Source organism: Spermophilus citellus, assembly GCF_964194105.1.
Source record: "Spermophilus citellus genome assembly, chromosome: 16".
NCBI lineage: Eukaryota > Metazoa > Chordata > Mammalia > Rodentia > Sciuridae > Spermophilus > Spermophilus citellus.
In genome coordinates, this window is record NC_138196.1 from 77956615 (window position 1) to 78100793 (window position 144179).

A 144179-nucleotide genomic window follows, 5' to 3' on the forward strand; every position below is an offset into this window, starting at 1 on the left:
ACAGTGGACTCAATAGCTCAAATAGCCCGGCAGTTAGCAGGCTTTTAAGATTGGAGGCGGCTTAGCATTTATCACCCTTGTCTCTATTCCTTTTAATTCTGTTCCTTAAGCTTCGTTGACAGATGGTATTCCCAAGACATACATGTAGGTGGGTACACTATGGTGGTAAGGAAAGCAAAAAATAAAAAAACAGATGTTTGTGTTTCTAATGAGTCGGTGAAATCTACCCAGGACTTGAACACAAGAGCAGCACTGTCTTCTGGGGCGACCAACACAAACGTCGATCCCGGGGCAAGGGCTGGGTGGTCCCTGGGACGACAGCAGCACCTAAACTTGAGGGAGCTTGGGATTGCTTTCTACTCAGAGATGTGGCTCAATGCTTCTGACGTGTCCAAGCCCTTTCCATATGTCACCTCACTGAATCCCTCCAATGTCCCTGCAAACTCAATGCTGTTATCACATCTTCATTTTCCAGATGGGGAAACTGAGGCCAAACCTGGATCCTTTACTGCTGGGAGGTGTCAGAGCTGGGACTCGAACAGAGCCAGCCTGATCCGAAGGTCACGAGGTCAACCTGTGCCTCTCTGAGGAAGAACGGGGCACTGGGCACGGGGCACCTTTTCTGGAGAGCGTACCCTAAAGACCGAAGATAGGGACTGTGTCACCAGACAGCACCTGTACTGAGGGTGGCTTGGAGGTACCATGGACATAGGGGTCAAGTGGAAGGCAGAGGTCGGAGGTGGAATTTTAAAGCCTTTCCCATATTTGGAAGAGACAGATAAGACATTCTCAGAAATGACCTTTGAGCTAGAAGGGCCACAGTTAACATGACTAAACATTGTAAGTAATTGCCACTGTTTCAAATAACCCCTCTACAAGAAAGAAGTTAGTTTCTCTAGATGATAGACACCCTCCCCCGATTCTCAAAAACAGCAACAACCACAACAGACAATCTGGGTACAAATTAACCCTTTCCTGTGCAACATCCCAGGGGAGTTTTAGTTCAGAGCCGCAGCTTGTTTAGGTCTGCTGATAGCCTGGAAAAAGGCACATTCTTTTCCTCCTTCTCCTTTCTCCTTTTCCTCTTTCTCCTTGGGTCTATTTCTTTCTCAGAGAAGCACTTGGCCAATCTGATCAATGGCGGCCCTGGAAACTGTAGTCCAGAACCCCCTTTAGTGTGGGATCTCAGCCAAATACGGGAGCCAGGGCTTGTTTTGGAAGCTGCTGCAGGGGTCACATCTGGTTCTGAAATTGTCTCTGTTTTTAAAAAATCTGAGACCGGAAGGGAAGATGGAACTTTGGAAAAGTGTGACTCATGGGTGGCAAAGGCTGGGCAACCTCAATTTTATAGGCAACGTTCTGGGCATGACAGCCTGGTGCTGGCTGCCCAGGAGCAGCCTCCGGACCCAGGCACCTGGACGGCAGCTTCCGCAGGGTGGAGCAGCTGCAGATCGTGGTGGCACTGGGAGCTCCACAGACGCATGCTTTGTGACTTGTGTTTGACGGACGTGGGGAGCCTCGTTCTGTGGAGCCCTGATTTCTCTATGGAAACAGGGCATTGCGTTGACGCAGGAGTGAGTTGAAAAGGTAGAATTTTATATGGTGATGAGTATTTTATATCTGGAGCACATTAAATTAGTTTATCTGTTGAGTTGAGATGGACGAGACAATGGAATATAATTAGAAATGGAAAGAAATGAAGTGGTTCTTGACTTGGTATTTATTGTGATATTGAGATAAATTTAATTCCAAGATTTCCTGGAGTAGTGGAAAAGACCTCTATAGAAGTGCTGAAGGCTGAATACCTACTTTGTTCCATGTGGATTTATAGAAACAGTAGCAAGCACTGGAAGTCAGCCACTGGAATTTGCTGGAATAATTAGATATTTATGAAAAAAAGAAATTAAGGGCTTTAACCTTATATAATACATCAAACTAAATCCCATGTTGTACTAAAGCATTGAAATAACTCAGTGGCTGTGTAGGGCTGTGGGCAGAGCCTCCCAGTGGCTCAGGAGGCTGAGGCAGGAGGATCACAAGTTCAAATCCAGCCTCAGCAAAAGCAAGGTGCTAAGCACCTCAGTAAGACCCTGTCTCTAAATGAAATACAAAATAAGGCTGGGGATGTGGCTCAGTGGCTGAATACCCCTGAATTCAATCCCCAGTTACCAACCCCCACAAAAGCAACAACTCAGAAACACTTTAAAGAATGAGGAGGGAAAATATAGGTGGAAGGACGGGGTGTTGCTGATGGAGAAATTCCCTGGAGGTCCAGGCTCCCAGCTGGAGTTGCATAAGGTGACACTCTGCCTTCTGTAAACTCATGGCCTTTATAGGGAGCATCGAAAGCCAGGAGTTTTGTCGGCGACTTTGCTGTTTATAATGGCTTCACACGGGTGCTGAGGTGCAGGAAAGCCAAGATGTTCCTTACTGAGAAAAGATGTGTGCTAGATCAGAGTCACTCGGGAATGAGGGGTGGTGCTGTTGGTGGTGGGTTCGTGTGGATGAATCAGCAGTCTGTATCAAATAAGCTGTCTTAAGACAGAAACGCAGGAAACAAAGCTACTTCTGTGGTTTGAGGGTGTCCCCAGTGTGCAGCAGTGTTGAGAGGTGGAACCCTTGGAGACGATTAGATTCCTTGAATGCAGGAGTGGGTTCAGTGTCTTGGGATTCAGGATGGATTCTATGCCCGTGTCCTCTCTTTCCTGCTCCTCCTTCCCTCCCCACCACCTCTCTCCTCCTCTTGCCTTCTGGCATGGGATGATGCAGTAAGAATGTCCTACCAGGTACTCGTTCCTCGATATTGATGTCGGGCTTCCTAGCTTCCAGAACTGTGAGAAAATAAATTTCTTTTCTTTATAAGTTATCCAACCTGGGTATTCTGTGATAGCTAAACAAAACAAAACAAAACAAAAACAAACAAACAAACAAACAAAAACAGAACACATTCATCTGTTGATGTAAATATTGTGACCAGAGGTTGACAGAAACCTAATCCTGTGTATCCCTTGGAGCCACGCCTCAGTATTTGTGTATGACTTTATAGAATACAAGTACCAGCAGTAATGAGAATCAACTGTGTGTCCTTCCTCCTACTCGGGCAAATACACCTTCAGAATGACCTGGCGGGCAGGGTGAACTCCCTGATCTGGGCAGGAGAGCTGTCCCTGGCCTGCAGCTCACTGGATCCCTTCCTGCACACTGTGGGCCACAGGCCCAGGCTCTGCCCACAGCCCCACACAGCTCCTCTTGGCCACTGGCTGGGCTTAAGTGGAGTGATGAGGAAAGGGGCCTGTGCAGGCCCCAGAAGCAATCTCAGGGCCCTCTGGGCAGCGTGTTGTGGGTCTCTGGAACCTGGGACACGGTCTGAAGGTTGGGGTATGTCCTTCTGATTTCATGCATAACCAGAATGAGTTGTCTGAAGGTTGAAGCCCTGGGCAGGCTCCCCTGCCCCCAGCTGAGGATTCTATTGTCCAGACAAAGTTTCACTCTAGGCCTTCAAGACAGCAAGGCTTGTCCATCAGGGGAATATTCTTTCATTTTCTACTGGTATTTCTCAGATATTTGCTCTCCAAAGAGGTGCACAGGGACCCTGTCCCCAGGACCTGGGGCTCTTGTCTTTCCTGCTTTGCTCTGGTTTCTGGTTTACAGCTGCAGGCTGCTGGGAGGTCAGGAGGTTGTCTCTTTTAAATATGGACATGAATTCTCCTCACACCTCCATGTTTCTGACAGTCCAGAGGGTGCTGAGCCTGGCGAGCAGAGTCCCTTTCTTCTCTTAGTAGATGTTATCATAACGTGGGAGGATCCCGCCCACCCTTCATGTGGGTAAAAAAACAGGAATGAAATCAGCAACCCTCCAAGCTCCAGCTAACTAGGAGCAAGGGTAATAACCCTGGGGCTTATTTTTAAGTAATTAAAAAGAGTGTCACTGAGCTGAATTCTGGGAAGTCTTTTTTTTTTTTTTTCCTGGAAGCAATACTTACTATATGAAGAATTTCAACTCCTTCAAGTCCTAAAAGAGGCACCTGGCAGCAAGCATGGAAGTGGCTGCAAAATCAAGTAGCACCTTCCAAATTTGGATGCTGGGCTCCGCCTCTCATTGGCTTCTGCATAAAAAAGTTGGGAAGTCAGTTGGTACCAGCTCCCTCCTGGGGCCATGGGAGTTAGTTTAAAGGCTACTTAATATAGCCAAGCACAGGATAGTGTGAAGCCAGTGATGCTTACTTTGGGAACAGGGGACCAGTAGTGACGGCTACCATATGTCCAGGGATGCTCTGAATTTAAATATCCTGCCATGTTTTAAAAACCATGTGCCCCAACTTTAGGATGTGAGAGCATCGCCCACTGTGGGTAATTAGGAGTGTTATTATATGCAGCAGATATTTTAAAAAATCACGATGTCATTTAGGGCTGCTTGAATATTTTGCATTGCGGCCATTCTCCTTCTTTGCCGAGGAGTGAGGGTATTGGAGGGGGAGAGGAAGCCTGGCATTCAACAGCTGGTAAGTGGAACACTGCGTGGTCCTGTGCCCCAGTTTCCTCATCTGTAAAAAGAGCACACGGTGGACTTTAAACACTGGCTGCAAAGGGCAGGTTGGACAGTGAAATGTCTCCCAGAGGCCCATGTGTTAGATGAAGGCTTGGTCCCTAGCTGAGTGGGCTGTGGGAGGAAGGGGAACTTGCAAGAGGCAGAGTTTTGCTGGAGGAAGAGATGTCCTGTTGGCATGGCCTTGAAGTGGGTATTGGAACTCTGGCCTATTCCTGTTTTTCTGTCTGATTCCTGGCTGCCGTGGTTGAACAGGCCTCCTTGCAAACATGCTCCCTTCATGATGTGCTGTCCTGCTATCTGCCCAAAGCTACGTGGTCAAGAGCCCATGGACTGAAACCTCTGAAACCATAAGCTGAAATAAACCTTTTCACCTTTTAAGTAGATTATCTAAGGTGTTTTGTTACAGTCATGGAAAGCTGACTAACGGAGAGTATATGTAAAGTACCTATCACAGAAAGGTGTTTGTGGCCACTTCATGAATGCCCTGGTGGCTGTCTCTGCCGAGCCTGTGGCTCCACCTTGGGGAGCTTCTTTACCTTAGGATACCTCCTGCCTTAGTCCATTGGAGGGTAAATCTACCCTACTTTGTTTTATCACTAGCTCTTTGAACTGTTCTGAATCCTATCAGGCAAGATGACTTTGGATCCCACTGCTACTCTGCCCTGCCCTGGCTTCCTGTATATGTCCTGTGTTAGAGAGTGGGTCCTCCTCACTCCTCATCTTCCCTTCCATCCATCCCATGAATAAATAGCTTAATCTGATTGATGAATTTGGAGCAAAATAAACAGTCAGGCTGAGCCCAAGGACTCCTTTCATCCTTGGAGAGTGAGCTGCTCCCAGGCTGTGTCATTCTTGAGTGGACGTGCCCCCCCCCAGTCCCCCGCCCACCCTGGTCCTTCGCCTTCCACTTGTGCTCTGATATTGCACTGTGTATAGGGCAACCCCTCACAAAGCCCATTTGCCCACGGACATGAGCCATGTTCTTCACACTGAGCCTTGATTAGGAGTAAAGCTGAGGGTCTAATTTCCAGAAGTTTCGTGGTTAAGAAATTGCTCCTTTGAACTGAAACGTCTGGGTTCATGTCCCAGCTCTGCCACTTGCTGGTGTGTAAAGTCTGAAAGCTGCTAAGCTGGTGAGCCTCAGTTTCTTTTCTCTAAAAGGGGGGATGTAATAGAACCTCTTCAGAGTTCGGTTGGAGCACTAGACGAGTTAGCAAAACTCAACCATTTAGAACAACGCCTGTCCCTGGCCAGCTCAGCTGACATAACTGTATTTACCAATTTCTTCAGAATTCTCCGAGGGAAGGTGAATGGTGCATCCTGGGCCCCTCGGAGACCCATTTCTGGTTCTGCTTCCCTTCTGTTCCTCCATGGCCCTCTCTTGACACCCCACCTGCCTGGCTGTACTTCTCATGACTACTTGCTTAATTCACGTGTGTTTTTTTCCTATTTTTAAAGTAGAACACTCTCTGCTGGAGAAGAAGGGAGGGAAATGGGAATTGAGTATCTGTCACCTCCTCTATTGTCATGATGTCCCCATCCCCCAGGCCGTGGGCAGCTGTTTCTTTCAGTGGTCTTCATGAACATCAGGTGGCTCTGGATTTTGGATTTTGACCTTCAGGAAATTGTTCTTGTGGGGGAACTTATTCCAGGTGCTAATTGTCTTTGGTCCTGGGCCCTCCTTTTACCCTTAGTAGGCTGAGCTCTTTGTTGGAGGGGCCACCCTCCAACCCCAAGGGGCACGCACTCTCTGCCTCACTTCCTTACTGAGGAAAGCCTTGTTGACTGGTCGCCATGGGCTCGGAGCCCTTGGGAAGGTTCAGATAGCCAGTGCCCCAGCGTGTGTGGTCTGGCGGTGCTTAATCCCTGCTCTATCGGGTCCTGTGGGGTCACCAGGAGAGGGTATGTGTGTGTGGGTGTCTGAGCAGTTGGGGTTTCACGCAGGTCTCTACCTCTTTCGAAAAATGCTCTATTTTTCTGTTTTTTGTGTTGAACTTTTGAGTAAGATTTCATCTACTGAAAGAATTGCACTGCTTAAAACAGTTTGAAAAATCATTGACCTAATTTTTTTTCCCAGTGGATTTATTGAGAATGGCTTTTTATAGTGGTTTGACCTTCCTGACTTGCACTGGGCCAACAGGATGACAGAGCTAGCTGGCCAATGCATTGGCAATGGTCACCATGGAGTCCATCAGCAGGGACCTCTGAAGTTGCCCCTCAGCCAATGAGGCTCACCTTCTGTGTTTGAGAAAGGCCTTTTGTGGTCAAGGTTAGCACCGTTTGCAGTAATCAGTAAATAAGGGACTTTTGGTGGAAAGTACCCATACACAAATTGACTCAAGAGGCAATCTCAAAAGAGTTCCAAAAATATTTAGGCAGTGACAACACTGTTGAAATAAGTTTATAACACTTAAAAATGCTAGAAACTCTAAAATAAGATCTCAAAGTTATTTCATAGGACTTATAATATCAAACTATAGCTTTTCAAAGGGCAGAGACTGGACTTGGCTTTGACTTTGGTGTGTTTGTCAAGGCAAAACCTCTGGGATTCAGGATAATGAGAGACTGACCAAATTGCTTAATCACTGACCTACAAAAAGTCACCTGGCCTGACCCTTCAGAATATCTGGCTCATTTTGTTTTTAAAAACATATTTAAAAGAATCCCATATTTGCACTTGCATAGAATACTTCTAGAAAAAGTCTAGAATGCAGACTCTATGGCCGTCTATCTCCCCCTACTTTGTTCGTTGACATGTCTCGAGATGATGCCTGTTGTGGAGCAGGTATCTGATAGGTCTGCACAGAATGAAGGAACCGACTAGGCACGTGGTTCCTTAGGTTTTGGTTTATGAATTCTGGAGGGACACAAGGGGGGGGTCTAATGCATTCCTCAAACCTTGACACTTTCGATTCAAGCAAATCAGGTAGAGAAATCCCGGGTGGGCTAGGACTGCTGAGCAGAGAAACCAGGGACTTGGGCACACAGCTCTCCTGGGGATTAATAAAAATCGTACTGTGTTTCCAATTTGGTGCTTGTCCTTCTGTGTCTAGTTCTTACATAAGGGAGCTGCAGGGTGGTGTGCGGTAGCGTTGACGAACAGAGAATACCCCCAAAGTAGTGCTTTGACTTAGTTTACCATGTACATATATTACGTTTGAAATAAGTGTATAGACTAGTCCATGGTAACAAGTGAGGAGAAGAGAGAGTAGGTTTTTCCTCCACCTACACAACAGAATGATGAGTTTTCATAGATTCTGTTGGAGGCAATTTATATTTGTACTTATAAACGGGAGTGATCATCATAATTGGCTGACAGAATCATTTGTTATTAAGAGGCTCTTTGAGAAAACTGGTTTGTAGAGTCATTGAACACGTTGGTTAAAATTGAAATGTAAAGGTGCAGAATGATCACCCAGAAGCCTTTGAGTCTGAAATAGAGTCTAACAAATTCAGAGCAGGTGGACTAAACAGTCAGGGCTGGGTACAGTCCCAAGCAGGAGGGTAATATTGCCTCATGTATCTCAGAAAAGTGGCTCCCCAGGGAATGAACGTAGGTGAAAACTTTGCTATTCTAGAGGGTTTGTGCTTTGTTGCTCACATAAGTCAATATTCTATTAACAATAGCTAACACTGATGCAATGCTTATTGTGAACCAAACAGGAATTCTTCACATGCATTGGCCTAATGGGGAAGCTACTGCCATCATTCCATCTTACATATGAGGAAATGAACACAGGTAGATCACATGCTGCTGAGGCGCAGGGGGTGGGTAGGATCCGTGGTGCGCTGGGTTGGCTCACAGAGGCTCCGGGGGGCTAACTGTGCACATCTCTTTCCAATACCATATTGAATGAATCATGTTGACAGCTTAAAATTGCCCATTGTGGGAGGATTTATATACCTCAGGGACTGACAGATGTGGCACCAGGTAGTTATTTATCACTGAATAGAATTCGAACCCAGACAGTTTGACTCAAAAGCATTTTGGCAAAGATGCGTGTTTTCAGACCCAAGTATTGGTAGTTGTATTAAGATTGTTTTATTCTGTGTGAGGCACTTTTATTCAACTATTTTGGTTACTTGCAGCCAAATGCACCCTGATGATTTCTAGCATTTCCTTAAGGGACTGTTGGGAAAATTGAATGAGATAATGCATCTGACCGGTCAGTGCAGGGTCTACATACTAAAGGTGACATCGTCAGGAAAGAAGACATAGCAGTGATGTGGCCCTAATGTCACTGTAACTATCTATATCTCAAGTTATTTCTCTACCTTTGTGAGAACTAATGAGTGGCAATACCACATCATTCCTCTCTTCCATAGTCTATATCCCAGGGCAAAAGACAGCAGATGGGTCCAAAGGGGAGCCATTAGGACAATGCAGCGATGTTTGTCTATAGACCAGTTACGACAATTCCAAGCTCCTTGAAAACAAGTCCTGAAAATCTGAAAACTTTTATGTATTGTCAGATGCCCTCCCACTGGCGTCTGCCCTCCACTCCCCGTTCTGTCTGGATCATTGAGAAGTGAGGCCGGGCTCAGGCTATATGACCTGCATTGTGACCAGCAGGTCATATGTAGGATGTGACACCATTTGGCAAAAACTAAATCAAAAAGAGAGGAAGCGCTCTCATTTGGCCCAGATGCTAAGGATGTAATGATCCTCCTCACCAGGAAGAATTGATGCTGGTTTTCCTGGGTACCTGAACTGAGCCAGAACAAAACCTGCAAAATCAACAAGAAAAAGAACAACCTACAATTGCTGAGCGCTAAGTCGATATCAGGTATTTCCCTAAACCTTTTACGGGCATTGTTTGATTTCATTGTCCCGGTGAATGGTTGAGGGAATCTGGCGCCGGTCATGGCTCCCAGACAATCTGACTCCAGAATTCACGTCCCCAGCAAGACACCTCAATGCCGAGGAGTCTCCTTGAGGAAGTGGGGCTGGGTTCTGAGACCACAGTCAGTCGAGAAGTGCTGTCCGAGAGCGCTCTTTGGCTGGGTTGCCCAGGGCTTCTCTGACCATTGACAACTCCCACCGCTGTCTTGGCGGATGGTTTAGTACAATTCCACCTTGAAAATAGTCAACAGGTCCACGTGTCTGACTTCCCTCCCACCTTCTCCTGCTACCAGCATCTACCCCTGATGACCCTGTTGGGCTCTGGTTCTTGGCTGTGTCTCGAATGCAACCAACCTATTTAACTGGCCGAAGACAGCAACTCTCTTTGTCTCAAAGGCTGGGTCTCAGCAGACACAGTGACAGCACATCATGACTGAGGCACGTGGACATTGTGTGTCTAAAGGAAGAGGCTTTAGGGGCTGGGGTTGTGGCTTAATGGTAGAGCACTTGCCTAGCACGTGTGAGGCCCTGGGTCCGATCCTCAGCGCCACATAAAAATAAATAAAATAAAGATATTGACAACTACAACTAAAAAAGAAACATTAAAAAAGAAAGAGGCTTAAATACTTTATTAGAGAACATATATCAATTTCGAACAACACTTAAATACATGGCATCCATATGAATAAGGACAATATAAATTCTTGTTATTTGAACACTTTATTAAACAAATAAAATAAATTCACTTTTAACAATGGGCATGATCCTTATAGCTTCTCAATAATTTATTCATTTGCTTTGAAATATGTACATTCATTTTCTTCAAAGAAAAATAGAACAGAAAACCAACATGATCACCATGTCACATTATAAACAAATGAACCTGTAAAAATAGCATGTAGAAAATTCAGGAACACTTAGTAGCACATTCCAAGCAAATTTCAGTCCATTTAAAAGAAATAAAATGTTTTGAAGCCATTGTAGACAGCCTGGGTGTCAGATATATGCCTTAATACAATTGGTGCAGATAATTCAAGTATAACAATTCACACACATGAACATATTAATCAGATGCAGGAGAGAATTCTCTCTCGTATAGCACAGAGCACATACCAAACTCTCAGTATGATTCAGACTAACTTTTTTTTTTTTAATATAGAAGGGAAGGTAATGAGATTGTCAGCTGGACTGACTGAACAGCAAGCTTGGAGCAGGTGGGCATGGCTCACAAACATGGTGCAGCTAGACATCATACCTCACAGGGAACTCACTGATCACAACAGTTGTAAAGGTTATAGGAAAACCATAGCAGCTAAAATCAGCCAGCCAGCCCACGTCTACTTCTCGGGCGATGAGGACAAGCTGGGTTTGTATTTTGAGCAGACTTAAGGAGGATACAAGCAGAAAAGCTGGAGAGGGCCAGGAAGTGTTGCGGAGTCCAAGTTTAAATGCATCTGCCTTGTTTACTCAACTACGGTTTTGATTTCACGGGGAAAATGAGCCTCGCCTTTTGTTTTCCTTCGCCCCAGTAAGTCACATCCTTCCTAACTGCTACTGATGGCGGAGTGCAGCTCCACGTCTTCTGTTCTGCCACCACCTCTGCTGCATTTGCCTTGCAGTGAGTTGCCAGCCACTTCTGCTAGGCAGGAGCCCCCACTTAGCAAGAGCTGCTGACCTGCGAGGACAGAGAAGCCCACCAGGGGGTCCTCTGTGAAGCAATCTTCTCCTTCATTGTTTTGTAGGACAGAACTCTTTCTTTTTAAAACACATTGCACAATGTTTTCTTGCTGCAAATAATTCCTCCACTTTTAATAACGCAGAATTGCCTTGTGTTCGATTTTCAGGTTAAGATGTCCAAATGGTGTGGTGTTCTATGGATTAGCACGTTTGAGGCAATGTTTATTTGCACAAAGAGAAAGAAATAGCTTTTCTTCTTTTCTTATTCAGCCACCCACTGCAATGCTGTGCTCAACCTTAAAAACAGAGAATCAGGCCCCTGGAAGACCAAGGCCTTTCCATCTTCAGTCAAGCCAAACATGGTGGCTCTGTTAGGGAAGTCCTGTGCTTGCTATGTATAGACTCACCCAGTGAGCTCTTCCTCAGCCTCAAAAGAGCAAGAAGAAAAGCAGGTGAATTTGCCTACAGGTATCGGGGACTGGCCACCATGCTCAGCAAGGCTGATTTTTCCCCTCCTGGTAGAGTGAGAGGGGGCAACCCCAGCACATGCTTGAGACTCACCAAACTCAGGGCCTTGGCATGGATGTGTTCCTTCCTTGCCAGGAACAACACCTTCTGCTCCCCACTCAGTTTTGTCCTATAGGATGCCACTAAAAGTTACCATTCATGAGAAGCCCCAGTGAGGCTGGGAGGGTACCACCCTCCAGGTCTCTATAGCACTGCACGGATACTGAGCCACACGCTTGCCATGTGCTCCTGTACTTGTTGGCTTGCCTGTGCTCTCCATGGGCTGCAGGGGCTTTGAGGCAAGGACTGTGTCTCTACCACTGTTAATCTCCAGGCCCTGGTGCCCAGTCAGTCTGCACTGGGTATTACAGGCTGGGTAAATGCCTGAGAGAGCAGCCTTGTGCAATGGCAGCTGCTTTGGGAGAAGGAGATTTTGTTTTGTGGTGTGGCTTCTTCTACTTCTGTGGATGTGCTAGAATCTGGGGGACACTCAGGAAACACGAGCATCTACCTTCTAAGAAGGAAGCAGGGGGAGTTCTGCTAAGCTGACATCTCCAAACTTGGGCCAGTGTTCCAGCGGGGACCTCAGTCCTATGTGAGATTCGAGCTACAGTCAGATGAAACTTGACAGAGCATTGATAGAGCAAGACCTGGCAGCTCCCGAGGAGGATTCTAAAGCTCAGAGGGGAACAGGAACGACGGCAGGGTTGCAGGCCCTTCGTGAGGCAGGAAGGATGGAATTCATGGACAGGGAGCTGACTCCTCGTAATGGGGGTAATGCCCCCTGACGAAACAACGTGGACTGACCTTCAAACAATCATATTCTACTTTTAATATACTCAGCTTCATGCATCAATGTGAGCAAAATTTTATCAGTTTTTAGAGTGGGAATTCTTACTCCAAAGCTGAAGTATCCGTTTCCGCAGGCCAGACCTGGGAAGGGGCGGGTTGTCCCAGCAGAAGCCGTGCTCAATTCCCCCTTACCAGGCCAGCCATGTGCTGTTCCCTGTGACATGGCTCTAGCTCCCCCCCCCCCCCCCAACTCTGAAAGAATTGGAAACTCTTCACTTTAATTTGGACCAACACTGATCCCTTTGCTCTTGCCATAACTTAGCAGCTGCTTCTTAAAACCCAGAGGACCAAAATAGTCATAGACTCTGTTTATCCAAAGGAGGCCTGGGCCAAGAACCCCATCTCTGAAAGTGACTTTCTCTTCTGTTTAAAGCAAGTTTGAGGTTCTGAGTCACAAGAGTCCATTTGGCAGGAAGATGGTGGCTGCTAACGATAGCCTCTGGGTAGAGCTGAATGCCCCATCAGACCGAGTCCTGCTGAGCTGAGCTCGGTGTGGACTTTGCTGCTAAACCCCCTGCCCAGAAGCTTCCTGCAGATCCACTCAAGGCTCCACAACAGTCCTGGACCTGAGGGGCAGGTCTGAAATCAGAAGTGAGATTGCTCTGGAGTTCCCAGGACAGGGGCTCAATTCCACAAAATCAAACCTCTCTCTGTTCACAACTGCGGGGGCGGGGGGACTGTTTTTTCTTGTAAACTTTCACTTCTGACAGTTACCAGGAAGTGCTCAGCCCTGTCTCCTTAAATGATTCTAAACCCCAGCTTTGTGTCAAATCCTGTCCCTTCTTCCAGCGGTCAAAACAACTTCTCTTTTCCATAACGTCAGTTATGTAAACTCACACCCACACCTTCTATAGAATGACTGCATTTTATGTAGTATCCTTCACAGGACAACCGCGAGAACATAAAAACGCTTCCTAATGCCAGTAAGTGGCTGGTGGGAGAAAGATAACACATACCAGCCCTGGTCCCATGTTTCCCATGTTCTGGGTGTCTATAATCCTGGTTTTGGTGGAAAGCTTCCAAGTAGTGCCAGGAGTCTGATTTAAAAAAAAAAAAAATCCAAGGAGAAATATTTCCAAGTCAAAGAAAAGAGCATGGGAGGTGGAGGTGGATAATCGAGAATCTGATGCTTAGTACCCTGAGTTAGACATGTCAGCGCCCCAGGTTGGCACATGCTTGCTTAGAGACTTCCTGCCTAGTTGAAGAGAAGTGAATGTTCAGTGAGTGCAAATCAACCTCTGGCAACAGGTAAAGTTGCAGTAGGTGAAGAGCAAAGGAAGGGGGAGATCCAGCCTCTCTCTCCCTGCATGTGGTTTCTTTCAGGGCTTGCAGATACAGGTAAGCTTTGTTGTAATCATCTTAGGTGGACAGCAACTGGGAGGGGAAATGGGGACCTGGAGAGAGTGTGTCTGGCGTGTGTTGGGGGCCTGCTGAATTCCATAGGTTTTATCAGCACATGAGGATTCTTCCTGCATACCTTCACCGGCTCCCCAGTTCACAGGTGAGACACGGGGGCAGAGGGGTCAAAAGACTTGCCTGGTCACTGAGAGATGCAGACAGTACCAAAGGCAGGTCTGAGACCCCGTCCGCAGCTCTTCCCACCACACTGCTCTCAAGATCCTTCCAGTTGCCCTCCTGTGATGGGCTCTGGGAGGGCAGGGAGATCAGGTTCCGCAGTAGAGAGCTCACACAAGGAGAGCCCCAGGGGAGGGCAGGCAAGCCCCCCTTTTCCCATCTTCCCTCTTTCTCTGACTCCCTACAGATTTCCCTGCCCTCCTTGTCTCATGCCCCCGTCATTGCACTGTTCTCTGTGAGAATGTTTCCCTGGGAATGTGACTGTGAGATCTGGCTCCTCACCTTCCCACAGTGTGCATGGGGCTTGGCATGTAGCAGGTACTCCAAAAAGAGAGCTTGTATAGTTCAAGCCTTATCTCCGCAGGATCCATCATCGGTGCGTGTTAGGGATGAGTTTTCATTGTCAGCAAGGTTGAGTTGAGTTTGAGTGGACATGTTAGAAAGCCGACGGCTGGGACTTCTTACACCCAGAGACAAAGATAGTTGTTTTCCTTCCCATCCGATGAAGGAGGCAAGTACTTTCCAAGTCGGAAGTGAAACTCCGGCTGCCCATGTCAGCTCTCCACTGAAGTTTAGGAATTGGGGTTGTGTGACATGTTTGGTTGCCAACTTCTGAAATGGAGGGGACAGCCAGCAAGGGACTCCACTTTTTAATTCAATTATTTCCTAATCAATGTTTATCTCTTTTAAAAAAATGTCTGTAGAAAACTGGCAATAAATTGTTACTTAAATCCTTGCAATGCTGGTGTGTTTTGCTCATAAAAATGCTTTCTAGAATATTTTTAATAGCTTCCCTACTTGTTGGTTGGAATTTGGGCATCCTTATTTGTAAATTGAAACTGCTCCTTCCCCTACCGTTTGTCAATGTCGCCTCCGTCTCTGCTCTTTACCACCACTGTCCTCTCCTGTATGACACAGGGCCCTGGGAAGGGAAGACACTGGGGGGCAAACAGTCCTCACCCGATGCTTGGTGTTTGATGAACGGGCCTCCCAACACTGGCGATGGCAATGGTGAGAGGTGAGGCCAGGTTGAGCTAAAGGATGCAGACTCAGGTCTGGGGAGAAAGACAATTTTTCTTTAAGTGGATAAATCAGTAAGCTGTCACTATAGGCATGCCACCCTGTATTTGGATGGTGTCTGGCTTGAATACACTGAATTCTTCTGTCGGCCCTGGCTTTTCATGTGACTTTTCTTTCCCTATTTCTAGATTTGCCAAAGCTAATGAATGGTGTTGCTCTAGCAACAGGGGTGCTTCCTTGCTGTTGATATTAGGGGACGAGGAACAATACAATCTGAGAGTCCCCTGGGACAGGGCGGGGGAGGGGAAACCCAAGCAGCCGTGTCTCTTGTGCAGAACGCCAGCCAGGAGATGCTGTGTGTCAGTGCCCTGAGTCTTCCTAATGAGGATAAATGCCCTCCGCTTCTCAGTGGGAACCAGGGCAGAGGAGGAGATATCCCTCTGTGCTGTCAGGGCAAGGAACATGTCCACAACAGCTCAGGAGGCTGATGAAACAGAAATAGGAGAATTTCACAAGAAAGGCCAGGTGGGCACACAAGATGCTCCAAGACCCTGCAGAAGCCACCCGAGGCTTAGGCAGTAGGGTGGGAGGTAGCCTTCAGGGGTCTCAATTAATCTGAGTATAAGCCTCCCATCCCGTGGGGTCAGAGCAGCCTCCTCTCCTCTTTTCTTAGGTTATGACACTGAATAGAGGGAATTGCCTCAAACCTGCCGGAAGGCTCCTGGGTACCCATTTTCCAAGCCATTCCTGAAGTTGGGCAGGTCCCATCGACATACCCTTAATCAACCTGTGACTGGGAAGGCTTGGGTTGACCACAGGTTCCCGAAGGTCCTCCCAGATCTGGTTCTCAGGACTGGACTGCAGCTGGTCCTTGACTCCACCTTGCCCTCGGGGCCCGGGGTCTGCACATTCAGGGAGGGGGCTCTGCTTTCCTGGGTGCTGGTGTCTCTGGGATGACCATCTATCCCCTGACTTGAGGTGGCTGCTGGGCTGTGAGTCCACAGCTGTGATCTTCCCCTTAATTAGGATCTTACTATGATTTTTAAAAATATTTTCTTTTAACACCAGGATTGAACCTAATTTCACCACTGAGACACATCCCCATTCCTTTTTATATATTTTGTTTACAGACAGGGTCTTGCTAAGTTGCTTAGGGCTTTACTAAATTGCTGAGGCTGACTTTGAACTTGCGATCCTCCTGCCTCAGCCTCTCAGGCCACAGGGATTAAAGGCATGCACCACTGTAATAGCTTTACTATAACTTTTCGGAAACCCCAGGATCCTCAACCTTTTCCCTGGGCCTTCCTGGGTATGTCCATGTCCCTATGGGCCTGGTCTCCAGACCCTAGTCTACTCTTCTCTCTCCTTGCCTACTTGGGACTGGGGGTCTTAGTCCAATTAAATGACATGGCTGTTCACGCTCCCCAGGAGTTTTTATCTAGTTGAGTAGACAGAACCTATATATGCACAGTGTATGCAATTCACATTTTAAAGTACACTAAATAGATATGGATTTTAAAAATGCAGTACACGCTTAATTGACAAATATATTTTACAGAGAATTGGTGTAAGAACTTGGGGAGGGATTGGAGTAATCAGAAGGGGCTGAATTTGACCTTCTAATCTGGGAAAAGAATTATGGATACTTTTTTTGTTGTTGTTATTGGAAGAAAGGAGAGCAGGGAAGGTTCAGATGGGTGAGCTGAGTGCCTCCCAAATTCCTATGGAAATCCTAACCCCTGACCCCCATTATCTCACAATGGGACTGTGTTTGAAAACGGGGTCTTTAGAGAGGTCACGAGGGTGGATCCTGCTGTAATAAGCCTGGTGTTCTGATGAGAAGAGGAGGTTAGGACAGAGACCTGTGCATGCACAGACGGCGTAAGACAGGGAGAGACCTCTGAAGAAACCACCTGCTAATGCCTTGACCTTGGACTTCCAGCCTCCAGAGCAGTAGGACAGGAGATGTCTGGCGGCAGCCACCCAGTCTGCAGTGCTTTGTAATGATGGGTCTGCGACGAAGACGAACACGGGGGTCTACAGATGCATGGAGCCATGGCAGCAAAAGCCAGAACACACTCGGTGGGAGGGGACTCTTTTCTTGGGGCAGAAAAGTTCCCAATGCAAGGACAAGGGGAGTGAAGAAGTCCCAGTCACAGATGAGCTGGTGGGGACAGGAAGAAGAAGCAGAGCCCAGAAGAGAAGAACATCTCTGCCTAGCTGACAGTTTTGCCTGGGGTGTGCCTCCTGTGCCCAATGCTAAAGGAGCCAGGTTTACTTTATAGGATGAATTAAGGCCTCAAAGGCCCCAAGGGAAAATCCAACAGAAAAGAAACATTAAAGGCAAGAGACAAAAGATGAGGAGCAAGAGGACAGGTGACTTTGCAAGACAGAGTCAGAGTAAGCAGCGACCACTGGCAACGGAAGAGGTGCCTACCCCGGGAGTGTGGTCAGCAACACCAGGAACCGCTCTGACCACCAGCTGTTTTCTAACACGTGGCCGCACAGTGTCGCACCTCCATTGGAACCAACAGTGTAAGCCCAGAGAGACAGCATACAAGGACAGGGTGAAAGTTCTTGAGGACTGGGGCCTTGGGAACGTCCTCACCTTTGTGGACAGGCCCCCCGCCCTGGGCAGGGAGGCTGCAGGGAACAGAATTCACTGAGTCAGGGCTGTTACTCAGGGAAGCCCCGACCTGTCACCCAGAGCAGAACATTCCACGGAGAAGGGTACCTACCCCAACACTGCAGGAAGGGTGCCTACCCCAACATCTCACACGGTCAGTAAAGTCAGCAGCAAGTTCAGGGTGGAGCTATGGAGACAGAGGAAGGGACAGGACAGGAGGCTGGGAAAGGCAAGATCAAGAGCAGGGGAGGGGGAAGGGACCCTGCCACACAGTGTTCATCCAAAGCTCCTCTTCTGTACTCAGAGGAGACGGCAGTGTCATTAAAAGAGCCTCAATGCTTCCAGGTCCTTCTCCAGCAATTCTGCACCCGCTGCACCCAGGCCCAGTGAAGGCGTCTCCTCAGCACTGCGGGCACCCTGCCGGGCGCCATGAGCACAGAGCCTTATTTCCTATTGGGAATGTCCTTCTGCCCCTCAGCACCCACCAGAGCTGGAGAGGGAAGGGCAGGGTGCTCCCCAGCACACACCTCGCTCAGAACCTGGCTTTGGTGCCTGGGAGGGCCAACTACATTTCCCCATAGCAACACCACGTCTTTCCCAGTTAGGGGACCCCTGACTTACAGAAAAAAGAAAAAATAGGAAAAGAGGAGGAGGAGAAGAGCTCCTCCTTCTGTTTGTCCTTTGGCAGATGCCCTCCGTTTGTACCCCATGACTCTGAGTGAGCTCCAGGCAGAGCCCGGTACAGGGCACTGTGGTCAGGAGGACTCTCCAAGGAGCCAAGCGTGGCCCCAAAGACTTCTGTGGACCTCCCCTTTAGCAGTTCCCAAGGGCCTGGGAGGAATTTGAGGTTAGCCATGGTCAAGGGGCATGTAGTTGTGGCTGTTCTCCGAGTCAGGCCCAGGAGGTGAAGGGCTGAGCCGGCCACCCATTCACCTGGGCTCCTGTGGGCCTGTCTGCTCTGCGGGGGCCAGTGATGGAGTGCAGAGGGTCTCACCTCTGCTTTTTGCACCTGCTCAGAAAATCACCCTGGGACTTGAACTTGTCACTTTGACTAGCAACTCATGCAGGTTGGGAGCATTGATTTAGCTAAGTGGAGATGTGTCAATGAATGACATGTTTAAAAAATGCTTATATGCTGAACACCCCCAAACTCCCATTATTTGCACTGTGCTGGAAGCTGTGATGGGTGGCAAATTTATCCTCATGGGCTAAATCTGGCCCACACCTTTTTTTTTCAAGCTAAGAATGGGTCTACATTCTTAAAGGATGACCTCCCCTACCCTCAAAATGTCCAAACAGAGAAATACGTGTGATAGAGCACATAAAACTCACGATGCCTACACCGTTTACTAATTAGCTGTTTACAGAAAAAGTTTGCCAAGTCTTGGTGAACATTAAATAGACTTTTATTTTTTGGTTCATCTGGGAACAGCCCTCCCCTCCCCATGTGTAACAATGCCTGTTGGAAAATCATTCTTGATTTCTAGGCAGGTGAACTTGGAACCCATCCAGCTCCTAAGTTGGGAACTGTCTGTGCCTCTCTGTGGTTTTCATGCCAAGTTCAGTGCTTGGCACAGGGAGGTAGTTTGCTGCTGACCATCAGTGTCCGAAGTGACTGGCAGGCTCACTGGGAGTAGGAGTGTTCCCGTGATTCCCTTTGGGACCTTTGTGTTCCTGAGGACCTTATGGTGACAGTCACTGCTGACTGTGGCTTACATGCCACCAAATTGAGCAAATCAAGAGCCTCCTGTCCTATTTCCTTAACTCCCTGGTGTCCTAGCTAGGGAGAAGGAGCAGAATTACATGTCCTGTCTGATAGCCATGGAGAGAAACGGGGACAAACCTGCACTTGGCCCCTGGGATGATACTGTGCTGCCAGAGAGATCAGGAGAGCAGGTGCCAACACAGCTGGAATTATGGGTTAGAGATGGAAGGGCAAAACAGGAAAGTTAGAGGTTGTGGACCTCGGGGACATGGAGGTGTCGTTGAAAAAGGAGGTGGAGGCTGAATATGGGGATATTCAAAGAAACCCCTCTGCTCACTCCCCTATTTCTTCATGTGCCAAGTGAAGCCCTTCTCTTTCTGCCACATGGGAATGTCCCAAGATAAGAGAAATCACCTGGACAAATAAAAAGCAAAGTCATGGATGAAAATAAGAAACTCACATTGGGCTTTTCAGTCTTCACGTCTTCTCTTTCACATTCAAATGCACCTGCTGTATTCAGGCTGTTTAATAGGCCTGTGCCCTCGGTATATTTTTCTCTAAATACAGTATACATCTGCTTTCGGATTTTTTACCTAATGAAGTCTGTAGTTTTCCTAGTCTGGCCAAAATTATTTCCAGATTATAACATGTCCACAACTGAACATGATATGGAAGGAGATAATGTAGTGACTCCTGAGCCACAGGAAAAGGAAAAGGAATCATTTTGCCTCTTGAAATGAGCAAGCTTCCAGCCTAAGGGCAGCAAAACACCACTAAATGCCTTGCCCCTCAGTCCCCTGCCACCCCGCAGCCTTCCCTGCAGGTGGGAGAACCCATAATCCGGCTGCAGTGGCGAAGAAGAAATGACATTTTCCTACCCAGAGCAGATGCAGCGATTCCCAGTCCACCCACAAGACATTTGGGTCTGGGGATCAAAAATAAGATTGTGTTGATGGCAACCCAGGCAAGGGGCCAGGGTCCTCCGCTGACATCCTAACTTGTTTTCCTGGCTCAGCTGGGTGACAGTCATTTCCACTCACTCATCTTGCAGGGACTTTGAAGGGCCAGAGGCCACTGCTGCCATTGCTTTTGGAAGATGGTGGACTCAGCCCTGCTCCACAGCTTAGTTTGTAGACACGGAGCAGGCGCAACAGTGTTCCAATTGGGCTCGGCGGGAGCTGTGTACAGGTGGTTTCATGGTTAAAAGTCCTAGTAGTGTAAAAGAGATCAGAGGGTCGAGTGAGTACAGCTCTGAAGTCTCCATGTGTGCCACCTCTGCCTTCCCTGGCTTTTTCTAGGAGATTTGCCTTCCACCTGCTTGACTTCCCCTTAGTTGCCACCCCTCCCCGCTTTGTTGATGAGCAGAGCTCTTGTCCTTCAATACATCAACAAATGTTCACATAAAGAGGCAGCGTCTTTTTTGGCAGGAGGACCTGTGCAGATCTCGCCCCAGAAGCAACTGAGAATGTTTGTCCAGCTATGACTAAGTAGCTGTCATTAAAGGATGAACAATTACTTGCCCAAGCAAATAGTTTCCCCAAATGTTCTCACCCCCAGGCCATGAACAAGAGACCCACTGAAGCTAGAAGATCTGCATGATGGTGCACATTGAAGAGAGGAGAGACCAAGATGATTGCGATGTGCCGCTGTCATATGGGAAAGAAAAGGCAGGGGGCTGCCATCTAGCAAGTGGCACAGCTGCCAAGGTGCCTCAGATTGCCTGGGTCTCTGGCAACCTGGCAATCACCACTCTGAACCCTTCTCTCACAGTGGCATCCATGAGTTTCCCATGCTCAACATATTCTCTGAAATTCATGGTGGAAAACCTATCATCCTTTCCCTTTTCTCCAACTCAAATAAAATAAAAAAAAAAGTTGGAATACACGTGAGAGTAAGCAATGGATCTGTTAACGTTCATTTTTCTCAAAAAAATACACTTCCGGAGTGTTCCTATGAACCACGGCTGGTAATCAATAACTTCAACACACCTCCCAGTGGATGTCCTGGCCACGATTGTGTTTTCCATTCTTGGCCTATGCAGCCTCTTCTGCATTCTTTCATGTGCCCATCTTTCTCCCAAGTTGGTATACTTGTCCCTTCTTGCAAGGTCTGAACAACATTCTAGATAATCAACCCTAAAAAAGTGGTGTGGTCTTCTGGAATTGTAGATACCAAATTTCTGATGATGACCTGCTCTTGGCTGCACTGGAGATTTGGTAGCCTACTTGCCAAGGTTAATTTGCAGTCAATCCCAAGGAACCACATTTTAAAGTGTGGGTATGAGGACCTGTGCAGGTCTCGCCCCAGAAGCAAATGAGAAGAAAAGGAGGGTGAGTAAAATGCTCTTCTGAAACCCTTGCAAATAGTCTGGGGAAATTTTTGAATAAAGAACTTCAAGGACCCTTTCAACGCATGCAATATGATCTGCAGAATCAAGGCCCATCTCGCCTCTCCCATGCGACATCAACATCGATTCTTGTGATGTGGGGACAATCCCAGAGCAGCTGCTTTTTATAACACATTGGAGAAAACATTGTAACCACTGTTACTCTGGGTAAATTCCTCCCACTCCAAATAGAAACAGTAAACATGTGAGTATAAATATGACAATCATTTGTTTAGCTGTAACAATTTTAGATAATTTTTGGCATGCTTAAAAGTACAGATATTTTTGTGGATGAGTAAAACATAACTTGTGTATTGTTTAATCCATGTTGTTACTAACTTTTGGGTGACATTACCAATTTCTTGGCATGTTTATACCAGTTATCATGCTATGGGAAAAGAAAAAAACATGTAAAGTTTGCCTCCGCAGAGAGAGTGGTGCTGGAGAACAGTGGAGCAGACAATTATTTATGGACAATTTTACATGGATACAATTGCCATGGTTTTTATCTGATGGTCAAAAGATTTCTTAGTGGTTTACTTTGATTGGAAGTGGCGTGCTGACTTTTTGGTGCTCTTCTTTTTCCCATATCTAAAATTTAGATTTATCTGTAAAAGTGTTTAAAAGATCATCTCTAACATGGGATGACATTTTGCTGAAGAAAAGTGATTACCTATGAGGATACCCTTCCTGCAGGGGAAACCAGGGCCAAGTGTGAATTTTTTTCCCCCTAAATTCAGAATCTGAAAGAAGCTCTCTGGACAACAGAGCTTATCTTTCCTATCAAGGCAGAAATCAGTGAGGCCTGCATATTCCAGTTCTCCCTAATGCCTGCCTTGAGAATACGAAGGACACATCTGGTAGAAGCATTATGGGACATGCAGAGAGGACCAGGAGAGTCTAAAAATCCAGCCAACTTCTAAGCGCCAGAATCCAGGTTCTGAACACAAGGCCAAATATCCGTCCCTCTGGACAATCAGAGGACTCTAGGCAGAATAACACTGAGGAAGCAGTCCTACTCAAAATCCAAACACACCCCACCACAAAACCCCAACCCACATGCATGTACACCATCTGTTGCAGTGTGGAAAGAGAGTCGCCTTTGAGAAAGATTTAAGGAAATGAGCACCTTGCAGCAAGGAAGGAAGAGAAAGATACTGGGGCCACAGCCTTGCTGGAAGTTTACGCATCCCCTTCAACCTGCTCTGGAATTCTTAAATCCTACTTTTTAAGTTCTTAATGTGGAATGACAGGCATATTTGAATTTTTACATATGGTTACCATCTCCGTCATTAGCAGTCATCTGAGTTATTAAGGTTTGTCAAAATTTGGTGTTTATATAATTGAAAAATAGCATGTTCCCCAGGTTCTTGCAGAAAGCAGGCATAGATGAAATTGAATAGGCTACTGGATCTTTTGCCAGGATAGATGGGTTTTTGTCAAAAACGTTTGCAAACTCATGCTCTGGGCAGTTCTTTGGCCATCAGTCATTCCATGTTCAAGGCTGAGCATTAGTGTCTTTCAAAGTTCAGGAAGGATATACCTGGACCTTGGGCTCATTCCAATACAACCCAGGTAAACCTCACCTCAATATGCAGTTGGCAAGCAGATAAAAAGAAATGGAAGTCAAAAGAGAATGAGCTCTGTATTTTCAAATTGGAGTTCTGGAAAAGGTAAGTGATTTGTCAAGAAAGGTCTTTTTAGGCCACATCAAAAATGTTGTGGAGTAATTTGGCAATCTTTACCTTAGGGGGAAATGAGCACCCACCCCAACTTCTTGATCTTTAAATGTTGCAGAAGGGGCTTTCTTTTATATAATCTGGGAGCTTCTGGAAGGATTTCTGTCCTTAGTAGTTAATTTGCAAAACTGAGCCTCATGTCTCTTGGGAAAAGTATGCTTTTCCTGCTTGGTTCTTTCCACATTCTCCAAGCCCAATGGCAGAGAATGTGTCTCTGTCTCATTCTGAGACATGAATGTCCCTTTAGGGGACAAGGAACAATATCCAAAGTGCAGCCAAGGGTAAATCTCACTGTCCAGTTGCACCCAAATTGAGAAACTCGTTGTATCAGAAATGATGGCGTTTTAAAACTCACTCTAAAAGAACGTGTTCGGGTATTGGCCGCCATCTACAGTCCTTCCTCTCTCGACCCTGTCTCCATAAATGTCAAATGTGGCTGTGAGTAGGTTTAGCCTGAAAATAAAATCCCCTCACTTTCATCGAGAAATAGCTCCAAACTTAGAGTGTGTGCTCAAAATATTCATGATGAAATCATAATCCTATATTTATAGTCTTTTGGATTGTGTATGAAATTCTGTTTCCCATGGTGTTTTTCGTTGAAAGGGCCAGTTGTGGAAAGCAGATTCAGAAAATGACCGAGAGACATTAGCTTGGGGGAAATGCCATCTGGCTCACTTTGAACCAGGTGGTGGTGAGACATCCTGCCTCTTCCGTAAGACCCACCTGCTGCCTGATGAGTTGGGTCTCCTCCCCCACCCCATTCCCAGATGGGCCTTTGTTGGATGGTGCCCTCTTGTCCTGCAGGAAGGGTGAGTGGCCTTCTGTGTGGGAAGTGGGGAGGGAACCTAGAGTCACCCCTTTTCTCTGACCTTTCCTGTCCTCTAGACTTCCTCTCCATTCTCACTGAGGGAGATGGTGTGGATCTTAATGGTTGGAACTTGGTGGCTTTCTCCAAGGCTGGGGTCTGAGGGCCCCACACAGCAGCAGACCTGCAAAAAGCTTTTACTTCTCACCCGAGCCGTGGTGCAGGCTGATTGGTCTTTGGGCATTGTAATCCTGGCAGATCCGTGGGGCATGGAAGAGAAAAATTTCCATTCACAGACCCCGTCGGTCTTGGAGATCTTATAGAAGGTCTCCCCGGATCCCACGGGGATGCGGACCATGTCCTTTGGCTGCCCCTCCAGGGCCTGGCTGGGGGCATGCAGGGTGTAGCCCAGGGCGTGCTTAGAAGACTGCTTTCTGCGGAGACACTGGATTCTCAAGACATTCTGGAAGGCTTTCTTGAACTCTTGACTGGAGCATGGATAGATGATAGGGTTGATGCAGCTGTTTAGATATCCAAGCCAAAATACTATTTTAAACACTGTTTCGGAGGGCTTGAAATCAGGAAAGAAAGACCCTGGAAGAAAACACACAGAGTCATACATGTATTATTTGCAATTCAATAGGCCAAGTGACTAGGAAAACAAACCAATATGCATCCTTTTTATATTTTTTAAATGTTTAGAAGATTCCTGATGCATCAGAGTTTCTCACATTTGCCAGAAACCTCTTGGTCATATCCTCAAAGACCATTCTTACGTGGCCCATATGTGGCCATCAATATGACAGCAGGCTCAAAGGACAAGGTGACATCAGCTCTGTCAGTGATGGAATATCACTGGGTGGTTCCTGTGAAGACTTAAATAATGAAATATTAAATACTGTTAAGACTAGATATACAAATATTTTTGCCTGAATTTTGAAACAAGTTGGAATCTACTTGAATAATCCATTTTAAAATCTGGTTCTTTGGGAACGCCTAATAATAACTATCACAAAGGACTCTAGAGTCACAAATTTTTCCGGAGTCAATTCGAGCCTGATCTCATTGACCAACAAATCTTCCTAAGCTCCTATATAGATAAACCTGATCTGTTTTTCTCTTGTGTGATGATTTAACCATGATATTTCTCCCTCAGATTGGTCTAAACAATGGGATGTGGCACACAAAAGCCCTAACTAGCTTTACCAAGAGAGCCCTAAATGACACAGTTAAAGGGATCTCTCTACTAAACATAGAGGTGATGATAATGAGCAAGTTATTTTACAGAAATCAGTTGACATTAGATATTTTAACTACAGTTCAAGGGGACACGTGCCATTATAAAAACTAAATATTGTGGATGCTTCCAATGACTCTGGTAACATTCCTAAAGCACAAAGTGGCCTCCACTCACAGATTGAAGGTATGTTGGGTCCCACCTGAAGCTTCAATGAGTTACTATCTTCTTGGTTTTCAGAGACTGGCTGAAATACTAATTGCTTTTGTGCTAATTGTTTGCAAAAAAACCCAAAAAAACACAAAGTAATGCTCTGCTGTCTTGTTTATTGCTGTCCTAGCATGATCCCTGCCCTAGGTATGCCTTGTCTATCTCCTACCAACAGCCACCATGGACTATGCACTGCCCTGATGCTGGACACCTGTAAGTCCATGCCCCACCTGACAGAACAAGGACTGTAGGTCACCTTCCCCCTCCCTCAGCAGGAAGCGGCTTGGAGATATCATTGCCCATTTTTCATAGAAATGTAAGGTAGGAATTGACTGTGGGGAAATGGAACAGTGGTCCACTTCATGCTTTGAATATAGCCCTTGCTGCTGTGTTGCTGGGACTTATTTTTAAAATGGCCATGTTTCTTTCTCTTTCTTTTCCTCTCCCACGCTGACCCACCCTTAGTTAATCTGGAGGGTGTTTGTGCATGGGGCAGGAATAACAGATTACCTCCTTCCCATCCTAAGCTGAGATATCTGTCCTTAGGAATGAATAATTCAGATTTCGGGGATGGCACCAGAAGGTCTAAGACATTTCTCAAATTAACAAGTGAATTATGATGGCATCAGGGCACACCTGGAAGGTAGCCTTTGAATCAGCTCTTTAAAAGCCTTCTGTTCCCTCTGATGGGCAGAATCAGAGCCCATGCAACAGGAGTCCCCCGTGCTTCTCCTTTGCTAGCAAAGCAATAAAACATCTTTTACTTTTTTTCTCAAAAGCAAAACAAAACACAACACAACAACAACAAGAAGAAATTGGTTCCTTGGAGCCACCTTTTATTCTGATGCAGATGGGACATGGTTCAGAATTCCCTCCCTCCTTTATGCTGGAGTTCTGTACTTTGATGAAAACCCCCACTGTACAAAATATTGGCTCTGGGAACTTACGACCAGCGACCTTCAACCGTTCTTGTTCTTCCTGTTGATGCCTTTGATGCTACAGCCTGCTTGCCTTCTCAGTGTTCCCTGTGACTCCTAATGTTTATCAATTGCTTGACCATCAGGGTCCCCCCAGTCCCTGGCTTAACCAGCTTTAGAGCATTATTGCTTCTTATTGTTATTAATCTAGCCCAACTCACTACCACTTTTTCTCATTTTTTTTTTTTGTCCTCTCTGGTTGAGTCATTGTGTCTTAAATGCCCCTTTCAATGCCCTTTTCTTTCTTCTCTACCTACTCAAACCTTATCCATTAATGTGCACTGTGGGAATCAGGCCTCTGGTCCTTTACACAGTAACCACCACAGAGCCCTTCGCAGCACAGTGACAAGACCATGGGGCCCTAAAGTGGAAACAGTCTCACGGATTCTTTTATCAGGTCAGTTTGATCGCGCTTAGGCCTGCAGTCCTCCCAGCCCAGTGTGCAGTATCGGCCACTCCCAGACCCCCAGGAGTGCCCAGCAAAGGAACCGCATGGATCATGAGACCCCAAACAACCCTCTCCGTTCCTCTTGGACGGGCTGTGGAAGACCACCAGGACCCTCCCTGCACCTCCTCTTTTTCCTTCTTCACTCCCAACTCCTGTTCCTTCTTCCCCTGACCTTTAGTTACAGTTCTACGCACACCTGGGTAAGCGGGTTTGGGACAGTCTTAACATACCTGTGGGTCTCATGTTTTCTTCCTGAATAAAGGCTGAATGATAATTTCTAATGGACACACACAACCTTTTTCTTACCGTCCTGATTTTATGTCTTTCTTTACCTCTCTGTGATGTGGGCACACTTGCAAGCTCCTCTGGCAAACAGAGCACTGGAGTCTAGTGGAACAGCAACTTACATACTGTGGAGCCCACAAAGAGCCAGAATGGTGCTGGGGTTGTTATGAGCACGTACCACTGAAGCATGGTCCCTGCCGAGTTTTGTGTGTCTCGAGGAAACAAACACACACACACACACACACACACACACACACACACACCAGGCACACACGTACACAGATGGTGGGTGCTGACTTAAAAAAAACACATGAGGAAGTTTTGTTCTTTAGCTCCAAAGCTTCTAACATTGTCCCATCGTCATAACGAAGTCCTGCGTGGCTGGGAGTGTGTCTCCAGCCAAGTGGTGGGTTCAACTCGTGACATACAACTCAGTCATCCTCAGTGACACAGGAAGAATGGGACACCTATTAATATTCCTACTTTACAAGGGAAGAAGCTGTTGCTTAAAGAATTCAAATACCTCAGGTCATTCAGAGAGTAAGGTAGGGCTGGGATTTGAAAGGAAACCGTCTGATTTGAGGGACTGTTTCTTCATGGAATCTTAAAATACATCAGAACCATGGATTTCTGGGGAAAGAGGGTGAGACGAAGAGATAAAGAGATGAAGACTACCGTTGAGGGAAGCTGAATCAGAAAGATGGTCCTTCCAACTTCACCTGAGAGGCAGAGAAAGCATCAGTGTTAACCGGCTCTGCATGACTACGGTCAGCTGTAGGAGGCATTCATCCTGTATTATGACGCCTATATATTTCCTGTCATGCCTCCAAATAGGGACAGCGATGTGATTAAGGGAACCTGCTTCACCTTTTCCTGTGCTTCATGATAGCAGGTGTAGCAAAAACCACCTCGTCTGGAAATTTCACCACTCTGTATACCAGTAGACAGCTAGACTTTCTTTATTTGAGGAATTTCAGTTAACAGGAAAAAATAAATAAAAAATATATATGAGCTATGAATATGAATGTTACTGAAGTGATTTGAGAGCTTTGGAATCTCCCACGACCCTCCAAGGACCTCTGCTTACAGAGTCCAGTTTTGCAAAGACGAGTCTCACTCTCTCCTCCTGGACGCCTCCTCCCACCCCCTTTCCTCCCTCTCTGCCTGTGTCCCCAACTGCAGGTCTGGCTGACCCAGAGGTAAGTACAGGGTCTCCCTTCTCTGCACCTGTGGAGGGCAGGCTGTGCCCTCCTGTGAGCGACTCCAGGATGCCCAGAACAGTGGTTTGGGGGCTGTGCCGAAACCTGTGTCACTCCATTTAGTAAAGCAGCAGCTTGCCATGAGCGACTCCATTTTGAGTTTCAGTGCTGAGATGGAATGACTCTGCACCTTGTATGTACAAGGAAACAACCACCACCTGCCAAGCACAACCATGAGGCACAAACTGATAAATGAAGCAGGCTAATAAAAATGACCACCTGTGACTCATCAAATTAATCAGAAGCACCTAGATGTATGGATGGATCAAACTCATTGGGAAAACCAGGCCCCTGTGCTTATCGAACACACCAGACCATGGAATGAAGCAACCCCCTCACTCGAGGCCCATGAAAGGAGGAGCACCCTGAGACTGGATACAGCAGCACCTTGACTCTGTCACCTGGTCACCTGTCACAGGCCTTGCCTAGGAAAATTTCTACAGAGAGGAACCTCTGAATCTCTGTCCTCGGGCTTCAGCAGAATGTGGTTTCTTCTGCCCGGGACAATCACACGTGGCCCACTCCAAACTGACACTCTGAAACTGCCATCCTCTTGTCCTTGGCCTAGAATACATGCTGCACTTTGTCTGATTTTTCTGATTTTCTGGCACTTTGCTGGCTCTGTGTCCTGAACAAGTTCTTTGGCTGGTTCATGATCTTATCGATCCACCTACAGTGATTCTCTGCATTCTTATCTGCTCTCTGCCTCTGCTTGGAAACCTGTGGCTGTCTTAAACCTTCCTTGGCCTTTCTGTAACCTACATGTGTATCATTGTGTAAAGTGTTGTGTGGCTTGGATGTTAGAAATCAAGATTGGAATAAAAGAACCTGTGATTGCCCTGCTCTGACCACCAGGTGACCCACAAGGATTCAGTGAATTGCCTCTGATGAAGGTGGTGTAGCCCTGGAATTTGTTATTATTCAATAAAGTCTGACATTGTGGAAAGACACACACAGTTTGGTCTATGTTAATGACAGAGCTCACTCACCATGGTATCACACTCAAAACACCCATGGTTTCACAACAGCTGAGATATAGGATGAGACAAGAAGTTGGTTAAAAAACTAATTTATACTGAGATAAGGATGTAAGAGAGTCCCCAGCCTTAATCCTTCAGGGATATTTTCCTGTTAAGCCAAGAACTCTCTGGATACTGACTTTTCAGACACTTGAGTTAGAGATGCCAAACAACTTCCCGTAATTGGTGTCTCCCCCCCTCCCCCATTAAGTGTGTCTAGGCTTGTGTCTAAGCCTAGGGCAGACTTTCCCCTTCCCAATCTGACAGTTCCACTAGGGTCAGGTCTGGGAATTCTTCCCTCCTTCCCTGGGAGAGCCATGTGGTTTTCTGAGCAGCTGCTGAGGCCGTGGTTAGGGGAGGACTCATAATGAATGGTAAGACCTTTAGCAACTTTCCAAACGGTGAGAGAAGTTAGCAAAGGGCTGCTGCCCTCCTTTTGGACATTGTTCACATCCCCAGATCTCTTTCTTTATTTCCCCTTCCTTAGGAAGGGGAGCTGGAGCTGGAATCCAGCTTGGAAAACAGCTGCTGTCACCTGGTCCCCATCTGAGTCCCTCCTCCTGCAGCCTCCTTCTCTGCCCAAACCTTCCCACTCTGAACCCCACCACTTCTGTGCCCAGCCTCAGTTGCTTCTCAGATTCCTTCCTTCTTGATGACTGATGATGCTTTTTAGAGGGGAAGACAGCTGAAAAGTTCTTCTTGCATCAAGGAAAGGAGCACTAGGGTGGAACCAGCCCGTTCAGGATGGATTCCTCGGACCTTGTCTCTGGGCTATGAACTCCGGGTGAACAGGGCCAGGTCCCTTTTGCTCAGCTGTGGAGCTGCAGACTCCAGCATAATGCAGGGCCTCGAAGGCTCAGGACTTGTTGAGAGTGGCCGGCCTCCTGACTGACTGCATGGCCGGGTCTCCTGCCCTCCCCGTGGTTCTGCCTCGGTGTGGCCCATGCTGTCTTCTCTACCAACAACCCAGCTTCTACTTTCTCTCCCTGACCCTGCCTTCTTCCTGCTGTCATTCCCTTTGATTTGTGTCCTCTTTCTGTTCAATCCTCCCATATGTCACTCCCGCCCCCCCCCCCCAGCATGCTTTGGTTCCTAACACACTAGCTTTTCTCACCAAGCTTCGTAGGAAGAGCCAGACTTTTGAATGACCCACATAAGAATAGGGGCTCCTGTTTCTCTTGTCACCAGGGCTAGGTTTTCTTTTCAACAACCTCTGCAGAGTCCGTCTCAGGGGAGCCAGGAGCTCCCTGCTAATTCCCCGAACACCTCGCCCTGCAGGTCAGGTCGGCCTCTGCATGTGAATCTGCCTGATTTAATTCTTGGGCTTTGGAAAATCCCCAAACCTCTGGGAACCCTTCCCTTCACTGAGTTTCCTGTCGCCATTTAATTGCTGTAGAGTTGAGGAGTCTTTTCTAACCCTTGAACACCCTGTGAACACCCCGACCAACTTAAGATCGGCCAGATCAAGAAGGGTGCTAATGGCTAAATACCACCATGGCCAGTCTCCTCACCTTGGGGGAGTCAGAACCCTCATTTCCACTGTAGAAGCTTCTAGATTCCCAAAAGAAGTTAAAATGGATGATTTCCAAGGGTGCCTTTATGTCTTGTCATTTTATGTCCTGTCGATTGGGAACATTTGCTTCTCGTTTTTGATCTTGGACTCATCTGGTGGGCTGACGGGAGTGGGGGGAGGATTTATCCCAGGACAGGCTTAGCCACTGGAGTTGTATTTCAGCTCTCGAGGGAGCTAAGTTTTGACTTAATGCTTCCAACAAGAGACACTTAGTTTTCTTCCAACATTGGCCTCCTATGGGAGGTTTCTATGCCTGTTGCTTCAGTTGACTCCCAAACTCAGTGAGAACAGAAGTGTTCTTAAATTTTAACACAGCACTGGTAATTGGAAGGTTTCTTTTTGGCTCGGCGGTTTCTTCCAGAATGAGGGAAAGTGGTGCTGAAGCAGAGAGCCGTGAGTCAGTCTCCTTGGTTCCCCCCTGGCAGCGTCTGTGCTTCGTCTTATCCACCTGTGAACTTGGCACCTTAATGATATCCTTGAGAGATGGGGGCCACGGAGAACCCTAATTAGCGGGAGTCATGGGATGCTAGACTGGGAAGATGGGCAGGAACTTAGGGATCAGTCATCTCACTTTTACACAGGAAGACAGTGGTTTCCCAAGGTCACTTGGCTCTTTTGTGGCCAAGTCAGGACTAGACCCAGAACCTGCTTACTTCCACTTCTACTCCCCATCTCTGTGCGCCCTTTAGCAGCCCTACGATGGCATGGAAAGTACAAATAGTGACGTGTGCAGCTTTCACTGGGTGACAGCAGGCTTTGCAGGTACGATGGGAAAGAAGGAGGAAAGTTGCATCGTCAGTAAGTACATTAGGTATAAAGAAGTTGGGACACAGTGTTCAGAGGGCATGTTGGCAGCCTGTCATATGTTGAAAATTGGAGTTTAAATAACTTCTGTTTTAAAAATGTGGACTCCAAAGGAGAAGCTGATGCTATGTGATCATGGGAGAAAATCACCCTTAATTGCTTCTCATTGTCCTACCCATGGCCCCTCCCATGGGACTGGCACAGGTCCAAGGAGCAGAGGAGGGAAACAACCATCACACAGGTAGGTGCCAGTTCCCGGGCCGAGAACCTCCAGGGCCAGGAAACATTCAGACCAGACCAGTTGATGCTGGGGAGAAAACTGTCTCATCCACTTGAACCTCAGAGAAGAGCCACAGCAATCAGTGTAGGAGCCGGTCCAAGCTCCGCCCTGCTGGGCTCTACCAGATGGCAGGTGCTGAGCTGCTACCTGGTTGTCGTGTCACAGTGACCTGACTGAGCCCTCCTGGGGTTCATGTGTGGTCACCTTTGGACAGTTCCCAGTCAACCAGATGTCTTTAGGGTATCTACCTGGAAGGGTGGTGTTATGGTTTGGATGTGAGGTATCCCCCCAATGTCCTGTGCTAATGCAGGAATATTCAGAGGTGAAATCAGAAAGATGCAAGAACACAGTGGGGAAGAGGGAAGAGGGCAGGCTTTAGGAGAGGGGGAACTGCGGAGCTCTTAAGGGAGGACACACCTGATTTTATTCATGGAAAGAAGGCTTGGAAGGAGAAATCCAAGGCTGGTGGCTGGAGATGCACCAACACAGGGCACTGATAGCTCTCTGAAGCCCTTCGGGACTGAGCTACTCTGGGAAAGGATGGAGCTTGCTTTTCTTGGGCATGGGGCTCAGAATGGTCAGGGATGCTGGTGGCTCCAGAGCTCATGTACTCCCAGATAATAGGTGGGCTGTGCACTGCACAGAACGAGAAGAGAGTGGCAGAAGGCACAAGGGACCATTCCCAGAAATAACTATAGGGAGTGGAGGTTTTGCCAGGGGCTCAGGATATAGCTAGGGAAATGCACAATGGAGTATTGGCCAACACAGCATTAGGCGTTATCCTTTTGTTGCTGATAAGGTCAGGTTCAAGTTTATCAAATAATACCCTGTCATTCAAGACCCTTCACAATCCTCTCTCCAATTATTCACTTGCTTAACACATAATTTGCTTAGCACCTTCTCCGGGCTAGCCGCTGTTGTAGATACTGGAAAAAGAATTCAGAAACACACACAAGGCTTCTGACACTGGAGTTCACCCTCTATGAATATATCTATAAATGACTGTTAAGCTGAATCAAGAATTTCCAACTCCAAAGCTTTCTTCCTGACATGGCGGACATTTCACTGCAACTTTGTTGATCCACCGAAGGAACCATGTGTGGCTGTGGTTCTTTATCCCTGCTCTTCTCTGGGTGACCTGTCTTGTTGGTCTACAGCTATGCAACTTGAATCTGTTCAAATTCTGTCTTTGAGGCTGTGGTCAAAATCCAGCTCATCCCCTGAGCCTTTCTTCCATTATAGTCTGACTTGTTTTCTGACCATCTTGGAGGGTATTTAGCACCAGTAATTTTTTCTCTATGGTACTTATCACCGTCTTTTGTTCTTGACTTATGTTTAAAAAAATCCATTTTTGACTATAAATTTGAAGGCAGAACTTTTTGTCTGTTTGTTTCGGTGCTATATCTTCAAACCCAGAATAGTTGGTAGCATATAGTAACCTCCTGACTTTATCATTGAATGCATGTCATTCGATTTTTAGGATTAAAATGCATACTTGTGATTTTTTACATCTCCCTTGGTGATGAGCACGATTCTCGATTCTCGGTCTTTATTGAGTTGATGGGGGTGACATTTGTTGATGGAAGAAAATGGCATTTGAATGAAACTCCTGCTTCAACCACTCACAGCTGAAATACACTCTTAAATAAGGAGTCTGTCTTCACTCACATTCCAAAACTTTATCTTCCCGATCTTCAAGATGTTCATATTTACATGACAACAAGACCATTCTCCAAATAATTTTATGTGGCTAAGTTGCAGGCACATCATAAAATTATTACTTCCAGTACTTATAAAGCTATTTTATAGGGTCCCCTGGGAGGGGTCGGCGGCTGCCATGAAGATGTGATAGCCATCATCTCCTCTTGTATTTGTGGGATGCGAGTCTGAGGCCAGACACCATCAATCCAAAGCAGTGACACAAACAACCAAAATCGGTCTCCCAGGAGGAACTGCAAGACTTTTCAGGACCACGTTTCTTTACGCTCAGCTTAAAGGCCAGGACAAGTCCAAGTCCTGACATGGCCAGCAAGGTCACAGGCGAGCTGGCTGGTGCCCATGCAGTAAGAAGTGAACAGGGGTGCCAGCGGGTGGACACTTGTTTCTGTATATGATACCTAACCTGAGTCCTCTTGGGAATGACATACTGGGCCCTCTCAGTGACCACCGGTTGGCCCAGGGGCATGTGTCCTGATATGGTAGCCATCCCTTAGCATCTTTGTCTGGCTCTGTTTAAAGTATGGATAACTTTCTCTCCACTCCTGCTCCTGCATGTCCCCTCCCCAGCCTGGGGTAAGCCAGGACTGCAGACTGTCTGGATACAGCCACGTAGGTAACCAGCCCTAGGCTCAGAATGGACCACCAACCCTGACCTCCAGGAAACATAGACAGTATTCAAATGGATGCAGTAGATACATACAGAAATTTCAATAGCTCATTTTACAAATAAAATATGTCTCTTTTGAATCTATAATATGGCTGTGCTAGAATTTTAAAACACTAAACGGGATTGGGACAATTTCATCTTTAGTCTTAAAAAGCAATAGAGTATTGTTCTGTTTTGATCGTAGGCATCTTTGAAAACAAGAATTGGCTGTGTCTCCATCGTTCATGATAAAGGCAAAACTCAGGTAGCTCAGCTTTGCTTGAAGGGGACACTCTCATTCTTCAAACTTAATGAAGGCTTCTGCTGTCTCATCTGAGCACTGTCTGGTACTTTCGGGGGGAGGATGAAGTTTCGGGCAGCTCATCATATCTGACACTTGAGCCGCATGCACTGCCGTTACCAGACATGCTCTTGATGTTCCCAAACCATCTCACCCTTAAAACCAAACGGAACTCTTCGTCTCCCACAAACCTTTCCTTTCATCTCCGCTCCATCCTCAGTTGATGGCAGCCATTCCCCTAAGTTGTCCAAGCCAGAAACCCATTGCCACCATCAGCTCCTCATCTCCTGACTCCTTCATGATGGCCACGCATCTAGTTCTGTCCACAGGAACTTCCATCTCCTGTCACGGCCCTTCCTAGTCCAGGCCACCATCACCTCTGGCTTTCCCCCTGTATCAGCGTCCTAACTGGCTCCCTGCTGCTGTTCTGGTCTCCTTCCCACCTACTTCCCACACTACAGTCTGAAGATTCCGAGAAAACAAACCCGATTATATTCCTCTCTGGAGTAATCATCTCAGCGCCTCTTCGCTGGATTCAAGATGAAGTACCAGTTCTGCACTATGACATCTTAGGCCCGTGGGTCTGGGAGACTGAAAATCCACTTTGTTGGGTAACTAATTCGTTGAGCACGGAGATCCAGTGCCATCCAAAGTCTTAGTTTATATCATAGAAGACGGAGGATGTCAACTGGCAGGATCTCTAAAACAGCTCTCTAATTGTTTACCCCGAGGAGTGATTCAGCATCCTTTGTGGCCAGGATGTGAATCAGGGGCGAGGTATCAGAGTTTGATTCCAAGGAATACACTTGTGGCTTCCAGGCAGCAGCACGTACACTGAAGTCTTCCCAAGGCTAGGGATGGGAACCCCTCATGAACTTCCAACTGTTCCAGTGGTAGTGATGACAGTGGCTCTGGGAGCTTAGTGACGCCTGGAAGGCCAAAGACAGGACTGAAGGCGCCTTAAGGATAAACACGGAAGGTGGCGAAGGCAAATCAAAGGCAGAGCCAATGCACTCAGGGCTGTCTTGAAGAGCCCATCCCTCGTGGAGGGCACGGTTTTCTAACAGAAGAGTCTACAGTCCTGTTTCCAAGGGAAAGGTGTTTGCCACTGTGATGGTTTGGATCTCGAATGTCCCCTGAAAGGCGCATGTGTTGAAGGCTTGGTCCCCCAGGCAGCAGTGTTTAGGGGGAGGGATTTTAAGAAGTGATTGAGTCTTGGGGGCTATGACCTCATCAGTGGATTTATCCACTGATGGATTCATAGAAGAATGGACTATTAAGTGGTGGTGAAAACTGTAGGAGATAGTGCCCAGGTGGAGGAGTGGGCCCTTGGGGACATGCCCTTGGGGACTCTATCATCATGTCCTTGCCCCTTTCTCTCTCTCTGCTTTCAGGCTGACATGAGGAAGCATCTTTGCTTGGCCACATGCTCCATGACGTTCTGCCTGGGAACAATGGAGCCAGCCCAGCTTGGACGAGGCTTTCTAAGGCCACGAGCAAGGTAAACGTTTTCTTCTCCAAGATGATTTTCTTAGGTAGTTTGTCACAGTGATGGAGAGCTGACTCACATACCCACTGTGATTCCCCTCTGAAACGCCCAACCAGTGTCTGTTCCCATGAGGCGATTAGTCGAGGATGCACAAGGTGACCACAGACAACATCTTCTGGATGTGCTGTCAGGAAGCCATCGAGTTCTTCACCAGCTCCAGCACCTGCCTTGTTTCTTCAATGGAAGAATCAATGGCAATCATGGGAGCCGAGCTCTCACCTGGCTGCAGTTGTTAATTTCTCTCTCATAGAACAACGTCCACGAGAGGAGAAGAAAGCCACCCTCATAAGTGATTTTTAAAATTCATTCACTTGTTGGCTATAAAAACATGCAGATCAACCCTGGCACTTCAATGTGAAGATAATGATACTTTTTGTTGTTGTTGCTTCGGGTTTGATTTTGATGAGTTAGAAATCACACCTGCTTTATGGCTCAGGATGGGTGTTAAGTGTTAGCAGGTTGCTGGCTTTCCTAATGTTTTACATTTTAATAAAATTTACTTTTAACTAAAGAGGGAGACGGTAGGCTCAGGGAGATCAACCAGCAGACAGCACATGGGTCCTGTGACGGAATTCTGACCAATGGCTAAAAATTGTAGGAAGAGAGATTTGGGCTACCACAGAGCTTGGCCTCCCCCGGGGTGCATCAGACAACCTGTCTCTGAGGCATCACAATGGGGACTCAGGCATTACAAAACGTCGTATTAAACATATCCTTAGGGGACATTCTAACCCTGATGTTTTGGAGTTTTTTCAGAAGCAAACACTATTGTAGGAGGAAAAGTTGGTTGTTTCGAATGTCTTTGCTTCCTTTTTTAAAATAATGCAATAGAGAAACTGTAGAGCAGAAGCATTTTAAGAAGCCTGTGTATTATAAGAATACGGATATACTGTGGGACATGACAGTTCACTTAGCATGATTTACTTGTTTCCGAGAGCAGCACTCATCTAGATGTGTATTTCCATAATTCCTAAATTTTCTGGGTAGTCTGTTTGGAATCCATTACACACACTTTGATCTAAATTGTTGTTAAAAGTATTTATTATCCTCCTTTAAAATTCCTGAGTCACCAAGAGTAAAGCTGACTGGGCTACAAGTAGGCAAGGATGTGAATGCTCGGAACGGGAGGGGGGGTGCCCACTGGGGGCTGCACACTGGCAACTGGATCAGAGGAAAAACTCGGTCTTCAGATTCCAGGTTTAGAAAGGGTCCTACTCATGAATACATGGAAGGTGTCAGTTGCAAGAGGGAAAATGTCCTCCAATTATTTGGGAGGTCTCAGAAAACTTAGCTTGAAGCATGGACACCTTCAAGATTAATATCTGTAGCTGGCATTTAGCCATCAAACATGTGGCTTTAGTTCTTATCTTAGTTTGAGCTCATGACCTATACAGGCATGGGCATCTGGGTGTCTCACAGGAGTGTCTTAAGTCCAAAGTGATGCACTCACCTGTTTGCCTGCAACGGTTCCCATCTTCATAAGTGATCTTTAAAATTCATTCATTTGTTGGCTATAAAAACCCTGGCACTTCCTCCCTGATGTCACCAATAGATTATACCTCTGAATATCGCTCAGGTCTCTCCATGTCTGTCTCCATTGTCCTCCCGACTCCAAGCCACTTGACCTGTTGCCTGCAGGAGCCTTCTCCCTGGTCTCCAGAGGGTCTGCCCCTCTCTCCCTTTCCCCCAGATGATCTTTGGGAACTGCAATTCCAATTTGGTGACATCTGTGCTCATGTGCTTCCAACACCTTGCAGTGCTCTTACATGAAATCCAAAATCCCCGGAAGGCCATCTGTCCATGTGATCTGCCCTCCTCCTGCCCTCCCTGTGCTGCCTTCTCTGGTCACCCCAACCTGTTGAGCTGTGGGCGATTCTCTGTTATGGAACTCCACTCCTGCTGGCTTCCTGGCCTGGAATATTCTCCTCTCCTCATCTGCTTTGTGGTGCCAGCTCCAACTCACTGCCTGGGTCTTAGCTCAAATTCCACTTCCTTGGGTAAAGAATCTCTGATCCCCTCTACCCAGCCACACACCCCAGACTCTGGCCCAGGAGAAGTTCACTTGTTCAACACCATCAAAGCCTCCCATGTTTTTCTGAAGCACCTATTACCATTGTTGCTATGAGATTGTGGGTTGTGATTTCTTCACTGACTCCCTTCATGAAGTTCATGAAGATGGAAATTGTGCCTGGAATATTGTTGGTGTTTAATAAACACTTATTAAAGACTAAAACATTAATTGACCACCAATTATGTGCCAGACATCATGTAAAATATTTCACAAACATCCCATTTAACTCTCCTGACAACCCTATGTGTGTATAGTAGCAACCCCCTTTTACAGATGAGGAATCTGGGGCTTCAAGAGTTTAATTCACAATAAAGAGATTAGCTGAGCTCAGATTCATATCTGGATGGATATCCACACTTTGTATTTAATCTCTTGTTTATGTAATCTGTCCCTTCTTTGCTGGCTTTATGGTGAACATGGTGCATAGTGTTACAGTACTTGGAGTCCAAAGCAAAGACGCTTATCCAAGTGGCCAAAAAAATTAATCACATGTCCCAAGGACTATTTTTTTTAAGGAAGCAGAGACATGCATAATTTGAATCATTAAAACAAAAATAAAATTCTTGAATATTAATAATCAAGTGTGTTCTGGAAAGTCATGTTTGGACACAGGATAAGCTTTGTACACTACATTCTATCAAAAAAAAAAAAAAACTCCAACAAAACTCTATTAATAAAGCATGCCAAAAAAAAAAAAGGTATTAGGTGAGAAAGTATCATCTGTCATTTATAATACAACATTGCAAAAGTCCAGGCCTACAAGAGAACTGCAATCCTCAGCTCTCAAGGGTGAGGGCGGGGAGATAGGGAAATGGAAGGAGAGATGGAGACAGAAACAGTTACCCTCTAGGGCTTGGCGTCCAAGTGCGCATTCCTGACACAGACTTCCAACTCCTATCCTTGCTGCCTGGGAAGGCAATGGGGTAGTTTGCTTAGTAGTCAGTGACAGAGGCACACCTATTATCTATCGTCTCTGTGTCTTTGTTCCCAGCATGTGGAAGCACAGGGCCTGCTGTGAGCAGGTTCTACCTCCACACTGGGACCCCTGCTTTTCTTCTTCACATTTGCCAGCTCTGCACCTGTGCTCAGGTAACCCCTGGCTCATTAGTGCCCACCCTGTTGCTAATTTTCAGGGATACTTTGAGAGGCCAGGATTTGGACCTTCAGACCATCTGTGAGTACACAGGTTCCCCCTTATCCACCAGGGGTATGTTTCAAGGCTACAGTGGGTGCCTGACACTGCAGACAGCTCAGAGGGCTCTGCTTGTCCCTACACACAATGCACACATTTAGTAATGCCTTTTCCATCTTAACTGAGCATTTATTGGACACCATGGCTGCAATTTTTGCAGTGTGAAGCGTAACAGGAAAACTAGGAACAGTTTCTTTGGCTTCTTCACAATTTCATGGGGAGAAGGTTCATTTTTAGTGTAGATTTTAGCAGCCCCAGATGTGAGCTTCTTCCTTCCTTATTAAGTCAAGAGCCCCCACTCCTGGGCACTTCAGAGCTTTCCTTTGGCAGATTCAAACTTATCCAAACTGCCAGCAACACTTCTGTGTGCTCTGGGACTCTTACCGATCAAAAGTGTCCCCCAAAGGGGAACAGTTGAGTCAACAGAGGTGAGCCCCTCAAGGAGACACTGGGAACCTGGCTCCTCTGTCGCTCTTTGCTTCTTGGCCACCGTGAAGCGAGCAGCTTTGCTCCTCCTTGTGCTGCTCACCATGAGGTTCTGCCTTCCCAGACTCAAGAGCAATGGAGTAGTCAACCATGGACTGAAACCTCTGATACAAGGCAAAGTAAATCTTTCCTCTCCTTCTTTTAACTTGATTATTTCGGGTATTTGCCACAGTGACAGAAAGATGGGCCATGATTAAATAGGTGTCACTTGAACACCAGCCTTGTGATACCATGACAGTTGACCTCATAACCAAGACACTGCCAAGGGACTAAAGGGTGGGTCGCACATACAGCACGAAGAACCCAGACAAGGGAAGGATTCAGGTCCTAGCGGATGGAGTGGGGCGGCATGGGATTTCATCCCGATAGGCAAAATGGTATGCAATTAAAAACTAGTGCATGGTCCATTTCCGGAATTTTCCACTTGATACTTTCAGACTGTGGCTGACAACAGGTAAATGAAACCATGGAAAGGAAAGCTGCAGATAAGGGGCGACTAGTGCACTTTGGGAGAACTTCCTATATTCAGAGTATTGGGGAAGGCACGTTCATGCCAACATGGTCCAACTTCCTGAGTAGCCTGTTATGGGGTCACGCCTAACTGCACCTATAAAAAGTTGATGTATAGTCTTGTCCATTTGAGAACCTTTCTAGACTAGGTTGAGTTCAGTTAGGTGAAGAGTAGCCTTTTTTTCTGAGTTGGGCTGCTTTCAGGCTAGAACTGAGGCTACGTATTTATTGAAGGGACACCTGGGCTTTCTGCCACACTAGAAACTCTGTCCGTATTTTTGTCTCCTTAAGATGAAAGCCTCCCAGAAGTCAGACATAGTTTATTTTAGGTTTGTAAAGTTTCACGATCCCATAACACCTAAAAGAGTTCCTCAGAACATGGTGAGGGTATTGATGGTGGCTCTAAGGACAGCGACCTTCACAGTGGGTGTAGCTTACCAAGCACTAAGTGCACGCTGGTCACCCTTCACAGCCTCACCCCATTTCAGTCCCAGAGGGTATGCCCTGGGCATCTCCACTTTACAGATGTGCAGAATGAGACCCAGGGAGTTTAATAATTTGCCAAAGAATAATCATCCTGTAAGATTAGGCAGGGTTGAGCCCACGCCTGCCTGGCTCCAGATGCCGCTCCCTGTCCCAACACTGCACTTGCTGAAAATCTGTTCAGCTGCCTCCTGCTGCTGAGTAGTAGTTTAACAGTGCTGAGTGCTTGCTATTACGTTTCCACCAGCAAAAATTGGGTTCTAATTTAGGAATAGACACAAAGCCACTTCAATCAAGTATTAAGAAACTACCAGCCAGCTGTGGTGGTACACACACCTGTAATCCCAACAACTGGGGAGGCTGAGGCAGGAGGATCACAAGTTCAAAGCCAGACTCAGCAACTTAGGCCCTAAGCAACTTAGTGGGATGCTGTCACAAAATAAAAAAATAAAAAGGGTTGGGGATGTGGGAATGTGTCTCCGTGGTTAAGCATCCCCTGTGGTTCAATCCTTGGTACAAAAAAAAAAAAAAAAGTAGAAATTGCTGAAACTTTTTCATATAATAATTTATAGTGGCTTTCTTTTGGGAATGAGTTTATCTGTATCCAGGCACCAAACAGTTTGAAAAAAGTCACTGCATCAAACAATTATTGTGTTTAAGTTACAAATTAATACATGCCAAATCTGTAAAATTTATAATATCTCCAATTGGTGTGCCCGCTCTGTGCACAGGAACACGTGTGTGCATGCACAAAAATACACGCTAAATAACAATCAGCCAAGATGTTATAATTCAGAAATAAGAACACACTGTAAACAACTGGGATTGCATTGATAGTACTTTCTTTTAGGACCTGCTTTTTTCATTTAATACATCATGAACATTCTTCTATCTTAATTTTATTTCAGAGAACAATTTTTCATGACATCTTAGCATTTCATAATACGAATTATAAAAAATTTATTTCTTCTGTTCTTGCTAATTTGAACATTTTAGTTCTTTCCAAGTGTTCTCTGTTAAAAATAACTATGAAGTAAACATTTGTGTGGCTAGATTTGGTGGTACCTTTTGGAACATTTTCTCAAGACAAATTCTAGAAAAGGATTCTGGGTTGTAAAATGGGTTGTAAAATATAAGTTTTTGGATCCATGTTTACGAATTTCTCTTTGGAGAAGGCAAATATCCTTGCATTTGTGCCAGCAATGAAAAATAATGACAATATGGTGATGAAGACAACAATGAATGACTGCGAGTGCTCACTAGGTACCAAGCTCTTAGGTTTTCATGCGAGGCCACACCAATTATTTCATTTTGATAAACGGTGTACTTGCCAATAGGAAATATAGTTGTTGAATTTTATGTACCAAATGATAACAAAGATATATGCATATGTGTATAAGTATGTATATTTTGAAGGATTTTAGAAAACATTGATAAAACTATTCTCAAAGACAATGACTAAGATGCACACAAAAATATCTATCGATGATTTTTCAGTAGAAGAGTAAATAAAAATTGCAATGCAGGCAACTTGGAAAGATTGAAAATGTCAGCCCCCCTCCACCATCCTGCCCTGCAGGAAGCCAAAGCTGGCTCTCTGCTGAGCCTACACATACTCCTGGTTACACAGGGAAGACAGGAGTAGCTGAAATGGATGTTTGATCAAACAAGCGGAAAAAGAACAACAGAATTTAAACAAAGAAAGTAGAAATCAAAGAATTGGAAAGCAGACAATCACTAAACTAACTGGCACGTTTAATTTGATTCATTGAACAGACCCCAGGTTGGACATGCCCCTGAGAAGCCCGACCACAGTTGTAGGAGAAAAAGTGCAATTGGTCCACCAGTAATCAAAGGAGGTCGTTTCAAATGGTGAAAAGAGTAAAGGCAACTTCAGCGACACACCGTCTGCAGATAATCTGAGGATTCTGGGCAGCACTGATGACATTGGCCAAGTTCTCTTCAGAGAGGGAGAATAGATTGCCATAATTGTTAGGACAGAATGCTAAAGAAATCTCTCGAGACCTGGTGCCACGCTCAGTAAGCAAAGGTTATTGACAGGGAAGGCCTGCCAGGCTGCCCAGTTGCGTGGCACAGCAGTCAGAGTCCCTTCAATAGAAGTTTATATATCTTGTTAAAGAAGGGACAAGAGCAAGCTGGAAAGGACCTTGGGTATGGCAAGCTAGAGTTGACCTTGGGTGCAGGTGTCTGGGTAACAACAGATTTTTTATTTAGTGACCTGGGGTGGGGGTATGGGAACAAGGTGTCTTAAGTTTCTTTTTCTTGGCAATTTATAAGTTTGGGTTTGGGGTTAAGATGTAGTTCCAGAATTAAAATGGAGGTACTAATGTCTAGGACGCTCCGTATAATAATGATTACAGAAGACATAAAAATGGACAAAATTCACCCTTACAAGTTGTTGGATCCAAACAGATTATAGTCAGGCTGTGTACGTATTTCCAGAGCCCTTGAGCAAGCTGAAATCTTCCCGATTCACCTCCCAGGCCAGCACCATCTTGAAGCCTAGACTGAGAAACAGCCAGACAGCCAAGATCCCAGGCCCTGCAAGCCCCAGGGTCTCCTCCACTACACGGCTTGAAAGTAGCCACAGACATCATGCAAATGACCATGTGGCTTGTTCCAGGAAGACTTCACCTGTGCACAGGAAAACTCGAATGCCATGTCACTTCTATACGTCATGAAGAAAATTCTTCATATTTTTTTCAATTATTTAAAATGTAAAAAATCATTATTAATTCATGGTCCATTCAAAAAAGGAGGCAGTTTTGATATGACACATGGGCTGGTTTGCTAACACCCAGAGAAAGATTTAGCTCTTGCTTTAAGGGGAATTTGAGAGCACACGGGTTTCTTCTACACCTTGATTATTAAGAATGTCATCAACAGTACCATGCTGGTTTTGTTACTGTAGCTTTGTAGTATAGTTTGAAGCCTGGTATTGTGATGACTCCTGCAACACTCTTTTTGCTGAGGATTGCCTTGGTTATTCTAGGTCTCTTATTTTTCCAAACTATTTTGTTTTTGTTTTTTTTGGTTCTGCGAGGAATGTCATTGGTCATTTGATGAGAATTGCATTCATCTGTATAATGCTTTTGGTAGTGTGGCTATTTTTTTCAAAACTTTATTTATTTATTTATTTTATTATTTTATTTTATGTGATGCTAAAGATTGAATCCAGGTCCTTGCTCGTGCTAGGCGAATGCTCTACCCCTGAGCCACAACCTCAGCCCCAGTGTGGTATTTTAATAACATCAATTCTGCCTATCCAAGAACATGGGAGGTCTTTCCATCTATACACAGTGGAGTATTACTCAGCCATAAAGAAGAATGAATTGATGGCATTTTCTGGTAAATGGATGGAACTGGAGAGTATCATGCTAAGTGAAATAAACCAGACTCAGAAAGCCCAAGGTTGAATGTTTTCTCTGATATGTGGAAGCTAGCCTAAAATAAGAAGGAAAAATAGAAGGGGGTCAGGGGATTCCCATCAAAAAGGAGTAAGACTGGTGGGTTAGATAAAGGGGACGAAGTGGAAGGGAGAAGAGACAGAATAAGGAAGAAAGAGGAGTGAATGTGCCCTAATTTTCCTACGTACAGACGTGGACATACCACAGTGAGTCTCGCCATCACGTTCGTCCACAAGACTCTAACCAAAAAGAAAAATAAATCTAAAAGCAAATAGCAGAAAGATCAGTAGAGTAGAGGGAAAGGAATGGGAGGGAGAGGGGGGAGGGAAAGGGGAAGGACAGGGGACTGAACTTGACAAATTATATTCCACGCTTTTTAGATTACGTCAAAATGAATCCTAATGTCATGTGTGACCAAAAAACAAAACCCAATAAAAATATAATAAAAAGAAAGTTAGCAACAGGAAGCATGTTCAAAAGTACAATTTCTAGAACGATATTCTAAAAGATTAAGTCGATGCAAAAAGAGAAGAAAAGGAGACACACACAATGGAGAAAACCTAGTATTTGTATAACTGCATACTAATGCTTTGTTATCAGGAAAATAAAAGGGGTACTTTAACTTAAAAAGATCTTTTTTCCTACATCTGACTTTTAAAATGACCGAGAGACAATTATCAATGCAGTTGCAATGAACACCTCATTAGACTTTGTCCCGTAAATTCTGTCTCCTACTAAGAAGGACCAAGACTCCTGGAAGCGGGGTCTGATTCCAGGTCAGCGTGGGAAATGCTCAAGAACCGGGTCTCCAGTCTGTAGGCAGGACAGCCACAGGACACTGCAGGGCCACAAGGAAAGGGCTCAAAACTAACTTGGAAGAGCTGCCACTCAAGGCAGATGAGTGAGACTGGGCGAGGAGTCCCCCAGGGTGAAAAATGGCGATAGGGAGTAGCAATGTGTCTCAACCTGTCAATTCTTACTGAAGCTGGGGAACAAGAAAGCCTCATTGATTATCTCTGAGGGAGCTTAAATAACCAGCTAATGATTTTGAAAATAAGTGAGTAAAGACTCTAGCATTAATTCTATTTTTTTTTTTCAGGAAAATCTATAGTCCCAAGCTCTTCATAGATTTTTCCAGACAACAAAGGAAGATAGAGCGTCAGTTAGAATGTCAGCTGCACGTTCCTGAACCTAGCAAGGATTATCATACTTAATATCTTAAATCGATAACTCCTACGTGCTTCAGGGTGGCCCAGGAAAGCACTAGCTTCACAACAAACAGGAACGAAGGCTTCCAAAGCCAACCACCAACTTCCAGGAAACACAGGAAGATATTAGGCAACACCACGAAGATGAGGCAGCAAAATCCAGACGAGGAGACCCTGCCCATTCAAATAAAGACCAAAACTCCAAGGAAAAGAACAAAGAGCATGCTGGAGGGGAACTTGATTAAAAAAAAAATCCCGGAAACATAGAAAGCAAATCATCGTATATGGACTTTATTTGGATCTCAATGAAAACAAACAAAAAAAAATCCCAAAAGCATTAGAAGGAAATCGGGGAAAGGTGACTGCCGACTGGAATTTGACGAGGAGGGCTTGTTGGGGGTTTTTGGTCAGAGAGGCTAATCCTGTTGCTGCCATCCTTCGCAGGAAGAGCATAGCGGAGAGGTCCCCAGCCAAATGTTTACAGATGAAGTTGTGCTTCCACTGGAATTTGCCTCAAAAGAATCTGAGTGGAGTGAGGAATCCAGGGAAGACAAGGACCGCCCCCCCACAGTCTTTCTTTATGAACGGAGAAGTCCCACAGTCACTCAGAGGACATAATGCCAGGAACCTGGCCACAGGAGATTGTCCCTGGGGCAGGGCGGCTTCATAGAGGCAAGATTCAGGGACAGATGCCCCTTACGCATGCACGAGGGAGGGGAGGGCATTTGGCACAGGGAGCCATGCCAGGGACCTAGGTAGAGACGTTCTTAAGTTGGAAAGGGAGGATGGGAAGGCCTGGAGGTCAGGTGCGGCCTTCTGATGGGCTGCAGTGATTACCGGGGCGGCTTCGAGGTGTGGTCCCAGAAAGCCTTTGGACAGGGCCTTGTTTGAGAGGCAGCTGTGTTCAGGACCGACTGGAGAGGTTTATGCACTCAGGAGCAAATATTTACAGAGACGAGAACAGAACCAAGTGTGAAATGAAGAGAATCCTATCAGAGCATCGGTTCTCAGTGTTCTCCAAAGGGTCTGAAAGGTGGAGAACACGGTCATAATAAAGCTGAGACACTGTTTGCCTTTCTTGCTCTCATTCTCTCACCAGAGTGTGGTGCAATGCTCCAGAGAGGACCTGATGCCTCCTACTGCAACCGGTTGAATGTGGAGGCAGAGAGGGGAATTGAGCTGTCTCCTGTAGCCAGACATTAAAGAGATTCACAAAGGGAAAACAAGTTCAGTTTCAATTATTTTTCTAACACAGAAAACATGGTTTCCTTAACCCATGCAGAAAGAGCATGTTTTAAAAAAGACTCCCAATACATCAAGCAGATCTAGACACATTTATCCCTTTGCTTACACAAGGCATGAGTGCCATTAGCTCTCACCTACCCCTGGCCTCTTCTCATTTACTTTTTGTTCAAAGGACATTTTTCATTCCCTAATTATTTTCCCAGGCAGAAATAATAGCTCAGTTATCTTGACAGGTCATTTAATGTGTGCGCAGGGAAAGTCAACTCATTTATTTGTCTCTCAGGACTCTAGTGAAAAATAGAGCTAGCATGGTACTGGCCTGTAAAAAAAGACACAGCTAATAAAATATATTAAAATTTACAAATTGGCACATTTGGTGGGAGGGCGTATGTACTTTACCATTCTTCAAAACCCAGATGAAAAAAATTCTTCTTTAAGACACTTTCTGAAACACTCACTTACTCACCTGCCACCAATCCCATTTTTTTTATTGGTTGTTCAAAACATTACAAAGCTCATGACATATCATCTTCCATACATTTGATTCAAGTGGGTTATGAACTCCCATTTTTTACCCCAAATACAAGTTGCAGAATCACATCGGTTACACATCCACATTTTTACATAATACCATATTAATGACTGTTGTATTCTGCTACCTTTCCTATCCCCTATTATCCCCCCTCCCCTTCCCTCTCATCTTCCCTCTCTACCCCATCTGCTGTTGTTTAATTCTCTCCCTTGTTTTTTTCCCCCTTTCCCCTCACAAACTCTTATATGTAATTTTGTGTAACAATGAGGGTCTCCTTCCATTTCCATACAGTTTCCCTTCTCTCTCACTTTCTCTCCCCCCACTCGTCTCTGTTTAATGTTAATCTTTTCCTCATGCTCTTCTTCCCCGTTCTGATCTTAGTTGTTCTCTTTATATCAAAGAAGACTTTTGGCATTTGTTTTTTAAGGATTGGCTAGCCTCACTTAGCATAATCTGCTCTAATGCCATCCATTTCCCTGCAAAATCCATGATTTTGTCGTTTTTTAGTGCTGTGTAATACTCCATAGTGTATAAATGCCACAGGTTTTAATCCATTCATCTATTGAAGGGCATCTAGGTTGATTCCAAAGTCTAGCTATTGTGAATTGTGCTGCTATGATCATTGATGTGGCAGTATCCCTATAGTATGCTCTTTTAAGGTCCTCAGGGAATAGACCGAGAAGGGCGATAGCTGGGTCAAATGGTGGTTCCATTCCCAGCTTTCCTAGGAATCTCCATACTGCTTTCCATATTGGCCACACCAATTTGCAGTCCCACCAACAATGAACAAGTGTACCCTTTTCCCCACATCCTCGCCAGCACTTATTGTTGCTTGACTTCATAATGGCTGCCAATCTTACTGGAGTGAGATGGTATCTTAGGGTGGTTTTGATTTGCATTTCTCTGACTGCTAGAGATGGTGAGCATTTTTTCATGTACTTATTGATTGATTGTATGTCCTCCTCTGAGAAGTGTCTGTTCAGGTCCTTAGCCCATTTGTTGATTGGGTTGTTTGTTATCTTATTGTCTAATTTTTTGAGTTCTTTGTATACTCTGGATATTAGGGCTCTATCTGAAGTGTGAGGAGTAAAGATTTGTTCCCATGATGTAGGTTCCCTATTTACCTCTCTTATTGTTTCTCTTGCTGAGAAAAAACTTTTTAGTTTAAGTAAGTCCCACTTGTTTATTCTTGTATTTAACTCTTGGGCTATGGGCGTCCTATTAAGGAATTTGGAGCCCGACCCCACAATATGTAGATCAGAGCCAACTTTTTCTTCTATCAGGTGCAGAGTCTCTGATTTGATATCTAGCTCCTTGATCCATTTTGAATTAACTTTTGTGCATGGCAAGAGAAAGGGATTCAGTTTCATTTTGTTGCATATGGATTTCCAGTTTTCCCAGCACCATTTGTTGAAGATGCTATCCTTTCTCCATTGCATGCTTTTAGCCCCTTTATCAAATATAAGAAAGTTGTAATTTTGTGTATTGGTCTCTGTGTCCTCTATTCTGTACCATTGGTCCACCTGCCTGTTTTGGTACCAGTACCATGCTGTTTTTGTTACTATTGCTCTGTAGTACAGTTTGAAATCTGGTATCGCTATACCTCCCGATTCATACTTCCTGCTTAGAATTGCTTTTGCTATTCTGGGTCTTTTGTTTTTCCATATGAATTTCATGATAGCTTTGTCTATTTCTACAAGAAATGCCGTTGGGATTTTGATTGGCATTGCGTTGAACCTGTAGAGAACTTTGGGTAATATCGCCATTTTGATGATGTTGGTTCTGCCTATCCATGAACAGGGTACATTTTTCCATCTTCTAAGATCTTCTTCTATCTCTCTCTTTAGGGTTCTGTAGTTTTCATTGTATAAATCTTTCACCTCTTACCAATCCCATTTCTACATTCGATTTTCTCCTTGTGTTCCTGTGACACTTTGATCTTCCTCTGATGGCATTTATCAGCCTCTGGCATGTTATAGCTGGCTGCACTTCTTTCTGTTTTCCCTCCTGGCCAGGGACCTCTTCCATAGGAGATATTTTGCTTTTTTCATATGCTTCCCAATACCCCTTACATGGAGACTCCTATGTACCACATTTCAATAATGGATGTGAAATTTAATTAGTTAAAAAATATCAGGGTCAGCTGCACTGCACTTGTTTATCTAATGTAAGTAGTTGCTTAAAAGTTCAGGGCTGGGTTCCAGCCATGTCACACTAATGCATATATATCCATACATTGCATAATAATAGAATTGGGTATTATGCAAAATTGCCGCTTGTAAGCATACAGGGGTTTGATCTCCAGAGGAAGAAGCACACAAGATGAGCTCAGTGCTACCCTGACATTCTCCCTAGGAGCGTTTTCCAGCTGTGTGCAGGGAAGGGGAACCCGAGCAGAAAGCATACTCTGGGTGGAGGAAACCAAGTTGTAAAGCTTGAGGGCATACTGAGATGGATGGAATTTGCAAGCCAAGGTGAGGAGAGGAGGAGGCTGTGCCGGGAAGTCCCAGCAATCTGCAGAAAGGTGCCCTTGAACCTCATCAAATATTTAGCTGTAAAAGCACAGGGTAGGTGCCTGCAAGGAGATCCTGTTGAGGCCCCGGTTTTAGGCTTTGCCACTGCTTCTGGGGCAGCCTGCTTCTAAGATGTGCTTATCCGGGGTGTCAGCCGAGCCTAGATAATGTGACAAGGTTTCCAGTCTAGCTTGTTCCACCTTCAATATGTCCTCATATGTGTGACTTCTGGGATCTCTCTTAAGACAGGGAGAATAAGTGCAGATTTTGGATTATTAGCCAATAGATTCAATAATGTGGATGAAACGGACAAATTCTTTGAAATATGCAAATTTTCAAAATTGATTTAAGAAGACAGTGGACACTTGAATCAATCAATTTATATGGAAATTCAAATGATTTAGAATTGCCATGCAATTTGGAAAAGAACAAAGTGGGAGAAGGTATGCTCTCTGACTTTGTGATTTAATAAAAGGTACAGTAATCAAAGAAAGATTGCAATAATGTAAGGATAGACTGATGAATGAATAGAAGAGATCAGGCTCCAGAAACAGACCACACATGTGAGCTGATTTTTCAGCAAAGGTACAAAAGAATTAGATGGGGGAAAGGAAAGTCTTTCCAACAAACGGTGTGAGAATAATTGAATATCCACACGTAAAGGATGACCCCTGAGTTGTGCCTGATGTCTTACATCAAAAATTAATTTGGTATATATTATTAACATATAAAGTTTGGATTATAAAGCTGTTAGAGGAAAACAGAAAAATTCTCTTGTGATTTTAGAGTAGGGAAATACAGGACTTAGAAAGTAATAAACATAGAAATACGTAAATAAATTTCACCAAAATTAAAACTTCTGCTCATCAGTAGATAGTATTAAGGAAGTGAATGGACAAAATAATCTGTGAGACAATATAGGCCATATAAATATCAAAAAAGTACTTGTATCCAGAATGTATGCAGAGATATCACATCTCAGTCACAAAAAATCCAGTTCAAGGAACAGGTAGAAGACTTGAATAGACATTTGAAATAGGAAGATAAACAAATGACCTTAAGTTACACAAAAACAATGCTCAGCTTCTGAGTTTGTTAGCTTTATGATACTGCAGCAAAACCTGAGAAAATATCTAATTAACTAAAAAGGAGGAAGGTTTATTTTGGCTCACAGTTTTGGAGGTTTCAGGCCATGACCTACTGGCTGCTCCATTGCTTTGGGCCTATGGCGGCACAGTATATATGTCATAGAGGAGGCTTGTGGTGGATGGGGCCCACTTACAAGGTGGGGGTAAGAAAAGTGGAAAGAGGAGGAGACCAGCGTCCCTTGATTCCCTTGAAGACACCATGATCTAAAATCTCCCAGGAGGCCCCACCTTTTAAAGGTTTCCACCATCTTCCAAAAGCATCAAGCTGGGACCAAGCCTTTAACACAGGGGACACTTAACATCAAACCCCAGCAGCACCATTAGTGCTCAGGAATATGGGAACTAATGCACAGTAAGACACGACCATAAGCCCACTACGTCACGTTGCAGAAGAACGTTTTGTGAATTTCTCAAAAAGTTAAACATATACCTATTATAAGACCCAGCTGGTTTCCTCCTCAATACTTTCCCAAGAGAAATGAAAACACATCCACACAAAGACGTGTATATGAACGTTCACGGGAACAGTATTCGTGCCCGTCCCCAAATGGAAATGGTCCAAATGTTCACGAAAGGTGAACATATTCAAAATTATAATATGCATGTTACACTCTGGAAAAAAAGAGGACGATTTATTTATGCGTACCACATAGACAAGTCCCCAGATCATTAGGGGGAATAAAAGAAAGGGGGCAAAAAAGAGGCCACAGTGCGTGATTCTGGAAGTCAGAAAAGCCACAATGCAGCAACAGAAAACAGATCAGTGTTTGGGGACAGAAGGCCACAATCCGTGGGTTCCCTGGGCCTCAGAGTTGTGTTCTGAATCATTGTAACAGATACCAGTTTTCTTAATGAACAAATGATCACATTAAGTGGAAAACCTCTAAACCGGAGGTTTGGGGTCTAGTTCCATAATGCACTGACCATCTCTGTGTCTCGTTGGCAGAACTCCTGTGGCTCCAGAGGATGGCTGTGGTAGAGATCAGTGACATGACGTGTGAAAAGAACTGCAATGACAAGATCTGATGGAAATTTAATTTATTCTTATGGCTTGATATTAACAACGATCGAGAAGCCATGAAATTGGAATTTCATAGCTCACCAGGGAGGCAGCCACGACTTTGTGTTGAAATTGGCTTTGTAGACACACACACACACACACACACACACTACTCATGTTCCATCAATGTTGGTTCTACAAGTTTGGGGCAAGGGCATGAAATTTCTTTTCTAATGCTACTGGTGATCCAAATGCTCATTCTAGACTAGGAATCCAGTCCTAAAAGATCAGTTAGATGGTTTCCCATTGTGATTGCCCAACTAATTTTTCCATTTACAGTCATCTTTCTGGTTTGCTTTGGGTGGTCTCAATTTATGGTGGTCATCTTGGCATAATTATTAATAGTTCTTTCTTTGTTCTTCAGAGTGTCATGGGCTGGACAATAAATTAACACCAAATTCATATTTACTGAATAGAATCAACAAGGTGAGAATTATGTCCACTCTAAAGATAAGACAAATCACCTCTGGATTGGGTTATCACATTGCTGTAGAGAATTTGGAAGACCAAAATTCTAAGTAAAGCAAGACTTGGCACTTCTTGTGTGGTCACTGTGTGGCTAGAGTTCTATACTGCTGTCCATATATTATCTCATTTAATTTTTCAAAAGTGTTAGGAGGCTACTAATACCTCTATGCTATTGCAGTTTGGGAAACAGGCCAAGAGGCTAAGAAACCTGTGGAGGCCATGCAACTAGTAAGGCAAAGTAGACGTGACCTCCCACACCTGAGTTCCCCTCCTCTGCACCCAGTGCCTTACCATGGTCACCATGTCCTCACTGTTCGGAGAACAACCTGGAAACTCCATCTAAAGATTTTCTTCCTCTGACGCAGAGAGACCATGCCTCTCGTGTTCTGTTCCACCCCACCTCTGCTCTCCCCCACTCTAACAAGTCCCCATGCGGGGAACTGTCACTGCCCTGTTCACTGCCCTGGCTGTGTGTCACTGTCATTCATCCTGCTGGCTGTGTGCGTGGAGATCGTCCCCCTCCAGCCTTCGGGCTAGGTGGAGTGACCCCAGAAACGGTGGAATCCACAAGACTTTTGCTTTTCTAGTGGAAAGCTGCCTTCTGTTTGCTCTTGCCTCATGGTTATGAGACAACGTGGGAGCGACAGCCCCTTGTCCGGTTCATATTGGTTGTAGGTGGGTAAAAAGAACACGATTCTAGTTTTCTGTGACTTCTGGCTCAGTTTTAAGGGAATGTAATGCCGTGCCAGAGCCTGATGAAAATAGGAAGTCTCTGGTGCCCAGGCTCCTCTCCAGATGGCCTATGGGAACCCAGATAGGAACTCATCACCAAGAAGGGTCACCAGTAATGAGTGGGGAGATGTCATGCCTCACACGGGGTCAGACCTGAAATGGGATGATTGACAGCAGAGCCCCTGACAGTCCCAGGGCCCCGTGCCTCTTTACCCAGGCTTCATTAAGAGTTCAGTCGTTACGTGAAGCGGCCACATGCCTAAAGAATGGAACAGGAGCCCAAGGGCCTTGGTTCCTGCAGAAAGTGGCCTGAGGGAAAGTCTTGGAAAAGGAGAAATACCAGTCAAAAATCTTCAGGAAGCATAGCAGCATCCCAGACTGCTTGAGGAGGTCATCCAAGAAACAGAAGAGACGCCACCTTGCTACCAGAGTGCTGGCAGGGGCCAGTGTCTGGGAGCCACAGTGGAAGAGGAGGGTTGGAGGACTCGCTGACTGAGGCCAGCCTGGCTTGCTTTGGCTTTGGTAGCACTGCCCAAGTCACATGGGGGAGAATGCTGCAGAGACGTGGGGGGCCTCCTCCAATTCCAGAGAACCTTGGCTTATCGAGGTTCTATGACGGAGCTAGAGCCTGGCAATACTTTCCACTGCAAGTAAGTACTTGTCCCCGGGGTGGTCACACACCCAAGCCCTTCCCATGAAGCATCGTCTCCTAAGGATGGGCTTGGCCTTGGGGTGCCTCTCAGCACTCGATGTCTCCTCTTCTTTATCCACTTAAGGAATGGTGCAGGGTCAAGAATGAAGGAGGGCATGGAGGCACACAGGTGGCACACAGGTGGCACAGATACCAGTCAAGGAAATCAAGAAATACAAGGGCGAGCACCGTGGAGCTGGGAAGAGCGGTGTCACTCTGCTTCCGTCTGACCAGAATGGAGGGAGCCCCCTGGTGAATTTGACTACAGTGATGTCACCTGAGAAGCTGTTCTGGAAGGAACATATTTAGAATGTTCCAGAAAAGACAGTAGAGGGATTGAGGAGGATTGGGGGAGAGAAAGAGAGAGGGGGGGGGAGAGAGAGAGAGAGAGAGAGAGAGAGAGAGAGAGAGAGAGCGCGCCAAAGGGGCAGGCCTCAGTTGCTTCTCTCCTGGAGGTTCTGCCCCTCCTCCTCTCCCAGGGGTGAGCCTCATGAGATGCACCTCCCGCCCCCGCCCCTGCTCCCCTCTGGAAACCGAGCCAAGCTCTCCAGTCACACGGAGCTAAGCACTGTGCACTTCCTTATCTTCCTCAGCTCACATTTTGAGTCACCAGCACATTGACCTGGTTTAAAACACCCACAGATGAATGGATGAAGAAAATGGGAATATGTGCAGTGGAGTTTCGCTCAGCCACGAAGGAGAAGGACGTGACGGCACTCGCTGGTAAATGGACGGAACTGGGGACCGGCGTGCTGAGTGAGATGAGCCAGACCCTGAAAGCCAAGGATCAAATGTTCTCTCTCATGGGTGGAAGCCAGAGCAAAGTAAAGGGGGGAAAGTGGGGAATCCCGTGAAAATAGAAGGGAGATCAGTGGAGCAGAGGAAGAGACAGGGGAGGGAGGAAGGGCAGGAAACTACAGAATGAAATGGACCAACTTATGCTATGCACAGATCTGCACAGATCATAGTTTCACCTTGTGGGTCTCTACAAAGCATCAATCAAAAAAATAAATAAATGGAAGACCAGTAGAGGAAGGGGAATGCGGGGAGTGATGGGGGAGGACAAGAGGAAGGGAAGCAAACTGTATTCCAAGCTTGTACGATTATGTCAGAATGAACCTCAATACTATGCACAACTAATGCTTTAATAAAAACAAACAATTAGAACCATGTAACTACATGTACTCTGAGATGTTTGACGCTTGACTCCATCTCTCCGGTTCCTCTCCGATTCCTACAGGTAATCTCACTTTTAGTTTCTTGTTGATACTTCCACTGATTTATTTTATAGAAATACAAGAGTATAAGAAATGGAATGTTTATGCATTCTCACTTGCTTACATTTCCAATGCAAAAGCAACATCTGGATATAATCTACATCTTGCTTTTTTTTTCCACTAATGCAGCCTGGCCTTCTTTCCCCCAGCAATATGTAAAGATCTTCAACCTTGCTGGTGGTTAGCATAGTTTCCTCTTGTGTGCACTTAGCATAGTTCATTTAACCAGCCCCAACTGCTGCATAACTAGGTTACTCCCTGTTTTTCCGGTTAGATGCCCTGTGGAAATGAAAAACTAGTAATTCTGAGGAGTTTTTGAACTTGGCTTTTAAATGTATTTGCTGTTGCCTTTTTGTCCTTAGTGGCTCGGCTGCTCTTGGCACCTCACTGGTCACTTCTGTGTGCCCAAGCCCTCTTGCTGGCTTCTCTCCTGCCCTGCTTCTAGCTGCCTGCCTGGTGTCACGAATCTGTCCTCTTGCAACATCCCAGCTGTCCCTAAAAGTGACACCCCTTTTCCTTCCTGTTCTCCTCTGCTTTTTGTTCTTGCCTGATAAAAAGGTGCACACCTAGAGGTCCGGCTTGCTCTCCTACCCACTAAGACGACAGACTCCAGCCTGTGATTTTTTTTCCCTTCATTGACCTTTACCTCCATGGGGCAACATTGTTTTAACAGCATTTTAGCATGTGTCTTTCTTTTTATTAGTATTGTCACTCTGGCTAATTCACACCTGCACATTTTTAAAAACAGCAAATTATTTATCTGTTTTTACCTTCCACTTACTTGGGCTCTATAACCATGGAGAAAGCTCTGGGCACAAAAGCCCATGACTTTGGTGGGTCATTTTTCTGACACCAGGGTTATCCCAGTGTGAATGAAGAAAGTTTATGTTGCTCTTTGTAATCTGACGTGGATACCTTACTGCTATTGTTGAGCACCTCTCTCTTCTCTCCTGAGCTCCTGCCTGACACCGAGCACAAGGCACATGCCCATGAGACAATGCTGGGTTGGTCTCTGTATTGTAATTCCAATGGGCATTTCCAATCTTACCACTCCCTCAAATGAATTTTACGCCAAAGCCAATTCGGACTACTGTTCTAATATGCCTTTCAGCTTTCATGATGTGTGTTATGCCATTCTCTCTGCCAAAGTATTTTCCCTCTTCCTCTTAAGCCACTCTGGCCCGAAACTGGAATCCCACCATCTCCAGGCCCAGCACCTCTGAGAAGTGCTTGCTATCTGATCATCCTGAAATCACCGAGGTCCCAAAGAAGGTACTCCCTCCATGGAGGAACGGAACCAGAATCCTCAGCTTCCATGAGCCTCAACACAGTCTTCTAGGAGACTCAACGTGGGGAACCACCCTTTCTATGGGCCAGTGAGCCATGCCATCCTGCCCAAGGAGGTCACAACCCACAGAATAACAGATACCATAGCAATTTATAAAAGCACAAGATCACATACGCTTTGGTAGAGTATGTAGATAGATAGTGCACATCTACTCAATTAAATAAACGTGTATCAAGCTGATCCTCCCGTTATACCCTGGGCAATGTCCTATAGGTGGAATGGTCTCTTCCCTGGAAGCAGGGGTAGGGGGACTGTAAGAGTGCCATGGCCACTGGTTTAGTCTCAAAAATGCAAAACAATACCATCTGCTCCCAGGAAGACAACAGCGACAATCTTGGACATTGCCTACCTCTCTAAATGGCTTGCTGTGTAATTTTGGCACAGTCCCTCAAGCAATTTAGGCCTTAGACCCCTAGATTGTTAATGGATTATATTATTATGCCCTGTTCTTTCTCTCAGCTTGCAGCATTTTTCACAGTGGAACTCTGCTTCCAAGAGGAAGGTCTTCCCTTGAAAACTGGCTGCCCAGGGCTTTCTGCCCTGCCCTGAAGGGAGCTCCTCGACTTGCACAAGTCTTTCTTACTAACCCATAGTTCCTTAATAGGTTCCAAGGTCAAAGCAGTGATGCCAAGATCTTGACCAGTTGTGAACATCACAAGGACCAGAGCAATTTTTACAAAAGGATCGCCATGCAAGCTCTGGGAATCCAGGCAGATTCCACTTTGGGTTAATTTCATGCGCATTTCTGAATTCCCACTGCAGTGTCTACTGAGCACAGTCATGATTGTAGGGTTTTTCCCTTGCTCCATCTACGGAGCTGGTGACAGGCAACAAGCCCAACACAGCTGTTCTGTTTCACCCGGGAGAGAGGCTGCACGTGGATCCTGAATGGAACCATCTGCTGGAAGCTTCCAGCAGTGTGCTAAGAAATGAGATGGTGGTGGGGGTGGGGGGGCATTTCCAAGAAGCTCAGTTAAAGGTAATGGATTACTTATGTAATAATCTGAAACAACCCAAATAAGAAGGGAACTCTGAATAACTTCCCACTACTATGTTACTCTGGTGAGGTAACTCTAAATGTTCTAGCTTCAAGATACACAGTGACTTTGCTTATAGAAAATTAACTAGTTGTTCATGAAATTACAGAGAGGCTTTAGAAGAAACCAGAGCCATTTCTTTGGGTCCACCTTCCAGTCCTGACAGGCCCACTCCTGTAGAATCCATATGGCCAATGCACCTTGGTTCCCTGGATGGCAGGTTTTGCAAGTGTTTTTGACAAGTATGTATCCTACTGGACCCCAGATAGTTCAGAAGTAAAACAAAGGGATCACATAATAATGGCATTGCTTTGCTGGAGAAGCATGCATATTTACAGGAAAAAAGGGATCTATTTTTTGATTAAGAAATTTTGGAGGTCAGTAAGGATCAGGAGGGTTTCTGAGGGAAGAGACTTTTCAGTACCAGAAAATGATGCCATAAACATTTTTCTTGTGAAGTTAGCTCTTCATACCTTGAAAAGGGGGGTTTCCCTTTTAGAGCCCATTTGATTTTTAAAGCTACTAATAGCATTAGTTATACCTACGATTCCCAAGTTCTGCTGTAGTCTACCCACAAATTCTCAGCATTAATTGCAGCCATACTCATCTTGCCAATTGCTAGCTAAAGGACAGGGTGAAGGATTAAACTTGCTTAAATAGTAAAACATACTAAAATTTTCCAGTTAGAGTTCAGAGCAGTGAAAACTGCTCAGTTTCTCCATAAGGGCACAAAGTGACAATGATTTGCTTCCTTCTGTTAGACCCCAAGTCACCAAGGAGCAGGTAAAATTATTTTAGATGACATCATGGGGCCAATCTCTTAAAGAAAAATGTTAAAAAGACAAAGCAACTAATTGACATCTTTTGTCTTTCTTTCCCCAAATCCTCCCCAAACTTTCTGCCTCATTGAGCTGCTTCTTCACAAAGAAGGGAATTCATGAAGACCCCACTTGAAAGGAACCCTGTGGCTGAAAGGGAACTTAACTATGCTGGTATCCATTCATATGTCAGACCAACTGTCATTCACCTGTCCATCATCCATCCATCCATCCAACCATGCCTCAGATTCTTGGCTTGGATCCCAAGCTAGTTTTTCGCTTTGGGAAATGTGTGATCCTTTCCAGTGGTATGCAACTCACCCAAGCCACACAGCCAGCTCATTTGTGACATGTAACAATGTTACCTTGGAGAGGAACCAGCAAATGAGTCTGATAAATTGGCATTCTTTTATTTTTCTCATTATTTTATTCTCCATTACTATCAAAATTTGGCAACCACTAGGAAAAGACGATATTGAAAACAAAAGGTAGCTTCATCAGTAAAAGTCTTCTAAGACTCAACTCAAAACCCTGGACAAAATGAGCATCATGTCCAGAGCTGACATTTTTTTTTTCCTCTCTGACTTGGAGCAGGAGAAAGATTTCTCTACAAGTGACATGATCCCCAAAGCAAGTCCAGTTGAGCCTCAGATTAGAGCCCACAGATGTGCTTTGTTTGGCCAATGCAACATTTTTAAAACAATAAATTACTTGCCAAAATTTAAAATTAGACTATAACAAAAAATCTGAATCCGGCCAATCCTAACAAAAAGAGGGTGCTGAATGATTATCATGATCTTGTTTCTTTGCTTTAAAAAGCATTTTTAAAGATTGCTCTCTCTTATGGTGCAAAACCAAACAAACAAATAAAAAACACTTCCTGATCAAGTGATTCCTTTCTGTTAAATACTCTAAATTTAAATTTAATAATTCTGTTTATAAAGTACACATAACTCTGATTTGTATTTTTTTTTTTACTCTCTATCTGTTCATTCACATATCTCTTGTCCTTCTAGAGATGTTTAGGTTTGTGTGGTCTGAAATTATGATCATTGTTTTCCTGGATGATGGGATTTGTAAGATGTTTACTTTCTCTTTATAATTTTCAGAGTTTAGATTTTTAATACTTAATTTGTATCATTTTTATATAACAATTGTCCTTATCATTTAAATAGTCTTCCAAAATTAAAATACGTTCCTATTCCTTTCTCTCTTGACTGAATTTTTAATTGACATTTCACTTTATCATTGACAAGATGAAGTGAAATCTAAATTAAGGGCGAATTTAATTTGCAGATTATAAAAAAAAATTTTAAATCTGAATTCCCTGTTGAGCAGCCTCCTTCCTTGAAATCAACCTTCTGTATTTAACACATTTTACTAATTTAGAAATACATGCATTTCATTCCTTTTAATGGTCAAAATTATCTAGACAGTTGGACCAAAGTGTCAAAGATTTCAACTATCAAATTCTCACCAATATATATCAGACCAAATTACATGGTAAAAGAGTAAAATAATACCCTTTCATGGACACTTAAAGATTACATGCAGATTTCTATTTTTGGAAATAGAGGCAACTTAGAATACTGAAAAATCTGCAACAGAACACAGGCATAATGGGTAAACTTTGATCAGCTCCTTACACATGGTAGAAATTTGCAAGATAGAAAATTCTCCAGGGATCAGCAATTAGAAGTAGTTGAAAACCAAGGTATTAAGGGAACGCTGAGCTCAAGCTGCCTTGTGGGCATCTGAGCTATGAGCTGCATGAGCCATGTTAGGACCAAAGACCAAAGATGAAGCCTTCGGCTTGGGTCAGATTGGGGAGCAAAAACTGAGACCCCTGCGTGTGGGCTGGAGCCCTCCAAGGACAAGGCTTCCATGAAGAGCAACCTGGTCCATCTCAGCCTGAGCACTGCTGTGGAAGAGGAAGGCCTCTGTGAGAATGGAACAACAGCAAAAATAAAACAGCAAAACTGGCCGAGAGAGAAGCCAAAGCGGCCCTTGAAATTTTATATGAAATACTTTCACAAGAAAAGAGCTGAAAATGAATGAGCAAAGTATCTGTTTCTATTCCCTATAAAACAGAGACTAAGGCAAGGATTAAAAGCTCATGCGTTATTGAGAGGTCCACTGGCCGAGCAGAAAGAGTTAGAAGAAAGGGAATGGGACAGGAAGGCTGAGAAGTGAAGTAAAGCCCACTCGTTAGCCAGGGGTCGCTGCTCTAAGCCCCTGTGAGACGGCTGGCTGGAGGGAGGGGTGCCATTTGGTACCCATCTGCATCTCCAGAAAGGCTAAACAGAGAAGCAGTGACTCCAGACAGAATCCCTAGAAGACACCCTTCCTCACGTCGGCCTAGTGGGGCAGCAGCCCCTGCAGGAAAGACACACGTGCCTATGTCTGTCTTTCCTCTAGTTCCCACGGATGGCAGGTCTTAAACTGCTATGGGAAGGGCCACAGCCCTGTCATCTTTAAGGACTTGGGGAAGCCCACAGAAGCTGGGAAAGGGAATGAGGAGGCGTTCAGATCTAAGGGCTGGGGACAGGCAGGATCACTGAGAACCTCGACTCCTCCCTGAGACCCAAGGTGTCATCAGAACACAGAGAACACCCACATCCTTCTCCTGGCACCTCACATCCAACATCAAGTAAAGATTACAGTAGTTGTCTTGGTTGGTTTTGTGCTGATGTAGCTGAACACTCCTCACTGGCGTGTTTTTTATTCCACGGGTTTATTTACTACAGTCTGGAGTTTGGGAAATGCAAGGCCATAAGGTCCACGCCTGGCAAAGGCCTTTGGGCCACATCACTCCACTATGCACAGAAGGAGATGGCAAGAGCAGAGATCCACAGTCTCAGGTGCATTGATCACGGCATTAACCCTCTCATCAGGTGGATCCTCCGGCCCTAAACTCCTTCCATTAGGCTCCAGAAAAACTTGGATTAGAAGTAAGATAGAAAGACTCAACTCTCTAAATATCAAGGCATTTTAAAGCTTTCACAAAATAATCCAGGGCACAATAAGAAAGCAAACATCCTGATTTTAAAATAGCTCACTACAAACACACAGATGGAAAATAAATTGCATTGTTTGTAATAATCCCCAAAGGAGGAAGCAACATTTATGTCCGCTGCCTGTCAAACAGATAGATAAACCGTGTTCTAGTCCTATAGAGGGTGAGGACCTGCCGCAATGAAAAGTCTCATTTCATTGCTGGTGGGGATGCTAAATGGTACTGCCACCCTGGAAGACAGCTTGGTGATTTTGTACAAAAATAACACACTCTGACCACACTCTGTCCAGCATTTGTGCTCCTTGTTGTTTATTCAGAGAAGAGGAATAGTTATGTTCACACAAAAACCTGCACATGAATATTTTTAGCAGCTTTATTCATAATTGCCCAAACCTGGAAGCAAACAAGATGTCCTTCAGTGTGTGACTTGATAAATATTAAACTGTGTTACATTCAGGCAATGGAATGCTATTCAGTGCTAAAAAGAAGTGAGATAAGTGGCCAGGAAGAGACATGGAGGAATCTTAAATGCATATTACTAAGGAAAAGAGTTCAACCTCAGAAGGCTAAATAAGGTAGGATTCCAGCTATACAACATTCTGGAATAGAGAACACTAAGGAGACTGTGAAAAGATAAATAGTTGCCTGTGGTTAGTGAGGAGGGAGGGATGAATAGTTGGAACATAGAATTTTACAGGCAGTGAATCTGCTCTGTATGATACTATAGTGGTGGGTCCTTGTCATAAGCTTGGTCTAAACCCATGGAATGTCCAACAGCAAGGGGAAGCCACATATAAACTATGGACTTTGCTGGCAATGAGGTACCAAGATAGGCTCATCAGTTGTAACGAGTATACCTCTCTGGTAGAGGATGTTGATAATGAGGAAAAGTATGGATATACCTGCACGTGTACTGGCCGGAGGTGTCTTTGTACTTTCCGCTTAATTTTCTCATGGACATAAAATATTTTAAAATAATCCACAAAATAATATAAAAGATATGAAAAACCTGATGTTATGTCGACTGAGGAATAGATACATAGATCAAGAGTAAAGCATACAGACCCCAGAAACAGTTCCATGTATGGAATATTAATGTATGACAGAAGTTCCACTACAGATTAATGGGGAAAGAAATGCACCTTAGTAGGTGGTTCTGGTAAACTTGTTACCTGAATGGATGGAAGGTGAATTGACTCCCAATTTCATGTTGTACATAAGAATAAATTCCAGGCAGCCCCAGTATCTTGTTTTATACTGATTCATGAAAAAAATTAGTGAATTCCAAAGCCAGTGTGATAACTGGAAGAGGATCCAAAAGGGTAGATGATGATAATTCCATTTATGATATTCTTGCAATAGCAACACTCTACAGGAGGAAAGTGGATCAGTGGTTGCCAGAGATGGGGGGGTGAGGAGATGGGTTAACTATAGTGGTACATGAAGAAAGTGAGAGTGATGGAGTTTTCTATACCTCTTTGGTGGCAGGGTTACATGACTGTATGTATATGTTTGTCAAAATTTATAGAACTGAATGATAAAAAGAATAAATCTTACTGTAAATAAATTACACGTCAATAAAATGCCCAAAGGGAACTTGACATTATAATAAAAACTTACCTTTATTAATCTCTTACCATGTGCCAAGCACTGGGGTAGCATGTCTATTCTGTTATTTAATTTTTCACAATTATCTTTTGAAATAGCTATTAGAATTATTTAAGTAATAAATAAAGGTTAGGAAAGACGATCAATTTGCTCATCTGTTTTATTCTAAAAAGTTACTTAAGTTCTTCAGAAAAATCTTAAATGTAACTACGGAGTGTTATCAATAAGGTAGTGGAACAGGAGTATTAATTTCTCACCTCACTCCCACAGAATCACCAGTTATAACATCACCCACAGAAGAAAGTAGCTTTGCGGGAGCTTGGGAGTCCAATAGGAGAGGTCCTGCTACCCTGTTCCTATTGGAGCAAAAAAAAAAAAAAAAAAAAAAAAAAAAAAATCTGGGAATAGAAACACTGCAGAGGGTAAGAAGAGCAGTTTCACTTTACCTATGTCAGCTCAGTGTCGAGAAAGACCTCTTCAGCCTGTGCTTTCTGCAGTGGAGGAAAGCGAGAGTGTAATGAATAGCTGGCGTCCCCAGCCCTGCAGGCCACTGCCCAAGGGACTACTCTTCACCCAACCTGAACACCACAGGGACCAGCACAGCTGAACAATCTGGTGGCAGCTAGAAGCAGAGAAAAAGGGCAGGGACTCACAGCAACTGGAGTCAAGAATTGAACAAAGGATCATAGTTTCTACTAACTGTCTTGTGATCTTCACCATGAGGCCTATTAACAATCTCACTGGACACATCGCGGGTTTTCCTCCCCACTACCAATCTGAACCCTGCCCCTCTGTGTGCTCCTTCCCCTCATAGTTGGTGGCCATGCACAGACAGTGCATGCAGGCCTTGTAGATTGTGCAGGAGCTAATCTGAGAGCTGGCTCAACTCAGCAGGACTGAGAGAAAGGAACTCAACCTTCCACACCCCAGGGCACTGCCCTAGGGAAAAAAAAAGTCAAAGACAAAAAGAATTTTAAAAGCAGGAAGAGAAAAGCGCCTCTTTACATGCTAGGGGAATCCCATAAGGCTCTCAGCATATTTCTCAGCATAAACCTTGCAGGTCAGGAGAAAAGTGAGATGATTGATTAAAAGTGCTGAAAGTAAACAAATAAGCAAGCAAACAAGCAATAACAAAAACCAACCGCCAAACAAGAACAGAGATTTTCCCAGGCAAACCTAAGTTGTAGGAGTTTAGCACCGGGCTTACCTTACAAAAAATGCTAAGGGAGTTCTTCAGGACACTAATTAGTTACAGGAAAACATATGGAAGTGCAGACCTCCCTTGTAAGTGCCGGTATCGTCAAATTCAGAATACTGTTTTGAGATATTATGGAGTAATGAAAAAGAGAGCAAGGGTGACTGTATACTTTTTATACCAGTCAAAATAGACTTTCTCTGGAGATTCATCTAGAGAATACATCAATAGCTCATTCCTTTATATTGCTTATAGCAATGTATCACATTTGCTTCACTATTCATTCACTCAAGAATATCTGAGTACTTTCTGGTTTGAGGATATTAGAAATAAAGTTGCTGTAAATATTCCTGTATAGGTTTTTGTATGAAGATAAATTTTCACTTCTCTGGGATATATGCCCAGGAGTGTAATTACTGTTGTATGGCAGGTTTTTAAGAAATTGCCAAACTTTTGCAAGGTGCCTATACCATTTTACCCTGCCAACAAGTGATTCAGTTTTTCTGCATCCTCCCCAGCATTTGGTTTGTCATTATTTTTTATTTTAACCTTCTACTAGTTGTGCAATGATATCTAATTGTGGTTTTAATTTGCATTTTCCTAAATGCTAATGATGCTGAACATATTTTTCTGTGCTTATTTGCCATCTGTTTATCCTCTTCAGTGAAATGGTTGTGCATGTCTTTTGGTCCTGTTCTAATTGGCTTGTTTTGATTTTTTAATATTGAATTTTGAGAGTTTTATAGACATTCTAGCAACAGTCCTCTGTCGGATATATGACTTGCAAATATTTTCTTCCAGTCAGTAGCTTACTTTCCATTCTGTTCAGTAGGGTCTTTTGAAGAGCAAAAAAAAAAAAAATTGTTTTTCATTTCCATAAAGCCCACTGTATTAATTTTTCTTTTGTGAATAGTAGTTTGGTATCAGTTCTTGCTTAGCCCTGGATACCAAAGGTTTTTCTCTTTTTCTTTTAAAACAAGAGCTTTGTGGTTTTGTGCTTTGAATTTAAATCTGTGATCTATTGCAAGTTAATTTTTTGGTAAGGCATGAGGTTTAGATAAAGGTTCAGTTTCTTATGGATGCTCAATTGGTCTTGTACCATTTGTTGAAAAAAATTATCTTTCCTTCATTGAGTTGCTTTTGCACCTTGTGTCAAAAATCAGCTGCGCATATTTGTTTGGGTCTATTTCTGGGTTTCTATTTGTTCCATCCAGCTGTGTGTCTAGCCTGTCAGTCCTCAAGTCTTGATTGCTATCACTGTTTAATCAGTCTTGGAATTTAAGCTTCTTTCCCAAATTGTTTCAGCTATTCTACTTCCTTTGCCTTTCCATATAAATTTTAGAACAGTCATATAATCTATTAGAACAGTCATATAATCTTTAAGTATAAAAATACTGCTAGGATTTTGATAGGGATTGTTATACTATATTTCAATTTGGGGAGAACTAACATCTTTACTATGTTGTGCCCATGAACACAATGTGTCTATCCATTTATTTAGATCTTTGATTTCTGTCATCAACATCTTGGAGTGCTCAGTCTACGAATTTTGTACAAATATTATTAGATTGATTCCTGTTTCATTTGAGAGCAATTGTTAGTGGTATTACATTCAAAATTCAAAAAATTCAATAAATATAGAATTTGATTGCTTGGTTTACCTTGTGTCCTGAGGGCTTGCCAAATGCACCAGTTCTAGAAGTTTTTAAATATGTGTGTGTGTTTGTGTGTGTGTGTGTGTGTGTGTGTGTGTGTGTGTGTGTGTATATATATATATATAACTTATATATAAATTACATATAATTTATAAATGTACAAATACATATATAATATATATATATATATATATATATATATATATATATATATATATTCATTCCTTGGAATTTTCAACATATATTTTATATAAAATAACACTTTTATTTCTTCCTTTCTGATGTGTTTGTCTTTTCTTTTTCTCCCCTCACCTTACTGTATTGTCTAAAACTCCCAAAAATATGTTAAATAAAGGTAGTGAGATTACACGGCCTGCTTTGTTGATGATACCAGGGAAAAACATTTGTTCCTTCACCATTACATTTAATAGTCTGTAGTTTATTGTAGATGTTCTGTATCAAGTTTGAGAAATTCCCCAACTATTCCTAGTTTCTGAGAGTTTTCATGACTCTGTTGAATTTTGTCAAATGATTTTCTACATAAGTTGATACAATCATGTGATTTTACTTCTTTAGTTCATGATGAATCACACCGATTTTCAAATATTAAACAAGACTTGAATCCTTGAAATGAATCCTTTTGGAAATGACAAAGAAATCTTTTTATGTATAGCTGAATTCTATTTGCTATTTTTTGTTAAGGATTTTTGCACTAAATTTATGTGGTAATATTACACAGTTATCTTTGTTTTTTTAGCCACCTTTGATTATAGTGTCAGTATAATACAAGTGTCAGAATAAATTAGAAGGTATTCTATCTACTAATTTCTTAAAGATTATAGAATGGAATTGTGGTTAATCCTTCTTTTGATTGAATGCTTCAGTAAAACCATCTGTGCTCAGAGATTTTTTTTTTTTTTTGGCTGATTTTAAGTTATGAATTCAAGTTCCTTAAAAGTTGGTTATAGAGTTATTTAAATTACCTATTTGAGTGAGTTGTGGTAGTTAGCACTTTCCAAGACATTAGTCCATTTCATTTATTAAACCGAAGTGTGTAGAGTTGCTTGTAGTATTCCTTTGCCTTTTGATATCTGCAGTATGTCATAATAGCCTATCCCATTCCTGATGTTTGAAATTTATGTCTTCTCTCTTTCTCTGAGATTTGCTAGATATTTGTCAATTTTACTGATCTTTTAAAAGAACCAGTCCTTTCTGTCATTGATCTTCTCTTTTCAATTTTAATTATTTCTGCTTTTATTTTTTTTCCCATCTTCTTCCTTATTAACTTTGGTTTATTTTAGTTTATTTATTTGAAGCTTTTCCTTTTGGAAAATGTAAGCTTTTGGTATGAAAAATTGCTACTGCTGCCTTGTTAGCTGTATTCCACAAATTTTGACATGCTGTACTTTCATTCATTTTGATAAACATTTTATTTCTATTGAGATTTCCTCAGTGTCCCATGGATTACTTAGAAATGTGTTGGTTAGTTTCAAAGTATCTGAAACTAATAATTTTTTTTTCTGTTATCTGTATGTTACTAATTTCTTGTTGGATTCCATTTTGGTCAGAGGCCACATATAAAATTCTATTTTTTTTTTATTTTGCTTATGTGTATTTCATAATCCAAAGTGAAGTTCATGATGAAATTTATTCTATGAGGGCTTGAGAAGAGTGTATATCCTATTGTCTTTCTGTAGGAAGTTCTTTAAAAGTCAGTTAGATCTTGTCAGTTGATAGTGTGGTTGAGTTCTTCTATATGTTTCCTGATTTGATGTGCAAACGTTGTATTAATTGTCGGGGGAGAAGGAAGTCAAAATATCAATGTATAACTATGGATTTTTCTATTTTTCCTTTCAGTTCTTTACATGCATTTAGGATCACAATGTCCTCTTTTTACCAGAATAATCTGCATATTGTCAAGTCTATTTTATTTGGTATTGATATAGTATTCTTGCTTTCTTTTCATTAATGTTTGCATGCTATATTTTCCTGTCATTTACTTTCAATTAACATACATCACTACAGTTGAGATTAATTTCTTATGGATCACAATGTCTTCTTGTGGACCTTTTACCAGAATAATGGCTTATAAAGTTTTTTAATGTTTTAAAAATTCACTCTGCCAGTTTCCATCTTTTAATTGATATATCTAGACCATCTACATTTATTGTAATTATTGATATGAGAGGACTTAAGTCTGTTATTTTATTTTTGTTTTCTATTTCTCTTTTGTTACTCTGTATGTTTCTCTTGCCTTCCTATGATATTTTGAATCTTTTTTCCCTAATTCCATTTTCACTGGTCCACAGAATTTGTGAGTGCATATCCTTATGTACTTTTTTTGGTGGTTGGTTATAGGTAGTACATCATACATACATAACTTATCAATATATACAGGTATTGACATTTACCTATCTGAGTGAAGTATAGAGTATAAAGTATAAATTACCATTTTTTACTGTCATGTATTTATAATTTTGTCTTAAATACTTCCTCTATATACATTGAAAACAAATTAGGCAGCATTATAATTTTTGCTACAATCACCAAACATATGCCAGAGAATACTCAGGAGGGGGAAAGTCTACAGTATGTAATCATATTCTTGCATATTTTTTTGTTATTTCTTACTTTCTGATGCTCCATTATCATTCTTTTTCCTGTCTGGGGAACTTCCCTTAGCCATTCTTTTAGGGTAGGTCTGCAGGTGACAAATTATCTTTGTTTGTCTTGGTCTGATAATATCTTGACTCTGCCATCCCTCAGGGACATTTTCACTGGGTGTAGAATTCTAGGTTGACAGTTCTTTTCTTTCAGAACTTGAAAAACGTGGTGTCATTTTTTCTGGCATCTTTGGTTTCTGATAAGACATCTGCTGCCACTGGGTGGCTTTCCTCATAGGCAATGCACCATTTATCTCTGGCTTGTATCAGGACTTCTTTCCTATATCTTTAGTTTTCAGAAGTCTGACTGTGATGTGTTTGGGTGTGGGTTTCTTTGTGTTTATCCCACTTGGGATTTACTCAGCTTCCTGAATCTGTATGTCTGTCTTTTGCCAAGTTTGGAAAAATGTCAGCCATTATTCATTGAGTGCTCTTTCAGGCCAGCCTAGTTCTTTCTTTTTTTTTCCCCATAGCTGTGGAGATGCAATGTTAGATATTTCATCATGGCTCTACAGGTCCCTGAAGCTGTGTTTGCTTGGTTTAGGTCTATTTTTTTCTCTGCTGTTCGGGTTGGACCATTGCTCTTGTTCTGTCTTTCAGCTCACTAGTTCTTTCTTGTTTCCCCCATTCTGCTCACAAGTCCATCCACTGAGGGATTTTGTGTTTGCTGGCTTGTTTCAGTTGTTATATTCTGCGGTTCTAACAATTTCATTTTGTTCTTCTTGATATCTTTTGTCTTTGGACTGAGACATTATTTTCCCTGGGACTTTTAATTTTTTCAGTTGTTTCGAGCATGTTTGTGATTGCTCATCGAGGCATCTTCCGATAGATTATTTAAGATATTTGTTAGATAATTATAACACCTTTATTATTATCTTAGTACAGTAATCTTTGGATATCTGTGGGGGGGGGCTATGTTATGATTTAGATATTAGGTATCTCCCAAAAGCTCATGTGTGGGATAATACATGAAGGTTTAGAGATGAAGTAATTGAATTATGAGAGTTTTAACCCAATCTGTGTATTAATTCCCTGATAGGGATTAACTGAGTGGTAAGGGTAAGCAGGTAGGGTGTGTCTGGAGGAGGTGGGTCATTGGATTTATTTTTTGTGTTTATTTTTTCCTTGGGGTTTATATTTTGGGCTTGTTGAGCAGAGCTCACTTCCTGGTGTGGGGTCTTGCTTCTTCCCTCCACCACACCCTTCCACCATGTTGTCCTGCCTCACCTTACGCCCTGAGGAATACAGCCGGCTGTCGATGGACTGAGACCTCTGTAACCATAAGCCTCCAAATAAACTTTTCCCCCTCTAAATTCTTGTCAGGTTTTTTGGCCTCAGAAGTAAAACAATGCTGACTACAATAGCCTAACAGGATGCCAAATGCAAGATGCCCAAATCTATGGATGCTGAAGTTCCTTAGACAGTGGGTTGTGGTATTTGCACATAACCTATGCACATTCTCCTGTTTACTTTAAACCATTTCTGGGTTACTTATAATAGCTAATACAATATAGATACTATATAAATCGTTGTTATCCTGCATTTTTTTTTTTAAGAATAATGATTTCCAGAACGAAGTTTCCAGAAGCCTTTGGTGGGGCCTGGGGTAGCACCGTTGATCCCTCTTGTTCTGGGACTTCAGCATCTTGGATGCGCAGCTACTGGTTCCCCCAGCTCTGCGGCCTGCAGACGGCCACTGTGGACTACCAACTTCTGGTTGAGTAAGCCAATCTTATAAATCTTCTTTTTATAATCACATTCCTATCTATATCTTCTGTTGGTTCTGTTCCTCTAGAGAACTCGAATAATAAAATAATCAATAAAAAAACCCTCAAGAATGTTTAGGGTACAGGCCAAGAAACTCCCCTCAGCACACACCAACTGTGAACCACCATTTTTTAGGTATAAATAGAAAAATCAATGCTAACAATAAGTGAATGAGATGTGGGAGGTGGTGTCAGGGGCAAACTGGCTGGCCAAGTATAGCCCTCGCTGCAACGCACATTCGAGGTGCCTGCTTTCCACACTGTCACCCTCTGGGCTCTGACACGGGGACTAGGTGGCCAGGGGCTGGGCATGGGCAGTGAGGCTCACTTTACATAATTCATTATCCAGATAGATCACCAATGGGGATGTGTTCAGGCATGAGAAATGGGTCCTTGGTGAGCCCTATCTCTGGTTCCTCTCAGTTGGCCAGGGGAGGTGGAGGAGTTTCATTATTTCCCTATAAAGAGTATAAATTCCATGATGAAAAAGAACCTTCCCTCCATCCCAGAAGTTGGGGAAATGGAGTGGCCCCAGGAGCTTGAAGTCAAACTGCCTGCGCTCTTGACCTATGCCACCAAGGATCTACGTGGCACCAGGAAGCTCACCTCCCTTCTTCCTATAAAGTAGGGCTTTAGGACTAGATGGCTCAAGAGCCCCACCAGGACCATAATTCCATCACAGACACCTGGACAGTTGTATGTTTTTGTGACTTCAAGGAACCAACCCCTCTCTGGTGCATGTTATAGTTGGAGAAAAGGACCGTGGTTTAGTCAAAGCTCCACAATAAAATGAGATAGTGGCAGAAGTGGAAACCTGTTGTCCCGTGCCACACGGCCCTGAGCTCATGTGGAAGAGAGCTTTGCCTAGAATTAGAAAACAGTACCTAAAGCACCGAACTGTTCTCCTTGCCCGCCTCCTTGCTCAACCTGCTGCACCAGCCTTAGTTTGGATGTGGGAGGGAGGAGAAGAAATACAGATCAAAAGAGGTATGGAGCAAGAAGAAGGAGAGGGAGACAGGATGCCTATCATTTCCACCTGTTCAGAAGGAAAGGCACTTGGAGTCTCAGAAGAGCAGCCAGCACCTGGACAGATCATGAACAGAGCAGCAAGGACAGAGGTGAAGTGGTGTGGTCCAGGCAACCAGGTATGTGAGGCAGGTAGAAGCCAGTGATGTGAGGCAGGTAGAAGCCAGTGATGGACAGCAGAACCCAGAATTAAGACCAGGGAGCTCATCCCATCCCTGTGCTGCCCAACTGGAAACAGGGTGAGTCAACCTCTCTGAACTTCATTTTCTTATCCATGAAAATAGGGTCCTAATGCCCTCAACGCAGGGTCTTGGGGAGGATTACATGAGATAATGTATGTAACACAGCTGTGCAAAATCAGAACCTAATAGAAGTTAAATTTCAATAGTCTGGACCAGAACCCAGTATTTCGTTTCAATCAAGTGCCCCTCCAGTTTTAATATGCTGCCCCTCCCATTGCCTCCCACCACCCTCAGGGCCAGACGCTCCCTTAAGCTCTCTAATTAGCTAAATAAAGAGTGCAGACAGGGTCTATGTGAAAGAATGATTTCTGAGCCAAGCGAAATCCCCAGGGAATCGACAAGAACCACATGGCCAATTACCATGGCATCATTTCATTTCCTCCGAGTGACTAATACCCAGAGACAGTCACTTAAACACTAATCGCAGGAGAACAGGTAGAAATCATGTTAAATGAGCCCATCTTTATTCCTGGAAGAAAAGGCAGGAAGGCTGTCCAGTCCACCAGAGCTTGCGCCTTCGTCATGTTCAGAGCAGGGTGGCTGCCACTTCCCGTCCAGCATGGGAGTTCAGCCGCATTGGTAGCTGCTCCTAAGAAGGCACAGCACCTTCAATCCTGGATTGACTCACCGCTGTGACAAGTGACAGCCCCCCTGTCAGCATCTCATCCTTCTGAACGCAGGAACTGCAGAAAACAACAGTGACACCCACACCTCTCCCTGAGTGCAGCTGGACCTTAGGGAGTCGGGAGTCTGGAGTTGGTCCCCAGTGCTGTGCTGGGAGGGGGCCAGGGGAGAGCTCCCTCTTCAAGGTTTTATGGGCACTCCTTCACAGGGGTTGCTGCAGAGCGCTGCTCCTCATTCCCAAGCCTGTTTTCTTCTTTCCGACTGAAGCTTTCCCCTCTCTTCTCCCTTCTCTTCTCTGCCTTCAGCCAAAGAGGAATAGGTGTTCTACACAATGGGGAGGGAGGAGGAGGGATCAGAGTGGAGGAGGAGGAGGAGGAGGGAGAGGAGGAGGGAAGGGGGAGGGAGAGGAGGAGGGAAGGGGGAGGGAAGGGGGAGGGAGGAGGGAGGTGCATTCCCTACATTTCTTAAGAGATCATGCATCGCCTACCAAGTGACCATGAATATTTCCCCTGGTTATCCTAGGGTCTCTCATCCCTTCTTGTCAAAAATTGCCTTTTCCTCCTACTTACTTCTACCCTAAGTCCCAGGTCAAAAGTCCCCTGAGCTCTTCCTTAGCCACTTCAGTCCCTCACCGAGTTCCTGCTGCTTCTGTAGAATGCACCAAAGTCTAGCTCATAATTCCTGCAACTTGTATCTCTCATGCAGGCTAATTTGAACTTCCCACCCTGATTTTGTGATTCTTGAGGGAGGGGCGTGATCTCTCGGGTTTTCTGCACGGGTGTCTTGGTGCAAGACTGGGCACAAAGTCAGTGACCTATTCAACACCTGCTTAAAACAGAAAACGAGCTTCAGGTGCTGCCGGCTGAGGTTTGCCCAAGGGCAAGGGCTTCCCGAGATCCTCCAGGATTCTGGGCACTGAGCTGGGCCCTGGCCATGCCAGGGGCGCGCTGTGGCCCCAGAGCACTCCTCTGCTCTTCCTGAGGACAGATCCAGCTGGCAGGCGCTCCCCTGCTGGGCCAGCGCATCCTGTCAATGCGCAGTTGAATTTCTTTCTGTGATTTCCCTCAGAACCTGTTTTTCCTCTTTCCTAGGAAAATGACGCGAGGCATGCGAGAGCCATTGACGGGCGCCACATGCGTGATCTCTTGAATCGATTTCCGTTTTGTAGTTGGGTTTCTGATAAGTAGGCAGCTCTCCGTGTGCCGCTTCCAGGGACCCAGCCTCCTTCCCCTGTGGCTCTGCCATCCACAGAGACTCTGGGCTGACTCACATAGAGGAGCCAATGGCTTCCATGGTTCCAGCTGCTCTTGTCTTCATGGCCCTCTGCCACGCAGGACAGTGGGGGTTATATTTCACAACTCAGGTGGTTAAAGATGGCTAGGTTGTGTACCAGTACATTTTCCTTGTCCTGAAAATTTACTTTTATTCAGATCTTCAAGAAATAAAAGCATTTCCAAAAGGCTTTAAAGCATGGTGGTCCGAAGGTGGCTGCTCATCTAACTGCGGCCATCTCCCTCTGGCCTGATCAGCCCCAGGTCCTCCTGCCAGCTCCTGCTACCTGGCTTGCCTTGCTTCTTGGGGGTGCACATTGGCCTCCCCAGACAGACAGCCAGCTCGTGGGCCCTTTGGCAGCTCCCCGGCATGTTGCCCTGCGCCTTGCCCACAGCAAGGGCTCTATACACGCGGGTGACAAAGCTGTGCATGACTGGACAAGTTTGTGACTCACCAAACCTCAGTTTCCTCATCTTGAAAGCAGCGTGCAAGAACTGAATCCCCCTCCTGGTACTGGAAGATGAGTCTAGATGATTAATGCACGGAGCTTACCACAGCATCCGGCACGTGGCAAGCACTAAATAAATACTCATCTTTCTATCTTGTGACTTAATACAACCGTGACTCATGCCTGTGGAACACTTGGGTTTCTAAGAACTGCTAGAACGTTCAGGTCTCACTGCAGCCAGAACTTGTTTGGGGAAAGTGTTGAGGTTTAATGGGAAAGTTTGGGAGTCAGGCAGATGTGGGCTCAAACCACAGCTCTGTCATTCAGCGGTGACGTTAGACACGTGGCTCATCTCTCTGGTTGTAAGTCTATTCAGGGTGCCCAAGCAGAATAACAGACTGGGACCTAGTCAAAGAGCCCACCTGCTAACTCTATCACTTTGGTGATGAGGTTTCAACCTATGGATTCGGGGAGGACACATTCAGACCATAGCATGGAGACTCTGCCTTCTCATCTGTAAAATAAAATGACAAGGAACAGTTCTTACTTGGTGAGTATTAAAAACTGCCCTGGGTGGGCCTGTCGCCAGGCTGTCTCTTTCCTGTTTTGACTTGTGTGGTGCTGAGGATGGAAGCTGAGGCCTCGTGCTTGACAGGCGAGTGTTCTCCCCTGAGCTGTGTCTCCAGCCCCAAGCTGTCTCTGTTCTGCTGAGGAAGAAGATCGGTGTCTAAACAAACACCCGCTGCTCCTGTGTGGTTGGCGAAGCCCCCGTCCTCATTAGAGGCATATTTGGTGCTAAGCTCAAGAACGCTGCTCCCTTCCTCCACTCCTAACCCTCTAAGTCAAAACAGCACCTGCCTGGAAGGCGGGGCATGGAAGTCCCTCATCAGGCCTCAACACTTGGCCCCAGTGAGCTTCTTGTCTCCAGGGCAGGCTCTGTCTGCTGGGGACAGAGGGAGGATGGAAGGACACGGGGCAAAGGCTTGGGGTTCTGAAGACTGACTTTTGTTTCTGTTATTTTTTTTTTTCCTGTGACACTGGCATTGCCATAAAAAGACAAAATCATCTAGACTTCAGAGGGTCACACTTCCTGCAGAATCTTCTCTACATTCAGTATTTTAATGCTCTCAAGGCTTTGTGGTCAATGATCTAAAATTCAATTGACCTGAAAACTGAAAATGATCATGCCTATGGCCATTTCAAGGGGCACTTGATAACCACTCGCAGGACATCCTGGATAAGAGCCCAGGGCCTGATTCCAATTCTGCCCTTCCCAAATGCCAGCTCCATGAGCCAAACTGCTCAATCTTGGATGTGCTCCGTCTGCTTTATCGTCTGAATGCTGATGGTACTTAGCATGTGCGAGGTCGTCATTGTCTGGCGTACAATAGTGCCTCAGAAGTGTCACATCTCAATATGGCAGAGCCACACTAGCGGAATGATTGCTGGGAAACACACAAGGGACAGTGGCGTCTCCAGCTGTCACCTGAGCAGGGATGGAACCATCCTCTACTGTGACTGCTACAGCCATGGGCAGCCTGCCTACACTGGCAGAGTCAGAGTCTGGATCCATCCTGCTTGATGTAAGATGCACAGAGACGGGGGGAATGCAGGACTCATTAAAAAATGGGCAACAACCAGGGTAAACTCTAGTGTCTCCTGGAAGGATCTGTAACACAGAATTGCCCTGGCAAATGAGCAATCAGAAAATCAGAAAATTCCTGAGGAACTTACTAAAAAGCGAGAGGGAGACACTGGTGCTCCTCGAGAGGCTTGCCAAGATGCCCATTTAGCCCATATTTTGAACAAAGCAGGTCATTCTAATGAAATGTTCTTTGGCTATTAAACTTGTATAAAATTTATCCATGAGAAAAAAAATGATTAAGAAAAAGACAAGTGATCAGATACATGGAAAAAGTAAAAACAGAAAACAAACAAAAGATGATGTGATCAAATGTTTCAGCACAGGTCCTAGAAATGCAGTTGGAAGGTCCACAACCCTGATTCCACATCTGAAAATGCGCAGCCCTCCTGGCACTGGAGTTCATTATAAAGATGAGAAGAGAGGCAGAGTGAGGAGGTTCAGAACAGCTTAACAAGAAAGCAAAATCTGGGAAAAGATCCGCAGTTCCTTAGCACATCACTTACAACCTCACACACCTCCAATTAGTTTCTGCAAAGAAAACACAGAAAGTCCTTGGCTTAGGTGCAGATGAGCCAAGTAGGGGCTGACTCATCTGGGAGACGTGGCTCCCATTTTGCTGAAAGTGTGTGGGGGATGAGGTGGATTGGCTATTTCTGGGAGAAGGAGCGTAGGGTATTTGAAGACAGCACCAGGCATATCTGAGAGTGACCACTGTCCTGAGCGTCCAACAGACTCAGGTTTGTAACCAGTGTCACAATGAGCCGTGATCCACCTGACCCAGCCCCAGAGTCAGGGTTGTGGGGTGGGGAACTGGAAATCTGCACAATTCCTAGGGGATTCTGATGCTCATCATAGCGTGAGAGCTGCCAGTCTGCATATCCAAGAGCTGTCTGTGCCAGAGAACAAGATCCTGTTCCTGAGCAGCTCCCCTGCAGAGAAAGTAGAGGTCTGGATGGACACAGAGACAGCTCTCTGCAGAAGATGCTTGCTGACTGTTCCATCTGCACCCACTCTGAACCCTGGATGCTCTGGATGCTTTCATGTGGAAGACAGGGGAGAGATGTGACTGTGGTATGATAAGAGCTGGCTCTCAGCCAACTGGCTTTTGCAGTATCTAGAACCCAGATTCCATCCTCAGGACTCCCTTGTTTCTGTGAGAATGAGACATATTTGGACCAAAGCTAAATGATCTGAAATGATGACACCCCAGAACCAGGCAACATTATCTTAACACAAGAAAGAGAAGAGTTCACAGAAACTAGGACCAAAGATGATTTGGCTGGGGAGACAGTGTAGCTGGACCTTCTCATCCGTTGTGGCTATGACAAGAGTATTGAGATATGAGATTTATTTATGGAATTAACCAAGAAATAAGCTGTTCTGACCATAGTCATCTCTGCTGCCAATACCCAAATTGCTTTCCTATCCTGAGATGATCCCAGGAAAAGAAAGATCTGAGTTATATCAGAGTGTTAAGTGTTCCCACTAGACTTTGGGTTAACTCCTTCAGAATTTACCAATTGTTTCTACAACCTTTCAGAGTAGGTCCAGGTTGTTGTAGTAGCTGCCCAGATGAGGCCAAGATTGGAGGAGGTCTCTCTCTCTCTCTTTCAACTCTTTATCTACTGATTTACACAAGGTTAAACCATTGGTGAAAGCCCAAGGTATTAGTTTGAATCTGTTTGCACAGATTCACTTACTCCTTGGACTTCAGGAAACCAAGGACTTTCCTAGTTAAAATACACACACACACACACACACACACACACACACACTTGGGTAACCGGGCGTGATGGTGCACGTCTGTAATCCCAGTGGCTCGGAGGCTGAGGCAGAAGGATCGTGAGTTCAAAGCCAGGCTCAACATCTTAACAAGGCCCTAAGCAACTTAGTGAAAACCTGTCTCTAAATAAAATATACAAAAGGGCTGGGGATGTGGCTCAAGGGTTAAGCAATCCCTGGGTTCAATCCTGGGTACAAAGAAAGAAGGATGCTCAGGAGATAAATTGGGGGCTGGGGCTCAGGATTCCAAGCCTCTGGAGCTGTAACCTAATCATGTCTCCTTGGCGGAGAAGGCAGGTGCCCCTATGACCTGTCAAACTCTCACATGGATGATAAGAAGATTAAGATAATAGCCTGCCTGATGAAGCTAATAAGAAAGATTTAAAACAACTGGCAGAAATAGATTGAGTTGAGAAATGCTTATTACAGATAATGATTCTGTGCCATAAAAGCAACCCACAGGGTCAGTTTCATTTCACTTGCCAAGGGGACAGGAGATGCCAGTGACACTGAAGCAGAGATGGCCTGTCACACCATGCCCAGGGCACAAGCAGGCAGGCTGGTAGCAAACGCTTCTGGGCCTGCCCCAAGACCAGCCTCCAACAGCACCCCTCACTGAGGATGACCAGCTTGAAAAGTTGGGAAGCTCCAGGTCACGTGCAATGACTTGCACGTTCGAGGAGGTGCATCTGTACTCAGGTATCCTAAATGGATTTTCCTAAATTTAACAGTCTCAGTTTTCCTCCTTTCCAGCTGGGCAAGTGAGCAATCTAGAAATTTTCTCCCCCCCCCCCTCCCCCCAGAGACAAGATTAGTGCAGTTTCACTCGCAGGGAAGTGACAGCCCTGTGAGTCCTACTGCATGTGGCTCCCTGCGTCCCTCCTCCTCCTCTGTCTCTGCTCTCTGCTGCCCATCTTCACGGTCCTTTGGCCTGTCAGCAGCAGCCACGGTCCCTGGGCTCTGGGCTCCCTGCTTGGGGAATCCTGTGCTCAGGCTGGCTCATGCCTGTCCCTGGGAGATGGCAACTGCTGGGCTCCACCCCACCTCTCTCATCCAGGTAGAGGAAGAAGCCACCGCAGAGCTGAGGGGCTTTCCTCAAGTCCATCGTCTTCCTCTTCCCTCACCAAACTCACCTCTCATTTCCTAACCCATGCAGTTGGGAATCCTCTGGCCTGCATGGCCCTTGACCTTCAGGAGGGATCTGCAGGTGGAAAGCTCAAGGTGGAGTAAGCAACAGGCTCCCTCCTGCACTGGCTGGAGGAATGGGTCACAGACTCCTGAGACAGTGATCTGGAAACATCTTCTGTAATTGGAAGCATGCACACCCTTCGGACCAGCTGTCCCTATCTTAGGGGTCTCTCCCGTGGAAATAAAGCTCAATGTACATAGGCCATCAGATTGTGTACAGGACAAAAGATGGGAGGAGCTGGAAAAAAGAAAAAGAAAAATGATGACACTTTAAAAACTCAAGCAGAGTATATAGGTGAGGGAAGCTGACTAAGATAAGCCCAGGAAGTAGACTCCAGGAGGTGAGCTTGCAGAAGGCTTATCGGAATGGCCCCAGCATCACACCTGTGAGAGCCACAGCTGGGCTGTAATGCAGACAGGAAAAAGCCTTAGCCCAAGTCAATGGAGTGGCCATGAATCAGGATGTGGCCTGTCCTTGTATTTCCTGCTCTTAGAAAGAAGGCGGCTCCCATCAGCAGAGGGCAGTCCCCAGGCGGTGACACTCAGCTGTGGGGGCCAGCCATCAGCACTCCCAGACCTGGAGGGGGTGGGGCAAGCACCATATCACAGCAGGCGCTGCTGCCTGGGAGCATGTTGCCTGTGTGTATGTTGGCACAGTGTACGCGTGTGCGTGTGTGTGTGTGTATAACTATACAAAGCAAAAGAATAAGCAGAAGAGAAGGGTAGGATTTTCTTGCAACACTGACAGTTCTAACTAGTCTCCATTCCAATGGGAAACACAGGCAAAACCCCGGCTGAGCAGGGCGGGTGGTAACATAGGCCTGTGGCTCCCCTGACCTTGTCACAGGGAGACCAGGCACGCAGTCTCCCATCTGGACACATGTCAGCCCCTGAGAACTCCGCTGGCTTGCTATTTTTGAATGGGTTGGAAATAGAACCAAGGGATAAATTTTCTCTCCCTTCTGCCTGTCAGGGATAACCTGAATATGGGTTCAGACAGGAGCCAGGAAGAAAATACAAAGTAAGGAGCTCAGAAAGGGCACCCTACTCTGTCCCTGGGAGGCAGGGCCATGCCCAGGGTGCTATAAGATTAAGGTCATTGCTCTGGCCCGGGGTTAAGCAAGAAGCCCTAGTGCTGACATCTCCTGCCACCAAGATATGAAACCTCACGGTTAGACATACAATCAGCCCCATGTCTCACCCTCTCCTTGCACCATGTGACCAAGGCAGGGCAGAAACGATACCCTTAACTCAATATCTCTCCAAGACTGTCTTTCAGAGTGAGATTTTATTCCTCTCAGGAAGTGTGTGAGGAACAATGGAGAGGAAGAGGAGGCAGGCACATGGATTCAGGTGACAGGCTCCGGTTAATACAGCAAGAGCACAAGAGCAGCCCAGCCCCGGTCACAGTCCAGCTGGACGCTGTAATCTCTTTAGAGTTGTTCTGGAAATAACAGCTAAAGTTATTAGCCAAGAAAAAAGAAGAGTTAGGAAGTGTAAATGATTTTTATACACTTGGATAACCCAGAAGAACTAGTTGGAAAAAAATGCTCACTAATATAAGAAGAAAGCATGAAGGCTTCCATCTAAACATTAATACATTAAAATCTTTCTTACATACTAGCAAGAATTAGAATTTGAATGTAACAGAGAACAGAATCCCGCTCACAGTAGCCATAAAAATATAAAATACCTAGGGATACATTTAATGAGAAATACGTGGAATGGATAGAGAAAGCTACAAAAATTGACATTCTTGGATGGGAGTCTTAATGTTGTGAGGGCTTCAATTTTATCCATCTTAATATATAAATTAATAGAATTCCAACTAAGAATTTATTCAAAACTAAACAAAATTATTCTTCCTTTCACCTAGAGAAATAAATATGGATGAAGAGCGAGGTGGAGTGGGTGGGGGAGAGGGAACATTGACTGATTAGTTATTAAATTGTATTTTAAAGTAGAATAAACTCATAAATATTGCTACCAAAATACAAATCAGGGTTTCTGCTGATTATTCAGTCACTTCTGACATTTCTGGATGTGGACATTAGCATCCTCTTTTCTCTCAGTTGACCATGGCCTCTCGTGGATGCTATTTTGTCCCAGGACGGTCTCTCCGCAGGCCCATCATCTCAGAACAGCCAGCATCCCCAGGGTCTTTGGGCATCATCTTAGGAAAAGCGGTGGGAGTTCTAGGCCTGGGACTTGTATTCCTTTTATCGATATTGAGTCTCCAAGGCATGGAGTCCAAGCAGATCCTCTGACTGGGTCTCCAGGACACCAAACATCTGGAAGAAGCGGCCCATCCACTTGGAATGCTGGACACTTCCTGACAGCCTTTCCCCTGGACAGGCAAAATGTGCAGGCTCCAATATTAATTTTTCACTTGTCCCCTGGACTCCTGATGCCTCACATACTGGAGCTGCTCACAGCATCTGTATGTGGAGCCACGTTTTCAAATCCACAAGGCACTTATTTTAAATGTAAGAAAAATAAATTGTAAAAAAGAAATTAAAAAAAAGGAAAATCAGATGCTAAGAAAACACGAGCTCCAGCTGTTATTATTAAATTCAACAGACAGAAAGTTACTCTGTCCTGCTGCCATAAATGTCTCCAAACACTTAGGTTCTTTGGCGGCACTTGTCGACCCACCGCACCGTTCCATAACTCATTGCAGAGACTGGCTTCTGCGCCCCGTGTGACAAGACAATCTCCCCTTTTTACAACCCTGCACTCTGTATGGTCCTCAAGTCATTTTTCTCTGAGGTACTGACAGCTGGTTACAAACGATGTCTCTCGGGTAGGTCTTTGCAGATCTTTGCACTGACACCCAGGGACACCTCCACCATGCCCCTGTTGTGCTCACGCGCGATCCCTGGCTCTTTCCATCCTTAATGGAGGTATGTATGTGGGGTGGCCTGGAGCTGCTATCCGTCCACGCTCAGGGAGTCCAACCCACAGCTGGGAGGGCAGCAGCACAGCAAGTGCTCTGGAGCCCCTTCCTGCTTTTCATTATTCCACATCCTTGCAGAGAAAACTCACCAAGTGGCCCAGAGCCCCTGGGCTAATGACGTTATTCTTATATTCATCACTGTTTTAGGAGAAAAACTGCAAATGATCCACCACTTGGAAAGCACGGATATTTCTCAAGAACAATAAGCAAATATTACATTGAAACCAAGTCACTAAAAACTTTCCTTCGACTCTTTGAGAAAGAGAGAAGTAGTGAATCATTTAGGCTGCATCTCAGTAACCAAAGCGCTTTTTTTGATCCTGTTTTCCCAAACTGCAGGTCACAGATAGAAGGGCACCTTGTAGCCTCTGGTAAGTCATGTTTGTGAATGTAAACTACCAACAGATCTCCGAGATTTCCAGCACAGCCTCCCGTCACCGTTCAGAGGGGGATGCTCTTCCCTGTGTTCTGTAGCAGGGGCCAGCAGTGGTGTTCGAGTGGGTGGTGAGTGAAGGTGAGTGCTCAGGTCACCTAAGGTTGGGTGGCCAGGGAGCAGCCTCAGTCATCCCAGGAAAGGGTCATGGTATAGGGAGGCCTGGGTTCCAGAATGCAAGGGTCCTGGTTGGAATCCCAGCCCTGCTGCTCCCTCACAGGGTAGTGGTCCTGTACCCTGCTGTGCAGAACACACGCTCCTTGCTAAACAAAGATAGATGCAAAGCAGCTGGCACTTGAGCACTCAGAAACGGTTGTCCACTTGAGTAGAAATAAAAATGTAAACAGAGTTCATCTTCCTCTACCAGGATCTGCTTATACCTACCCGTCCAGATCCTTCTTAAAAGATTTTTAATTCATTTTTGATGCATGTTGTTAGATGGAATGAAAACAGCTTCAGGCATGGTGCAGAACATGAAGAAACACATAAAAGAAGTGGTCAGAGTCACATTAAATCCACACCAGCCACGGGAGGAAAGAGCCTGAGGTCTGACCAGTGTCCTCACTGGGGATGAGGGACAGTACAGCAAAAAGGGATTTGCTCTAAGAGACCATTCTGCAGTGGCTATTCCCATGGCACCTGGCGAGCTAACAGGTTCAGAGAGGACTCGGGGGCTCCATGTGCTGCTCAGAATGGTGCCATCTTTAGTGACTTCCCACCTCCATACATTACTGTCATCCTTACAAAGCACTGAAGAAGACAGAGAAAGAGTTGTCTTTAAGTGACTGTAAGCAGGACAACACACAATCAACTCATTTTTTTTTTTTTTTGGCCTGAGTTGTTCCAGTTGGCTGTCTACACGGATCACAAGACTCTTGCTTCTCCAAGCTGCATAAAATTAAGCCAAGTAATTGAGTACAAACCAGAGCAGGCATTTAATCATACAGATGTTTCACACCATGCTTTTTTTTTTTAAGGCACAGAAAAGCTGCTTGAAAACTTTCTTTAGTTTATAAGACTTCATTTAAGTACTTTGGAGAATATGTTTATTTTCCCTTTTTATGTTCAGATATTTAACAAAGCCTAGCTCTAGGATTGGTCAGAATCAACATCTGAAGATGCCAACTTGGACTTCGATCCAAGTTGCCAAAACCACCTCCTGGGTCTCAGTGAAAGGGAGAAGACCCAAGCCCTTGGTCTGTGCTCTTATTAAATAAAGCAGCTGGCCAGAATCTCTTCAGCGATGTGCCACTGGACTTTGATTCTTTCTAATTTAATTTAACAAATATTTACTCAGTACTCATGGCTGGGCTTCAGCCTTGAGGATTCAAAGCGGATGGAGACCCGTGCAGGTCACGCCTGAGGAATGCAACTCGGAGCTTAAGAGCGGACGGCCTCAGCCAGCCCCATCATTCTGCTCAGGAAGAATGGAGACCTGGGCTTGTAGAAGAACACTTCCCAAGGGCACAGAGGGAGGGAGAGCCAGGGAAACTCAAAGTTTGAAGGCATGGTTAAAAAGTGGACGCTGTTGCTACCCACGGAAGAAAGCAGATGGAAGTGCTCATGAAAGTCCCTTCCTGTCACTTCACTCTTGGGTGTCCACTCCTCCCTTGCCTGGTCACACAGAAGAAGTCCTTCCCGCTGTCTGCACAGGGTCACTTCTTCACACAAACTACCCATGTGCCCTCCACTCAGTCCCCTGAGTTTGGGCAGGAGAAGAGTCGGAATTTGAACCCAGTGTAATGAAGACCAGGATTCACTCGCAAGACCTTTCCTGAAGCAGATATTGAGACAGACCTGTGTTTACCTAAAGCTTACACCCAATGCTGAACCCTGCCTGCTGATTATACTAGAAGGTGATGAGCTGTGCTAGCCACGTCAGTCACTGCTGTTGGATGGCTTGACACCCTGACTCCAGAGTTGACTGGACCTCCTTTGACGGGACCCTTGCAACCATCACTGTTCTTTGTTGGGCTTGACCTTGAAGTCTGTGGGTGTCTGGCCCCCACTGAGCTCTCAATATGGTTCTTGAATTACAAATATTTTGAGATCAAAGCCCATTTAGGGTGGCTTCACAGAAGAAGTAAGCGGGATTCATTTTATGAAAATGGAAATGGTTTGATGGGAAGGGCCGTGTTTCTTCCTCTGTGCCCTCACTGAGACCAGAAAATAGAATCAGGGCTGGTGAAGCATGGTGGACATGGACACGAGAGGTGCAAGAGGTCTGTGGGGGAGGCTCTCACAGGCAGGCCAGCTCTGCCTCCGTCAAGGGCAGAACAGACTCTGGCCGTGCTTTCTAAATGAGACCCTATGTACCAAGATTTGCACTGACCTTGGATATCACTTCCATCTGGAAGCCTCTGTGTATCACAGAAAGGCAGAATGCGGTTTCTCAAGTGGGATTTGGCTGGGCTGTCAAACCTACCTCCTGACCCTTATGAAACACGATTGCCCAACAACCCGGGATGGACGTAATGTTAGTAAATTCAAGGCCTGTGGCTCTAATTCCCTTCTGATGGACACAGTGGCACATATAGAGAGGTCGGGGTTGGATGCAGCTAATGGGTTGACTTGGAGAGGGCAGCCAGCTCCAGGAAGCCCTGGGCACTTGGTCAGCAGGAGCAGAGGGCTAGGGTTCGGGAAGTTAGTGGGTGGGAGTGCACTGTATTTCTTTCTGGTATTTGTCCCAGATAATCCATTTGATATTGACACCTGAACTTTGTGACACAGCCGGGTCTTGCCAATGGCTTCTGTACAAAGAACATGATATAAATCAGCCGGGGTAAAGGCAGTTACCATGGAAACCCGAGACTGGAGTTGGAAAGTAAAAGTGATATTTATGATGACTGTGGAAACAGTTTATAAGAATGAACTTCTTGGGAAGTTTCCTTTTTATTCTGAACTTTAGTATTCCTTCCCCCCGCCCCCCTTGCCCTTCAGAATTTGATAAAAGAAAAAAAATTTTAAATCAGATTGGAAATGTTACCTTCCTAGTTAAATAGCTAAAACAGGAGGACTGATTTATTCAAACCATATTTGCTGAAGACAAATTTAACTCTAAATGGAGAAAGTGCGTAAAGGTCAAGTTTTGTCTTGGTTACTTTGAAAGAGTTGCTAAGCGTTTTGTCCCCCATGGGGGCTGGGTTGACACCGGGAGGTGTTATTTGTGCTATTCTCCACAACCGTTTTTCCACCTCTCAGTAATGAGAAGAGAATTATGGCTATAGAGAGCAAACACATCCTTATGTGGACATGATCAGAGTTGAGGCCAAGCTACTCATGATAGCAGGAATAGACTGGCTGCCTTAGCATGCTGGTCACAGAGTCCAGAGGACATTAAGGACATGAAATTTGGTGCCGGACAGAACCAGATTCAACTCCTACTCTGCCGCTTACTGGTTGCCGTGACCCTGGGCAAGTTACTTAAGCACCCTCTGCCACAGTTTCTACATTTTTGAAATGACAGAAAAAAATAAAAATAAAAACCACCATTACTCCAAATGCTCTCCAGGATTAAACAAAATAATGCACAGAAAGCAACGAGTATCTGCCCATAAGAAACTAACAGCCCAAAGCAGATCAATCAAAAGGAAGAATCCAGGGGAGATGTGTGGGGAACCGGGGAGCAAAGGCCAGACAACCAGCTGAGACATTGTCTCGCTTCAAGGGACTATTTCAGTCTCAGAGAATGGCGGCCCCAACTTCACCAGCTGCTCCTTCTACCCTAAGGGCCAGAAGCCTAGCGTATCCTCCCGACCTACTTCCTTGACCCTTATGAAACACGATTGCCCCAAAACCCTGGGATGGATGTAATAGCAAATTCAAGGCCTGTGGCTCCAATTCCCTTCCAATGGACACAGTGGGACATACAGAATCTCTCTTCAGCGATGTGCCACTGGACCTTGTAGAGCCATGTTTCCCCTGCAACAGAAGGCAGCCATTTCCACTAATACCCTCTGCATTCCATCCTCTCCACCAACCATCTGGAAGGCCCCTTCTTCTGTATCTATCTCCCCTCTCTTGGGAAAAAGTCTCCAATTTGACGGTGAAGCCCTTAGTGATAACTGCCCAATCTCTTTCACTTCTCTCTCTTCTGCTCACAGCAGCTGGCTCTGCTCCCACCCTCTCCTCTCCTCCCCACATCCTCTGGGACCAGCCTGTGTTCCTGACACTTCACTTAAACTCTTCCCAGGCCTCAGAGTCTACACCTGACAGTAAGTTGGGACATGGCATCAGGATCTGACCTAAATTCACCAAACACGATGGTTTCTCCAGTTCTCTTTCGGCCTTCCCGTCTGCATCTGGTACCACTCCCTCCTCCCTGAAATGTCCTCCAACTCCTCCTCCTCCTCCTCCTCCTCCTCCTTGTTTCTTTGATAGGATTTTATGTTATGCTGAATTTTCAACTTTCCCAAAATCTTAGGTAAATTTTGCTTGTTCTTGCGTCTTTTCTTTCCTATTTTATTCATGTTCTAAGGTTCAGCCTTTGACTCTCCTCCTTAAGAGATGATCCAGTAAATTGGCTCATGAGCTCTCCCCTCACCAAAATGTTGCCATTAGCTACTGATCTCTAGACCAGTCTTGTCCAATAGAGCATCTTGAGAGGATGGAAATATCCTGTGCCTATGTTTTCTAATATTGTAGCCACCAGCCCAGGTTAGCTATGGAGCAGTTGGAATGTGGTTAGCCTGGCGGAGGAACTGGATTTCTAATGTTATCTAATTTTAATTCTAGTTTAATTACTTGCCACATATGGCTAGAGGCTACCATCTTCTACACCACTGTTCTAGATAGCTTCACTTAAACACCATGATTTCAGGCTGAACGTGATAAAGACAAAGGGCCTCCGGGAGGGAGTTCCTCACCTAGCATCTCTGCCTATAGTACCAGCACCCATGCCACACCCAGATTCCAACACCGTCTTTTATTAATTCCACTCTGAGTCCCCATATGTGGCCTCTGACACCCACTGACCTATTTGGAAATGTTTTTTGCTCTCTCAGTTCCTCCCACAACTCACTGCCACACCTTTTTCAGCTTCTCCTTCAAACCATCAGTCCGAGTCTCTCACTTCCATGCCTCTTGCCATCGCTGCTGTTTAATCTCATTCCAACATGGCTCCTCTATTACACTTATCTACCCTGAAGCCCCAGTCGATCCCCACTTTCATAAGGCCAAAGTCTTTGTCTGATTTTCTAAAAGACATTAAGGGTAATGTCCTACCAAACCAGTCAATATTGTCTTCCATGATCTCTCTACACACATCCCAACACATACACACACACACACACACACACACACACACACACACGATTTCCCATCTTAGGAATATGAACATGCTGTGTTCACTCCTGCCTTGGAGCTTCCACTGGCCTTTCAGAACCTGCCTGTGAAGACGCAGCTGCAGTTTCACTCCCTCCATGGAAATTTCCATGATGATCTAAGCCCTGCCTGACACATCTCACCTCTGAATTTCTAGGGCATTTATAACGAACATAACTGACCCATGACTCTTGTCTCCGGGGGGCTCACCTCTTCTCTCGTATTAGAGAAGAAGGCAGTGGGTCTTCTTCAGTAACCTGCATGAGACTCAGCTAGGTGCTCAGCACTTCATAAACATGTCTGGATTAATCAGCAAGTTTGGGATAAGAACTGGACTTGAAGAGGCCCGAGAGTTCAGTGAACATTAGATTCGTGGTTAATGAGTTACTCCCTACTCTCCAGAGTTCCCGGGTCATCCTGGGTTTTCCCAACTTTAATTCTTTCCCCCTTCTTCCTAGACACTATAGGAGCTAATCAGGACAGGGCTGGAGCAGAACATGTACAATTTTCTGTTTTCTCCTGGAAATGGTGGTCATGGCTAATGCCTTATTTGTCATGTAGAGAAAAATTATGGATAGAACTTCTGTCACTTACTAGCTTGGGGGCATTGGATAAACCACATAAACTATGGGCCTCATTTTGGGGAATAAAAATATCACCTCAAAATCTTATAAGGAAACTTTGGAGTTAAACAAAATAACACTTGAATAATAGGCTTGACATATGATTGGATGTCCCAGAGATAGATGGCACACCTCAGGGATGGCAGGGACTTTTTTATTTTAAAGGATAATCCAGAAGGGCAGTGTTTAAACTAAAGGAATTCACTAAACTAGAACATTTCATGCGGTGTGGGACTAAGCAGGAGGAGGGGGAGTATCTAGAATTACAGTTGTGATGAACGTTCTAGAGCATTGGCTAACGCAGGTCAGCTGTGCCAGAAATGTTAGTTGCATAAAAATCATGCTTATTGTTTGTCTTTGTGTTATTCTAATCAAAGATAAAAAACGGTCAAGAGTTTTGAGCATCATAACATAACCATGCCCCATTCTTTTTCCAAAACTTCTGGAGTCAAAAGTGTTTTAGAATTCAGGATTTTTCAGATCTGATAAAGGTAATGTGGGTCACATACTGTGTGACACCAGAAGTAGGGTGCATCCCATGATTAAAAATATAAATGTCTCTGCAACATGATGAAGATCTACTAAGAGACCCTTGAGTTTGGATTCACTTCCAGATAAGTGTTCATCCATTCTGGTTTTGGCCCCAAATTATTGTTATACTTCAAATTAATTATTGTTATTTTAATTGGATGTACATATGGGGCATGCTGTGATAATTTGATATGTATATACAATGTGTAATGATCAAATCGGTTAGCATTTCCATTTCCTTAAACATTTTTAAATGATTAGCACATAATAAATCCATGTGGAACTTTCTATCTTCCAAGGTTTTGAAATTAGGAATTACAAAGAAATTGTGTTCTTGAACTATTAGACATAATTTTCTACAAAAAAAAAAAATGGGTAGTCACTTTGAAAACTTCCATTCATCTTTTAAAAATATATTAAAAAAAACCAGAGGGTGACAATTTCAAAGCTTACTGTAAAACTACAGTAGTCAGACCATGTGGTACTGGCCTGAGGATAAGAGACATATAGAATATGCAATGGAATAGAATTGAAAGTCCAGACGTGAACTCACGTACCTATGGTCAACTGAATTTCCACAAAGAGGTCCAGATTATTCAAAGGGGAAAAGAATATTTTCTTTACTGGATGGGGCTTTGGCAATGGGTGTTCCACATACTAAACAATGAGGTTGGAGTCAAACCCCATACCATACATAAAAATTAACACAAAATGGATCAAAGACCTTCCTGTAGGAGATAAAACTATAAAACCCTTAGAATGAAGCACAGGAATAAGTCTTTCTGACATTGGATTAGGCAATGATTTATCAGCTATGATCCAAAATAAAAGCAACAATTTAAAAAGTAGATAAATTGGATCTCATGAAAATTAGGTGCGCATTGAGTGAAACTATCAAGAAAGTAAAAGGATAACTGGATAAGGAAAATGGGGTATATTACACAAAAAAATGAGTTTTATTCAGACATAAAGAAAAAATGAAATGATGTCTTTTGTAGGAAAATGGACTTAGTTAGAGACCATTATGTCAAGTGAACTAAACCAAGCTAAGAAGGTCAAGGGTTCCTGTTTTCTTTCCTATGCAGAAGACAGGAAGAAAAAGGAAAAGAAAGGTATGTGGTGGGGGGATCTCATGAAAATCAAAGGGGGATCAGTAGAGGAAAGGGGAGGTACTAGGGATTGATATTGGCCAAACTATATTGTGCATGTATAAATATGTAACGACAAATCCCAGCATTATGTATAACTGGGATGCACCAAAGGAAAATGTGGAAAGAAAACGAAATTAAAAGACAAACCATAGGACAAAAATATTTGCAAGTCACACAACTGATAAGAGTCTAATATCTGAATATATAAAGAACTCCTGAAATTCAACAACAAAAAGCCAACAACCCAATCAAAAATGGACAAAGGGCTTAAAATAGGTATCATTAAAGGAATCTACACAATCGCACAGTAAGCACACACGAAGATGAGGACCATCACAGGCCGTTAGGGAAATGCAAAGCAAAACCACCCGAGATGCTCCTTCACATTGGAAGGATGAAGCTAAGAAGAAAAGAGAAAATAACAAGCAGCAGAGAAACCGGAACCCTCACACACCCCTGGTGGGCCCGTAGTGGGGGGTCTGCTGTGGAAAACAGCGGGGGCCCTTTCAATAAGCTAAACAGAGAAGTACCAAGTGCCTCAAAATTCCCTGCTAGGTGGAGATACCGGGAAGAGTTGAAAACAGGTGTTAAAAATTTGTACATGAATATTCATAGCAGTACTCTTCCTAATTATCCAGAAGATAGAAACCACCCCAAACTCCACTGACTGATGAATGGGTAAATAAAATGCCCACAAGGAAGTATTATTATTCAGCCGCAAAAAAGAACAAAGCCCTGAGGCATGCCACCACGTGGTGACTCCCCGAGAGTCAAAGACCTGTGCCAAGGCCACAGGGTAGGATCCCCTTTGCATGCAGCAAAGGTACCTCCACACGGATAAAAGCAGGTGGGTGGTCGCCAGGGCTTGGGGAGGGAGTGACTGCTAACAGGACAGAGTCTTATTTGGTGGCGATGGAACTGTTTCAGAGCTATTTCGTGGTGACAGTTGCACAACGTTGTCAGTGTACTAAATGCTACTGAGTTGTACAATTTAAAATGGTTTAAAGTAAGAATTATATGTTATATGCATTTCAAGACAATTAAAGAAAAGAATGGAAAGCAATCATTGGGGACCCTCAGGCGCCTGGAGACTTCAGGGTCTTTGATTTTTTTTTCTTCTTGAGCACTAGCCAAGACGTTGGGAACATAGTAAAAAAATTAAAATGATAACAAAATTTATGTTCTGTTTAAAATGGTGTATCTAAGGTGTTTTGATGACTTTTAGAAATTTGGAGAGTTTATCAGTCTTGGTGCTCTTTCCTCTTGGGGATGGCTAGTTCTGGGCTTTGGGGGCGACCTGTGCACTGCAGGGTGTTGAGCAGCATTCCTGGTCCAGCCCCCAGATGCCAGGGGCATCTCCCATCCCAACTGTGACATTGCCAAGTGTCACCCAGGTTCAAAATTGCCCCTGGGGGAGAACAACTGCTCAGACCTCTTTAGGAATGGTTTGTTATTCTGGGACTTCATCCTCTTCTGCAGTTTCCCTTAAAAAATTCATTTGAGATCCTCCGTTAGTCATTTCCTAATAACAGAGAAGCTGAGGGGAGGGGACTGCATTGTAGGTAGCAGGTAAACTTCAAGAACACTTCTCCTACGAGGGACAAGAGTCCACCCTCAACTTGTAAACAGCAGGTTTCTAAGTGGTAACCAAATGCCCTGGCAATAGGCTAAATGTGGATAGCACATTTAAAAAAAATAGTGAGTGTGCAAAATGTTCCCTTTTCAAACCCTTTTTGGGCAAAGACTACTGCTCTGCCGGCATTCCAGAACAATGACAGCCCATGTACCCTTGGTCAACTCTGCCTCCTTCTCGTTTGAAAACGCAAACCCTGCTCCATACAGAACTTGAATTCCATATACAGAGTCTGGAATCAGACACTGAGCACAGAGAGCAACCTGTGCTCCGGTCTCCTTCGGTGGCAGCAGCCAGCAGGAGAGAAGTATTGAGTGTCCAGGACTTGGGGTTCCCTGGCCGCTGCCCCTGGTGTGGTGCCACTTTTATCCACTTTATGTCTTGGGATTTGCAACGAGATTTCCTTTGCACAAAGGGTTACAAAGCTAAGTTTGAGAGCCACAGGCCCAGAGCAAGCCCCTCTTCCCGCAGGGGAGTGGACGAGAGTGCAGAGGAAGGAGCAGAAGGGGAGACCCTCGGCTTTGAACTCGTGGCCAGTTCCCTGTACCCTGGTCCAGGAGCTTCAGCAGGATGTCACTGGTGAGCCTCAGCTTCCTCATCTCCATGGGCACATTGCAGCTTCATCTCACAGGCCTGTTCTGGGAATAGAATTCAACAGCATGCAAGCACCACCCATGTAGACAGATGTCTGTGCCTCCAAACTCATAGCTGAAGTCCCAATGTGATGGTATTAAGAGGTGGTGCCTCTGGGAAGTATTTAGGATTCTACGAGGTCATCAGGATGAAGACCCATATTGGAATAAGTGTTCGTATAAGGAGAGGAAGGGACAATGCTCTTTCTGTCCCAGCCATGTGAGGACACAGTGGGAAGGTGGTCACCTATGAACCAAGAAAGGTATCACACAGGCACTCTGATCTTGGATTTCCAGCCCCCAGAACTGCGGGGAATATGGGTATGCTTTCAGTGCCCCCATCTCTGGGTGCTAAGGTAGTCCAGGCTAAGACACCACCCATCACAGCTCCTGTCCCTCAGAACCATTTGTCTTGTTTTTCCTAGGAGGAGACTCGCCAAACATCTCACAGGGTTTCTCCCCACCTTCTTGGGAATCCACAAAACAAAGTCCCGCTGGGCCTCTGCTCCTGACTGACCCCACCGTGTCCCCCAAACAGGTCAACAGGCCAAGGCTGGGGGATGACAGGCCTGCTCTGTCATCCACACACCCCACAAGCTCCCCTTCCAGCCAACCTCATTCACTTTCACACTGTGGTGCCACTGTGAGAGGAGGCTGTGCGGGCAAAGCGACTTTAGAACCCACTGAACTTCTAGGTCCCTTTCTCATGTCTTCATACATCTGAGGTGTATATATATTTAAACGCCTAGGGAAAACCAGTCTCCTTTAGCCAGAATCTCCTGAGAAGCTTCTGGTAATTAGTTTGGCTTGGACCCTGAACAACAGTCTGATGAGTCCGGGGTTCACCTCAGGAAAAGGGGGTAAAGGTGAGATGGCTCCCAGTGGCTTCTCAGTAACGTGCCCCAGGGGTTGGAGTGACAGGCGCCGGAGACTGGTGGCTGGGGCAGCTTTCCAAAGACAACCCTCAAGGATACGCCAGGGTCTGAGGAGGGTACTGGCTAAGGTCCCTGAAGGGTGGAACAGGCACTCTGCTTTCCCAGGCAAGGTCAGCAGACCAGGCGAGGCTTGCTGGGGCAGCTCCCAGGGGCCAGAGAGTCCCTGGAGGAGAGGTCACTGCACCAGGCCAAGCAACTGGGAGAAGTGAAAGCCCCTTCTATGCCCTCCGCGGCTCCCTGTGGATGAACTGTGCTGTGCTCCAGCAAATTCAAACTGCAACCAAGAGAACTTTTTCCTTCTCCCCTTTGTCTGGGTCTGAAGGACTTGAACAGAAACCCAGGCAGTCTGAACCAAAGCCCATTTCCAATTTTAATACTAGGTCATCTTCTATGAGGTGGAACAGAAAGAGGAAAATCACCATTTCTCCGAAAAGGTTCAGTAGAGGAGGTGGATCTGGGGAATCGGAGCAAGTGTCCACCCTGAAAAGTGTGATGTGGAAGACGGTCGCAGGGCGGGAGCAACGCTGAGGGAGCAACCGGGCTGGAGGAAGGGGCGAAGGGGACACTGAGAACAGAACCACGTGCCCCCAACCGGGAGGAGTGGAGGGAGTGGGGAGGAGAGTGAAGGCTGCCAGCCCCCAAGACACACACTAGAACATGCACTTGAGAAATCAGGAAGGAGACCGGGAGAAAACAGTGCAAAGGTGATGAGAATAGGAGAAAAGCAAGAGAAAAGGGGTGGAGGGAGATGGAGGAGCTCTGAGACCGCAGTCCAAAGGGAGGAGCAGAGCGGAGCATGTGACCCTCACGGAGGCGACCATTGGCTTCAGGGCGAAAGGCTGCCCATGGTGGCGGGCAATAGCAATGCACGGTGACCCCAGACCAGTGATTTTTGTTTGTTTTTGAATAAGGGAAAAAAAATCTATCAGGATCTTGTTTGAAAAATGAATAAGTAAAACAAATTCTTGGCAAAAACAATAACCAGGTTGGTCTCAACTCGGTGATCCGACCCTAGATGCCACAAGTGAGCTGAGCTCGACGTGGGGTGCTGAGAAGTACAAAGTACCCAAGTGGCTTCTTGGCCAGATAGGTGTTCTTTTACGTGCTGAGGCTCAGGACCGCAAGGGCTGAGAAAATGGGTTTCTTATGTCCTTTTTTTTTTTTTTTTAAATATTTTTAGTTGTAATTGGACACAATACCTTTATTTTATATATTTACCGTTCTGTGGTGCTGAGGATTAAACCCAGGGCCTCCAAGGTGCTAGGCGAGCACTCTGCTGCTGAGCCACAACTCCAGCCCCTAGCTCATGTCTTTATTCATATTTTTAAAAATTTGTTTTGGTGGTAGATAGCCATTAATATAATAACAGACATTTTTAGGTTTGTGGCTGTGCAGTTGCTAGTGATGACTCCGCTTGCAGCAGCACCTTAGCAGCACCCACGGAGCTGGGAACACAAGTACTAGTGTGTTCCAAGAAAACTGCATCTATAAAACCAGGCCTGGCTTTGCTGACCCCTGTGCCACGTGGCAGGTGAAGCATCCTCCAGAGCACAGGAGTGAGTAAGTCACAGTAGGATAAGAGGACGATTAATATTACCAGACCAAATGAAGAAGATACAAAAGAACAATAGGCAACACTAAAACCTCCTAGAAATAATCTAGATTGACGATGCAAAATTTTATTTGCCCAAAGTTGTGGGTTTCAGGGTGAAGAGAGAATCGAAGTGTGCTACTCCTCCAGTCTCACATGTGCACAGGGGGCGAGGGGATGGCAAGAGAAACGAAGGCTAGAACATGCTTTTTGAAATTCAAAGGTGACCCCTCCTAGAATCCAAAACAGGGGCCAGGCTTTCCAAAACACAGTCAGGAAAAATGTCCTGCTTTAACAAAGAAAATGAAAAAACAAAACAACAACAACAAAGCCAGAAAGCACAACACAAAAATAAACCAAATGATCTGCCACAGTAAGTGAAAGTTGGTTAAATCCTCATTAAGACACAGATACCCAGATCAAGAACATGGAAAATGAAAATCCACTTGATACAAGATGTGCAGGCGGAAATGTGAAAGAATGGTGAAAGTACATTGGAAAATGCAGACAAACAGATTAAAGATGACAGCATTTGTGTCTTTAAAAACGTACATGTCATGGAAAGTAGTTAATAGGATAAATGATGATCTTTAAAGGAAGATATTATTGGTTGAATTTTATCAAGCAACAGCATCAAGATACATACAGCAATCTGCTAAAAATACAGAAATAATTGGAAGAAACTCAGTAGCAACGGGAAGGTTTTCATACCTCTCTCAATATTTTACAAATGAAGTAGATGATAGATAGAGGATCAAAATAAGAAAAATGGATAGAGAAGATCTGGAAAACACTGCTATTAAAATGATTAATAGAAGGCTATTAAACATAAATCTATTAAACCTATAAATTATTGATCTTATAAGTCCTAAAGAAAACCTCCCATTATTTCCATAGCTAGAAATTGTTTAGTTCATACTCTCTGACAATAATGAAGTAAATTAGAAATTAATTTTAAGAAAGTAGGAGATAAAAATACCAATTATTTTCAAATTAACAAACAACAACACACAAGGACTCCGTTCCTGTCTACACAGAGCAAAGGAAATATTAAAAGTAGAGACACAGGCCCGCTGTATGGAAACACTGCCTGGCAAAACACAGGGGAAAGAAGTCAAGTCTGCTTAGAGGAAAGTATACAGCTTTGGCCGTGTTTAACCTCAGATAGGAAAGAATTAAAATACAGAAACTAAACATTCCATTCAAGCTAATATTGACAAACAAGGCATAATCAGAAAATAAAAGAGAGAATTTTCTAGAGATCAAATTAGTGTGTTGGCAAATAGATGAAAATAATTCGTAAATCTAGAACTTGATTTTTTTTTAAAGAAAAAACTAGAAAAATTGACAGTCTTCCAGGAAGCCTCAAATGAAGACAAAAAGAAATTACAAGTATGTGATGTGGGAAATGAGATAACAAGAAAATAAAAGAAAGCAGAACTTCACGTATAAATCCCAACTAAAATGTTGAACCCCAAGGAGAAGGAAAATAAGAAAATAAAAATTATCAAATCTGACAATCAAAATAGATCACTATCCCACGGAAGAAATAGAAACCAGTCTCAAAGAATTGCATCCATAAAAGGAGCCGTGCCCAAGTGTTTTATGAGCAAGTTTTTCAAACCTGCCAGGAACACATAATTCTTATACTATTTAAACTGTTACAGATTGTAGAAAAAAATGAAAAATTGTTTTTCATTTTTTAAAAACAATTTGCTTTCTAAAGTTAACATAAACCTGGTACCACAACGTGACAAAAGCAGCCCAGCAAAACAGAATAATAGACTCACTTCACATAGAAATGTAAGTGCCAACGAGAAAAAAAAACTCAGGGTTGTACATTCACATAAAAAAGAATAATGCCACCAAATCAGGTAGAATTTAATCCAAGAAGACACAGGTTAATCGTAAGAAATAAAATTGATCACATCCATGTCAATGAAAAAAGATTATACTGATGAGTATCAAAAGCAGCATTTGATAAGATGAAAAATTCACTTTTTATAAAATTGCATTCTCAATAGCAAATAGATTAAAATTCATTTGAAATTTGGATCCGTATAGTGTGTAAATTACAGAAAGATACTTCCTTGACGTGATGAAATGTGTTTCTCTAAAATCAATAGTGGATGTCGTCTCTAATGTTCTCATGGTCATTGTAATGGTCAGTGTTTCAGGAGATGGTGGCCAAGTGCAAGGACAGTTCAATAGTAGTCTGGGAAGCAACCAGAGCAACCCAGTGAGTCCTGAGATTCCATGAGAGAATAGATAGATGTGCACGAAGACACAGAGGCAAGACCATTTTCAAAATGAATATCCATCCAGGAGTCTTAAGCCCCAAAGTATGAAAACGGATTATGAAACCACAGCCATTAAAATAATGTGGCATCAGTGTTAGAGAAAGAGATAAATGGAAGAGAAATATAAAATAGACTCCATGCTCTTTTTAACAAATATAGTTTCCCAAATAAGACAGGAAATGATGAACTACTCAGTAATCTTTTCAGGCTATCTGGTTATACATTTCAAAGTTAATACAGTGAGACAACAACCACACAGATACAAACAAAAACTTCCAGGTAGAACACAAATGATGGTCGAGAAGAACGAGGAGGAGATGGGGTACCGACCTCCACCAGGGAAGGTCTCTCTGAGTACCCCTAAGGCGCTTCCATGAAGGAACAGATTAAAACGTTCAAGACATAAAATTGTATATGGCTGTATATTTGTAAAAACTATGAAAACAATAAGATGCCAATGGGAAAAAGTCGTAGCTAAATGTGTACATGGGTCAGAACATCTTAATTCCTCATCTCCATTCTCCTTTATAACCTCTTTCTCTCCCAGCCAGCAGTCCACTGCCATCACTGGTCCATGGACGGTGGGTGCCACCCAGGAAGAAGGGGCATGATTCAGAGGCATGTCCCATTTAGAAAAACAAAACCAAAAAATGGTGGGCAGGGTTCAGGGAGTCAACATGCCTCCCCTCTAAGGGAACCATAGGGAAAAGGAGGAAGGTGGTGGAAAGGCAGGGGACATTCGTTCTGAGTTCTCCTCTCCACAGGACGGTGGGAGCATTCAAGGATGTCTGGAAATGAAGGTGGGAGCAGAAGTGTTTTCTGCACCTGGTAAGTGACAGTCAGCAGGGTGGGGCCAGCACCCACAGGGGGTGGAAGGAACCAACCAGCCTCCGTGTCTGGAGACCAGGATGGCTGAGAATCGGCTCAGGAGGCTGCCAGAGATGTCTATGGGATGACACGGGCACAGTTACTCCATGACCAATAGCAAAAGAGCAAGGGTCACCCACGCCAGGAACCAATGGAGTCATAGTCAAGCTCGAGGGTCTGTTCTTGCAGTGATGGCTGGGGGGCGAGGCCACCCATAGGCCAGTAGCCTCAGAGTCATCAGGGGACAAGGGCTGGAGACTAGCATTAGTGACCAGTCATTGGACAAAACCAACCTCTCTAGTGCAAGACACTAAAACAAAGAACAAAAACAAACAAAACAAAAACACGACTTTATATGACACAATTAGGGCCAAGGGTCCTGATAACATTTTGAATGTTGAATGTCCCCCAAAGGTTCATGTGTCCAAGGCTTGGCTCCCCAAGTGAGAGGTGCTATGGATCTTTAGGAGGTGGTGCCTTATGGGAGGTTCTTTGGTTCTTTGGTCTCTGAGGAGGTGTCTTTGAAGGAGATTATGGGGCCCTGGTCTTTCAGTATCCCTCTTGGTTTCCTGGCTCATGAAGTAAGAGCTTTGCTCTGCTACCCACTGCAGCAAAAATGTACCATTCTTGCCAAAGGCTCAAAGCAATGCAGCCACATGATCTTGGGTTGTAACCTCCAGAACCATGAGCCAAAATAACCCTTTTTCTCTTTGTACATTAATTGCCTTAGGCATTTTGTTGTAGTGACAGACATCTGACTAATACAAATCCTAACTTCCTGTCCCTTCCTGACTACCCTGAATTTATGTAAGCCCTTGAGCCTGGTTAATATCTTAGAGGGTAGTTCTGAAAGGCTCTGGTCTGAGTGTGTGTGTCCTTCCAAATGTATACAATGATAATTTCACTGTCAATGTGATGATATCAGGAGGTGCAGTCTTTGGAGAGGGATTAGAAAAAAGGCCTCAGAGAATTGCTTTGACTATGGACAGAGCTAGAAGGTGCCATCTGTGAACTAAAAAGTGGTTCTTTACTAGACAACAGGGCCTTGATCTTGGACTTCCCAGGGTCCAGAAAGATTTGAAGTACATTTCTGGTTTTTATGGGCCATTCAGCAGGTGCTATTCTCTTACAGCAGCCAGAGTGGACCAGGACACCAAGTAAACTGAAGGAGACTGAGAATGTAAAATGATGTATAAATGATCAGATCTGACAGAGCTTGTTGGATTTCACTGTGTGTGTGTGTGTGTGTGTATGTGTGTGTGTGAATGTGTGTGTGCGTGTGTGTGTGTGTGTGTGTGTGTGTGTTTCTGTGGAAATTTATAAGAGTCATGTGGGGATTTTGCAAAATAAAGAAGCTATGTTTCCTTAGCATATCTGAATAGAGCCTCAGAACATGGGCTACTCAGCATTTTCGATAACTAAGTGATTAATATCTTCAATGGATAAAATGAACTTACAGTAAAAAAAAAAAAGTACAAAAGTAAAAAATCACTGTATAAAAAAGTGTCCCCAAAGCACAAGCAGGCAATTTCATAAAAGGAGAAATAAAAATGACTAATAAAAATATAGAAAGAAATGTTCACAGCCACACCTGGCTGAAAATGAAAAGCCGCTACACAAGTGTCAAATTGGCCAAGGAAATAGGAAGGTTAAAATAGAGGGAACTACTTGTCAGATGAAATGACTTCAAAAAGTGTCCCCTTGCCCACCATGAAACCAAGAAGCAGCAGAACAGGGCAGTGACTTCCTTGCTAAGTGACTAAGGAGGGATCGCTGCTCAGCTGAGGACTTCCCTGGCTGTGGCCTGATTTGCAAGTTGGCTCTTGTCCAAAGCCTTGTTAGAACTCCTTGTTAGCGTCTTCTGCGGCGCGTTCCTTGTAGTATGGGGGTAAATCCTCACCAACAGGTTTTTCTGGTGGCGATAGTCAAAATTATTTCAAAGCCAAGCCTGGTTACAATACTTGTGATCACGAGAAACGTGTTCTCGCAAATCTAACCCCTGAAGCCCCGAGAAGGGGGCGTGCCAGGGCTCTGCGGCAACCGGGGAAACAGGCATTTTAACCAGATCGCACTTGGCAGGACACCCCTCGCCCTGGCCCATGCCGAGGTCTCCTGGCTGGTCTAGCCATGATCTTCTCACTAAGCCTTTGATGGTTTGAAACAGAAACTTGATGGTGTCCTCTCTGCTCGCTGGTCATCTTGTAAACAACTTGTAACATGGCGATCAAGTCTTGTGGTCTTGTTTAGTCTGGCCTCTCTTTCCAGTCTTTTTTGACACCAGTGATCTCCTGGTCTCTCAGCTGCGGCCACGGAGACCTTCTAGAAGATCTCCAGGGGCTTCAGGCCGCCTCTGCCAGTGTCTTTGCACAATGAGTCCTCCCTTTCCCCCTCTGAACCAACACACACCTGCTCATTCTGCAGATCTTGGCTCAAAGGTCTTCTTTCCAGAAAGACTTTGTAGCCCTCCCTGTGCAGGACCACCCTTAGCCACAGTGGAGGTTTTTGAGGCACCGTGTTGATCCCCTTTATGGCACTGTACACAGTCTGGGATTGTGTCATGTGGCCCTCTTCTTCCCTCTAGAGGTCAGAAGCTTCAGGAAGGCGGGAACCCTGTCTTTTATTAGCCAATTCATTGCATTAAGCCCAGACGGGGGGATGTCGCCACATAACTGGCGGATGAAAACAGAAGGTTTTCTGACACCCTCGTGAAGATGGTGCACACCAGGACCATGACAGTCCCCAGTGTGGGTATCTACCTGCTGCTCCCCCATCAAGAGGTGGGTTGGCTTCCCTTCCCCCGGAACTGAGGCTGATCCCGTGACTGGCTCTGACTGCAGGATGAGGCAGCTACGATGCTGGGCTAGATGGGGATCAGCTCTTCAAAGGTCTGGCAGTCTTTGGAGAGGACTGTCACCCTATAAGAAAGCTGGTTGAGACCACTGGAGGGAGAGAGGCCACGGTGAGTGCCAGGCAGTCCTGACTGCCCGACAAGCTGGGTGCTGACTTATGCCTGGCTCATGGAATCACAAGCCTCGAGATCCTTTTTTTACCCCTACATTTTGGGATGCTTTGTGATATAGTAAGAGTAATGGAAAAATTGCTTTCTTATCTTAAATTAAATCCTAATGGCTATTAGATTCTCTTCACGTCATTTTCTCTCGGAGGCCAAGCTTCTCTGTGAGATTTAGAGGGCAGAACCCAGTGCGCCTGGGGTGAAGCAATAGTTAACTCCTGGTGACCTTGGGCATCACCAAGGAATCAGCAACATTATAGAAAATTTGTGTGTCATTGTAGGAACCAGCTCTTCTCTCTTGTCATGATTCATATCTCACCATCTGAAACTGCTAGATATTTAACTGTTCCAATTTTGAGCCCCATTCAGGAAGAGATTTCTTGTTATTATCCTCAGTGATTCTCTAAGTGCTTGGCACATAGTAGATGCTCAATGAAATTTTGCTGATTCACACTCTGCCTGTGGTTTCTTCTGCAGGATAAACACCTCGTGGGTTCTGTCTTCCTCATACCTCCCATCCCAGAAGACATTCTCCCTCCCTACCACTGACTACCCTGCTTCCTGTCTTTTTCAAAAACGGAATTCTCAAATACTCTCTGTCCACAGAGGCCACATAGCAACCTGACACTGCTCCCTTTGGTTTAGCGCAATTCCTTAGGTCCAAGAATAATGCTGGCTTTTGTATTTACATCAGATAACATGACCTAACCGTGTCTTCAACAAAAGGGGCTCCTCAGTCCTTCCTTTCTTCTGTCCTTTCTTTCTCATACCTCCAAGGATAGTCACCTCTCCTGGAAATATCTGCATGTGGACATCTGTCAGTAGTGGTCTGTGATTCTTATGAATCCTGGTAAGATTGACACTTGTTATATTTGCTCTGTGCTGGGTGCTAAGGGAGGAAGCTGGTCTGCATAGGATACCCAGTTTTATGGAAAAGAAAGCCTAGGTTTAAATCTCAGGGCCCTACTTTTCCATTTGGGACGTGGTCTCTGGAACTGGTGGGCTCTAGCTAAGGGGATAAAACAGGCAAAGACAATGCAGCTGCAGTGCAGGAGCTGGGCTGGGAGGCAGGTCTCTGACTTCCTGCTTGTCCCTGGATGAAGGCTAACACCCTCCTGTTCCCTCTAGTCATCCCACTGTGGACCAAGCTGCTTTTTCCAAGCATTCTCCCCAAGGAATCAATGACGGATAACAACCTCAAATGCCGCATTCCTCTGATGAAGGGGTCTGAATCTCAACCAAACATTTGGGATGAAAAAGGAAGCAAGATTGGCAAGATTGGGACTTGGAATGGGCCAGTCAGACTCCACCCACCCCACACTGTTGAGTCCAGGAAGCGAACCTCTCACTTGATTTTCCTGGTCAGTTCCCATCACATGAGGGCGCATCACCTTGTAGCCTGCACACCACGCTCGTCCCTGCCCTGGGTTGGTTTCAGATCCCTTTGCTCTCTGGCAGCCTCATGCAGACTGATAACCTCTTTTTCCCAAGAGAACATTTATCTACTTAAGAGCTCTCGTCCCTAGGGTATGATAACATAATGGCGTATTTATTTTTCTGATCACATTTTGCATGAATAATGTGCTTTGAGGTTGTTAATAAAAATAGATAACATCTTGCAAATGGCCAACAGAAGTAGTATGGTCTTGAAGAACATGCTCAGTCAACGGCACTACTTCTGGAACCTTCTATAGTGACCTCTGGATGCAGACAACAGCTCTATTCCTTACCTCCTGGTAATAACACCACTGTGAGGGCCCATCTTCCAGACCTATGCTAATGGTTCACAAAGAGCCTCCTCAACTGTCCTGCAGGGCCTTCGGGGGGATGAAGTGTGCTCTATTCATCCTTTAATTTTAGTTCTGTGCCCATTACTTATTAAACTGCCAAATGGTCTCCCTCTCCCTTGTTGGGTGGTAGAGGAATTTGCAGACCCCAGATTAGTGAGACTTAGGGATCCTTTGTCCCCCTGAGCAGCCCAGTCAGATTTTTAACTGTGTTTTTCTCCTGTAACCCAACATCTCAGCTCCCTGAGAGCACAGACCCGCGAGGGAGTCTGCAGTGAGACCAGAGAGTCTGCCTTCCTCCGGGGGTCACCAGAACCCAGGCCATGGTGTATCACTTCCCGTCAGAGCCCAGTCACCAGCACAACCCCAAACGCCAGGTCACCTGTCATCCCGGGGCTCCTTCTGACTCTGCATGTTCCCTAATCTGACCCAGCCGGTGTCCATGAAGGGACCTGGCTCTTCACTCGATCCCTGGAACTCACAGTCTATCGTAGTCACCTCCTCTAGCCATGGCTGACTCACTGGGGGGTGGGGGGGGGAGAGCAGATTCTTGAATGTTCTACTTTAGGTTCATGAATAAATCCCACACTGGGGCCTTGGGACCTCCTGTCATTCAATTTCCGTCATCTATTTTCTCTCCTACCCTGAGAGTCCACATCTCCTTTTGCTCCTCAGACTACCACTGTCTCACTTTGAGCCGATGATCTTGCTTCTTGATTCATGGAGGCTGTGAAAACACTTGGGAGACACCTTCCTCTCTCCCTCCCTATCCACCTGGTGCTCATCCCCAAGGCTTCCTGTCACTTCCCAACCTCCCTGGGGCACAGAATCCTATCACTGGCCTATGTCACCCGAGAGTCTCTCTAGTCTTGTTCTCATTGAAATGTGACCACGATGCCACATTTCCCGCCTTTGAAACTCTCTCTGGAGCCTTCCAGTTGCACACCCTTTCCTGGCTCTACTCTAGGAAAGAACCTCCAAAGGGTTGTCACTTTTTCCTGCTGCACTCCATCTCTCATTCCTTCTAGAAACAACGTTTGGCCTTTAGTTGCTATCTTTCCAGGGAAGCTGTCAGCCTCACATGAACCCCTTCCATCCCTGAGGACCTCCCATTGCCGAGCCCGTCCCTGGTCCTCACTGCCCCCCTTGCTGGGCCCTGCAGCTCTTTGGGACACAGTTGACTATTCCATTTCCTTCCTGCTGCAGATCCATCGCACTCTCCCCATTTTCCTGCTGTCTCCTGGGTCTCTCCTCCATTGCTTTTGCGGGCTGGTCCTCCTTCTCCTGACCCCCAGGCTCACTTCTTACCTTTCTCTTTTTCTCAGTTCCTCTCTCTTGGCAGAGCTCTCCTGCTTCTTTGTATACCTCCGCGTGTCCCAGATTTTAATCTCGCCTTCTCCTATAGACTCCAAATTAATATATCTATATCTCCACTCAGATGTTAATGGATATTTCCCAGCAGTGTATATAAAATTAATGCTCTGAATGCCCACTTCCACCAGGCCCTTCCATTCTCAGGCTTTCCCAGTCTCGGTAAAATGTGCTACCATTTACCTATTTATTCAGGCCACAATCCTGAATAACTCATTTCTTTATGTCATACTCTATGTCCACATTTGTTAGCCTGACCTGTGAAGTAAGTGCTGGACATGATCACTCCTGGCCACCTCCACCTGCCCCAGCTGAATCTAAGGCCTCGGGCCCTCTCTCCCCTCCACTTTTGGTCTCCCTAAATCCCTTTTGTCCCACTCTGAATCTCATTCTCCATCCAAAATAACAATCCTTTAAAAATATAAAATGAGACTAGCCACTCACTTGCTAACCCCCCTCCCCCAGTGGCTTTCCACAGAATTAGAATAATATGCAAATTTTACTTTGGGTCAGAAGACCCACTTGCCTTTGATTCCACCTATTCCCCAACCTCTTTTTGAACTCATCTGGCCCTTTGCTGTCCGTAGTCCAGCCTTCCTGGCCCTCGTGCTCTTCCTTGAACAGGTCCAGCTCCTTCCCATTCCTGTATTTGCTGTTCCTTTTCCTGGGAGCTCTCTCTCCCAGATTTTGCAAGGCTTGCTGTTCATATCAGCCAGGGCTCTGCTCAAATATCACCTCTTCAGTAGAACTTTCCTGACCGTCATCCTTGCCACTCACTGTTGTCTTATTTTCTTAACTTTTGGATAGTGTTTGTTAATCCTTGACTTTTAAACGTATATTTATTTGTTTGTTTCTACCTCTTCCCAAAGAATGCAAGAATATCATGGGCAAGGCTTTTTCTGTCCTGTTCATCCTTAATTATCCAAAATAAGTGTTCAATAAATACTTGTCAACTGAGAAAATGCATGAATAAATGTGCAGAAATCCAGAAGGCAGGAAGAGGTGGGATGTGGGAAGGTAGGAAAACTGGCAGTGGCTCAGGTAAGGGGTGTCATTCCCATAAATACAAAGCCGAGGTGCACTTCCAGGAGCAGAGCAAGTAATGATGACAAGGTGGGCACAATGGATTGCCAGGTGGTGGACCAGGAAGGGCCTCTCCGGAAGCCCTGTCTGATAAAATTTCTGTGATAATAGAAATAATTTATATCTCTCCTATCTAAAACAGTAGCCACTGGCCACAGCTAGCTATTGTGTACTTGAAAAATGCCTAGTGGGATGGAAGTGCTTAATCTTGATATGATTTATCATTAACTCACATTTAAGTAGCTACATGTGGCTGGTGACTTTGGTATTAGAGCCAGAAGAATCCCTGCCCCCACTTGTGATTTCAGGTTAATAGATGTTGAAAGGACTGGTGAAATAGAAAGTCTGGTAAATTATCTGGAATGTGGTTGGCATTCAAAAAATAATAGCTGCTGCTCTTACACAGGGTGCGAATTAAATACTTTAGGTCCATGCCATTTAAACTTGGCTCTAAAGCACTTGAAATGAATTTTGATTAATTTTTTACCATGACTGTTTGTTTGTTAGAGTCAGAAGATAAGCAAAGTGTGGGTCTATATTTGACTCACCAACTAAAAATAGCAAACAACCATTTTGGGATGTCACTGAAGGCCTTTCAGAGATAGATGACTATTCCAAGTGGACCAGCTTGCTGATACTTATAATGAGCTAATTAGTTTTGACAATAGCTAATTTATCATCTGCAAAAAAAAAAAATGGGCTTGAAATATTATGCTGTTATTTTCAAACAATGTCATCTCCAACCTCCCAGATGATTTTGGATATAAGTGGTGTCTGGTTTAATATTTGCTATCAAAATAAAATATCAAAATAAAGGTAGAAGTATTTACTTATTGAAAACGTTATGATTTTCAATTATTGAAAAACACTCTTTAAGGTTTAAGTTGGTTTAGACATAAAACCATTTTTGTTGTTAGAAGTTTCCCATATTTCCTTTCATACTTGATCCAGAAAATAAAATTAACACACATATACAACACAATTCCTTTCATACTTGATCCAGAAAATAAAATTAACACACATATACAACATAATAAGCAGACCATTATAACCCCTACGAACAACCTAATGCAATAATACAATGGCACATTTGTCTAAAATAAGCATGGTGCTTATTTTCAGGCCAAGAGAATTTGCACTCCCTGTCTTGACAGTCAGCCTAAGTACTCCTTGGAGACTCCGAGACACCAAAGAGGGCGGACAGATTTAAATTAAACACATACTTAAAGGCATTAAGGAAGTTGACATTCTTATTATGGAGACCAATTAATCTGCACCGGTTGGAAGCCACTTTACAGTAGTTGAAAAGTGCCCTGGGACCCAGTGTAAACGAGATTGGAGTAGAAAGAGAACGAACGTTCAGCTTCTACCAGAAAGCCTTCCCAAATGCCCAGGCTGACAGAGACGCAGACCCCTCTTCCACTAGGGACTGTGATCTTGGGTCACAGAAGAGGAAGAGGGTGAAGGCCACTGAACCCCACGCCCAGGCGTCCTGAACACTTACCGATGGGCATCACCAGGAAGAAGGGCAGCCAGCAGAGCACGAAGCAGCCGACCACGATGCCCAGCGTTTTGGCCGCTTTCTTCTCCCGGGAAAACTTGAGGAGCCTCACCGAAAAGTGCGTCTTGTTCTTGGCGCTGCTCATTCCACCGCCTCCTGCAGCGACATTTTTCCGGTGTATGCGAAGCGTCACTTGCTCGGAGTCGGACTTATCGGTCTTGAGGCCGGACTTGAGGCCCCTGCTCTCCCTCTTGGCCACCACGTAGACCCGGCAGTACATGACCAGAATGATGGCCAGCGGCACGTAGAAGGAACCCAGAGCCGAGAAGAGCACGTAGCCGGGCTCCTCGTTGATCTGGCAGATCGTCTCATCGTCGGGGGCCGGCTGCCTCCAGCCAAACAGGGGCCCGATGGAGATGACCAGGGAAAGCGCCCAGACGCAGAGCAGAGCCCTGACGCCCCTCCTCTGGGTGACGATGGTCGGGTAGCGCAGCGGGTAGCTCACGCCGATGTAGCGGTCAATGGAGATGATGCAGAGGCCCATGATGGACGCAGTGCAGCACAGGACGTCCACTGCCGCCCAGATATTGCAGAAGACCCTGCCAAAGGCCCAGTAGCCCAAGATCTCGAAGATGGCGGAGAAGGGCAGGACCGTGGAGGTGAGCAGCAGATCAGCCACAGCCAGGTTGACGATGTAATAGTGAGTGACCGAGTGCAGATGCCGGTGACAGGCCACGGAGAGGATCACTAGGATGTTCCCCAGCACCCCGAAAATGATGAGTCCCCCTAAGATCACCCCGAGCAGAATGGCCTTGGAAATGTTCACTGGTGCCGGCGGGTGGGTGCAGTTGGAGCTGTCGGAAGCATTTCCGGAGAGAAACACCATGGTCTCAGCCGGGCCGGCGAGATCCGGCTCTCTAGGGCCACCCTCGGGCGGGGGACGGAGGCGGGAGGGAAGGAGCTGGAGTCAAAAGGTCTCGCCTCGGCGGAGCCCTGCCAGTTGAGTTTGGCTGGGGGTGAGGGAGAATGCGCGGGTGGGGAACAACCCCGGCCAGCCCCGGGAACCCTGGGAGGGCCACGCTAAGTCATAGGGAAGTAAAGGCAACATGGCCAGGGGCGCGCGAGGCTGTCAGAGAACCTCTCCACTCACTGCGCTGGCCAGGACCCCAACTCCCTCCCTACCCGACGTTTGACGTAAAGCTCGAGGAGAAACCTTGCAAAATGCAAAACCAGAATTACCAGAGTCCTCTTTTCTGTACCGTCTGATCCGTCCTAGTGGGGAGAAAACTGGGCATTCTGCACAAAATTTGGAATTGAAAATTCCAGCTCCACTCTTCCCCCAAACCACAGGCAAGTATAGGTCAGCCGTCGATGCTCAAAGACAGGGACCCTTTGCATCTGGTCGTTGCTCACCGCCCTTAGTTATCCTTAGGTTTACCGTAGGCTCCTGCTAGCTCCAGCTTCTAGGCACGCAGGCCGGGAGAAAAGGGTGTGAAATGTTGGCTGAGACCGTGGCTGCGTCGGTGCTTCTTTTCCTGCGCCCTCCTGAAAGATCAAATGTGGACCGTGATTCAGGCGCGCTGCGGAGCGAGGCAGTGCGGACACCAGTTGGCAGCACCGCCAGAAGCCGCCTTGCCCGGCCCAAACGGAGACGACACTGGAGTGGACCGCACGCCCCTCCTCCTCCCCCAGATCCCAGCCGGGAACCTGCCCTCTCTAGCTTTGCTTGGCTGCCTCCGACCAAGTTCAAGATCCAAAGTGGGAGGTGGAAGCAAACAAAACAACAACCCGCCCCAACCCCCGAACAACCCCCGCCCCATCAACAGCAATCCAAGCTGTAGTGCCCGGAGACTGGACCCGGAGCGCCACTACAGCAGGGGGAAAAAAAATCCCCAAGCCGGGTAGGCGCGACTGCGGCTGGCGTGCGTAGCGCTCAGCCAAAGCCGGTGGAATCCAGAGGATCTACCCCTTAGTCTTTTGAACAGGTTGGAACGCAGTCACCTGGAGGGGGCGGCCTGGGAGAGAGAACCTCTGCTACCGGGAAAGCGCAAGGCCAGAGCCACGCGCACGTTCACGCTCACGCCCCAGGAATTCGCACTCCGGGATGCGGGATGCTAGCGGGTTCACCAACCACGCCGGCCTGGGAGCCAGGTCCGCAGCAAAACCGAGCGGATCCCGAGGGCTGACCGGGACCCAGGTCAGGTCGGTCCTGGCTGGGTTTCCAAGCCGCAGGATTGCCCGCCCCAGAGGCTCCAGTCGGGAGCCACACCCGGACTGCTGGGGACCGGGTGGGGAGCGCATTACTCTGCAGAGGGGGCTTTGCAAGTGGCAGTCAATGCGGATTTTTGTAGGCGTAAAAATCAAGCCCGCGTGCCAGCGGGCAGAGGACGCTCGGATTTTCTGGGATGGGGACCATAATCTACGTGAGAAAACCAGGTTTCCGTAACTGCGAGCCGACCGTAGGGACTTGGGACGCGAGTGCGAGGCGGGGGGACGTGCCCAGTTTGCCTTAAGGGTTGAGTTCTGAGACAGGAATCCCCGGCAAAGGCTACCGTGAAAATCACGAGTTCCGGCCGTCACAGGTGATAGTAAAAGCTTGCCACTGCAGAAACCCGTCCTCTCCTACTTCGGGGCAATACCTAGAGGGCCAGAGACACTTGTTAACTAGAAGATAACTTCCCAGAATACAGGAGGGAAACCGGGTGGGGAGCGGTGCTGGTGTAAATCGGGCGAAGCTTTTGGGGTAGTGGGGATCCCGACTCACCTGCAGGCCGGGGGAGTCTGCCTCGCCCACCCGGCCCTGCCGCATGCCTGCACTGGCTGCCGCCGCGCACTCACCTGAAGTGCGGTGCCCAGCACCCGCTCCCGCGCTGGGGAGGAGCGGGCGGGCTTCAGTTCCCGGAGCCGCCTGCCGCCTCTTTGGCGTGGGAAGAGGGGACCGTCTCTCCGAGGAACCAAATCCTAGTCCTCTTCCACCCGCTGACTCACCCCTCTACCACCGATGCCTTCAAATTCCTTGGTTACCGCTATACCTGGATATTTAAAAATAAAGTGAAAATAATATAATAATTTAAAAAAACCCCAACAGTCACCAACAACTCCACAATCACCCTTTCAATATTCAGCCCCTCGACACCAGAGAAGAACGGGCAAGGAACTTTGCAGCTCTCGCTGACGTAACACAGGCTGTAGCCCAGCTAGTACCGTAATCTCCTGCAGTTACCGTATTGCTCTGCCGCAGCGGGCACAAGTGAGGTCAGCGGCAGTTTCTTTCCTGACTAGAGTGGATTGGGTTTCAGCTAAAAAAAAAAAAAAAAAAAGAAGAAGAAGAAGAAGAAGAAGGCGGCGTGTGTGTGTGTGTGTGTGTGTGTGTGTGTGTGTGTGTAGGGGAAGTTATTTGAAATACTTTTGCTAGATATTACTGTGTATATGATGTGTTCACAGAAATCCCTAGAAAAGTTACTTTGAACAGCTTAATTTAACATGTGGCCTAGGGCTGTTAAAATCAACAAGCATGTTGTTGTACCAAATACACAGGTAAATTATGTTATTTGTAGATTTTTAAAAAATAAGTAAAATCAGATAAAATTCCATAGATTTTATTGTGATAAAATGATATTTCCAGGATAATGTCAAGAGTTAGTAAATGGGATGGCATAAAAATTAAAAAGCTTCTCCTCCCTCCTAGGTCATATTCTTTCATATTTTCATATTCAGTCAATGAAACAATTAAGAATGTGAAGAGAGAACTTACAGGATGGGAGAAAATCTTTGCTAGCTACTTTTCTGACAGAGGATTAATATCCTGAATATATAAAGAACTCAAAATCTTAACCCCCCCCCTTAAATAGCCCAATCAATAACTGGGCAAATAAACTAAACAGACCAAAAGAAATACAAATGGCCAACAAATATATGAAAAAACGCTCAACATCTTTAGCAATTAGGGAAATGCCAAGTAAAAGCCATATACACTGAGATTTCCTCTCCAGTCAGAATGGCAGTCATGTCTCAGCATCATCCCAACAAGGCTGTGTTCCTAATTAGAATAAGATATATTCTATGCTTGTATAAATATATCAAAATGGATTCTACTATCATATATTACTAGAAATAACAAATAAAAATAAAAAATACAAATAATAGTAAATGCTGGAGAGGATGTGGAGAAAAAGGAATACTTTTACACTGTTGATGAGATTGTAAATTAATTAAGAGAGCTATGGAAATCAGTGTGAAGAGTTTTCAAAAGACTAGGCAGGGAACCACCATATGACCCAGCTAGACCACTCCCCTGTATTTATCCTAAAGAGTTAAAATCATCATACTGCAGTGATAAATGCATACCCGTGTTTACAGCAGCAAAATTCATAATAGACAAACTATGGGACCAACCTAGGTGTTTGTCAGCGGATGAATAGATAGAAAACATGGTATATAAAGAAGAATGAAATGATGTCATTTGCAGGAAAATGGATAGAACTTGAGAACATTATGTTCAGCAAAATAAGCTCAAACTCAGAAAGTCAAGGGCTGTATGTTTTCTCTCATATGTGGAAGCTAGAGAGGAAAAAGGAAAAGGAAGTGGCGGGGGGAGAGGGGGCGGGAATTTCATGAAAATCAAAGGGAGATCAGAAGAGTAAAGGGACCAGGGGAGGGAGAAGGGTTGAGAACGAATACATAACAATCCCACCAGTATGTACAACTATAATGTACTAATAAAAAGTATAGAAAAACTACATTTCCAGGAATGTAAAATAAAGTGAGAATATAGAAATGTTCTTAAATATCAGTCATCTAATATCTTTAGATAGATAGAAATTTTACTTCTCTTTGATTCATTAATATCTGAAATATGAAAAGCTGCACAACCAATCTTTGACTTTTTTATCCTGATAAATTCCATGCTCCGTTTACCTTATGGTTGAATAAAGCCATGTGTATTTCAGAATATTAAAAAGAAATGATTTTTTTCTACTTCAATTCCTCCCTTCTAGGTAATATTCTTTCATTTTTGTGGATTCACACAAAGCAAAGCATTCTTAAAGTATTTACAAGGTTCCCATAAACCTAACAACAAAGCAGTGGTATGTACTTAAATTTATCAACATTAAGACCTTTTCCTAGTGAGATAAGGGTTTGAAAGCTCTTATAGCAGTCAATCTTGAATGACCCAGAGGAATGCCCCTGGAAGGCTCAGGGTGGGGAGCATTTGTCATTGAAGACCTAATAGTTAAATGTTCTTTTCTTTTGTACATAGTCTCTTCACACCCTCATCTATAGGTATAGTATCCACACCTACCACATTTGATTAGACTTTAGCATTATTTTAAAAATATATACACACATGGCTTAGTCAGCCATCAGCTGGATTTTAGGCTATAGAAGGAGCACCCTGGAGGAGTGGAAAGAGACCTGCTCTTCTAGCCCTTACTCATTCTCTTGGCTAAGTCAGCAGCTCCCTCTGGGATTCAGTCCCCTCAGGTGGAGGAGGCTGCTCTATAATTTTCTGCTACTCTTAAATATGTGCATAAAGTCTCTTCTTCAGAAATCCCACACACCCAAGGGACATACATTGTTTAGTTTAATATTCACTAACCACATGCCACAAATGTCTGTCCTCTATTAAGATCTGTTCCATGGTAGATAAGGAAAGTTGCATTATTTGCAAGAAAAAATAACCTGACACTTTCTCAGCTCTGCAAGGTCAACATCTGCAAAGGTTTTTGAAACTCCCAATCTTCCAACTCTCCAAAGTTAGAATATACCACCTTCAATAACTAACTAGCTGATCCCAAGACAGGAAGAGCCGCCTTTATGCCACCACAGATCTTCTAAATCTGCTCTCCAGCCTGTGAGCATCAGCCTTTGCAAAATGAACTTTTTAGAACCAACTTTCCAGTTGCTAACCACAACACACACACACATGGGAAACTCTTGTCTGCTGGTTACTCTCTGAAGTGTGTTTGACATGGACATCCTAGGAGATGTCTGAGCTAGAACCTGGGAAGTTTCAGTGAAGAGAGATTGAGCTGTGGTGTCAAGAAGATGCTGTCCCCTCCTGAGAGACCATGGCAAAACCCAGCCAGCTCTTTTCAGCCTTAGTTTCCTAATTTTGAAAGGGAGACAACGAAACTCCGCATAGTTGTTAGCGGGTTACATGAAATCATCTCTCAAGAATGCAGCTCATACTGCTTATTACCTCCTTTATTTTTAATCTTATTAACCCTTTCTCTTTCTGTTATGTTTCTGTGTTACTTTAAAATGAAATATATTTTTAACTCAGGGTGCCCATAAACACTAGTAAATTCAGCTGGAGAATGAGCTAAATAGCCCGAGTGTTGTGCTGGGGCCTAATGGTAAAATCAGGAAGACTCAATATGGCAGAGCTGGAAAAGCTGGCGCTGGGCACTGACTGCTCCTCCTTCCCATTGCCCCCTAGTCCGACATCTTGAGGGACCATGTGAATGTCCCTGAATACCTCAATCCGCACATCTGGATACCTGACCCTTGGCCTTGGGCCTTGGAGGATCATGCACTTGTGATATTGTCTGTTCAGAGGGATGGACCCAAGTAAAAGGCATGAAATCCCTGAGAAAGACTATGTGGCCATTGGGGCAGGGGATTCTGGGGCCCACAGCATGGTCTAGAAGGGAGGGTACAGGCTCCAGGCAGGCATATCATTTAAGTCTATGGACCTTTTTGTCCCAAAGGGAAGGCCATGGCCAAAAGGAGTCAGATCTGAGCTCTAAAGCCTAAAATCCAGGGGCCCATCTTGCCTGGGTCTAAGTGCGCTACTCTGTAGACTTCAGTTGTGATGGATGCTGAGAAATCCATATTAGGAGAAATTCGGGGAAGGTTCATGGGATGATCTTACTTGATTCAATGCTTGCAGGATAAGCAGATTTCAGTTCAGTGGGGAGTGTCACCTGATAGTAGCAGCATTGTGTGTGTGTGTGTGTTCAGAGACACTGGATGAACCAGTCTAATTGGAGAAGAAGGCTGGGCAATCAACACACACCTGATGCCTTTGAGGAGCAGAGCTCTGTAAATGACTGCCAGAAAGTCAGCAAGTGCAGGAGGTGTGTCGAGGTTTAAAAAAATAAAAGGAACCTGTCAATCATTTTCTAAGAAAACAACATGAAATGGAATTAGGAGCTGTTTTCTGGGATTTATGATTCCAAGTGACAAAGTAGAGGGCTTAATGTTAGCATCCACCAAAAGACCTGGCTTTTCAACTAATTCTCCTAAGGCTTAAAAAGTTACAGTGGGAGGAAAATGAAAAACACCACTCAGAAAGATATTGATGCAGTCTCAAATCACAATTCTCCAAACAAGCATTGTGTTCTAATCCTTTATTGAACTGAGAAAACTGCACAGGGCAAGAAAGACAAGGCTGATGGAAGGCTTTGATGAGACAATAATCTCATCTTTGGCATTATTTGACCAAATTCTTGTTGCTCCAAGAATAGAGCTTGCTTCTAATCTTATGAGTTAGCATCATGGCATCAGGGCAGTATAGAAATATCATGGTGGGAATAGGGAGTCAGCTCAGCCTTAGCCAATGAGGTCACTTTTCTCTTGCATAGCAAGTGTGAATTGAGCTGTATCAACCGAATTCTCTCAATTTGTAAAACGTTATCTGAAAGGGAAGTAAAAGACCTAAATCAGTATGTGTACCAAGGGTAGAAATGCATCCTCATTTCTTTACCTCCTGATGGACTGTTGCAATGTTATAAGGCACATTAAAATGTTTATGACCTGTATTTGGTTATAAAATGCATGCCCTTTATGGTACATTTTTAAAAATCAGAAATACATAAAAATAACAATTATCTGCAATCCTACCACTGAACAAATAGCCACAGTTAAATATTTGTCACATTTCATGTTTGGCAAAGTGTGAAATGTATACATTTATTATGTGTGTGGGTATAAAACATATTGTATACTTTATATGCAATATAGTCATCGTACTGCATCCATAACTACACATCTTACTTTTCCACTTCTGAATTTCATGAACTCATTCTCATATTTTTAAATTTGTACCAAAGCATGATTCATAATGGCTGCACAGCAGTTCCGTTCTATGAACATGCTATTGTCTCAATGTTTGCTACCCGCTCCCCAGTTCTCAAGCTAAACTCCCAAGGTGATGGGACTTTGGAGAGTGGATGGGTTTGTGTCCTTATAAAAGAGCTATGAGGAGCTTCTTGTCTCTCTGCCATAAGAGGAAACCTACAAGTGCCATCTATGAGGAACAGGTCCCCCCCCAGACACCAAACTGGCTGGCACTTTGATCTTGAACATCCCAGTTCCCAGAATAGTAAGCAATAAATTTCTGTTGTTTATAAATAACTTGGTCTAGGACATTCACAAAAGTAGCTTGAATGGGCTAAGACAGTACGATAAATTTAGGTATCTAGATAGTTGAGTTTTTAAAAAAATTTCTGACCTATAACTTTTTGACTTATGCTATGACAAATACTCTTATATGTTAATATTGTACTGTCAGGTTTTTTCTTAAGATCAATTTCCACAACTGTAGTTAGGGGATTACAGATTATGAACATGGAAAAGCCTATAATAATCTTGCCTTCTAGAAGGCAATAAAACATAACTAACTATAAAACATAACTGCTAGGAGATAGTATGGCCGAATGGTATTTATAGCAAAACAGACAAGTATGTAATTATATACAAATGAAATAAACCTTAGCTTATTTGATGAATAAAAGCAATATCTAATTTCATATTTGTATGTTTAATGGTGATTGTGTATTCATACATTTATTTCCATTTGTTGTAATTTTCTTATCAATGTTTCTATCAGTCAGGATTTGGTCAGAAACAGCTCAGGTATTTTAAGCAGGAAGTGATTTAATATGAAGAATTAGAGGTTTATGAAATGATTAGGAAAGAGACCAGGAAAAGCTGCTACTTGCTTTCAAGAAAATCCGGATATGCAGAAATATCTAGAAAGACGTGGTGCATTCTGCTGCCTCAGGCACCAGTGCTGTGGAGAACATCCAGGTGTCCAGGGCAAAACCTCCCGTCCCCTGTTGAGTCTACCTGCAGCACACAGTTACAGTGTGGCTTCTTACACTCCTAGAGTCTCACAGGAATCCTATCATTGGTGGAGTGTGACCCAGGATCCCAATGGAAGAAACTCTTCTAGTCATTGCAATCTGGGCATGAGAACAGAGGAGGGAAATGGTTGAGTGGCTGATAGACAATTTGGTATAGTGTTCATTGCCGATTCATACTGGAGCCTTCCCCTTTTATCTTATTGATTTCTAAGGACTCCTTATATATTATGGTGGCCATGAAAATGTGCCACTTGGATCTCCTGCATCAGGAAACGTAGTTGACTGACAGTCTTAGATTTTACCCTTCAGATTCTATCCTCGGCTCATACCACACATCCTTTGTACTGTTCCTTATCAGTGGCTGGGTGTGGCAGAGGTTCTAACATAGACGAGTTATGGCAAGATGCAGGATTTCCCGAAAGGACGATTGTCTCAAACTTGCTAAAACTTGCATGCAACTGTAAGTTTAACACTTTTCCCCCCTTCCCTCCTTCCTTTCCCCCTTCTTCAGGATTTCAACTCACTTCATAGTCTAGAGATTCCTTGCTTTCTCCAATTACCTCTTCCTTTTCTTTCACAGGTATTTCCCCAGTAAATTTTTTTTATATGATTAGTCATATCTTGGTGTCTGTTTCTTGGAGGACTGAGATTAATACATAAATTTAGGATGTTGACATCTTGTGATGATGTTCGTTGTCATTCCTTTCTGTCATAGACATTTACAGGAAAGACTTCCTGAGTTTATCTAAAGAGAGAGGGTCTCCACATAAGTTCTCTGTTAACACACCACAGCAGTTATCTATATGTGGGTAATCTATGAACCGGATCTGCCCCTATTTTGTGTATATCTTACAGAGTTTATAAGTTTGTGCACTGGTGATTTTCCTCTGGAGTCAGGATGGCTGAGCTCATGAAAAGACCCTTGCCTACTTCTTCTCTCAGAGAATTTATCTTCCACACTTTGGACCTGGGATAGGACTGAAATGAACTCCCATGAAGTAGGTGAGAATTTGCATATATTTTAAATTCTATAAGAAAGGGCAAATTTGTAGCAGGAGCATTGGAAGGAGCAGCTCCTGAATTTCCTCTGACTGCAGTTCAGCAAATAATACCGCATTCAGGCTTGAATGAGAGTGATTTTCCCCTCTCTTTTATTGAAGGATAAGCTTGAGTTCTGGATCAATATCCAGAGTTTTTATCCAGTCCTGTTAATTTAACTGCCAATGATGCAGTTTCTTTACTTTCTGGAAGACATGGGACATAAATTAATAAGAACACTTCTGTCCAGTGTCAGAAAAAGCAAGACAGCAAGCAAATGAATTTTACTGTTTTTTTTTTTCTGAAACCACCTTTATCATTTTTTTCCTATTCCATTATAGCAATCAAGTGAACCCGATGAAGGAGATTTTAATAAGCCTACAAGAAAAAAAAAAGTCAGAAGTCCAGGCAATTGGTTTTAGCACCACTTGTCACTGGAGAATCCTTGAAAGAAGTGTTACATTATCAACTGAGAAAAACTTGAAAAAAAAGTCTTGAAAACTGAGAATCCTTAGCATCTGTCTGATATTTTCAGTGATCAGTGAGTTTCTAAAATATAAGAAAGCAAGTAAATTTTTAGTGAAGTACATTAAGCACTAGTTTAAATGAACAAAGCGGACCTATTGCCATCAGTGCTCTAGGTGTGACTATGCCCCAAACACAAAATCTAAGTTTAAAATGGCATTTGCTTATGTCAATCCACATCAAGGTGAGATCCCCTCTGTCCCTCTACTACCAGATTTGCACCTCTTGGTTCCCGTCTGTAGAAATTCTGTAGCTGCCATTGGTCTATGACAGAAATCGTGAGATGGATAATCCTGGTATTAATGATAATGGGTCAATATTTGAGAAACTAAAATGTTCAAAATTACTATTGATCTTGATTAAACTTCATGGCAAGATAGTCATTTTATTGCTTCCTGTGCTGGCCAGGATAGCAGCAGGAAAAATATGACTGATGAGTTTCAATGGGAGAAAGGTTGGTGAAAGTCCTACTGATGATGCTTGGACTTTGGATAATTTAAATATGACACTAAAAACACAACTTGTGAAAAAAATTTTCTAAGTTACTAAACTATTTCAATATTCAATACTTCAGCATGATAAGAGGAAAAAAAGGAGCAATGCTGAATTATAACTTTTTTTGGAAGAAAATATTTAAAATGTAGCCCAAGATGGTTTTCCAGAGTACACTCCTTCTGATGCTCTGGCCTCCACTGTTCTGGAGAAAATTTCCTGTCTCTGTTTCCCTGTGGGTAATGCATCATTTTTCTCTTCTTAATTTTAAGATTTTTTTCTCTTCTCCTTTGAGTTTCATTGCTTTTCTATGCTGTGTTTGTGGCTTTGTTTGTATTTATCCTATTGACCTTCTTGATTTGTAAGTTTAGGGTTTTTGTTTTGTTTTTTAACTTCCTTTGGGAAATTTTAATCATCATCTCTTAAATATCTTTCCTGCAGCCTGCTCCCTCTTTTCCTGTCTGAGGAATTCCAATTTCACTGGGTTAAGCTTCGTGGTGGTGTCCCACATTGTTACTCAGTTTGTGTTCATTTTCATCCATTTTTTCCCTTCTCTGTTTCTTTAGTCTGGGTAGTTTCTACTGATCAATTTTCAAATTTATTCTTTCTTTTTCTGCCTGTTTCCAAAATTCTGCTAGATTATCTAATGATTTTTAATTTGTTAATGGACATTTTTTATTCCCAGAATTCCTATTTGTTTCTTCTTTATAGTAGTTTTTATTTTATCTTCCCTGTTAATGTACCTTAACCATTCATTACTGGGACTGTCCTTGAAATACTTGACTTTATTTACAACGGTCAGTCGTTTTAAAGTCTTTTCTAAGTTCATCACTAAGGAGACATAGAGTTAGTTCCTACTCACTGCTTTTTCTCTCTGAATAGAGGTCATATTTCCATATTCCTCCCAGTGCCTAGTTATTCTTGTTCTATGCTGGACATTGTGGTTAGTACATTTTGAGGACTTTGTGTTTGGTTATGTTCTTTTTAAGTGTGTGACTTTTGTTCCAGCAGGCAATTAACGTGCCTCCAACTCTTAAGTTTTCTCCAATGACATCAGCTCAGCTGCAATTTCCCTTTGTAGATTTCAGTTTAGTTTTCATAGAGTTCCTTGGAATCTCCATGTGTCACAATAATTCAGCAGACACTCAATAATTTGGCAGATCATATCTAGGTTTCTGGGTTCATGTCTTTGGTGACTGTCTTCTCTCTAAGAGAGTGCCTCTTAATTTTCCAGCTGTTTTGCCAGTCTCAAACTGCCCTCTGGCACCTCAAGAAAGTAAAATTGGATATTTCAGTCAATTTTTAACTTATAAATTATCTTGAATTTACTATAAGAACAACTATCTATACTAATAATTTCTTTTTTTAAGAGAGAGAGAGAGAGAGAGAGAGAGAGAGAGAATTTTAATATTTATTTTTTAGTTTTCGGCAGACACAACATCTTTGTATGTGGTGCTGAGGATCGAACCCGGGCTGCACGCATGCCAGGCGAGCGCATTACCGCTTGAGCCACATCCCCAGCCCTGTACTAATAATTTCATCTATCTTTTGAAAATTCTTATTCCTCCTGATTTCTTGTACTTTTGTGTACATTAGCTCCAGGATAATGCTGAATTTTAGGATGATTATGGACATTCTTGCTCTGATCTTAATGCTTCTAGAGTTTGGTTTGATATTTTTGTGTCTTTTGATAAACAATCTTATTTAAATAAATTCCCATTTATTTATGATTTTTTTATTCTTGTAATTCTTAAGATGATTATGAAATTCTTCACTTTAATATATTGATGTGGTGAGTTACATGGATTTTTTGGTAATGAATCATTCTTCTACTTCTGACACGAATACAAGTTGGACTTAATGTAATGGTTTTAAAAAAATATTTATTTTTTAGTTTTAGGTGGACACAATATCTTTATTTTATTTTTATGTGGTGCTGAGGATTGAACCCAGTGCCTCACGCATGCCAGGTAAGCGCGCTACCACTTGAGCCACATCCTGAGCCCAATATAATGTTTTTTTTAAAAATAATATTTGTTCATTTTAGATATACATGACAGTAGAGTGTATTTTGGCATATTATAAATACATGGAGTGTTATTTATTCTAATTAGGATCTTATTCTTGTGGTTGTACATGAGGTGGCATTCCCCTGGTCATGTATTCATATACAAGGATAGGAAAGTTGTGAATGATTAATTCTACTGTTTCTCCCATCCCCTCTTTTCCCTTCATTCCCCTTTGTCTAATTCAATGAACTTTTATTCTTCCACTCCCCACCCTCCCTTGTTGTGAGTCAGTATCCACATATCAGAGATAACATTCAGCCTTTGTTTTTTTTTGGGGGGGGGGACTGGCTTATTTCACTTAGCATGATATTCTCAAGTTCCATCCACTTACTGAGAAATATTATAATTTCATCCTTCTTTATGGCTGAGTTATATTTCTTTGTGAGTATATATACCACATTTTCTTTATCCATTCATCTGCTGAAGAGCACCTAGGTTGGTTGCATAGCTTGGCTGTTGTGAATTGAGCTGCTATAAACATTGATGTGGTTTCATCACTGCAGTATGCTGATTTTAAGTCTTTTGGGTATAAATTGAGGAGTAGGATAACTAGATCAAATGGTGGTTCCATTCCAAGTTTTTGAAGGAATCTTCCTACTGCTTTCCATATTGGTTGTACCAATTTGCATTCCCACCAGCAATGTATGAGTGTGCTTTTTTCACCACTTCCTTGCCAACATTTATTGTTGCCTATATTCTTGAAGATTGCCATTCTAACTGGAATGAGATGAAATCTCAGTGTACTTTTGATTTGCATTTCTCAAATTGCTAGAGATGTTGAACATTGTTTCATTCATTTGTTGACCCATCATATTTCTTCTTCTGTGAAGTGTTTGTTCAGTTCCTTTGCCCATTTATTGTTTGGGTTATTGTTTTGTTTTGTTTTTTGTTGTTGTTGAGTTTTTTGAGTTCTTTGTATATCCTGAAGATTAACACTCTATCTGAGGTACAGATGGTAAAGATTTTCTCCCATTCTGTAGGCTCTCTGTTTACATTCTTTTTTTTTTTTTAATTTCTGTTTACATTCTTGATTGTTTCCTTTGGGGTGAAGAAGCTTTTTAGTTGGATACCGTTCCATTTACTGATTCTTGAGTTTACTTCTTGTGCTTTAGGAGTCCTGTTGAGGAAGTTGGTTCTTTAAGCCAATATAATGTTTTCTTTTACATATTTTCTTTAATTTTCTTGTAATTTATTTAGAAGTTCTTTCCACTGACATTTTCTAGTAAGCTTGGATTACGGGTTTCTTTTCTCATATTGTCTTTGTCCTGATTGGAATTAAAATTGTACTATGAAAACAAAACAAAAAACATCTAGATTTCCCTTTCTTTCTGTTCTTTGGCAGTTTAAACTAATGGTTAAACTTCTGTTATTTGGAAGTTGTGCAAATCAACTAAATTCATTATGAAATACTTGGGCCTAATGCCTTTTTAAGGGGCAGGGGAGATGTTGCTTATAAGTTTTATTGTCCTTTTTGTTATGCTTTTCTCTATTTTAATCTAACTCTTTATAATTATTGGCACATTCATTTTTCACAACTTTGTACAACTTCTAAAACATGTACTCTCTTTTTATGTCTCATTATGCCTTTTTTATTCCTAATATTGTTTAAATGTTTCTTGTTTAATTTATTCTACAACGTAGCAGTGACTTGTCAAAACATCAATTGCAATTTTGTTGATCATCTCTTGTAGTTTTTGCATATTTTTATTCTACAAAATTAGAATCTGTCATTATCTTTATTCTTTCCTTCCTTCCTTTTACCACCTTTGGTTTATCTTACCATTAATCTCTTAGTCATTTGTGTTGAATAACTGATCTCAAACCTTGCATTTTAAAATGCATTTATAACTATAAATTCATTTTTAAGTGTCCCATTAGCTACATCTTAGGAGTCTTGATAAGTCCTTCTTTTTATACTAAGTTCTAGACATAGTGTAATTTCTGCCAGGATTTTTTAAAAATTAGTTTTTTAAAAATAAAACTAATTTAAAATTGTAACTTGAGGAATTTTAATTGTATATACCTATGTGGTACAAAAAGATGGAAGGCTGTATGCATAAATGTAGAATGATTAAATAGTTAATCAATGTATCCATCAGTTGAAATATTTGCCCTTTTGTGATGAGAACATTTGAAATTTATTCTCTTAGCTGTTCTGACATGTACAGTACATTCCTTTTAACTTCATGCTGAGCACTAGACTGCAAACAAAAGAAAAGAAAGCAAAGCAAAACAGAAATACCTTCCTCCTGTCCAACGGAAACGTGGTGCCTTGACCAACACAGTTCCATTACCCCCAGCCTCTAGCCTCTGGAAATAGTTTTATACTCCCTATTCCTATGAATATGATTGTTTTAGCTTCCACACACAAGTAAGATTATTTGGTATTTATCTTTCTGTACCTGGCTCATTTCACTCAGTGTTATGTCCCCCAATTTCTACCATGCTGCTCCAAATAGCACATTTTTTTTTCCTTTTTAATATTGAAGTCATGTGTATGCATACCACATTTTATTTATCCATTCATTCATGGATGGACACTTAGTTTGATTTCATAACTTGACTATTGTGACCTGCTGAGAGCCATTGCCAAGTAGGAATGACGCATCGAAATTTCCTTGCCAGCATACCCCATGTTGCTTAGAGGAAGGACTCGTGGAAATGGACTTGCCTTGGACATTCGCTGTGACATTGCATGTATGCTTGAGTAAGGTGACCTTGCTCAAGGACCAGGGCGGATCCGGGTTTAGGGTGTTCCCGGTTTAGGACAATCTGGGTTTAGGGCAGTTCCAGGTTTAAGGTTATTCCTGCTGGGAATAGGGCGTATCCTGCTGCCTCAGGCACACCAGATCCTTGAGTTCCCATTGAGTTCTCGAGGGATTGAAAAAGTATTTGGGATTCAAAGCCTGGTGGAGTACGTAAATTTTGGGGCAGAACGTGTATTTTTCCCCAGAACGTGTTTGTAGGGGGCCGGTGTGAGTTCGGGAATAAAGAATTGCTGTTTGAATCTACAAGGCTGTGAGTGGCTCGTGATTCTGTGCCCAGCCAGACTGCGGCATTGCTGAATCTCTTCAACACGCTGCCAAATTCTTTGGATGTATACCTGGAAGTAGAATTGCTGGAGCATATGTTAATTTTATTTTGAATTTTTGGAGGAACTTCATTTTGTTGACATTCCTGCCAACAGAGTAGAAGGGGTCCCTTTTCCCCCACATCTCATCAATTCTTGTTATCTTTCATCTCCTTGATAATAGTCATTCTGAAAAGTGTGAGATGACATTTCATTGTGGCATTAGTTTGCACATTTGTAATGTTTAACTTCTTTATCATATAGCTTTTGGTCACTTATATGCCTTCCTTTGAGAAATACCTATTTGGTCCCTTTATCCATTTGTTAATTGGGTGATTTTCTTGCTATGGAGCTGAGTTCCTTATGTATTTTGGATATTATCATTTATTAGATATATGGTTTGCAAATATTTTCTCCCAATCTTTATGCTTTGGCTTGGGGGTGGTCTGAGTGTTCCCCAAGGGTCCATTGTGGTTAAGTATTGGTTGCTGGGTGGCACGGTTGGGAGGTGGTGGAGCTTTGGGGTGGGGCCTAGTTGAAGGTTCTTAGGTCATTGATGGGACAGGATTTCAAGACTCTCTCTCTGACTTCTGTTGGCTCCTCAAGCTCTTCCAGACATGCATGCCTCCACCATGCTGTGGCTGCTGCTAGGAGAACTTTGTCAGAACTGAGCTAATGCCACCCCCAGACCCTAATGAGGCTCAAGCTAAAAAAATATTTTCTCTCTATGAAGTTAGCTGCCTCAAGTATTTCACTGTAATTGGTTGTCTCTTCACTTTTTAAGATTCTTTTCATTGCTGTGCAGTTTTGTTTGTTTGTTTGTTTGTTTTTTTGAGGTAAGCCCATTTGTCTAATTTTGCTTTTGTTGCCTGAGCTTTTGTTTGCCTGACTCAAATTCAAACATCTTATCCCAAACAATAATGTGTAGCTTTCCTGTTTTCATACAGTAGTTTTATAATTTCAGATCTTATGCCAAAATTTTTAATCCATTTTGAGTTGATTGTTGTATAGAGTGAAAGAAACGATCAAGGCTTGCCGTGGGAGAAAATGCCCATTTATTGTGGAACAGCTCTGCATATTTATAGAGCGGGGGTGGTTTGACAGTTATGACAGTTTAATGGTTGAAGGGTTTAACAGTTGGCATGGGGTGCTTTTCGATTGGTGGGTAAAGATCATGTGAGCCAGCAGGGCTCACCATTGGACGGCTCTTCTTGGGGGATGGGGAAGTTAGTCTTTGGAGCTGGGTGGACTCCCCACAGAGTGTGGTGAGATGAGCACTCAATTTCATTCTTCTGCATGTGATGATTCAGTTTTTCCAACTGAGTTGATTATTTGGCAGCTTGATCAAAGATCAATGGACTGTAAACGCATGGGCTAATTTCTGGTTTCCTTATTCTGTACCATTGTTTAATGCATTTATTTGTGCTTGAACCATTATGCTTGAACTATGTTTTGAAATAAGAGAGTATGATACTTATTATACCTTTCTTCTTTTTAGCTCAAGATTGCTTTGGATTTTGCTTCTTTTAAAAATGGTTTCATATGAATTTTGTGACTTTTTCTATTTCTGTGAAAATGCCATTGGAATTTTTGGGGATTGCATTGACTTTGTAAATGACTTGGGTAGTATATACATTTAAACCACTTTAATTCTTCTAATCCATAAATATGGAATATCTTTCTGTAAATTTTAGTATTTAATTTCTCTCATCAATATTTCATTTTTATTGTTTTCTCCCCTGATGTCATCACCCATTCATCATTAATCTCCATATATTTGTACAGTTTCTATAGGTATTTTTGGTATTGATTTCTAATTTCCTTCCATTCCATTATTATCAGATACAGTGCAAGAAATTATATCAAGTTTTTATATTTGCTAAGCATTGTTTTGTGGCATACATTATGGTCCATTTTAGAGAAGCTTCCATCAGCAGCTGAGAAGAAAGTATGTTCAGCTGTTGTTGGATGAAATATTCTGTAGATGTCTGTTAAATCTATTTACTTTATAATTTTTTTTCTTTATGTCCAAAGAGTCTTTACTGAGTTTATGTTTGGATGAACTATCTATTGGTGCAAGGACTGTGTTGAAGTCATTCAGAATTATTGTGCAGGGGTCTGAGTCTTTAATTTGAGTAGTGTCTTTTTTATGTAATAAGGTGCATCAATATTTGGGGCATACATATTTAATATCACTCTATGTTCTTGTTGGATTATTCCCTTTACCAGTTAAAAAATGACATTTGTCTTTTCTGATTAATTTTGACTTGAAGTCTGCTTTGTCAGATATGAGAGGAGCTCTTCCTGCTTGTTTTCAGGCTTCATTTGCATGGTACATCAATTTCCATACTTTCACTTTCAGTCTGTGGCTGTCTTTGTGTGTAAGATGAATCTCTTGCAAACAGCATATAGTTCTTATTTTTTTTTATGGGTCTTGTTTTTAAATTCATTCTGCCAGTCTTCGTCTTTCATTTGGAGAATTCAGACCATTTACATTGAATGTTATTATAGAGTTATGAGAGATATTTATTAATTCCTGCCATTTTAATTTATTTTTAATGTTTAATTTGGTCCTTTTTCTTATTTGCTAAGCTACTCTTCAAAAAATATTTGTCTATTTGTGAGCTCTGGGGTTTGCTTTTTATTTCTTCTAAATGAGGTATTTATTTAGGTATTTTACCTGTAGTGCTGGCTTAGTAGTCATGTGTCTTGGAAGGTTTTTATTTCTCATTCAACTCTGAAGGTTAATTTTACTGGATATGGCAATCTTGGTTAACAGTTATTTTCTTTCAGGACTTGGAACACATCATTCCATGTCTTCCTGGATTTTAGAGTTTATGCTCAGAAATCAGAAATAATTCTGATTGGCTTCCCTCTAAATCTGAATGTCTTTCTTGAAGGTTTAAAAATTCAATCCTTATTCTGTATTTTAGGCATTTTGATTATAATGTGTCATGGAGAGGTTCTTTCTGGTCTTGTTTATTTGGAATTTTGAATGCCTCCTGTAACTGGTTATCCATCTAAAGGTTTGGAAATTTTTCTGTTATTATTTCCTTGATGAGGTTATCTATGCCATTTGCTTTCATCTCACTACTTTTTCAATTCCAGTGATTCTTAAATTTGTTCTTTTAATTTTGACCCAAAGTTCTTGTATATTCTGGTCATGGTTACTTATTTTGTTTTCTTTAATATTGTCTGAATGTTAAAGGCCAGTCACTCTGTCCTATAGCTATGATTCTGTCTTAGCATAGACTACTCTATTAGATGTTCAACTGAAAATTTTGTTTATTTTATTGTGTCTTTCATTTCCAAGATTTCTGTTTGGTTCTTTTTCAAAACCTCTATCTCCTTATTGAATTTCTCATTTATCTTATATCTGACTTCCTTAATTCATTTGTTTTCATGTGTTCTCTCTGAATCCATTAATCTTTTTAAAATAATCATTCTTTTGAATTCTTTATCTGGTATTTTACTCACTTCAATATCATTGGAGTCAGTTGCTAGTGAATTATGAACTTTAGGAGGTATCATATTTCTTGTGTTTATGTGTTGGGTTTTATGCATCTTTTGGGATACATTTTTCTTCCACCAGTATATGTGGTCTGTCATCATAGCGACAGTCTTTTTTTTTTTTTCACTATGTTCTAGAGTGATCTATATTGAGACCCCCTCAGAAGTGTGGTATCCACAGTCTTTGTGATAATTCTCTCTCGTTTTGCTACAGGAGTGGGTGTATTTGAGTGGGATGTGAGGCCCTTCCCCCAGCCATTCTTACTTGGGGCCTGGTTGTTATTTTGTTATTTTTTTTGTCTCTTCTATACTATGTATTAAAATAGCACAGAAATTTGAGTGTGGTTAATTTGTAGTTGGTGAAAGTTGTACTGTCTCTTGGGGTTAGTTCAGCAGCAGAGTCTCCACCCTACATTCCTGTGTCCATGTAGATCCCCAGAACCTCAATTGAAAAGGGAGAGGAGAAAGAAACAGTAACAGCAACCAAAACAAACAATATGCAACATTCAAATAAAAGCCTGGTGCCTACTGTGACATCTACAACACTAATTATCACAAAAAACGGGAAGGATGAGGTCAGCCATTCCAACACCAAAACCAATAATCAGCTGTGAACAAATCTGGCATTGAAGTAAAGAGCAGCAGGTGTCATGAGCCTGCAACAACATGAATGGTGGGGGCAGGAGTGGTATAAACCAAGTAGTCCTAAAAGATGCTAAAAATACAATTAATTAAGAGAGGAGAAAATAGGACAGGAAGGTAAAAGTAAGTTTGGAATGTTCAAAATGTGAGCAGAGAGAATTCAGAAGAGATGTAACAAGTGACATCTATAAAGGAGGAGGAAAAATGGGGAAAAACAGATTAGAGGGAGAGAGAGGTAGACACGTGCTGGGACCTCCCAGGATCCTACAGCAGCAAGCCACAGTGTGCTGTCCTCACGATGCCTCCTGCTTCATCTCTTCACTTACCAGTTGAGAAACCCAGAGCAGTTTTTCATCAGTGGGCAGCCTCTGGATCAGCCAGTCAGCTGCTTTTCTGATCTACATGTTTTTCCGTGCCAAATTTGTCCATTGTGTTTCTCTCTCTGTTTGTATTATCCCTGTCCTCTGCAGTGAACCAGCGCCCCGACACTGCTACAACTGGCTTGGCGCCAATGTATTCTTTCTTGTTCTTTTGTGCAATGCTCCAAAGTTTTTGAATCTCTAAAAGACTCTGACTATCCAATGTTGAATCTCAGTGCATTCACCCACCTTGCTGAGAAGCAATAGTCCCTCTAAATACTGAGCCACAGAGTAAATAGAAATGCAGCCCTTCTCTACTCTGCCATCTTGAATCTCTCTCCTTGTATTTTAATTTGTATTTCCTTAATGCCTAGTGATGCTGAATATCTTTCTAAGTGTTTATTTGCCATCAATATATCCCCCTCAGTGTAATGTCTGCTTATATGTTTTGCCTATTTCCTATGTGAATATTTTTTTCTAATGAGCATTGGGAGTTCTTATTTATATTGTGGATACTAGTTCTTTGTTGGACATGTTCATGTGGTTTTCAAATTATTTGTCTGTTTTTAGCATGTTTTGCTCCCATGATTATGTATAATTTCTGGCATAGTACTTAGCTAAGGTGACTACACTCCATTTTCTCAATAAAGTCCTGATTTATATCACTGTCCTGGTAGTCCATTCAATTATCACTTTCTTCTGCTCTCAACATTGCCCTGGTTTAAATGTGGTGTTATTCGGTCACTATATTCATATTAGAAGCTGAGACCAGGGTGTAGGGGCACAGATGGACAGATAGACAGACTGGGTTGGCAATTGAACTGATGTTTGATGAGAGAAGAGATGCTTCTAAGGCACTGCTATTTGTGGGAAAAAAAAGCCAGGAGGAGGAGAAAATTTGTGAGGTTGCTGGTAAGAAATGTGGCATGATGCAGTTCTGCATAGAATATTGGATATACAGTGGTGATTAAAGCCCTGGCAACTGCACTGAAATGGAACTGTCAAGTTCCATTTTCCTTACATAGAGATTTATCAGGAAACAAGACAATCCTGCTCTCATGGAGCTTATAATACAATAATAATAGGTGCATGAAGCAACATTTTTATAGGTATGAATGATTTTGTTGACTGAGAGATGAAGCTGAAGAGAGTTTGGAGACAATCAAAAATTGTTGGAAAATTCTCATGTTTTCAGGGAAGGATAAGGATGAAGATTCAGAGAATAAAATAAATGGGAGACTTAAGTATCAACTTTTCCAAGGTTTTAAAAAGAGAGCTGTGATCTAATATCAAATACTAAAGATAAAAAGAGATGATTTGTGATTCACGTTCTGTAGATGGACACACTTTGTCATCCCCATCAACCAACAATTTTTAAAAGTTCTTAATTAACTTCTTTTGTTTTTGAGAAATACCTGAAGTCTCATAAGAAGAATAAAAACTCATTTTTTTGTCTGTTGCCAAAGTGTGACATTTAATAGCTGTTTAATTTCTACATGTATTAGACAGGGAAATGTTGTCATCACATTACTTATTTGTGAATTTTCTCTTTACTACAGTACATTATATAAAACTTTTAAGCAAAATCTCAATTTTCCTTTTTATAAAGGAATAAATAAATCCTCACTCTTCAATTTCAGGAGGACGAAATCTTTGGCATTTGAAAACCGACCTCTAAAAATAATTTTTACAAAAATAAGTTTTTACTTTTGTGGTTTGTAAGCATTTGAATGTGGAAAGTTAGGAAACCACAACTTTTTCCCCTTACAAGTAGTTTCCCACACAAACGAAATGATAGTTTCTGAGAAAAGTTCGAAGCTTTCTAATAATTTATGATTCAAACCAATATTTCTTTGGGATTTTCCCACACTCTATCATTGGAACTGTATACATAGAGACTAAACCATACGTCATCAGACCGATTATGTTTCCTTGGAGTTCAATAATCTTAGCAACATTAATAGTGAGCATTTAAATAATTTATAGTTTCAAAGAATCCTTTATCTCATCATATTCTTTGATTGACCCTATATGATATACATTATGATCCACTTCTGAAAGGTGAGATACCTGAAGATGAGAGAAGTCAGATGAGCTGGATCAAATCACACACAGACTTAAAGGTAAAAAATCTAGATTTTCTGAACCTATGTGATGTCACTTTTCAATAAAATTTCCCAAAATAAAATGAACTTATTGTTGAGTTGAGAATATCATTAAATTGAAAGAATAATGCTGATGTCTAGCAGGTCAATTTGACATTTTTCAGGGGTTAGTAAGTTAGGCCACCTACCTAATTTTTTTTTTGATAGAAGTTCCCCATCTGTGAATGTTTAAATTTTTTTTTAAAGTTTATAAAAACACAAGAAAGCAATAAAAGACAAAAAAATATGCAATGGAGATGTACATGACCCACAGAACTTAAAGTGATTATAACTTGGTCCTTTACAGACTAGTTTTCCTGAGTCACATTTTATGGCACTGGTACCAGGAACTGCCAGGGACACTCGCTTTGCTGACACATGCTCCCACAGGCTGAAGTTGCCAGGGGAGGTGTCTACGCCTTTTTCTGTGCACCACTGAAAGCAGTGTACCTCACAGAAAGACAGAATTCACAGAGTCTCTAGGAACTGACTGTGTCGTTCTGCACTGAGGGCAAAGGGTAATTCATCCTAGGCCTGGCTTCTCTGGGCCTCTGCCTCTACGGTTCCGCTGGCCACATACTTGGTGTCTTGGTGTCACACATTCTTTGGTAATGTGCATGTGAGAGCAATTACCGAGTCCCTCGGTATTTCAAACTCCTCTAATCATGTTCTGGAATTTCTTGTAGAGAACCCTATATCAGGGAGCCAAAGGAGCCCTTTTCTATAGTAAGCACATAAATAGGCTGTTTGCCCATTTCCCATTCTCTCAGTCCTCACAATAGTGTAAGGGAATGTAAAGGGATCAGGGAGTGGAACAGGTTTCCTTCCATTTGACATATTTGCCTGAGTCTGTTGTTTACATCATTTAAAGATTTAACATAGGACAAAGATTATAAAAAGATGGCTTTTCTCCAGGCTTTCATACATGTATACCCCCTTTGAAAGGCACTGTGCTGAATACCTGAAGCATGGAGATGAATAAGACACCTCAAGATCCCCAAGGCATGTGAATAATGACATTAACACTTTATAAAACATACTAAAGAGAAATTCAATGCAGAGATGGGATGCATTTTTTGGCATTGAGTATGGTTGGACCTTGAGAACACCCACAGCTCTTTTACCAATGAAATGAATGTTTGAGGTCATCCTTTATCAATGACTGGTCACTGAAAGTGCAATTGATTCTACAAACACTCACAAGGAACACACTGCCACCAGTGTGTTCTACTATTCCAACTAAGAGAGTTCTATAAAGAAGATGGCCAGTGGCACCAAGACCAACATCCGCTTCAGCATCCAAATCAATGCTGAGCCAGATCCCACTACCAGCTAGCTAAAAGGCAACTCGGACGGGCATCGCCAGCACTTAGATCTGGTTGCTGTGTCTACCTCAGAAGTTACAAGGGGCCCAAAGACAGTCCACATGTGTAGGGATCAAAGCTGGTATGGAAAAGTGGGTGGGTTTGGCAGGGGGAAGTCTCTCGGAGACTGGCACATGGGCACACATTGCTATATGGCAGTTTCTTGGGGCGGCTTACATTTTGAATCACATGCAAATGTGACCTTCATCTGTTGCTATCACTGACTGACCCTGCTTTTTCACATGTCATTTTTGCCCTCCCACTTTCAGCTGTCAGTTTCTTTTTATGCTGGTACACAATGATCTTCGACCCCAGCAACACATCTTCCCTTTGCAATTTATATCCCCTCTGGCTCGGAAATTCCAAAAGAAGAGTTTGCTTCCATCTAAGCCAGTCTCCAGTTTCTGAGTGCTGCCGGCTGGTGCTCCCAGAATTACTCTCTCACGCTCCAGAGTTACTTCGGCTATCAAGGGCATTTTGAGTTGTCCCAGGCTTCCAGATGAGTTATGAGAAACTGGCAGTGGTAGCAGTGGTATCCAAACCAGAGATGCAAGAAGTGTTGATACCAGGCCAAATTCGGATGGAAATAGTCATTCTCCTTATAGGCCCATGAAAGCTTAGAATCGTGCAAAGCATTCAGAGGAGGGCTTCCTTCACGGCATCATCTGACAAGCATTTACTAGCTGCTGATCTTGGGTCCTTCCGGGTACCCACAAGGGATCCCCTCTGCAAGAAAGACCACCTGGAGCTAAGCCAGCTGGAGAGGTAAGAGGATTCGATTTCACAGGTAAAAACAAAACTGACCTAAGAGGTATCAGATTTTTCATGTTTGTAGGGAGAAAGGCCAATAGGTTCCCGTCCCTGCTTGTGAGAGGGCTTGTCCCATGTTGTGCTGCACACAGGGCATGCACCATATGGGAGACCGTGGTGATGGCTGCTGACAGACAGACCATAACTTTAGGTGCAGGGGTATCTGGTGAGACTGCTCTTTGAAGATGGATAAATCCAGAGGTGTCAAGTGAAGAATAAAATCTTTGCTTTTAGGTTGTATCTGACTCAAGACAATTTGTTCCAACTCATTTGCAGAGCAGGTTGTTAATGGAAGCCCAGACTTGTCTATTGCTTACATTCAGGATGATGAGGGAAAAGGAAGTATTGCCCCCTGACCCCCACTCCTCCACAGGCCCTGGAGGGAGGTGCGCTGCATTGAGAGGACTTCCTTTGGGTGAATCTGTGAGCAGTTTGGTAGGAACCACAGCTTCCTTTGCTGGGGTTTTCCACCTTCCTGCTTCTGAGACAGACCACCGCTCCCCAATAGCCGTGGGATCTGGAGGTCAGGACAAAGGAGACAAGCTCCTACAGAGCCAGCTAGGACCTGAGCATGCATAGGCACAGATGCAGCTGTACCTCTTTATTTTTGGGTTAACACTTGCACAAGCTCCCACCTGCTAGACTAGTAGGAAATCAAATATCTTAGTTTAGTTTAGTTTTTTTCCCATTCTAAATTTTCCAAAATGTCACAGTTTCCATAATCTGAAGGGTGACATTTGCATTTATTCAGTGTTCTAATACTGTGTCCACTCAGTGGAGTGAAGTGGATAAAAGCAGAGGCTCTGAGACGAACTTCCTGAATTTAAATATTTAAATGCTGAGTGTATATATATATATATATATATATATATATATATATATATATATATATATATACCATGTACTACTCTTGTGTCCTTGGACAAGTTACTCTAACCTCTCTGTACTTCATTTTTCTCAATGGTGAACTGTGCCTAATAACAACAGTTCTCCATTAGGTCATTGTGATTATTAAATGAGTTTGCTTCATTGAATGTATCAAAATACTATAGTCTGAATGGATTAAAAACAACAGATACTTGCTTCTCACAGGTTTGGAGCCTGGGAAGATCAAGATCAGGGCGCCAGCAGATTTGATTTCTGGTGAGGGCTCTCTTCCTTATTTATAGACATCCTTTTTCTCTTATCTTCAAGAGATGGAGACAGAAGGAGAACAATTGGTCTCACTTCTTCTTTTTATAAGGACACTAATTCTACTGGGGGTCTCAGACCCCATGACCTCATCTAAATCCAGTTCATTTCCAAAGGCCCCGTATCCTAACTCCATCGCAATGGAGCTTAGGATTTTGACACATGAACTTGGGGTCAGGAGACGCAAACATTCAGTACATGACAACACTTAAATTGATTTGGTGAGTGCTGGCATAGACTGAATGTTCAATAACTACTGACTCTTTTTATTACCATCTACCTTTCTTCTCTTGGCCACAGAGTGTCACAGTGTCACTGTTGGGAGTCTGTTACACACAGAGGCTGCTGAGGTCTCTGGAGTGATATCATTCCAGTCCAGCCTTGTGGTGGGAAGTCTTTAAGAGGCTCACAAGGATTTCCGCCTCCTAGTGAATCTACTCTGTGTAACCCCCTTCTCTTAAGTGTGGGATGGACTTAGTAGCTCAGTTCTGATAACTGGAATATGGAAAAGAATGGCATCGCATTCCCAAGATCAGGCTATTATCTAATATGGCTCTGTGTTGGACTGCCATGCTGGGGAGAGACTTAGGAACCAAGGCGCTGAACAAAATCTTTACTGGACAGCCAGTGCGGAGCTGAGACCTGCTCAGATCCACATGAATGAGCTTGGAAGCAGACTCCGGATCCTGAGTGGCCTTCAGATGTGATCACATCCCCAGCTGACATCTTGACCACAAACTCATCATAGATCCCAGGTCTCTGGTCTATACTCAGATCCCTGCCCCTCAGAATCAAAGAGATGATAACCGTTTGTTGCTTTCAGCCATAGCTTTGGGTGCTATTTGTTAAGCAGCAATAGGTAACTAATACGTAGGTTTTCAAGCCTGTCTGAGGGCACAAGGGCCAAGCTCAGCCAGGATACTCCTACCCGAGCATCATTTTCAGTGAAATCCTCATGCTCAGTCATCTCCCAAGGATACAGGCACTCTGACAGGAGGTTTGGTTTGGAGCATCTTTCAGCACAAACCTCAGTGAAGAAACTAATTCTTCCATGTGGAAGCTTAGTTCCTCATCCTGAATCCTCCTCTTCAGCTTGGGCTCCCATTTTTCTCAATTGTATTTCAGGGAACTCCATGTCCTTCATCATCTCTGGAACTTGGTTGAGGCCACCTTGGTCTAACACATCATGACTCCCTAAATTCAATTTTTGAGATGCCTGTGTAGTTTTGATTTTTTCCCTCCCACAAACCCAGTAATTTCACCAAATAGCAACCCCAAATGAATCACAGCGTGCTTCGTGCCCTGAAATCCCAGAGGTTAAAAGAGATGCTCATGTCTTTAACCCTTCAAAAGGCAGCAAAGTTCAGCTTCCATTAACAAAGATACAACCTGCCAAGCCAAAACCTCCCCAAGCAAACATACACCAAATTGTACCTGATTCGTTCAAGAGGGACAATGAGGAAGAATGTGAGGCGAAGTCCCAGCTACTTTGGCTGGATGCCCACAGTTCAGATCATTGGAGGTCCCCACGTGTGTAGCTCTGAGAAGCCTGCTTCATGGAACCCAGAGGTGTCCCTGAGGGGATTCTGTTGCTGCTGTTTTAATCCAGTTTGACAGTCTTCTGCTTTTAATTGGAGAATGTTGTACATTCATGTCTAGTGTAAAAATGTGGATTTAAATTTCTCATTGCAGCATATGCTTTCCATTTGCCTAACTGGCTCCATGTTTCTTTTGCTTTTTCTTTCCTTTGGATGTATTATTTTATTATTCCATTTATTTTCTCTATTAATTTGGAATTGATGCAGTGTTTTGCTGTTATTTTAGTGGTTACCTTAGAAATTCAGCATGTTTACTTGGCCTATCAACATCTTATATTAATTGATCATTTTTATCCTCCTCTGAAAACTTAGGACACATATCTCTTTATTCTTTCTTGAATTTTACATAATTTCAATGATATATGTAAAATCCAAGCTAGACACTATTATTATTGCTATACCATCAATGTTCATTTAAGTTTACCCTTATCTTTGTCCTTTATATCATTCTTCCTTTTTTCTGCATCTTTAATTTCTGTTTGAGATTACTTTATTTCTTCCCAAAGGACATTTTTTTTTTCAGATTTTTTCTAGTAGTGGTTTCCTGGGAGCAATTTTGTGGATCATTTTTGTTGATCTGTAAACTGTCAGTGAATCTTCACCCTGGGAGAATATTCCCAACCTTTATTGAATTCCAAGATGGCAGTATCTGGAAGGTGATGATCTGTGTTCTGAGCTTTAAGCCATTGCTAAGAAATGGGTGAGACTCTCACTCCTTTAAACATGCTCTGTTCTTTTACTTCTGGCTGTCTTTAAGGTCTTTTCTTTGACTTAAGTTTTCTGTAACTTTGCTCTGATGTATCTGTGAGTTTCTTTCGTATTTATCCACCTGGGATTTTCTGGGCTTCTTTAATCTGTAGACTAATGTCTTGCATTGGCTTTGAAAAATTCTCAGTCATTATCCTTTCAGTGATTGTGCTGGTATCATTTTCTTTTTTCTTCTGGGGCTAATTTCCCACATCTCTTCTTTTTTGTCTTTATTTTATTTTATTATTTTTTGCAGCTCTGCTTTTTTTTTCCTATCCTCATTTACGAATTCTCTCTTCAGTTCTGTCTACCCTACTGTTAAAAGCATTCATTTTGATTACTGAATTTCCAGAATAACCACCCCCAAAATAGTAAAACAGGGCACAAATCTCAAACTAAATTCTTAATATTTTAAGATTTTTTTAGGTGTAGAATTTGGGGGGCTATTTTCAATCACAGTATGTTGTTTTACACTGAAATATAAGGAATAACGGGACAGTTGTTGGAGGCTTAGGACTAGGAAAAATCCCAGGGATGGGAGAGAATTTGGAAGCTGGTGCCAGTCCCCACAGCTGTGAGTGAGGTCCCAGACAACTAGACAGAGCAGGAGAGCAGGAAGGTGGACAGGAGTTCACCACCTCAGTGTGCTCCAGAGTGGGACATGTGCATGTTGCTGATGGCTCTGAGCCCAGGATGGTTTCCTCTCCTCTCTGCTACCTGTTGGCTGTTATAGGAGTGGCACTGGAAAGTAGCAGAATTCTGCAGCTGAAACTCATCCCCAGTGGAGACAAAGAAGCTCAAATGCCTTCCAAAGGAACACAGGTTGATGAAAGTTTTGTGGTAGAGCAAAGTTATAACAAAAGAAAAAACAATGTTTCACTATTACTCCCTCTCCTTCTCTCTTTGTGTGTGCACAGTATTTTTATTGTCTTTCAGCCATGAACAACTCTCACAACAACTGGGATGGAGAGATGGAAGTCAAAGGGTATTAAGTTACAGTTGTGCAGGATACATGCACTTAGAGATCTAATGCACAACTTCAGGACTCTAGTTCATAGTATTGTACTGTATACTTGAGATTTGCAGTTACCACACCAAAAAAAAAAAAAAGTTAACTGTGAGATGATTAATATGCTAATTAACTTGACTGTGGTGATCATTTCGTTATGTAAATGTGTATCAAAATATTATGCTGAATTCCTTAAATATACATATAATAAATAAATAAAAAACAGAGACATCTCCCAGAAGCTAAAGGAAAGAGAGACAGAGGGGAAGGAAGAAAAGAAGATTAAGATTTAGATTTAAATATGTTGAATCTGAAATGAGAGTTTGAATTTACATCTTAAATTCTTTTCATCAGTATGATCTATGTAACCAATTTTGTTTTTGCAATTTTAGGCATTTTAAATTTTATAACATGTCTAAGAGTTTGCGGGGCTTTCCTGCTGAGAAAGAACACATACTTCATCCATGTAATTTCTTTCTCTAGCTCATTAACAAACACATTTTAAAGATTCATATCCCCTCCCCCCCCAAAGCAGAATCATTTATTAGAGAAATGCAAATGTAGTTCAATTAATATTTCTCCTGAGAATAAAGACTTTGGGAGGAAATCCACTTTGTTAAAAGTGGCAATGAACTGTCTCCTACTCTGGGAGAACCTCGGTGGTCTAAAATGAAGGAATTCCAGGTTGGGAACAGGGGGCTGTACTGGTGTTCTCACTGCTGAATTCCTGGTGGGCACGGGTGGTGTAACTGAGCTCTTGTCATTGTACAGTGGCAACTGGACACTATGGTGAGGGGACCCAAGTCCACAGCTGATGGCATGAAAGTGGCAGTTCTGTGAGCTTGTAGGGATTCAAGCCAGCGTGGCTCACAGGCTCTGGGAAGCACAGGCAGTGTAGAGGGGGTAACTGGGAGTGAGGACCATGGTTTCTCCTTTGAGGTGTCACAGACACACAGCCTGCAGGAAAATGCCAAACCCTGAGGGAGCAAGTTCCACATCTCTAAACTGAGGGTGTTGAAATGAACGTTCTCTGAATTCCTCCCCAGCTCTGGGAGTCTCCAATAATATTGATGTACTCGCACACCTTATCGTGTCCCTACCATGGAAAATTTTAATTCTTATAATAAAAATTTTAGACATTAAATATTGTGACAAAACTTTAAGTAGATATTGGTAAATAAATACTTCAAAATAAATACTTTTGTATTTAAATGTATTTTAATTAAAATAGAAAAAATAATTTTAATGAGAATTTTTATAATGAAAAAAAGTTCAAGCATACAGGAAAGTAGACCAAATGGTATAATAATCATCTAGATACTCATCATCACCTACATCCAAAAACTATTAACATTTTGCAACATTTGTTTTATGCATTTCTTGCCTAAGTTTGGAAAATTATGGATAACTTGACATCCACCCTTGCTACATGCTTCAGAATGTACCTCTAAAAAGTAAGGATTTTTGCCTACATAACCACAATAACATGCTTATAACAAATAAAATTAATAATTCTTTGACATTGCTTTATACCTAGTCTGCAGCCAAATTTCTCCAACTCTTCCTCCAAGTATTTTCTGTCTGTGTTTGTTTGAACCAATCAAGGGCGATGCATTTCATTCAGTTTCTATGCTTTAAAATTCTTTCTTAAATAAAAATCAGTCTCCTGTCTCCTATGACTTGACATTAACGTATTGAAGAAGATGAAATGTTGATGGTAAATAGGCCATTAGCTTGTGTCCTCTTCTTTGGTAGAAAGAAGCACAATATACTGCTGCCTCAGACTGGTTTATAAGCACCATTTAACTCAAAGTCCCTTCTCTAATAACCTTGTTCTCAGTAAGAAACAAAACAAAGCAAAACAACTGACATCTTTGGCTCAGACAACTGTGACTCAAAGCAACAAGCTCCTGTCCCCAGACTGTGGGGTCAGAATTTGTCAGAGGAGGCAGATGGGGCGGGGGAGGGGGGTGGGGGGACAGGGTCATGGTTGATAACTGCACATGGAGACAGAGAGAAAGGTTTTCCTTGCCGAATGAGGAAAATTTAATGGAGGACATTAAATCTGTAATATCATTTAAAGGAGTTTCTATTTTGTTAAATGCAAGCTTCGAGTTTCTTTGTCCTAGGGGAATTCTTTAAAACATCCAGCTTTTTCTTAACATTACAAAGCTATAATTTTTAATATGCCTCTTTAGGATATTTTCAGCCAGAGAATATAATGATTTTTATTTTATGGAATGCAAGTAAATGGAGATTTTTGAGGGTACTTTATGTAAACTTTGATCAAGCAATTTGGAATGAGCTGCCCATGACACAGGTTTCTCATGGTGGCATCTTATGACAGCGCTGGGGGCAGCACAACTCCCATATTTGGCATTTGCTATCACTTGAGCATTTGAATCTTTAATCCTTGCTATAATATGCTGTGTATGTTCTCATTTTTCTTCTGCTAGCAATTTGTATGTGTGTGTGTGTGTGTGTATGTAGTGTGTGTGTGTGTGTGTGTGTGTGTGTGTGTATGTGTATTTTGCTGAGCATCCAGAGTAGTGGTTAACAGAAATAGAGGGAGGAATGATTTAAATCAAATAATAACTTTAAAAACTTATAATATCAAAAGGGCTGGGGATGTGGTTCATGGGTTAAGAGCCCCTGGGTTCAATCCCTGGTACCAAAAAAAAAAAAAAAAAAAAAAGAGCTGCATAAACTAATAAAATAACAAATATTATTCTCATACCTTTATCTCATTAAAGTGATGAAAAATCCATTGTATCTTACAATTATAGAAAAAGTATGGAGCAGGAAAGGACAACCAATAATCTGATCACCTTGAGTCATTCCTGCTAAAATGATAACAGATTTCATTTTCATGTTTAAGCATCTTCAATATATGCATGTAAACAGGTCCAGAGCTCCATACCTGGATCTATTAGGGAAGGTGTCCTGGGGCCAGGCACTGAACACTGTTTGGAATGGTCTCTTGTACTCTTCCCCTTTATTTCTGGCTCCTCTCCTTTCATACGTATTGTGTGCTCATGCTGACCTTGAGGTTGGGCATAGCCGGGAGACATTTCAGACAGAAGCTTTAAGATGTTAGGTTCCTTCCCTGGGCCATGGTGGCAGGTGATGTTACAGATAGCAGATGTGCCCAGCCCTAGTGACTGACTGAAGATCATCTGGAGCACAGCCCTCAGCCCACCCTGATGGATTTGAAGTATAAGCAAGAAATCAACTTTTGCTGTTTTAAGCCACTGGAAATTTGGAGTTGTTTCCTACAGAAATACCCTAAATGCTGAGCTTTTGACATATATTATCTAAATTAATCATCAGTGTGACCCTAAGAGGTAGCTGATTCCATCCCCCTTTAATGGATAAGGAAACTGAGGCTCAGAGAAGTTAAGCAACTTGTTGTGTGTCACAATGCAAACAAATGGTGAGGCCAGATTTACACCCAGGTATTTTTGATCCCTCCTAAATACATTCTGACTATTGCAGGATATATTTTTTATATATTTTTTATAAAACTCTGTAAATATATTTTTGTAGGCTGCATGCTATCCTACTATAAGACTGCTGCCTGATCTGTTTATGCAATTTAGAATGAGCTGCCCATGATACAGGACATTGACATTTTTAATGTTTTGTTGCTAAAGGAAGATTATAACAGACATTGGGTACAAGATCATTTGCTAGAATTCCCTCCTGGAAGGTGGGAGATGCGGGAAGCCCAGGTTTCAGGAATCAGGGTTGACGGTGGGAAGGGTCAGGAAGGAGGCTGAAGCCAGTGGCCTTGGAGCCTGGGGAGAAGCACAAGGGTGGGCATTCACACCAACAGAACAGAGCGCACACACAGACCCAGATGGCTCCAGATTCTCTTGATCTCTGAGGTGTCTTTCTTGCACTCATCCACTTTAAAAAAAAAATGAATAGAGGGCTTCTCTAGAGCAGGTTCAGGTTCATAGACAGACCGAGTGGAACACAGACGGCTTGGACATCCCCCTCCACACGCGCCAGTCTGGAATATTCCCTATATGAGCATCTTGCATTTGTGTGGTCCGTTCGTGACAACTGAACAACCCACACAACATCTCATTATTAACCCAAGCCCATATGTGACGTGACTGTTCACTCTTGGTGTTGTGCAGTTTATGGCTTTGGACAAAAGCATAAGGCCATGTGTCCCCCATGACAGCATGACAGGAGAGTTCACCGCCCCAAAATCCCCTGTGCTCCCCTCCACCCTTGGCAGCCACAGATCTTGCAGCTCTGTCTTTCTGAGAATGTCATGTGATTGGAATCAGTGGCACAGTGTGCAGTCTCGAGCATTTCTTCTTTTTTTTTATTGCTAATCTCATCCTTATTGTCTACTCGCCCCCTGCTCTCTCACCCTGTTCCTTCTTCTTGGGCAGATTCCTTGCCATTTTTGGTGTTTCATGTTCTGCACATGGATTTGTGCCCACAGGAGTGTGGCCCACCTCTGGCCTGGAGCTCCTCTGGCTCAGCCAAGGGAGCTGGATGTATTACCAGTATTCATCAGTCACCGCACGCAGATTGTCCAGAGGTGGTTGACTGACATAAATTGGAGTGGAAGGCGAACCACTGTGGTAGATCTGGATAATTTAAGTCCCCCAATGGATCTGCTCTTTCAGTGATCTATTCTGTTCTAGACTTCATTCCAAATGAGAGGGACAAGGTTCTATGAGAGTCTCCTATGTAATACAGTTTATTGTGCCAGGTTCATCTTTAATAATAATGTTTAACTGCTTTTCATAATGAAAACAATGAGCTGTTGGTTGCTGTTAGGAACCTATTGGAAATCGCTGTTGAAAGGGAGTCTCAGGAAGTGTGCCCTCTTCTGAAATGGAAAGAAGAGCAGCAGGACCCACGTGCTTTTTCATGTTCTACTTTGATGCATTTTTTTATGTAAGGTTTCTGTTGTATTAGGTGTGGATATAAAGGGCTTCTCCTTCTAGAAACTGAGCCACTGAGGAAAGGTTCCTGAATAAATGTAAGAGTGCCATAGTTTCAGGAGGTTTGAATGTGTCCCCTAAGAGTTCAGGCACTGGGGGCTGAACCAGGTGAGAAGGTGGGCCTAGCAGGAGGTCCTTAGGTCACTGGGTTGGCCTATGGAGGAGGTCAAGTAGTGCTCCCGGAACCTGGAGTTAGTTCTTGTGACAGGGAGTTATAAAAGTCTGAGCCCAACCTCCGCTCTGTCCTCTGGCCTCCTATCTTCCCTGTAATTGCTCTTGCACACGCTCCTACCAATGAGCTGCAGCCAGGTGGGCCCTTACCAGAACCCCTGACTTGTGTTTGGATTTCCAGCCTCTAGAACTGTGAACTAAATAAACCTGTTTTCTCTATAAGGCCCCCAACCTCAGATACTTCATCATGGTAGCAAGAAATGGACTAATGCAAGGAATCACCTGTGATAGGAGTAGCCATAGGTGGACTCACAGGACAAAATGAAGTGAAGGCAACATTAAACCCAGCTAGCTCCTTAATGTGATCATAAAATAAGTACGCTTAGAATGACATCTTTAACCCAGGGACACTGATATGGCAATATATACTGTATTGATTTACTGTGTGGTGCATAAAATAACACACAAAACAGCTTTATGGTATTATAAATTACTTAAATAAATAAATTGCATTACTTAATTGTTATTTCTCTTTCTCTTAAAAAAATGCCAAGCATATCACAATGCATTTATATATGACTGATATGGTTGTTAGTCCAAGATAAATATTCTGTATTATGTAATGAGTACTACTTCTATGCTCCTTTATTTAAAGTTTGTGTCAGGCACAGATGTTGAATATTATCTAACACCTTTTTTCACCTCTCATGGAGCCACCATTTTTTCCTTTGTTTTATTGGTACGATTTATGTCTATAGATTCCCTAATAGGACGCCAGCCTTCTGGTCTTCAGATGAGCCTTCCTTGACTGTGGTCTGTTGTTCTTTTAAATGACGGCAGGATTTTATCATATTTTCATAGCCTTCGCTCTAGAGCTGTCGTTTTCAGAACTGGGTATGAGAATATGTTGGCTTCATAAACAAACTGGGAACTTTCCATCTTCCGCTTTGCTCTGGAGCAGTGTATACCCTGCAGGAATAATGTGTTCTTTGAAATTCTCAAAGAGCACATTTGAGCGTAACTTTAGTAGCATCCTGTAAATGTTCACAGGGTTTTCATTGTCATCATAACCCAGATAGTCTGTAATAGTGGCATTGATCTCGGATCCCAGAATTATTTAGAACATTGTCCAGGAGTTTCAGAATATTTTTGTTTGTATATTTTTTTAAATTTTTTTTTTTTTTTTTTGCTATTAAATTTAGTTCCATTGCATTGTGGTCAAGAGATTGTGGTCTGTACAATTTCCTCTCCTCTATATTTATTTTGGTTTTTGTTATGACATAATACAAAATGTTCTGGAAATTATGCCAGTCATTTTTGCAAGCTTGAAAAAGAAAGTATTTTTGGGTTTAAAAGTCCTATTTTATCTACCTAATCCATCTTATTAAGGACATTATTCAAATCATTTATATTTTGCACATTGATCTGTTGTAGACCAAGGATGTATGTTAAAGTAATTCCATTAATATTTTACTTTTGTTGTTTTTTATTTGTATTCAGAGCAGATTATGCTCTGTATATTTTGGTACAATGTTGCATGGCAAAGAAAAGTTTTTGAAAGCTATTTTTAAATTTTGGAAGATATATTTCGCCAGTGGAACATGATTCTTTTCTTATAGGTTGTTTTTGTCTTTGGATTTTGGGTTTTTTATATTGACATTTCCATGATTCATATTTTACATTTGTGTTTGTATCTTTTTAAAAATTTTCACTTTTTTGTATCATTTTTGTATGTTTTTAATAAAAGTATGTCATTGGCGTTCATTTCATGACATAATTTGATGCTGCATTTGGTAGAAGAGAGTTTCCTGATTTAAATTGGCTGTGATTACTCCAATGCGTGGGCTTACAATTTCCGTCTTAGGTTATGTTGACCAATATTCATACTTTTATGAGTTTTCTGTTTTTTTCTTGAAGTTTTCCATATAAATTTGGGTTATTTTATATTAAAGTTGCTCTGCAATGATCTATAAGCTATTTCTATTGTTGGTTACCTGTTAAGTTTTAAAAAATCATATTTGAATCTATTTTTTCCTAAACTCAAAAGAAATGGAGACAGCATTAATTGATTTACCAACACATAGCCATGAGATACGACATTTCATATTTTATTTTTGTCACAATTACCTCTACTAGTCCCCATCCTAAATTCTCAAAGCTGATTTATATACTATGGGATTTGGAGACCTATTGTACTACCTTCAGATTATGAACCATCTCTTTAAAAAACTTTTTGTATTTCTATTGACTTTTATAACCTCACTCAATCTGTATAAGTTCCGTGCCTTACTGTACATTTTCATGCCACTTTATTTCCACTTTTCCCATTCGTTTCATGTAGTCCTGTGTCTGCAGCATAGTTCGTGTGACTTTTCCCAGACTAGCATGCAGATGACACACTTTCCTGTCCCTTGCAGGTACAACAGTGCCTCTCTGTTCTTCTTTTGGACATTCTTGAAGGGGTGCAGAATGATGGTGTCACAGTGTTTCCCTACAAAACTCTGCAGTGTGGCTTCACTTCTTAGAGTTGAATGCTGTGAGGATGAGGACGCTTGATGTCATCCTGATTTTCATCCCCTCAAAAGTGGCTGTCTTTTCCTTTTGGATGCCTCTTGGACATTTTATTTGACCTTGAATCTTAAAAATGTTTGCTCTGATGTCTTTGACCTTTGTCACCATTT

At 43.4% G+C, this 144179-nt stretch overlaps 1 protein-coding gene across 5 annotated transcripts; it reads right to left on the bottom strand.

The window, feature by feature from the left end:
- Positions 1 to 10016: 10016 nt before the first annotated feature.
- Positions 10017 to 109877, bottom strand: ADRA1A (adrenoceptor alpha 1A). Of its 5 annotated transcripts, none has more exons than XM_081269086.1 (4): positions 109536 to 109877; positions 109250 to 109336; positions 106701 to 108242; positions 10017 to 24878 (listed from the first exon to the last, which is right to left on the bottom strand). In XM_081269086.1, the coding sequence occupies exons 3-4, from the start codon at positions 107581 to 107583 to the stop codon at positions 24361 to 24363; spliced, it is 1401 nt and encodes a 466-aa protein (XP_081125212.1). In that variant the 5' UTR covers positions 107584 to 108242; positions 109250 to 109336; positions 109536 to 109877; the 3' UTR covers positions 10017 to 24360. The 5 variants fall into 5 exon arrangements, with proteins under 5 accessions (XP_081125212.1, XP_081125215.1, XP_081125211.1 ...); XM_081269089.1 differs by lacking the exon at positions 109250 to 109336 and having other exon boundaries at positions 10017 to 20563; positions 24493 to 24878; positions 109536 to 109866; XM_081269085.1 differs by lacking the exon at positions 109250 to 109336.
- Between the last annotated feature and the right edge of the window lie 34302 nt (positions 109878 to 144179).

What these genes read in the sequence shown, in the direction of transcription:
- ADRA1A (XM_081269085.1), bottom strand. Translation starts at nt 107,583, where the DNA reads ATGGTGTTTCTCTCCGGAAATGCTTCCGACAGCTCCAACTGCACCCAC. An exon ending in CTTCCTGGTGATGCCCATCG is followed by an intron (nt 24,879 to 106,700) that starts GTAAGTGTTCAG and finishes GTTTTCTTCCAG; the next exon opens with GGTCTTTCTTTCCTGATTTC.